This window comes from Megascapheus bottae, chromosome 21, assembly GCF_031878675.1.
Source record: "Megascapheus bottae isolate mThoBot1 chromosome 21, mThoBot2.hap1, whole genome shotgun sequence".
Lineage (NCBI taxonomy): Eukaryota > Metazoa > Chordata > Mammalia > Rodentia > Geomyidae > Megascapheus > Megascapheus bottae.
The window spans coordinates 403017-547195 of record NC_143529.1 but is presented as its reverse complement, the minus strand read 5'-3'; the positions used below and the strand labels follow the sequence as shown (position 1 = coordinate 547195).

The 144179-nt window shown below is 36.8% G+C and overlaps 3 protein-coding genes across 6 annotated transcripts in view; 1 reads left to right on the top strand and 2 right to left on the bottom strand.

Moving 5' to 3' along the window:
* Positions 1-5857: 5857 nt before the first annotated feature.
* Positions 5858-29450, top strand: Zswim2 (zinc finger SWIM-type containing 2). Of its 3 annotated transcripts, XM_090354348.1 has the most exons (9): positions 5858-6047; positions 9465-9541; positions 13469-13509; positions 17433-17637; positions 18507-18758; positions 22236-22320; positions 24480-24592; positions 27150-27303; positions 28629-29450. In XM_090354348.1, the coding sequence occupies exons 1-9, from the start codon at positions 5880-5882 to the stop codon at positions 29424-29426; spliced, it is 1893 nt and encodes a 630-aa protein (XP_090210474.1). In that variant the 5' UTR covers positions 5858-5879; the 3' UTR covers positions 29427-29450. The 3 variants fall into 3 exon arrangements, with proteins under 3 accessions (XP_090210474.1, XP_090210476.1, XP_090210475.1); XM_090354350.1 differs by lacking the exon at positions 27150-27303 and having other exon boundaries at positions 28629-28801; XM_090354349.1 differs by lacking the exon at positions 28629-29450 and having other exon boundaries at positions 27154-27253.
* Positions 29451-40573: 11123 nt separating this feature from the next.
* Positions 40574-97701, bottom strand: Fam171b (family with sequence similarity 171 member B). The gene is made up of 8 exons (XM_090354449.1): positions 97406-97701; positions 58123-58356; positions 55440-55532; positions 52365-52523; positions 50826-50996; positions 48371-48487; positions 42959-43082; positions 40574-42678 (listed from the first exon to the last, which is right to left on the bottom strand). Exons 1-8 carry the CDS (start codon positions 97632-97634, stop codon positions 41328-41330), a joined length of 2478 nt encoding a protein of 825 aa, XP_090210575.1. The 5' UTR covers positions 97635-97701; the 3' UTR covers positions 40574-41327.
* A 13833-nt stretch (positions 97702-111534) lies between these two features.
* Positions 111535-144179, bottom strand: part of Itgav (integrin subunit alpha V) — an 85526-nt gene continuing 52881 nt past the window's right edge. For both annotated transcript variants that reach the window (XM_090354447.1, XM_090354448.1), the window contains 18 exons: positions 142291-142482; positions 139037-139082; positions 136602-136709; positions 135066-135124; positions 133545-133699; positions 127924-128061; positions 126489-126556; positions 125496-125643; positions 124917-125009; positions 123177-123256; positions 122776-122856; positions 120598-120703; positions 119194-119352; positions 117781-117894; positions 114060-114173; positions 113844-113951; positions 112998-113120; positions 111535-112276 (listed from right to left, as the gene is read on the bottom strand). In XM_090354447.1, coding sequence (XP_090210573.1) covers positions 112181-112276; positions 112998-113120; positions 113844-113951; positions 114060-114173; positions 117781-117894; positions 119194-119352; positions 120598-120703; positions 122776-122856; positions 123177-123256; positions 124917-125009; positions 125496-125643; positions 126489-126556; positions 127924-128061; positions 133545-133699; positions 135066-135124; positions 136602-136709; positions 139037-139082; positions 142291-142482 — 1988 coding nt within the window. In that variant the 3' untranslated portion in view covers positions 111535-112180. The remainder of the gene's footprint in view (positions 112277-112997; positions 113121-113843; positions 113952-114059; positions 114174-117780; positions 117895-119193; positions 119353-120597; positions 120704-122775; positions 122857-123176; positions 123257-124916; positions 125010-125495; positions 125644-126488; positions 126557-127923; positions 128062-133544; positions 133700-135065; positions 135125-136601; positions 136710-139036; positions 139083-142290; positions 142483-144179) is intronic.

Below are 144179 nucleotides of genomic sequence, written 5' to 3'. Positions count from 1 at the left end.
TATGTGTGACTGTTGTTCTTAATGTACTGTTATTTCTCATCTCTTTTGTTGTCCCTTGGTTATCTCATATTGTTACAGTATCTTACCTTGTTATCTGATACAGGATAAGGAAAGGGAGAAAATATGAGGGGAGGAGGTGGGGAGAGGGAAATGGGGACAAAATCATGAGAAGGGGTAGCAATGTCCGTTAAGTAATGCACCTTCTATCAGGCGAATATAATGTAATCCGTGTATTAATTGCAATAAAAAAAGAAAAAAATTTCTGCTAAATTTGTAAAATTTATACCGTTCATTAAAAAATCCTCTTATATTCTTATTTTTGTATCATATTGGTTTGATAGCTAGTCGATTTTTTGTAACTTCCCCATCTCCTTACCCATTTTGGTAGCTCTATAATTAGTCAATATGGCATTTCTGTATTTCCCAGACTTCTTTGTCCTCTGAATTAGAGACACAAAACTATGTTCTGCAGTCTTAAAAGGCAGAAGTGAAGCTGAGATACCATGTAGTCTAGTTACCATCACAGCTATGAAGTCTTATGACTTTTCTTCAACAAAGTCAATAGAGATATGAAGCTAGTACTTAAATTCTTGAATAATCTCAAAGGTATTTCCACTGGAATAATATCTCATGGTAGGGGGGCAATAATTTTCCTGAATATCTCGTAGATCAAAGATTTGCTCTCATGACACCTGCAAGGTATAATAAATTCCATATAATAAGTTCATTTAGGGCCAGGAATTTGGCCTAGTGGTTGAGTGTTTGCCTAGCATGCACAAAGACCTGGGTTCGATTCCTTAATACCACATACATTGAACAAAGCCAGAAGTGGTGCTGAGGCTCAATTGGTAGAGCTCTAGCCTTGAGGAAAGTCCAAGGACAGAACTCAGGCCCTGAGCTAAAGCCCAGGATTGGCAAAACAATAATAATAAGTTCATTTATAATTAAAACTAGTTAGACTGATCCTACTCACCAAACTAATGCTGGCAGGTAGCAGGGAGTAAAACCACTCTGTGTAAATACTTTTAATTATTTCCTTTCTCATCAACCAGCACTTTTCTATCCATTGTTCATTTAGTCGTGTGTTGAAATAATTAACTTGCCAGTGGCCCATATTCATTTTCTACTGCTACATAACTAATGAGCACAAACATAAGGACTTACAATAACACAATATAACTAGCTCACAGGGCTTCAGCTCAGAAGTTCAGGGATGCTCAACTGAGTTATTTGTTATGTTGCACAAAGTTGAATTAAATTTATCACGCATGTAATGTTCTTATCTGGGAACCCTGAGGGGGGAATATATATATATATATAGTTGAAACACAAATACATTTTTGCACACATTTAGTTTCCTTGTTGATAAAGGTCTAACAACTCCATTCCCTTGATCACTGTTTGCCACAAGCTAATCTTTTGCTCCAGCAACTCCAGAATTCCTTGTCATATGGTCTTTTCTATTTCATGCCAGTAAGAAAATCATGCTTACAGTTCTAACTGCTCCTTCATTGGTTCCTAAGATTGGATATGACCAACTGAAGATATCTCCCTCTCATTTAACTAGCAGTCAACTTATTGGTAACTATAATTACATCTGCAGTATCTCTTCTCCCACATCTTTGTGTAGTCAAAAGGGTAAATTATATAAGAACATGAACCACCTCAGTCCTCTCCAGTTTTCTTCCTTGTCAGAGACTGAAACTTTATTACCTTATACTCTTAAAATGGAAGAAATGACATTGTATACTCAGTATGACATTAAATTGAAAGTCCCAAGCACATTCTAGTAAGTCAAAATTGTATTTGTAAGTTATACATGTTTATTTCCTTATTATTAATTACATCTTTATTGAAAAAATTGAACAAAATAATTTAAACTTCGATAATTTTCACCCTCCTTAATCACAGTCTTAGTAAAAGTTAGTTTAATTTGTAAGTTGTCAATTGTCAAAGAAAAGAGAGTTAAGTAGGCACATAAAGCTATTAATACTACTGCCACAAGGAAAAAAGATTGAACTACACCACACTGAAAGAAAAGCTTTATGCATTAGAGCAAGCCTTGTATTTGGTAATTGGCAATTAAATCAGGCTCTTAAACAGCTGCAAAGATTGGGATATAAAAGTTCTATCCATTTTCATCTCCTTTATGTGTGTGTTTGTGTGTGATATTACACAAATGGGCTGTATTATGATACTTCTATGCACATTCATAATGTACTATGATCAAGTTGATTCTCATTATACTCTTACTCTCTGTCTTTTGGGAGAGGAGTGTTGGTCCTAGAGCTTGAACTCAGGGGGGTCTGGACACTGACTCTGAGCTTTTGTGCCCTAATCTAGCTAGCACTCTACCACTTGAGCCCATGAGCCACACCTCCATTTGCAGCTTTTTGGGGGTAATAAATTGGAGATAGGAGTCTCATGGACTTTCCTCCCTAGACTGGATTCAAACCACCATCATCAGACCTCAGCCTTCTGAGGTTACAAGAGGTAGCCACATGTGCCCCACCCTTCTTTTCCAGTATTTTTAAATGTATTTCATCATTGTAGTTCCAAAGGGCCCTATGTCTATTGGTGATTCTTTTTAGAAGTGATGGCTCCCAGGCCTTTGAAAAATCATTACTAATGTGTAATAACTGGCAAAAGACTTAAAGACTACTTTACATTGCCGAGAGATAATGGATTTTCATTTGCAAGTTTTTAAGTCATTTTCTAAAACAAAGAAGATATGAATCTTCAGTTAGAAATAAGCCTGATGTTTACACAAGCTAAGAAGGCTAAGGCTACCTTTGTCACTATTAATAAAAATACTTAAATTAACATATTTGCACCCACTTTTCTAAAAAAAAAAAAGACATATAGGGCATGGGGAACTGAAGTTTAAGCATCTCTACACCTGCTAAGGTGTACAATTCATGTTGGCATCTTCCGCTGAAGTCTGGAGTTCAATTTATTCTGTAAATTAATAAATTCTCCACCATCTTTGCCAGATACTACTAGTATATTGCCTGCCCATTCACAAGAAGCAAGCATGAAAGTATTTATTACATGTCCTTTAATACTGAAGAATCAGGGTATTATATCTAACACAATTATGTTGTCCCCCACTGGTACTTGTGAATGCTGGGACTTCTTCTCACTATGTGTTAGACACTGTAAAAGGTTGCGATTTCCTCGTAGATTCCATCTCACTAACACTACTTGGACAGAACAGTCACACATGATATGAACACACACACACACACACACACACACACACACACACACACACACACTCCTGCTCCAGTCAATCATTTCATACCTTAGTCCATCACTTCACAGGTTCCCATGATGAGATTTGTAACCTGACTTCTTTCACTAATTAGTTACACTTCTCATCATTATATTAGTTCAGGTCTAGCTTTTGTATTTAAACTGCAGATATCATGTTTTATCCTTCCAATTTTAATATATATGCTGCTAGAGCAAGCACATGATATCTGATACCATATAATGTATTGACTCCTGCTTTGTGACCAATTGAATTACAAAGAAACTAAAAATGCATAAAACTCGAGTTTATCAACCCACAAAACTCAAACTTTGTTTCTAGTAATGGTGACCTCTTCCCTTCCTGGGCTAATTTGACTTAAAATGGACCCTGTGTGGGGGCAATCACTGTGAATTTAAGTGAGAATGTAATTCTCCAATTAGATATTTGCAAAATATTACCCCTGTCAACACAATTCTAAGAGAGGAAGAACCAGACATATGGATTGTCACCTGGCTATACAAATGTTTCTAAGGTTTAAAATGACAGATATGAAAACAAATGACTTACAGCTAGACTGAAGTTCTGTCAGGCAATCTGGATTCGCTTTAATCTTCATAAAGCCATGGGTGACATTTTTACCATCTCCCAAAGAATATTTATGAGTATAGTACGTTAAGAATTTAATTTTTTTAGCTGGGCACTGGTGGCTCATGCCTATAATCCTAGATCTGAGCCCAGTCAGGAAAGTCCTCACAAGACTCCTATCTCCAGTTAACCATTCAAAACACTGGAAGTGGTACTCTAGCTCAAAGTGCTAGAACACTAGCCTTGAGCAAAAGAGCTGAGTTCAAGTCCCATGAGTGACCAAAAAAGAAAGAAATAATAATTTTTAATGTTTATTACTTATACACTATTCTAAATAAAGCAGTAGCTTTAAATATGATTGCTTTTCCCATATTGGGTTAAAGAAGAATGGTGATAGAAACAATGCATGTTTACTCTGAAATCTAGCTCATCTTGCAGTAAAGAAAATATGAATTGTAATTTATTGGGCTTAAGTGTAAAATAAGTTAATGTGTAAAATAAATTATTTAAATGTATAATTTTTTATTCTTAATGAGCTTTTCCTAATGCATGGTGGTAGAGTTTGGCTTTGTTTTCTGCTGTTTTAGTGGTGTTTTACTGATGTAAATATTGGCAGTACGATAGAAGTTATATTAGTTGTTCTTGAAGTAGTCGAAAACCATTGATTTCATGGCATTCAACCAGATAGCTCACATGTACAGGTTTCCTAACCATCATCTTTTCTCATGTGGTAGCTATTACATTTTCTCATCTTCTGACAAGATATAGTCTAGTGGTTCCCTCCCATGATAAAATGGGGCAAATACTTGTTGTCCCTATTTTCGTTCATGGACCATCCATTCATGCTGTTTCCTTCTTTCAGTTTCTTAGACTCTAGCAAGATAACTTCTTTGTCAGAAACAATGGCAAAAATGGTCACCCCTGCTTTATGAAGGTCACCCCCTTAGAACATGAGAAAAAAAGCTCAGAGACAGTCAGCATTATTGGGTCAACATTGCATACCTTGGAGAATTTTCTTATTAAGAATGAAGGTTTATGTTAGTTTCCTGGTGTTAATATGGTTATGCTATCTGCTAATTGTTCAAAGAGAATACACCGTGGGAATCCATATTTGTATACATCATGCTTTACTCAGGTTCATTATGCATACACACATACAGAGCATATTTTTACTGAGGCTTAAAAGGGAGGGATGCAGACAAATGGAGAGAGGAAGAGAGGAATGTTGGGTAAATACAGTCATAATACATATGTGAAGATGGAAGTAGATAAGGAGAGGATGGGTGGGGTTAGGATAGAGGGAGAAGGATGGAAGAGGTGACACTGATCAATGCATTGTACATATAAATTTATAAATTGACATGTTGAGCTGAAACCTCTTTATCCAACTAAAGGTATTTTTTAAATAAATTGTAAAAGGAAAACAGATTTGTAAAAATCAGGCACCTAAAGTCAATGGATTCTACACCAACCCTAATACCCAAACCCTACCCAAAATTCACAGACACACACACACACACACACACACACACACACACACACACACACACACATACACACCTCAAGGACCTGGCCTTCTCAAGGCTAGATGTACCCTGCACATCTTTCCAAGCGACTCATTCAATCTGTGCACATTTTGAGCAACCAGAAAATGTTTGTGAACTATTTCTGAAAGTCAGCAATCACTTTTGGCCTTCAGATTAACTATGGAACCACTAGAGGATAATTTTAGTGGTTAAGGAGTCCTGCCTGTGACTGGGTTTACAACTTCCCCTTATACAGATTTCATCCATTTCAAGGGGCTCCTTCACTACTAGAAACATGCATCAGTAATGTTGCTTCCAAAAACAAGTAGAGTTGGGTGCTAACCCTAACTCCTTCATACCAGTGGGGCCAGCTCTAGTTCAGTAAAAGCAGTCCGGAGACCTGGAACCTAACCATCATCACCAAGGAAACCCACCTGCAAGCTGTTCTCATGGAGACCAGCAGCCTCTGAAAGCCTGGCCTGGCCTGGAGGCCTCCACTCACACGAAACAGGATGCTTCGCCCCAGAGGCCCAAAGGCCTCTGAAAGGCGAAGGCAGTTGAGCGATACCCTCAGCTGGCAACAAGACCAGGCTTTGAATAGCAGCATCTATCTCCTGCGAGAGATGGGACCTACCGGCTTCCTGCTGAGGGAGGAAGAGCCAGAAACCAGAGATTTCCGAGTAAAAACTTTACCCCCACCCCCATTCGCCTCTGACCCAGAACCTTCCCCCCAACACAGGCAGGGTCTCTCTGGTTTTTCCCAGAACCAACTGTGAGCTAGATAACCTCAGAGCCGCTGAAGATCCTTTCTACCTTATTCCAAAGGCACATCCTCACAACTTCTCCAGACTTCAAAAAAAAAAAAAAAGTGCAATTAGCAGAGGGAAATAGTATTTACTTGGGAAGTTTCTTTGTTGAGTGTTAGGACTTTGAATTTGATCCAAATCACACGATGATGGCTCCTGATATTAAAGCTTCAAAATGTCTGAGACTGTTCACCAATATTTGGCTTCAATATGTATATTCGTGGATCCCTAGTTAGTAGTCACTAGCCCTCAAAATCAAACAAAATCTTACGATCTACTGACATACTGTAAAGATTTGCTATATAAATGAGTCAATTTTTCATCCTCCTACATAGCAAGGCCTCATGAAATAATGGCTTCAGTGGAAAAGATTAAGAAAGGTCTGGAGGGATAAAACTCCCTTTTTGTTATACTGAAATACCAAAGAATATTTTATATTTACAAATCTCATTCTCACCAGTCAGTGGTAGATTTAGAACACCTAAAGTTAGAGCCATACATTTTTTAATATTTTTATTGTAATTAATAAAAGGGTTACATGATATTTGCCAGATAGAAGGTGCATTAATTCACATACATTGATACCCTTTCACATGTCTTGGTAGCCATTACCCTCCCCCCATTTCCCCCCCTCTCCTTCCCCCCCCTCTTGGTTTTCCTCCCTTCCCTATCAAATTTCAAATAACCAAATACAAATAAATTCAATATATCAGATAACAAAGTGAGATACTATAACAATATGAGATACCCAAGGGACAGCAAAGGAGATGAGAGATAACACAGTACATTAAGGACAACAATCATTCATTATATGGCTTTTGTTTCAATATCCTGGAGGTCCTTTCAATTAGCTTCATACTATATGGCCTTATGTATCAAGGTTTTGCTCTATTGCAGATCTCTGCTAGTAGAGCCCAAGGTTTCTACTGATTATGACAAATGAGGGAAACCATTGAGCCTAAGTTCCTTTGAGTCTGGCTTACTTCACTTAATATGATTTTTTCTAAGTCTTTCCATTTCCTAACAAATGGGTCGATGTCGTTTTTTTCTGACAGCAGCATAGAACTCCATTGTGTACAAATACCACAACTTGTTGATCCACTCATCAACTGAGGGACATCTAGGTTGGTTCCATATCTTTGCTATGGTGAATAATGCTGCAATGAACATTGTAGTGCTAGTGGATTTAGTATGCCCTAGATTCTGGATGGTTGGGTAAATGTCAAGTAGTGGAATTGCTGGGTCATAGGGGAGTTCTATGTTTAGCCTTTTGAGGCACTGCCATACTGCTTTCCATAGTGGTTGAACGAGTTTGCACTCCCACCAACAGTGTAGTAGTGATCCCTCCTGGCCACATCCCCTCCAGCATCTGTTATTATTCGTTTTCTTGATCCTGGCCATTCTAACTGGAGTGAGGTGGAATCTTAGAGTTGTTTTGATTTAGAGCCATACATTTTAAAGCACCAAATACTTTAGTCTGCTTGTTTAAGGCATCTTCGGTTTTGTTCCTTATGTAACGTATTGAATTGAATAATTGGTTCTGTTAAATGAAATTAGTTCTCTTAAATGAAATTAAATTTCAAGTTAGAAAATACTTACAAAAGGTTTTAGCTCCAATCCATGATAAATTTTGTCAGAAAGTAATCATTTAGGGAGGTATAGTTTTCTTTGTTGTGTTTGTTTTTGTTGTTGGTGGTTCTGGGGCTTGAACTCTGGGCCTGTGCACTGCCCCTGAGCCCTTCAGCTCAAGGATAGTGCTCTCTGCCACTTGAGCTACCACACCACTTCCAGTTTTCTGGTCATTAACTAGAGGAAAGAGTCTCATGGATGTTTGTGCCCAGGCTGGCTTTGAACCATGATCCTTGGCTCTAAGTTTCCTGAGTAGCTAGGATTATAGGCGAGAACCGCTGGCACCAGATGGAAGCATAAGTTTTTTTTTCATATATTATTATTGTAATTAATAGAAGGTTTACATGATATTTGCCAGATAGATGGTGCATTAATTCCCATACATTGATACCCTTTAACATGTCTTGGTTCCCATTTCCCTCCCCCCCACCCCCACCCCTCATCTTGTTTTCCCCCGTTCCCTATCCAATTTCAAATAACCAAATACAAATATATCCGATATATCAGGTGACAAAGTGAGATACTGTAACAATATGCGACAACCAAGGGACAGCAAAAGAGATGAGAGATAACATAGTACCTTAAGAACAATCATTCATTATATGGCTTTTGTTTCTATATCCTAGAGATCCTTTCATTTAGCGTCCTACTATATGGCCTTTTGTATCAAGGTTTTGCTCTATTGCAAATCTCTGCTATGAGAGCCCAAGGTTTCTACTGTTTATGACAAATGAGGGAAACCATTGAGCCTAAATTCCTTTGAGTCTGGTTTACTTCACTTAATAAGATCTTTTCTAAGTCTTTCCATTTCCTAAAAAATGGGGCAACCATCCCATTAAAAGATGGGCCAAAGACTTAAAGAGAGTCTTCTCTGAAGAAGAAACAAAAATGGCTTATAGACACATGAAATGCTCAACATCTCTGGTCATAAAAGAAATACAAATCAAAAAAATGCAAAGATTCCACCTCACTCCAGTTAGAATCGCCAGGATCAAGAAAACTAATAACAACAGATGCTGGAGGGGATGTGGCCAGGAGGGATCACTACTACACTGTTGGTGGGAGTGCAAACTAGTTCAACCACTATGGAAAGCAGCATGGCAGTTCCTCAAAAGACTAAACATAGAGCTCCCCTATGACCCAGCAATTCCACTACTTGGCATTTACCCAATCATCCAGAAACAAGGACATACTAAATCCAACAGCACAACAATGTTCATTGCAGCCCTATTTACCATAGCAAAGATATGGAACCAACCTAGATGTCCCTCAGTTGATGAGTGGATCAAGAAGATGAGGTATTTGTACACAATGGAATTCTATGCTGCTGTCAGAAAGAATGACATTGCCCCATTTTTTAGGAAGCGTAAGTTTAAAAAAAAAACTTAGGTTTACTTTTAGTTAAGCACAGGTGACTTAAAAAGTGTCTTTATTTATAGTGTAAGTTGATAAGCAAGACCAAGAATAAGGAGTGGAAAATTTGCCTGGAATTCAGTGTGTGCAATTAAAATTTCCCAATAGATTCTGCTCAATAATAAAATCAGTTTGGAGTCACCTAACCCCAATTGCACTTTGAATCTTTTTTAATCTAGATACCTGTCATGTTAGCTTTGCTATAACTCTAAACATTAATTGGTACTTTTATTAATTTTTCTTTCAAAGGTTTTTCTAGGAAATCCTCATGTTTGTAACTGTTCCACATTTCTGAAAGGACAAGAACTATGTAAACATATATGCTGGTGAGTGACTAATTTTTTTGGAAGTACTGATGGTTGAACTCTTGATTTCAGACTTTCTATGCAGAAACTCTACTAAGGAATTGTGCATCCAGCTCTTTTCAGCAATATTTTTGCAGGAGAGTATCATTTCCTGCCCTGGATAGATTGCTTGGATAACAATCTATTTTTTTTTGCTTTTTGTCTTAATTAACATGAAAGGCCTAAGCCACACTCAGCTGAGAAGTGACTTTTTAATCATGATCTTCACAGAGAAGCATCTTGATATGTCATAATTTGCCTTTTTGTGATTTGAACAAAGAATAAAGAAATTTAGTGTTGGGAAGATATAAAATTAAGATTGCCATAATTTATAAATATTTTCTTCAGTATTTTTATTTCATTCTTTTTTTTTAGAGGGAAACCTTTATTTTTTTATTGTAATTAGTAAAAGGGTTACATGATATTTGCCAGATAGAAGGTGCATTAATTCACATACATTGATACCCTTTCACATGTCTTGGTACCCATTTCCCCCACACACACCCCCCACCCGTCTTGGTTTCCCCCCCTTCCCTATCAAATTTCAAATATCCAAATACAAATAAATTCAATATATCAGATAACAAAGTGAGATACTATAACAATATGAGATAACAAAGGGACAGCAAAGGAGATGAGAGACAACATAGTACATTAAGGACAACAATCATTCATTATATGGCTTTTGTTTCAATATCCTGGACGTCCTTTCAATTAGCTCTTTATTTCATTCTTAAAACTGAGAGCTTTAAATTGAAAAGATTTAATGATGTCAGTGCTTTTAATAGGAGAAAACCTTTCTATGTTCTTAGTATGTGCTCAAATGTGAAATCTATTAATTTTTTTAAATCTTTGTTCATTCTAGGACATTACTATTTTTTCAAATTTTTCTCTTTCCAAAAACATATTTTTTCAAAATAAATTATTCTATTTTCCACTTATAAGCATAGAAATAGTCACCAAAATGTTTTTTTTCAATGAATGTTTGATTCAAGATAAACCCAGGATTCAAATAATTCAAATCTGAAATTTCCCTCATGTGTCACAACCTATTTACACTGTGATTAATCCCTAGATAGATCTCCACACATTTTAAATAACTCAACGCATATCTTTACTTCCCGAGGTTTTCATAACTATGTACTAATATGGGTTTTCTGCTCTAGTTAACATAAATATAAAATATGGCCAAAATTTGAAAAATCATATTATGGCCAAAACTCAAAAAAGTCATATTATATATTTATAGTGGAATTTTCCATTTTTATTTCATGCTAAGCAATGATCATTCTGATTTTAATGAACTGTGGATCCTTTAATATAGTATTTTAACCACAAACTAACTGGACATCAAATTCAAGTATTAAATATACTAAGGTATGTTTAAAATGCCTCTTAAGAGATTTAATACGTATTCCCACTTTTGAAGTCACTTCATTTTTTTAATGTTTTTTATTATCTTTAAGTAGTTGTACAATGGAGTTGTCATTCAATGAAGCAGTTTACAAATCCAGTGAACCTCTTTCAACATTCTCAGTCAACCCTTCCCATTTCGCCCCTTCTCTCATTTTTCTTAATTTTTAGGTCATGTGTTGATTTTTTGCCTGTTTATGTATTTTAAAAAGCAGTTTATATCTACAATGTATCTAATTATTAATATCCCTTCAACATCTTCACCCCCTCAATCCACCACTTCCTTATTTTTCTCAATTGTGTGGCATAACAATGAATTCTTGTGCATATTCACCCTACTTCCATGCCACTCCTTTCCCCTTGAACTTGAGATCATCCCCTTGGAAATACCCACATCCTGGTACTTATTTTGTTAAGATTTGAATTACGTCTTCCTTAAGAATTATACTATTTGAAACTATGCACAGATGATAATATAAAATAATATTTATCAAAATGAACTCAAGAAATGGAAACAAGAGGGTTTTTTTTTCTTTTGTTGCTGTTTTAAGTTTCTGTACCTTTTGTCTTATTTGTAAGTGTCTTATTTGTAAGGGAAGGGGACAAAAAAGTGGGACAAAGGGTGATCAAAGGCAGGCAATGATACTAGGAACTGTGTTGAAAATGAACTACTCAACTTATTGGAGATGGGAGGAAAAACCTGGGAGTGAGTGAGGGAAAGGATAACTGTTCAAAAAGAAATGTACTCATTAGTACACTGACTTAGTGATTGTAATTCCTCTATCTCACCTTTATGACAACTATATATGTATTTGAATAAACAGAACATTACAAATACAAAGCAAAAAGAGAAAGAATTACACTATTTGAGCTCTCCATAGTCTATTCTACTTCAGTTAAATCAATTGTAATCAATTGCACACCACCCAGTGTGTTTACTTGTAGATTTATAGGTCCATTCTAGCTACCACAAATAAAAGAAAGCATGTAATCCATGTTTCTCTGGGCCTGACTTACTTCACTTAATTTAATTTCCATGTCTTTCTGCTTCCTCATGACTGATATAATATCATTCTTTCTGATAGATGAGTAGAATTCCATTACGCATATATACCACATTTTCTTGATCCATTCATCGAGGGCACCTGGGCTGATTCTGTATCTTAGCTATGGTAAATAATGCTGCAGTTAACATGGTTGTGTTGGTAGCTTTACTATAACCGTGTTTGTATTTTATTAGATAAATGCCCAAGAGTGGAATTGCTGGGTCAGTGAGCAGTTCTATGTTCACTTTTTTGAGGAACCACCATATTGCTTTCCAGAGTAGTTATACAAGTTTACATTCCCATCAACAGTGTAATAGAGTTCCCTTTTGGCCACATTAGTTTTCTTGACATTGGACCTCCTGACTGAGGTGAAGTAGAGTCTCAGTATACCTTTGATTTGCATTTCCTTTATAAGTTATTTCATTTTAATGTATAATATTGAGAAGTAAATTAAAGTAGTAGATGTAGAAAAAATCTCCTTAGTCCAGAAAATCCCTTCAGTTGTAGAGAAGTTTAAAGGAAGGCCTGTGAATACCAGAACTCCCCCACTAGAGGAATGGCTAGAGGTATGGCTCGGTAGTATATGTCATAAGAAATGCATGGACTTTACACAACCAGTGGTCCACTTCTAACTGAGCAGCAAAACTAGTCATATAGACACCCCTGACTTCAAGGTAAAGTACATGTCTGAGCAGGAAGGGGAACTGGAAGTGTTGGTGGACAATAGTTCTGTCTGTCTCAGAGGTTGTCTGTGAAAAGGCTGATGGATAAAATTAGTGAGTCTTGAGAGCAGGTTTATACTTATGAGGTGCACAGATGCAGAAAGACCATAATGGAAGCTAGTGGCTCATATCCATAATCCTAACTGTTCTGGAGACTGAGATGTGAGGATCCAGATATGAAGGGATCCTGGACAGAAAAGCCTGTGAAACTTTTATCTCTAGTTAACCAAAGCAAACAAACAAACCCAAAAGTGGAGCAGAGTCTCAAGTAACAGAGCACCTGCCTTGCAGGCATGCATGTGTGTACACTCACAAACACACACACACACATCTCATAATAGAATGTCTAGTTATATTTATTCTTTATCTTCTGTTACAACTTCTATTTTCTGAGTAGGTCTGATGCTTAATTATAATTAGTTTGTCTATTTATAATATACCTAATTTTCAACACATAATTTTACATGATTGTAATTATAAATAAAAGAATATGTATATATTCTGGAAATTTTCCCGATTAATGTCTTTACTACAGATGTCTTTTGTTTCCATAGTGTACTTCTTTTATGTATTCTTACTCGTAATTTTGACAACAACAGAAATGTGTTCAATTTTAGGCTTATTAATAACACTTTCAGCAATGCAAATCCTATAGTTTTCTACAAAAATTTGAAATATTTTTGAGCTCTGTAAATGTGTTTTACTTTTTTTCTATTTTTTAATATTAGGATCTTGTTGAAAAAATTCAAGCTCCCAAGGAATCATGAATGTAAGTTTTTAGTATTTAATTTGAACTTAGCAAACATAAATTTTTAATTTTTAAACATATTCTGAATGTTTATTTTTCTAGTCATTCTTATAACTAGCCCCGTCCCAGTTTGTTATATGTCAAAAAGTTGGAGCCAGTTTCTTGTGGTTCAGACCTGTAATCCCGGCTACTCTGGAGGCCGAGGTCTGGGAATCACAATTCAAAACCAGCCCAGGAAAGGAAGTCCATGAGGCTCTTTTTCCAATTAAATACCAAAAAGCCAGAAAATGAGCCATGGCTCATTAGTGGTAGAGTACTAACTTTGTTCACAAAAGAGTAGGGACAGACAGCGCTTAGCCCTGAGTTCAAACCCCAGGAAAGGCAAAAGCAAGGAAAGAAAAAGTTGGGATGTTTTTCTTCTCTCTCTCCCTCTCTCTCTCTCTCTCTCTCTCTCTCTCTCTCTCTCTCTCTCTCTCTCTCTCTCTCTCTCTCTCTCTCTCTCTCTCTCTCTCTCTCTCTCACTTTCTCTCTCTCTCTTTCTTTCTTTTGTTCTTTCTTTTTCTGCCAGTCCTAGGGCTTGAACTCAGGGCTTGAGCACTGTCCTTGGGCATTCTCAAGGCTAACACTCTACCATTTGAGCCATATCTCCACTTCTGGCTTTTTCTGTGTATGTGATACAAAGAACCTAAGGCTTCATGCATGCTAGTCAAGCACTCTTACCACCAGGCCATGCTCCTGGCCCAGATGTTTTTCTTAATAAAACATATATCACATATTTTAAATCAAAGTCAAAGGCACTTGATAAAAAAAGGACAAATCAATAGTCTATTTATAGAAAAAAATCCCTCTAGGGGATAAACTTGTTCAAAATATCTTGTATGTATCTAAGGAATAATTGCAATGAATTCCCCCTTGTGCTAATGTATGCTAGTACAAGATAGTAAGTAATGAGTTTCTTCATGTTTTAGGCAAAGATTTACAAAGATTTCTGTATCTAAAACTGTTTTAAGTTGTGCACCAAATGCACTTTTTACATCCATAGAAGTATGACATATACTTTTATTTAAAAAATTTTAAAAATTTGGTTTGTAAGAATTAAACACCTACAAATTAGTTTTCTTGAATGAAATTTGATTTTTAAAAATCCCAAAGTAAGCTACAAAAGGTAGTTATCTGTTCTCCTGGATGAATTTCATTAAAAATTAACCATTTAGGGAGATATAGCTTATTATAATTTATTATAAAGTGCAGTCAGCACCATTAGAGATGAAAGTACTTCTTATCTCATAAGTACTTAATATATTTTTGACACACTTTTTACATAGTTTCAGAGTATTAAATTCCAGTCCTCAAAAAATAAAGAAGAAAATAGTTTTATTCTACGTAATTTACACCAACAAATAATAACAAAAATACTGATATTATGAGAGTTCCCTGCAGGTGGGTTGTTGACCTATGCTAGACACACATAAGAACTCCATTCTAAAACAGCAGCTTCATCAGGACCAAGCAAATCTTTTATATTTTCCTTTCTGTTACTTGAAGATGAAAGCTATTTCTTTTATTAATATAAGTAGGGAATGTTTTAACTATTTATAATTCTGTAAGTTATCATTTAGCTTACATTTAGTTAACATTCTGCTTAGGAGAATCCTATTTATACCATATACTTACAGACAATGTCGTTATCTACAATAAACTCAAAAGCAGACATCTTAATTACCTTGAAATGCATTATTTAAATGAAACCTAAAGAAAACATATATGAAAATTATGTCAAAGGAAGATAGATTATATAAAGCATTTAAGTGCAAATGGGATGTTATTCCTAATGGATGAATAATGTTTTGAACATCATTCAGATACTTTTCTGAAAGGAGCCTAGCATAATAACATACGATCATACGGTACTGATCCAGATTAAAAAAACCTTAAAGATTCTATTTTCTTTTTGGAAAACTTACAAAGGCAATTATACAAAACTGTTATTGTGAACATACCAGTTTGGGAATGTTGAACATTCTTTCTTAACAATCCTGAACTTATCTCTTAACTAATTTCTTGTAAGTACAATGATCAATAAATGCCATCTGTTCTTTTTTAAATTATTCATGAATAAAATTAAGCTCACATTGAAGGAATCATCTTCAAATTCTAATCACAAAAATATAGTTAACTTTTGTGTATGTCTGTGTGCTGCCCTGAGGCTTGAACTTAGGGCCCAGGCACTGTCCCCAAGCTTTTATTACCTCAAAGCTAACACTATACCACTTGAGCCACACTTCTAGCTTTTGGGGGTTTGTTCTTTTTTTAGGAGTTTGTGGGAGATAATAGTCTGCTGGACTTTCTTGTCAGGCTAGCTTCAAACCAGGGTTCTCAGATCTCAGCTTCTTGAGTAGCTAGGGTTACAGGCATGAGCCACCAGCACATAGTCTGTTAGAATACTGTTCTGCTTTTATCAGAGAATCTCTGTTCCTTAAAATTTCAATACTATTTAAACTGTAATTAAAAGTCATCAGTAATCTCCTAGTGAATAAGTATATAAAAATTAATTTAATTTTTTTCATGATTTGGCATTTATTGTATTTCTATTCGCTATTTGCTTTGTATATTAATCTTATTTATTTCATTTCATGTCTCCTTTTATCAGATTTTTTAAATAAACACCTTAAAATTTTTATTTCTGTTTTCCATATGAATTACCAAATTCATCTTTCAGACACTTTTGCTAGTTAAAAATAATTTTAAAATATTTTTAATGTTTTTAAATCTGGAGTGCTTTCAGTTTCAATTTTTTTGCATCCACATTTATCTCTAATGAACATAGATGACGTAGAAATGTTGTGACATATTATTTTCATAATTTTAGAATGAAAGACAAGTAAAATGGAAAGAACGCCACATACAAGTCATAGTAACCTATTTATCTCTAATAAATAAAAGGTAGTTTCCATTCTCCCATACCTGCAATATTACCATGTAGATGATCTGAAATGCCACCAAATACTTTAAATACAAAAATAAAGTGAACAAAGCCCATTTTATTTACTATAATTACTTAGTAAATATCTTAAACAGAGAAAGAACATCCTTTCACAAATCATTAATACAACAAAATAACCATATGAAAAAAATTACTCAAATCAAATACCACCCTCCAGCCTATACCAATGCAACAACCAGGAGAAAACCCTAGAATAAAGATGAGGGGTTTTTTTTGTTGGTGTTCGCTTGTTTTGCCAGTCCGGGGCTTGAGCTCAGGGCCTGAGCACTGCCCTTGGACTTTCTCAAGGCTAGAGCTCTACCACTTGAGCCTTAGCACCAATTCCAGCTTTTTTCTACGTATGTGGTACCAAGGAATCGATCCCAGGTCTTTATGCATGATACGCAAGCACTCTACCACTAGGCCAGATTCCCGGCCCCCAGCTTGTTTTTTTAATATCCTTGTATGTTGTCAAACATACTGGCTTACAGACAAACAGAAGGATGTATATTAACAGGACCAAACTCGGGGCCTTATACTTGCTAGTCAAGTTCTCTTCCCCTGTGCTCAATCTCCAACCCCAAACATAATCTTAACATCTATCCATAACTACATTGTTTGCACTGACTTTTTTCTGTAGATAAAAGATAACTTCCCTTCTTTTTTCTTTTTTCTTTTTTATAAATGACTCTAGAATGTAACTATAACCCTTCTATACATTACCCCGACAATAAAAAGTAAAAATAAAAATAAATAAAGAAATAAATGACTCTTTCCTGACCTTTTAACTCCAAAAGTAACACAAAGACATGAATCAGAATAACAATCCAACAGATACTTTTTCTGATATCTGAAGGAAAATTCTAATTTAATCCCATCTTATTACATGTCTCTATTTCTAATTCCTCCTCTGAATTTTAATATTTTGTGGAGGTTGATTGCTAATGTTGTTTTCTGCTAGTTGCTTTGCAGCTGGGTCTTCTGGAAGGAGAAATAAATGACCTGCTTCGAGGGATACATCAAGTACGTTCGCCCCTGCAGAGAAGTGCTGTGCAGGAAGTAGAGGAAGATGGGTCCCTGGCACAGAGGAACATTGGTGCAGAGGATATCTGCTCCATTTGTCAAGAGGTGCTCTTGGAGAAAAAGCTGCCTGTTACCTTCTGCAGGTAAGAGATTATGGAAACTTGCCAACAGTCAGTATTTCACACTTGAAATCCTAGCTACTTTGAAGGTTGAGATCTGAGCATTATGGTTCAAAGCCAGGTCGGCAAGACTCCTTGAGATTCTGATATATTGATTTTTTAAAAAAAGTTTTAGCTATAGTTGGCTTGTTTTAGCTATGGTTGGCTTGTACTAAAAGACTTCTGGGCTTGAAGGTAATGGTTACAAATAGTTTTCTGAAAATAAAGGCTATTTTACATTAAAATTTTAGCACTGCTTCTAGGGTTTTGTTTAAATTGTATCTTCAAAGCTGAATAGCTAAACATTTTATGTATGTAAGAATATTTATTGAGAGATTCATGTATAGGGTACTTTTAAGTTTAACCTTGAAATTTTAGGTAGCTACTTGCTACTGAAATTTTCCATTTTTTTCCTCTTGATTACTTATCACAATTTTCAACCAAGTTGCTGTTTTTTTATGTGGTTTGTTATTGTAAAATTAACTACTTTGTCAAACACCTTTCTTCCTATCAATTATTTCCTATATATTTTCAATACACATGATTTTTAGAAAAATAAGCAGATATTCTATGAGACAATACTTAGTTCTTCGGAATAGAGAAAAATTTATATCTGGAATGCTGGTGACATATTTTCATTAGCAACTGGATACATTTCTGTGTGTGTGTGTGTGTGTGTGTGTGTGTGTGTGTGTGGTGTGTGTGTGTGAGTGGTATATTTAAAATCAGTTGAGCCTATTTTTATATGGAAACAAAATGTTACTTTACATAAATCTAAGTGTATACAATACATTTTATATATGTATTTATAAACTTGTGTGCGGATGGTAAACTTGCATTTTTCTTTTTGATAGATTTGGCTGTGGCAATAGTGTTCACATAAAATGCATGAAGATCTTAGCTAATTACCAAGATGTGACGTCCAAAACTGCCATGTTAAAATGTCCTCTGTGCAGGAAAGAATTTGCCCCACTAAGTGTTATTTTGGAGGAATTCCAAAACTCTAGCAAACTTGTGGCTGCAGCTGAGAAAGAACCGTTGCACAAACACCTTGGAATTCCCTGCAATAACTGCAAGCAGTTTCCAATAGAGGGGACATGCTATAAGTAAGTGTCACCAGCAAAACTAAAGACTTTTTTTTTTACCTCTACAGTACTTTGACTATTAGGGTACAGTCTTTGTCCTGCTTTCTTCCTCTTTCATACCCAATATTTGCCTATGTGATGATAGTTTATTTAGTATTCCCAAACCAGTGACTTCATTTTGTCTTCCTTTTATGAGAGAGAATTGGCTTTACAATCAGTTTTTAGTTGAATATGAAGTATTGCCATCCCTAGGTCCAGCACAGGTCTTCCTGCTACTGGAATTTCTAAGGACACAGTGAGGAAATGTCTTTGGTCAGCCAGTAAGGTCACTGCCAAAATCTCATATATTAATGCAAAAGAATATTAACTAGAAATTTGTATCACTTGTCTCTGACTCCAACTTGTAATAGATGCATATTTTGTTTCATTTCAATCTTTTATCAGCAAGCTAATTACTAGACCAAAGTTTTGGCCCCCAAATTATCCCACAATTACCACAGTAAACAATAATTACTAGAGAAAGGAAATGGTATATCCTTAATGAAATACCCCTTATTATGAAATTTTTAAGTAAGCTATCATCTGAGTATTTTTCCTGTCCTGGTGGTTTATTCATTTTCTGATATACCACCTTCAACCCACTGTTGACTTTTTTTTTTTTAGAAAAAGCAAAGTTTAATCATTTTTCAATATAGTTGACTCTTTACAGATAAACACTTTGTAGAATATAAGAAGATGAATATCATCTCTGTTTAGGAAAGCTGATAAACATTATAATATGCCGTCAATGCAATATTTGCAGAGCATCAGAACTGGTACCTAAATACCAACCTCCTCCAAGAAAAATGTGGCCATGCTAATGCCATATTAGCCACTGACATAAGGGACTAACAAGAATGTCTTTCTGAACAATTAATAATTAAGATTAGAGTATAAATAATGAGTCATAAGACAATGATATAAAATATATATTTGAAATAGCATGCATATTCTATGAAATGAGCTCCAAGAAAAGGAAACAAGAAATCGTTTTCAGTTGCCATAGTTGCTATTTGTTTTATTTTCCTTTTGTCTTTGTTTGTATTTAGGAGGGTAAGGGAGGGCACAGAAAAGGTGGGATAAAAGTGATCAAATACAACAAAATATTTACTAGACACCATATGGAAAATGAATTTGATATCTGGGTGGGGAAGGGAAGGAAAAATGTGGGAGAGAGCACTGGAAGTGGAAACATGGTTCAAAACAAATTGTATTCATTACTCATTACCTGATTCATGTACGCTGTTGAAATTTTTGACAACACCTTCTCATTACTTTTCCTCCAGCAATTTGGCAATTAGCCAGGTGTATCTCATCCCCTTTCCTCATATTAAAAACTGCAGTTGCAAAATTTATAATTTAGAGTTTGCAAACACCACCTTTCCTCTAAATTCTGACAATCTTCAGACTGAGAAAAATATTTCTAACAGTTTTAAGAATAGAAAGCAAAGGCTTTTAAGATTCCCTCTTCTTTAGAAATTTATGATATGTCTATTTTATCTTTTAGGTTAGTTTTTATAAATGTATACATTATGTGTTAGGAGATACAGATGTTTAACTTTTTCTGGCCTAACATACATTGATTAATTACAACATTGCCCTGACTCTTTCATGCTATGACTCTTCCCTATGTCTATAAATAGCCACAATGAATAAATTAGCACTTGCTTCTTCCAAAATGTCTCAGATTTTTCCATATTTCTTCTAAACCTTTAATAATTTAAACTAGAAGATGATTTCATTTGACTTATGCTCAATGTTTTGGTTTTTGATGAATTTTACAGCAAAAAAATAAATTCATTGGTTTGTGGCAATATAAACTTCAACATGAGGCTATTGTAGGAAGTTAATTTTTTCTTAATTCATCAAACTTTTTATTGCTTCTGATTATATAGTTATCTTTTTCCATTCTTTGGAGAGGGAGAGGAAGTACAGTTCCATTTTCCAGAATACAGCACTGGATAATCGTTTATCTAATAGGCTGTAAATCCTATAAAAATTTAGAGAAAGCTAGATACAGTGGCTCACGCCTGTAATCCTAGCTACATAGGAGGCTGAGATCTAAGGATCAAGGTTCAAAGTGAGCCTGGGCACAAAAGAACCAGAGACTCTTATCTCTAACCTCTAGAAAATGGGAAGTGGGGCTTGGCTCAAGGGTAGGGCAGTAGCTCAGGGAACAGTGCCCAGGCCAAATTCAAGCCTCATGACCCACAAAAAAAAGAATTTAAATAAAGACATACACATAATTGAAAGTAAACTTAGTCTGAGAACTAAGGCAAAAAGGAAGAGCTATGTGGTAGGCAGAATAATTTACCCATAGCTTTATGTACAGAGTCTAAATGTGAGGCCACATAAAGGTTGCAGATGAAGTTATGGTATTCAAAGCAGGCAGCTAGAGTCTGGAAGGGACACTCTCACTTGACAAGACTCAAGAATCCATGGTTTTTCTACCAGCATTGAGATAAACAATATAATCCCGTCTATTTCTTGAAAACTGATTCTCTGAGAGTTAAGGAGTTATTCCAAGAGCAAACCTGAAGAGGACAATCAAAGAAACCACGTAATAGGAGGTACATTAATTAGAAAAATTTTCTCAAAAAGAAACATAGGTAGTGATGGGGGGTGCATTATAAGTGGTAGAACTAGCCTAAGTGAAGATACTGGAGCCATAGGATTCATGATATGAAAGAACATCTGTAAAGGTGAAATGAGATCATCAAAAACCTATTGTGCCATGCTTAGGAGCCTGGACTTTATTTTTAAGTCAAACCTAAGAGGAGAGACTTGAGCTATTTGTGATTTAGCATGTATGCCGAAGTTAGAGGAGAGTGGAAAGTCCTGGAATGGAAGACACAAAGATAAACTGTATCCATCCCTGGAGCCCTGTGTTCAATATGCAGAGTCTCTCTGCTTGATCACACCCCATGTCCATTTCTGCCTGGAGAAGGGAGCTCTGCTCAGAGGTCCACATTGAAAGTGGAACACACATTCCCTATGCCTTTGGCCTGGGGCCTTCCATTTTTTTCACATTCCCTTCTTCCAGGAAATCAAACCAGTGGCTCAAAGGTAAATCACACCTCTTACAAGCCTTCTGGCTCTTGTTGAGGCTCTTGTTGAGGCTAAAACTCACTGGCATCCTCAGATGGAAGAAAGGTAATATTCTCTTAACCTATCATCTTCTGCCTTCTATCTAACTCTTTTCTCTTCAAGCTTGTGGTATGCAATGTACCCTTGGTACACTTCTGTCTTAACAGAACAGTAAAAGACTGTATGTTACTTACACTGATGGCTGTGTGGTCCACTTACAGCTTTATGGAGAACTAATAAAAAGTGTCATTTTTGTCACAGGCAAATATCAAATATTTGGAATATTCTCAAAAATAGCAGTCAAAATTTTTCACTTAAAAATGGCAATAACTGGACTTTTTTCTTAAATGCCTTGATTTGTTGCATTTTCAGATGCAGTGAATGTGTAGAATATCACCTGTGCCAGGAGTGCTTTGACGACTGCTCTCATCTTTCTCACACATTCACATTTCGAGAGGTACGGTAACTATCTTGAACCTAATATAGTGTCTGCATCTGTCTTGTAGCAATTCTTAGTAAATCTCTGAATATGAAGAGTAGATGACATTCTTGAATTCTTGTTTTTGTTTATGCTGCTCTTGGTCTTGAACTCAAGGTTTGGGTCCCTAGGGTTTTTCAACTCCAGATCTATTATACTATCACTTGAGGCACAGCTTTGCTTCCAGCTGTCTGTATGAGATTATTTGGAAACAAGAGACTTTCCAAGCTGGCTGACTTTGAATGGAAATCTTCGCATCTCAGCCTCACAAGTAACTAGGATTACAGGTGTGAGCCACCAGCAGCACGCAACTAGCTTCTGGGTAAAATGTACAAATATGTTTGTCCAACTCTTTGACAGAGGTGGGCAGGTCTACCTGTTCTTACACTATGATTCATAAAATTCAACAAAACCTTGCATCTGATGATATTATAAGTATATACTAAAAATAAAACTGTAATCCTCAAACTTGAAAAATGGTTTCAAAAGATCTTAAACTTAAAAGTTCACTGCTAACTATCCTACCCTGCAGAGCCTCCTCTTAATTTTTTTACATTAACAATAATGAATCATGGGACTTTCTTAAGATCATTTCAACTACATACTTTAAAAATGTTGGTGATGTTGAGCACTGGGAGTGAGATCAGTCAAAAAAAAAATACCTATCAGGGGGGTAAGAGTAACACCTCAGTCCTGGGGGAACCAAAACTGATGCCTTTGTCCTGCCACCAATTGTCTTAGTGACAAGGACACAAAAAAACAGAATCCATAAAAACATCTAACAAAACATTTAGAGCTGGTAACAGACAAGACAAAAACATCTAACAGAGAAGCAGAGACCTTTAAGTAAACCCCAATTTTTTTCTTTAGAACCTTTAAAATTTTGCAAGACCAAGTCTAGGTTAACAGTAAGGAATTTGATCAGGATGGACAGATCATCCTGGTAAGAAAAGTTTTCTCCCTAACCTTCCAAATTGTGGGAAGGCTGGAGGTGCTCCCTGGGGGCAAGAGGGCATTCTGAGCCTGACCCATCTCGGCAGGGCGCAGCACCCAAACTGAAAGAGAAACTAAACAAACAAACAACAGAAACAACATACCCATGTGCACCCAGGCTGATAACCGGAAAGGAACTGTTAAACAGAGGGGCGGTTGCCGCAAGATCGTCCTAACAGCAGTTCCCCAACACAGCCTGGGTGGAGCTATCAGACAGAGGGATGGTCGCAGCAAGGCCATCCTAACAATAGTTCCCCAATACAGCCTGAGTGGGACTATCAAACGGAGGGATGGTCGGGCCATCTTGACAATACTTCCCCAAAAGGGCACAAGGGGCGTCTCCCACTGGCCCCGTCAACAATCCTATAGCACATCTGCCAGGATTCTTCATTGACCCAGATACAGAACCTATAGGCAACCCAGATTAACAGATTATCAGATAAAATATAATACACAGAGACAAACGAAGCCAGCCTATTTACCACGGTTTTCCACAACCCTTTGACTAGGCGTCTGAATGGACTTGGGGACCTTTCCCTGTTACAAGATAAAACATCCTCATTTTCCAGTGGTAGCTTTAGCTTACAAAGCACCAAGTGTGGTGGCAATCCAAGCTTCTCAGCAGGCAGAAGCAGGAGGAGCTCAAGTTTGGGGCCAGTCGAGGCAATTGAGATTGTCATAAAACTTTACAAAACAAAATTAAAAGGGATGAACTGTAGCTAATTGTTTAGGTTCCTATCACCTGTGTTCTACCTACAATTAAAAAAATAAAAGTTATGTTATTATAAAAGTTGTGCATCACTTTGTGAAAACCTCTGCTATGATTTGGTATGTTTAGGGCCAGGAGTGTGGCCTAGTGGTACAGTGCTTGCCTAGCATGCATGAAGCCCTGGGTTTGATTCCTCAGTACTACATACACAGAAAAAGCTGGAAATGGTATTGTGGCTCTAGCTTTGAGAAAGCTCCAAGACAGTGCCCAGGCCCTGAGTTCAAGCTCCAGGACTGGCAAAATAAAATAGGTATGTTTAAATTCATGACTATTCCCTCTATTATCCTTATTGATACAGTCTACCAATTTTAATTGTAGATTAAATACAATGTTCCATGATTTGGAAACTAACATCTACTTTTTCACTTATTTTTAGAAGAGAAACCAAGGATGGAAATTACTAGAAAAAATATCATATGATGATGTAAAATGTCTAAATGGTAAAAATAAGGTAGAAGAAACAATGCCACAATGTCAAGAAAAGAAGAGGTGAGGTTCTCGGTTAAATGTTCATTTCTTTGTAGTATTTGGGATCTTCCATCAGTGTTTCAGTTTGAAAAGGTAATATGTATGCTTGATATTTATTGAACAATTTCTGTACCTCAGATAACATCCTAGCACACAAGTGAAGAACAAGAGTAGGCCTGTCTGCCTGAATCCAACCCCAGCTCAACCATATGCTCTGTTTGTGCATTTTTGGCTAATTAATTCACTTCCTCCTGTCAAATTTCCTCATCTTATAATGTGGGTTGTATAAAACCAGCCTCGTAAGAGTTTTTTTATTTGGACTCTCCTAGCAGAGAATTACAATAGCTTAAAATCTAGATATATAAGGCCATATAGGATGAGGCTAAATGAAAGGACCTCCAGGATATGGAGATATGAGCCGTATAATGTGTGATTGTTGTTCTTAATGTAGTATGTTATTTCTTATCCCTTTGGTTGTCCCTTGGTTATTCTCATATTATTACCATATCTTACCTTGTAATCTGGTATTTTGTATATATGTTTATTCATTTATTTGAAATATGAAAGGGAAGGTGGAAAAGAAGATGAGGGAAGGGGCTGAGGAGGGAAATGGGGACAAAAATATGAAAAGGGGTATCAATATGTGTGAAGTAATGCTCCTTCTACCTGGTGAATATAACTGTAAATCTTCTATTAATTACAATAAAACAATTTCTAAAAAGAAAAAAAAGTTTTTTTCCCTGTAAAGTTTAACATATTCCATATTAACATCTATTGTTAAGCGCCAGCCCCATTAAGAATTACTAAATGTGGGAATGTAGTTCTTTCAGTAATCCAATAATCATCTAATAAGTACAAAATCAAAGCTGACATGAATGATGTACAGATAAAGAGGAAGTTGAGATGTGCCTTTGTAACACCTGGCCTCTGAGAGAAGGAGATCTTTGCCTCTCCACCTTCTCTCTGCCTCTGGATTGGAGTGCAGCGGTGGGATAAGGAAGGGTCAGAGTGAAGAGGAAGGCCATTCTTCTTCTTTTTTTTTTTTTGCCAGTCCTAGGCTTAAACTCAGGACCTGAGCACTGTCCTTGGATTTTTCTCAAGGCTAGAGCTCTACCACTTGAGCCTAGGCACCACTTCCAGCTTTTTCTAAGTATGTGGTACCAAGTAATTGAACCCGGGTCTTTGTGCATGCTAGGCAAGCACTCTACCAATAGGCCAAACTCCCAGCCCCAAGGCAGGCCATTCTTTAGAACACCAGCTGGGCTGTGTATGTAGTGCAGAGGCCTCCAGATTTTTATTAGATGAACAAGGACAGTGAATGTGCTGTATATTATTAAACTCTATGCTGCAGCTGGGTGCTGGTGGCTCACAACTATAATCCTAGCTACTCAGGAGGCTGAGATCTGAGGATTATGGTTTGAAGCCAGCCTGAGTAGAAAAGTTCATGAAACTCTTATCTCCTCAGAAAAAGCTGGAAGTGATGCTGTAGCTCAAGTGTTGGCTTTGAGCACAAAGAGGCATAGGGTCAGCGCCCAGGCCTTGAGTTCAAGACCCAGCCCAGGACTGTTAAAAAATAACCTAAAACATATATGAAAGGAATTTTAATAAAATGAGACAAAATATTTTAATAAAATGAAAACAAAATATTTTAACATGCTCCATTAGCCAAAAACTATGCTTATTCTCACCAAATGTATAAACGTACATGCCATACATCTGTACACCATGCACATCTAAACATGCTCACACATACATTAAGTTTCAACTCAAGTCCCAGCAGACATATAGCCCCTGCCCTCTGCATATGCCACACTCTTATGAGACAAGCCTGTTCCGAATTTCTCAGTCTCCATGTCTTCTAGCTGTGTATCACAGTTCAGCCTACTGAAATAAATTGGGTAACCAAGAAGTCAGGTTAGAAGACATAGGGGTTGGAAGGCTGGGAGACTGAACACTGGAGGGAGACATTCTAGGAAGACAAAAATGGAGTGAAAAAAGGAAACTTTTAGAATAAAAAGACAATAATAACAATATTGTAGAAAACAATAAGATACCAGTTTTAATATTGAATAATAAAATTGCTTATGTTTAGTTAAGATTAGACAACAGGTCCACAGATTCTGATTCATCAGGTTTGGTTGTTGCTGTTGTTTTTTTTCTAATTTTTTTAATTGTATTTTATTGTCAGGGTGATGTATAGAGGTGTTACAGTTATATTCATCAGGTGGTGGGTACATTACTTCTTGAACATTGATACCCTTCTCATGTTTTTCTCCTACTTTCCCTCCCCAGTAACATTCCCTAGACACTATGTTGGAACTGAATTATGCAACATGGGGAGAAGAAGGTTAGGAGGGGGAAAACTCAGAGAAAAATTAGAAAAGGGGTAACACTGTTCAAAAAGAAATGTACTCATTACCTGATTTATGTAACTGTAACCCCTCTGTATATTAACTTTACAATAAAAATTATTAAAAAGCAAAAAAATGTTGTATGATTTATATAGACCAGGTGCTAGGTATTTCTCCAAATATGTAATCCCATATCAACTGTCATATCTTTGCTTATTTCTGTTCAGCCAGGTTTACACACCTAAAGATGTTGTAAAGTCACTGCCTCTCCAGCTGATTACCAAAAAAAGTAAACTGCTTGCGCCGGGATACCAGTGCCGACTTTGTCTAAAATCCTATCATCTCGGTCAACAAACAAGACTACTGCCATGTACTCATAAGGTAAAAGCCATATTAGTTTCACTCAACTTGCCCTGTCAAGCCATGGTGTGGTGTCGATTTGTTTCTTCTTACATATCTGTGCTTATACCTGTACAGAGAGGTTCAGAAAGCTACTCCAGAGTGTATTCAAAAGCTTGCACATCATAATGTGTTCTGATCATCTAAGACTCATTTTTGTAACAGTCCTATGAAGCATAAATGGCTGACTTAGGCTTATTTTCTTTATTTTGGAAAAGAAAAATTCCATGGAACACTAACATTTATCTAGTTTATGTTTTACAGCTCCTTATATATGACAGAAATGCCTAAATTGATAGTTAACTGTTTCACAAGAATTTACTAGACTCAAAATTTTGTTGCCAGGTACCGTTGGCTCATATGCCTATAATCCTAGCTAATCAAAAGACAGATCTGAGGATCACAGTTCAAAGTGAGCCTGAGTAGAAAAGTCCATGAGGCCTGAATCTCCAACATACCACCAAAAGCTGAAGATGTAGCTGTGGCTCAAGTGGTGACCCTCTTGGCTTGAGCAAAAAAGCTAAGGGACCACTGCTTGGGCCCTGAGTTTAAGCCCTAATAAAAACATACATAACACGCACACATGCACACACACTCATACTATATTACTCAATAGCCAAGTTTTTCTTCAAATTATTTTAGTAAACATTTGTAGAGTCATCTTCAAAGGGGCTAAACTATTAGCCCCTTTTGTTACCAGAAGTGTGAATGATTGCAAATCAGACTAATTTTCCTTTCTAATTTGCTATGCATTTCATTTTTAATACTTTTTACTTCTCCTTTTTTCTTTGTTCTTTATAAGTCATGGGGCTTCAATTCAGGGCCTGGGCACTGTCCGTGTGCTCTTTTTACTCAAGGCTAGTGCTCTACTACACAGCTTGCTATGTCCCATTTTTAGGTGGTTAATCGGCCACAAGAGTCCATTGGACTGTCCTGCGTAAGCTGATTTCAAAACTGTGCTCCCCAGATCTCAGCCTCCTGAATAGTTAGGATTACAGGTGTGAGCCACCAGCACCCAGCAATAATTTTCATTTCTTAGAAGCATGAAAGTAATATGTTGAATAAATACTGACTTTTAAAAAATTATAGTTATATATATATATCCATAAGATGCTTTGCATTTATATGGTGAATTAGAGATCATCCCATGTAAACACTATTTTTCTTAAAACTTGGTTAGTTAAAATTACAGTTCAACTTTTTAAAATAGTTTTACCAGAGACTTACAAAGCTGGAAAAACTTGAATAATATCAAGTATAAAGATAACAATTATAACTCTGCATAACTTATAACCTTGTGTTTCAAGTTTCATAGGAAATGTATTGACAAGTGGCTACTCTACAAGTGCAATTCGTGCCCTATTGATGGACAGGTTATATATAATCCTTTAATCTGGAAAGGCAATGCAGCGAATGGCCAAGCACATCTGTTCTCTTCAAATTTAGATATCATTCATTTACCAAAGCAAGAACCACTAAAGCTTTGTATTCCTGGTACAAGACTAGTCTTAAAACAAAGTAGATATGGAATTTTACCTCAGTGTGAGTCCCAAAACTTGAACACACCTCAGAATCTACCAGAAATCTATCAGAATATAACAATCGATGATCTATGTTCTGTGAAATTAGATGACACCAAGTCAAGGAAATTAAATCATGAATATCAAGTTAGCCAACATCTCCCCAATTATCTTCAAGATTTAGCTACTGGGACATTTGGGAAAAAAGCATGTCAAACATTTCTTCCACCCCTTACTCAAAAAAATATCATATGTCTCAATGGAATAAAAATTCCTAGCAACAGCAAAAAATGTAGTACTGGTCAAAGCCAAAAGATAAGCAAGGGCTGTAAATGCATTAACCAGAAGCCAAAGAAGAGTTGTGGTATTAAAACAAGAGAAGTAAACAGGAGATCAAATATGCTACTTCCAGAGGATCTACAGCTTACTCTCAATGGCACTACGACTAAACTGAACTTGCCTAAAAGACATAATAATTACATGGAAAAATTTAGACAAAAATGTATTCCTCCACCACAACCACCTGTGACTCCCTCCTTACAAACAGAAAGTACCATAGCATCCTTAATAATGGAAGGAATTTAGTTGTAAAAAAAAAAAGTATTTTATTACCATCAGAAAATATATCATTAAATATAAAAATATTTTATTTATGGAATATAAATATATATATACAGTTTTGGCAAATATATATGAAATCCTGTGTTGTCATTTTTGCCTGCTTGTCTATGAAAAGCTTCTTTCCTTTAAGAAAATTAAGGCATGTCATAATGAGTATTCTCAGGATGTTATCAATTCTAGATCAAAGCTTTTATATTACTTTACAGTGAATAAAATGTTTATAAAGTTACATTTTTTTCCTCTGCTTTGAGTCATTGTTTTCAAGGGTTTTACTTGATAACAGTATGTTGGGCTTATTTCCAAGTTCTTGCATAAATTCTGTTTTTTCTATGTTAAGCATTATAAACCTACAAAAAATTAAAATTTCATTCCCTCAAAGTTTTTATATCTTAAATGAAAATGAAACAAATTCTACAAACAATGTCACATTTTTAATAGTTCTACCATTTTTATTTTCAAAAAAATGTATTTTACAGGCCATGAGTTTGGCCTAGTGGTACAGTGCTTGCCTAGCATACACAAAGATCCAGGTTCAATTTCTCGGTACCACATCCATAGAAAAAAAGCCAGAAGTGGTTCTGGGGCTCAAGTGGTCCAGCTCTGGCCTTGAGAAAGCCCAAGGACAGTGCCCAGGCCCAGAATTCAAGCCCCCATCCTAGCAAAAAAAAAATGTATTTTATAAATTGCACCAAACTTCATGGTACAATCACTATGAAAGAATGTTGTTGTCTTAATCTTTTGCTCTATTTTTAAATCCTTTGCCTCAAACTGTTCATCCTGCAAATCACATAATTAGGTTCTTATTTTCTTTATATATGTATTGTCTGTAAGTATCTTTACAAAGAGTCATCATTCAACAAATTAGTTTACCAAGACAGTGCACCTTGATCAGTGCTACCCTTTTTTTCTTTTTTTGCCAGTCTTGGGTTTGAACTCAGAGTCTGAGCATTATCCTTGGGCTTTCTCAAGTCTAGAGCTCTACTACTTGAGCCACAGCACCACTTCCAGCTTTGTTTATGTATCTAGTGGAACCCGGGTCTTCATGCATGCTAGGCAGGCACTCTACCACTAGGCCAAACTACCAGCCCAGTGTCACCTCTTCCACATTCTTATTCATCCCTCTTCTAACCTCCTACCCCTTGCCTCACTTTTCTTAATTTTTTAGGATAAGTATTGAATGTTTGGAAAATTTTGGAAAGCAGTTTATGAATATAATGCATCTTGTTCTATGTCAGTCTCCACATTTTCACCCCCTTCAACCCACCACTTTCCTTATTATTCTTAATTTTGTGCTACATATAATGCATTTTTACTGCAGTCTCTCCACACACACACCCCCCTCCCACTTCATTCATCTACTTCTCTCCCCTGGGCTGCCCCATTTCCTGATGCTTATTTTGTTGGGGTTTGACATATAGCAGTACTGAGCCCAAAGGCAACGTCTTGACACTCTCCTTTAGCTTTTATATTCAGGGCTACCTAGATCTCTAACTCTTGATCAACAAGCCCGCTTCCAACTTGGTGTTTAATTGAAGATAAGAATCTCATGGACTTTCCTAAAGCTCAGGCTGACTTCAAACAATGATCTCATGTCTCAGCCTCCTGAATAGCTAGCGTTACAAGTGTGAACTTTCTAATATTGTCATGCTGTGCTCTTGGATGTGCCAGTTCTGCATGGTGGTAGACTGCTACCAAGTTCATCATGCCATGGAACTCCTAACCCCCAGCTCGTGATAATCACTTGTGAGTTCAAACTAGTCAACTGATCCCCATGCTCAGGTGACCATCTTTGTGATGGCATGTCATGAGTTGCTTCACAAAAATATACATCACATGGTCTTTCTTTCAATATCTGAGGGCCACATACCATACCACCTCTTGAGCCTGCCAGAAGTTCCACGGGCCATTTTTACTCACCACCAATACCTACACTATCAGAGGGTCTGCTATGTTATAGGACAAAATCAACAGGCCTGCTAAAGCCTCAGCTCATACCTATGTGGGGTTGTACCAAAAGGTGAAAGCTATGGGTTTAATCCAGTATGTGAGCCACTGTGCTGTTGCCAGGTATTAAATAAAGGAATATACCACCTGAATAACACAAAGATACCAGGTATTGAGCTATTTTTCAGTGAGAAATACAAGATAGTATTTGTCTTTTAGATTAAATTACCTAACCTGTCTTCCTCTAAGGAACCCTAAAATTTCAATAATATAAAGTCCTCTGAATCCTTCCAGCAGAATCTACTATCCTTTGCAAGTGTATCTCACCTAGGAGCGTGGTACCAGTATTCTACTTCCCATCCTTGCTGTATTGAATCTATGCTCTGCAAGAAGTTCAAATGTCTTTATCCTGGAATTATCCAGGATAAATTCATATCATTGCTATTTTTATCTGCATGTGATTTCTTTTAAAAAGCTATATAGATGGAAAACCCTGTAATCATTATAGGCAAATTTTATGGATCTGTAGCTATACATACATTTTTTCATATAGGAGATATTCATAGTTTGTATCAGATTCTCAAATGGTTTATATACAAATAAAATAAATACTAAACTGGTAATTGGGGGGAAAAAGCTATATAGATGGAATATATTCTATGCAGTTAATATCATGAGATGAGCCTTTCTAGGAAAAATAATTCATCAAGGATGCTTGCTGACCTGAGGTTACTACTTGGTTCAATGTGCAATACATCACTGTCATATTCCAGGTTTCTTTAAGCTTTAAAAGGCATACTAGCAAATCAAACATTTTGGTCTTGTATTCTATACATTCTTAAGGGTAGCTCTAAATATCTACCATTCACCTAGGATGTAATATTACTTGCTATTTTGACTGAATGGGGGGCAACAATTTAAGAACCTTCCACTTGCCTCTGCCACACCTTCATGCACATACACATTACAATTACCTACATTCTAGGACAACTACTATACTTTCATAGGATACTATTCCCATCATAAGCCTTATGTGATATGCCCCTTGTCTAACAAAGGGATGTAATAATTCTTCAAATCTCTGCACATAATTTCCAATCCACTCTATGTGCAGCAGCTCTTGAGATATTTGACTCTCTCCCTTTTTTCCTAATGCACAATCCCAAGGTAATGTACCACCATAGAGTAATTCACCACACTGCTCAGGACTCTCGTGTGTTTTTAAAACACAACTCTGTATTCAAAAAAGCCAATCAATTCTGCAAATTGGGAGAGTTAACTACTAGTTGCCAAACAGAGGACTTGTGGATCTGTTAGTAAGTTTGCTATGGATTTAAATTTTCTTCATTAAATTTACCTCAGCATTAACTTTAAATCAGGCAGTGCATTGATTTGAACAGGTCCTCAGTCTTCTAGTCTTCCAAAGTTGTCTTTATTAACACTTAGTTAACTGGTTTTAGTAACACTTAGTTAACTATTTCCACCTTTGTGAGTCAGCCCCTTTGTCTGCTACTCAGATTGTCATGTCTTTCCTAATTGTATCTACCTACATTTTTTTTGTCAGTCCTGGGGCCTGAACTCAGGGCCTGAGCATTGTCCTTGGGCTTTTTCAAGGCCAAGAGCTCTGCCACTTGAGCCACAGCACCATTTCCAGCTTTTTCTATGTATGTGGTACCGAGGAATCCTAGGGCTTCATGCTCGGCAAGCGCTCTACAACTAGGCCAAACTCCCAGCCCCTCCACCTACATTTTAGTAGTTATGTAGCAGGTGGCCTTTGTTGATTCATCATCCCATTACCCCTATTGCTATGGGTAAGCTCAGCACTAAGAGCCTTTCCTGCTGTCAATCGCGAGTTACAGAAGAGAGCCTCCACTGCATATCTGCTGAGGCTGCAAACCAGCACTGCTAGTTCCTCTAAATTACTCAGGAGATTATAGTTTCTTCAATGTTAATAAATTCTTTAATAAGAACAAGTATAGTTTCTGGGGCCGGGAGTTTGGCCTAGTGGTTAAAGTGCTTGCCTAGCATGCATGAAGACCCGGGTTCGATTCCTCGGTACCACATACATAGAAAAAAGCCGGAAGTGGTGCTGAGGCTCAAGTGGTAGAGCTCTAGCCTTGAGAAAGTCCAAGGACAGTGCTCAGGCCCTGAGCTCAAGCCCAGGACTGGCAAAAAAAAAAAAAGAACAAGTATAGTTTCTATCTATAAGTCTCTTAGGTGCTAAGGAGATAAACATAAACAAGATGCAAATATTAGTTCCATATAAGAGATTTAGGTTAGGCATCATTGTCTCACATCTATAATCCCTGAGGAAGCTGAGATTTGAGGATTGTAGTTCAAATCCAGCCCAGGCAGACAAATCTAAGACTTGTTATCTCCAACTAACCTAACTAGTAGAAAGCTGGAAGTGAATGTATAGCTCAAATTGTAAAGCCCTAGCCTTGAATTTAAAAAGAAAAGAAAAAGCATAGCTACCCCCCCAAGTAGTTCGCTCTCTCTCCCTCTCCCTCTCCCCCTCTCCCTCTCCCCCCCCTCTCTCTCTCCTCTCTCTCTCTCTCTCTCTCTCTCTCTCTCTCTCTCTCTCTCTCTCTCTCTCTCTCTCTCTCTCTCTCTCACACACACACACACACACAAAGGATCCAGCAGTGCATTCATAATTAACATGCAGGATTGACTTTCTTTAGAAGTAAATTGAGAAAACCTTTTTGGATAAATAAGATTTTTAGAAATGCACTGATTGAGGCTGGAATTCTTTTACCAAGGCTAATCTTCATCCAATTAAATTTCAGCTTGGCTGCAATAGGCAGCAGGAAAAAACAGGACTCAGTATCAAGAAGTTGTTGGTTCTGTTGTCACTCATACTTTACAATATATTCTGTTTCATCATAGAAAAAGAAAATGATGGATTGATAGCAAGGATTTTCTTCTCTCTTTTTAGAGACCAGGGTTTCCGGAAACAAATGTGAGCTAAACATCATTGACATGAAATTCATTTTTAAATCATCTTATCCCTAGTTTATCCATGTATATGTGTGTGTACACTATCAGAGAAATGATGCTCCCTTTTCCCACTTCCTTTTAAATGTAACCATTTCCTAGAAAATAAAGTGAAACTTCTGAATTATAAATCTCATGTATTTGTCATTGACATGCTTCTTAATGGTCTATAATTCAAATTAATAGAATTTTTGTTAAGTAAACCATGAATCATAAGCAACTCATTTTCAGAAAACATATATAAACACTAAATATAAAAATGAGTAACAATTCTGGTATATTATATATATATATTTGTTTATTTGAAATGGGGAAAACAAGATGAGGGTAGGGTGGGGGAGGGAAATGGGAACAAAAACATGAAAAGGGATATCAATGTGTGAGAAGTAATGCACCTTGTATCTGGCAAATATAACTGTAACCCCTCTATACATTAAAATGAAATTTTAAAAAATGAGTAACAATTATAATATGAACTTTTGCTCATATTCAATGAACACAAGTATTTTGGAAGTTATCTAAATTAGCAAAAAGGGTTTCAAAATAATACCTAACAAATAATTGATAGTAGAGATGAGTTCAAAATAGATAATTTTTACTTTAACAAGTATTTGTTATATAAAACAAAAGTATAATTTCTGAACTGAAATATAGAAAATAAAAATTGTTCTGTGATATTTATTCCACATTGCCTAATACCTACAATTATGCTTTTCACTGTGGCATTTAGGAAAGGTTTTTAATGAAGTCATTCAAGTATAATAGTACCAGAAGCTCCTGGGAATGTAATTATCTGGCTTGTTTTGAACCAGGCTGTCTGTAGTTTGTCTAGTGTTCTAATAAGCTCTTCAGGGATTATAGGAAGTCCACACATGAAATACAAAACCCTGGTCAACTTGAGAAAAATAATACCAAAACTTTGAAAAAACTGTCAAGATTACTGACCATCAAATCTAGTATAGGCTCAAGATATACAGTTCAACTATGTCACGTTTTGTCAGCACAAGTTTTATGTGAACTTTCTCAACAGATTTCTGTGAAGGTGATTTATCTTTCATACCTAACAAAATGGAGAAAAACTACTACAAGACTTAAAAAACACTATAGGTAGTAAAATCTATAACCTTTAAATTACTTTACAAATAAAACATCTCATTTTTCTCTAAGAAATTTTGTGTTATATTTGTTATCCCCTCACTTAATATTGAGTCCAACCATTCTTCAGTATTTAACATTAACCTTTCTTGTCTAGACTACCTTTCTAAAGTTAAACTCTGAACATGTTTCTATTTTAAAATTCTAGATTCAGTAAACAAATATATAGTTCTAAAATGAATAGAATGTCAAAGAATATATAAAAATTGAGCTTTTAATTATTGTATATATATTTATTATGTATTACATACTTAAAATGATATATTATATATTATATATATTTAATGAATGCTATATATAGTAAATACAGATACATCTGTGTTGTTTTATAGTATAAGCAATAATTATATTAAAATATATTTATATTTTTCACTTAATTTATAATATATATCACATCTATAAAATGAAAATACTCAGTCTTTGTTTTGATGGAAAAAATACAAACTAAGACAAAAAGGCAGTCAGTTTCCTCAGGCGGAAATGTCTTTTTATTTGATTTAGGAAGAGAATATGGTAGAGGGGACTAATTTCTTCAGATTACCCTGTGCGTATGCATGGGAATGAAACATCAATGTTATAAATGTATTCAGATTCAAAAATGATTTTTAAAAGGAGGAGGAAATTTCACTAATGGACCTAGACTGTGAATACCCTGATTAAAAAAAAATCTACCTACATAAAGATGGTTAAAAGTGCTTTTATGGAGTCAAGTAAAGTTTTTATAAAGTTCATAGTGACATAGATGAACTATTTTCCAACATGTATTCCCAGGAAAAAATAATTCCTGATCATCTGGCACAATTATTAAGCACTAACAAACATACTTTGATAAACATCAAAATATCCTTATCTCTACCCAAATCCTTTGCCTATCATTCTTCCCATATTAATTTCTTTTCAGATGAGACATGACAATCAGCTCATGGCCGCCATCCATTTGGCAGCTATGTTTCTGACCAATTTAGGAAGGGCTTTGTTACCAAGAGTTCCTTGTGAGTTTGGGTCAGCTGTAACTCCTCCAGGAGCCACACGAGATCTCAGAACTCTCTTTGATAGACACTGTACCCTGGTTGGCACTTCCAGCGTTCCATGCTAAAGTCTTTATCACAGTGTCAGTGGACAGAGTCCACTAGCAAAAGTATTGTACTTCCAGGTGGACTGAGAAGCTAACTCCCATTCAAACCTCTAAAGCTATATCTAGTGACAGGAAATATCTCCAGAACACAGTAACCAGGATAATTCTAAAAAGTATTTGGAAGCAGAGAATTTTAGAGACCTAATGCTGCTTTTGAGTTATCATTTAGTCTTAGGTCAAAATTCCAAAGAATATGTTGGAAATGAACTTTACAATCAGGGGGTGAGAGAATGGGGAAAGGAATAATGGGAGAAAAAAATGTGGGAGGGGATAATACTGTTCAATAAGAAATGTACTCACTACCTTACATATGTAACTGTAGGAAAAAAAAAAGGTCCAGAGAAGTTATTTTTAAAAAGGAGAATGGGAGACTTCATGTCACTTTTTCACTTAGAATGTAAGTAATTTTCAAAATGCCTATAAGATTGCTGCAATATGTCATATTAGATAGAAAGCAATTTACACACATTCAGCTTTAATACTGAAAATATAAACTATGAAGATATGAAATACAAAGAATAAAACAAGTGCATTAAATAAACCGCATACATAGAAAAAAGCCAGAAGTGATGCTGTGGCTTAAGTGATAGAGTTCTAGCCTTTGAGAAAGTTCAAGGACAGTGTTCAGGGCCCTGAGTTCAAGGCCCAGACTGGATCTTTACTAGATTAAAGGTTAATTGGGGAAGCTTTTGCATTCTACTCCAAATTAAACAATACAACCAATACACATTTAGATTTATTTTATTATCTTTAATTAACTATTCTTAACATTTACAAATCTTCAGACTGAGAACAGTTTTTCAGCAGTGGGTATAGTATTAACAGCAATAAATATACAGAAACATTAGATTTCTCTTATGAGAAAGAGTATGGAAAGGAATCACTTGGAAATAAGAGGGCAAAATATCAATTCTAGATCTGAAGATAAAATTAAAAGATTCTTTTAAAATGTCATTCCATGGAGAAATGAGTAATCTGTATCTTATAAATGACTTTGAGCTTCACCTTTTAGGGAAATTTGAGGGGCATTATTCGATCTATAGATTCCTAACAGTCTACACTACATACGGATGCCAGATTTTCAAAGTGACTTGAAAGTGATTGCCAAAGCACAGACATGCTTTTCTTCCTCAATATTTGTGATTTTAGTGGAATATTAGACAGATTATAAAAGGGTATAATCCCTATACAACTGCATAAAGTCATAAAAATTGATTCTAAAAAGTCTATGATCATATGTATTCAAAATACATATAGATGTGCTTTCGTAAATTGACAAGTTAATTGACATTTTTGCCTTTAAGATATATCCAAAGTATATACAAGGGATCCACAAATCCATTTGTAACCAAAATTTTCTAGGTTTATATTTGCAAAAATTTGTGTTGGCTTTCAAGTTAAAAATTTAAGAAAGTTGTATAGTTGTTGATGTATTCTCACTTGAGGGGGTGGGGATTAAGAAAAGTAGATGGCTTCAGCTTTTAACCAGGAACCTGTGAACCACTCACAAATGAGAAGTTACATTTTTAATCACTAGAAAAGATAAATTGCCTAAAATTCCCAATTAAAAAAAAACAGTATGTGCAGTGTTTTTTTTTATTAAAAAGTTTTCTTCTAAAATCAAACAAAAGTTTTAGGAAAGCCCTTGGGACATGTATTCTCCTTTTTTTTCATACACAAATGAACAAGATAACTTGCATACCTGGGTTGTACACCTACATAGGAATATGTACACCTCATTACCAGGATGGATGGAACAGTTTTAAAAGTGGAAAGAATATGTACTTAAAATATTGAAAAGGAGGAGGAACGTTTTTGCTATACAGTTTCTAACCTCATTCCGACACAATGTATCAATAATGCTGAATTCAAAAACAGGATTAAAGCACAGAAACAAAAGAAATGCAACATGCAAAGTTCATTGTTCCAACATGAAACACCAGGCCTATTATTTTTAATAAAAACTGCACATCTGTTTTACTTGGCTAACAGATAATATACACTAAAGAAAGATGTTATTATATCCTCCTAATAACGCAATCTGTATCAAAGGCACTTCCACAGAGCACTAACTCTTTATTGTTTCCCAAATCATTTTTGTTCATGTTGCTTTAAACTGTTGTGTGTCAGACCAATAATTTTAATTATGAGCCTTACCACTACTACTAAAAAATAAAGTGTGTATTATCCAAACATTTATGTTTTCCATGGATTGAGTTATGTATAGCAAACATGTGCCCTAAGTCTTTATGTTCTTTGGGTTAACAAAGGAGATTTCAGAAGTAATTATGTTAAAATATTGGCTGAAGTCTACCATGTCAATTCTATCTACAATTTTACTAAAGCAAATGTGGCTGTTTTGGTACTAAGCTTTGTCCATACTTACGTGGCTGGAGTCGATATTGCTCCTATGTTGAGTAGTAAGAAAATGAGAAATAAAGCAATTTTATTTCAGCTTTTTGGAAAAGAGAAAGATGGGGCCAGGAGTTTGGCCTAGTGGTAGAGTGCTTACCTGGCATGCACAAAGATCCTTAGTACCACGTATATAGAAAAGGCTGGAATTGGTGCTGTGGCTCAAGTGGAAGAACTTGAGAAAGCCCAAGGATAGTGCTCAGGCCCTGAGCTCAGGCCCCTAGACTGGGGATAGAGAGGGGGGGAGGAGAGGGAGAGAGAAAGAGAATGAAAAAGAAAATGAGAGCGAAAAGAGAAAAAAACGAGAGAGAGAAAGAGAGAATAAGAGAGAGAGATGCTTTAGATATGTGTCCTCATGGAAAATTTAGAAGTAATGGGAAGAGTTGATTTTAATTAAAAGCTTTTAGGACATATGAATAGTAACTTCATTGAAGACACTTCTAAACAGCTAGTGAATGTGTTCCCATTGAATTCTTTGCTATGTTGAAAAGCATACTGATATACTTTAAAACAAACAAAGAAAGCCAGGCACCAGTATGGCTCATGCCTAGCACAAGAAGCTGAGAGTTGAAGATTGTGGTTTGAAGCCAGCTTATGCAGGAATGTCTGTAAGACTCTTTAAATAACCACCAAAAACCCACACATGGAGCTCAAGTGGTAGGGCACTAGTCTTGAGCAACGAAAGCTCAGTGGCAGCGCCCAGGCTCTGATTTCAAGTCCCAGGACCAGCCCAGAAAAATAGAAACATTAAATAAAGAGTCAAAAAGAAAAATTGCAATGCCTGCAAGTGAACACAAGAAGAATTTACTCTTCCCCTGAATCGAGTGTTTTTCTCAAGCATCTTACAAATGTGTCAACATCTCCCTATATAACTGATTTCCTGAAATATTTTTGAGCCTCAGGAAAAAAGCATTTCTTTTTCTATTTATATAAAAAAGTTCATCTCTTTTATCTCCATATATTTTGTTAAATTTTTGTATTAAGTTTATTAGCTTTTAGGTAACTGACTGACATAGTTTGGGGAATAGAAAGTAACACATTAAATTTGATTCTTGCCTTACCTGTATCAGTGAGCCTTAATATCACCATTTTGTTATTTCAGATTGTTAACTTTTCTTTCTTGACAACTTAGGCTGCTTCATTTTGAGAGTGGGGGAGAAAATGAAGAGTAAAAATCCTGCATCACAACAATCATTTCTCAAATTTACATTTTTAATTTTTCAAATTGTTTTTTATTTTGTGAAGTTTTTGGGGTTTTTTTTTTTGGCTAGTGCTGGATCTTGAACTCAGGGCCTGAGCTTTGTCCTTGGACTTTCTCAAGGCTAGAGCTCTACCACTTGAGCTGCAGCACCACTTCTGAATTTTTTCTATGTATGTGGTACCAAGGAATCAAACCTGGGTCTTCATGCATGATAGGCAAGCACTCTACCACTAGGCCAAACTTCCAGCCCTTTCTTTCTTTCTTTCTTTCTTTCTTTCTTTCTTTCTTTCTTTCTTTCTTTCTTTCTTTCCTTTCTTTAAAGAGCTAGTACATTGCTCTCTAATGACTAAAAAATCCTATTTTATATGGGTATACAATTTATGTTGGGGACGAGATGTGCTATTTATCTCACACACAAAAAAAATGTTGAAACTGGCACTGTAGCTCAAAGGATAGGGTAATAGCTTTGAGCTGAAGAGCTCAGGGACAACACCCAGGCCCAGAGTTCAAGTCCCATGACCACCACTAACAACAACAAAATGTTGTCTGGTTTTGAAGTTTAACATAGTATCAGCCCAAATATTTATCAAGTCCATATCAGTATGGCAGAAGGGGATGTAATCCTAGTGTTTCACCTGAATGGCACGTGAAGAAGAGCTTCCTATAACAGGGTAGTCATCAGGCAGATACTACATTTTTTAGAGTAACTTTAGGAATATACGTTTCATTATTTTATTTTCAAGACAGCCAGTACCAATTTGACCGACTGAGCAAACGTTTTGTTAAATAATTAACATCTTGAGGCTATTTCCCATTTTGAAAAGTTGATGCTTCAAATTCTTCACTCAAAACTAAACAAAAAGTATAAGCCAGAAAAAGCGTTCCTCAGTACCTTCCTCTGTGATCACTGATTTACCATTTTACTATTTACTCTCCTTGAGGCACAACCCCAGGAGCATGAGTTCACTCAGCCTCAACTTCTTCAGTCCCTACTAAAATATACAAGCAGCCACCTTCAGAGTCAATTTATGGGAAGCAGTGGGCGTTCCTCTCTCTTCTTCCAGATGTTAGTCTTGCTGTCTCTCTTGGTTAGTGGTGGTGGTCGGCCCCTTTTTTTGGTGGGAGATGTGGTGGCTTCAAACTCTTCAACGGTGTTTTTTCTGGCTGTAGACTCCTCCCCAGGATGCTCCAGGATAACTGCACTTCCTCCTCCATCTAAGATGTGCCTTAAGGCCGGGTCTTCTGGGGAGCAGACAGTGGTTCCACTCTCACTGCTGCTCAGGTCTAAATCTTCTAAGTAAAGGATTTTGGGCTGATGCATGCTCTTGATGAATGTTTTCTCCCTCTCAAGCTTTCTACTCAATTGATGCTCATTCATGTCCACCCCAGAGTCAAGACTTGTATCATTGCTCTGGGCTCGCTTTCCCTTTTTCAGGTCTATGAAGGAGTGTCTCACTTGGGCAACCGGCTTTCCATCAAGGGACACAAACCAGGCTCTAGGATGTGGGGAGGGCTTTCCTTTGGACAGCTCCAAGAGCGTCTGCTCTGAAATTCCTTGAAGTTCTGATGAAAATGGAGTCATTACAACAGCTTCATTTAATGTTCCAGGGACGGAGACAGATTCTAATAGGCTATTGGAGTATCGGCTCCAGTCTGAAGTCTGGGATGGCAAGCTCTGCTGACCTTCGAGTATGATATCCTCTTCCCTAGCGTCTTGGGGCTGTGCATGAGAGTGCATTGGCATCTTGGGCAATGTCTGTGTGAAGTTCTCTCTGTTTACTGGTTCCATCAATTGACCGTAGACTAACTGTCCCTTTCTTGGCAAAGTAGCTGACTTAGCAGTATGTAACTGCTCTGGTGAGGAGAAAAGGTCTGACGTTTGAAGGATGGTAATGGGCTGGCTGTAGATATGCATGAGTTGTTCAGGAATGTGAGAACGTCCATACATCTCCTCATTACCTGATAGATACCTCTTCTCCTCTTGAGCATCACCTAATGATGAAGAAAGATTGTTATTAATATGTTTAGGTTGTTTAGGCCCTCCAATTGGCTCCAAAGACTGTGCTGGGTTTCTTGAGTAGTTATTTTGATTGACTGATAGAAATGAAACATCTTCATTGTAGATTTTAAAAGTGTCCCGAGTTTTTACTGTGGCAACTCTTTCTTCTCCTTCTGCTTTTGATGGTTCCTTTTTTTGAGGGCTGTATGAGGCATTTTTGGCATTAAATATTTCTGACTTGTCATCAGCTTTTAATGCAATTTTGACTGAACTGATATGATTTATGTGTGTTGTTGATGTTGTCTGGTCTCTCTTGAGGACCTCAAGTTTAGTGATATTTCTTTCTCTTTTTGGTGAAGTACCACACTTATCCCTAGAAGAGAAATCACAATGTTATTTAAAGGTTATAATCTAGAAGACTCATATTTGTAAATCCCACAATTATCATTTATGAAATGCTGCTGTTAGGATATAGATTTTGATGTTCAAAATATATATATTAAAGACAATACAATTTACTTTTAGAGATAAACTGGGTAATGCACAGAATATATTGAAATGAAACTACAATTTGAAAGCGAATATAATGTAGTGATACCCTAATAGATTTGTGTGTGTGTGTATGTGTGTGTGATTTATACACTTGATCTTACCTGCAATAACAAAGTAGTACAGCAAGAAAACCAATGACGATGACTATCGTCCCTCCCAGTATGGCTGTAAGAAACTCTGTGTGGTAGTCAGTTATGTCCTTGAGAACTTCACTTACACCTGAACCTACATGATCCAACATTAAGAAAGAAAAAATACAGAAAACATTACTGTAGGAAAAATATTCAACAATGTTATGTCCTAGATAAGACAGAGTGAATACAGGTACACACTTCTATTGCTTTTTTCTCTCCCACAGCAGACACTCCTGAAAATGAAATACAGCTTCCTTGCCCTTTGTAATTTTATCAACTGACTTACTTTTACCAATGAAATATGGATGCCTTTAAATGAGGTCGTTTGTTGTAAGTTTGCTAACTATGCTAAGTTAAGCAAAACTGTGAATGCCATGGACACTAGATCCCAGAGAGCCACTATTCCTCCAATCTGAAATGTGAAAATATGTTGAACTAAACCAAGCTAAACCCAGCAGTGTTTCAGTCAACCCAAAACATTTATGCAAAGTAAAAGGCAAGCAGTGCCTGCTATGGCTAGCCACTGAGTTAGGAAGTGTTTACCACTGCATTAATGACTAGATTAGACCAGATATTATATTTAGATGCTGACATGCTATTATTTTTTTAAAAAAAAAAACCCTAGATTATTTGACACTAACCAGTCAGCAAACAGGAAAGATGTTACTTTTGGAAGTCAAGATTGTAACCTGTACTATGTGATATCATTAATTAGTGAAATAAGCTGGGACAACTCGTTCTGTGGTATTTTGTTATAGTAAACTCAGTAGTCTAAACCAATATCCACATCTCTCAATTTAAAAATAAGAAAACTCATACTAAAGTGAATAAGAACCTACTTCAAATTCATCTGGTTAATTATAAGAAAAGTGTTGTTTTCTTGCACAACGATGTTCATTGCAGCACTATCTACCATAGCAAAGATATGGAATCGACCCAGATGCCCCTCAGTAGATGAATGGATCATGAAGATGTGGTATTTATACACAATGGAATTCTATGCTGCCATCAGAAAGAAGGACACTGCCCCATTTAGTAAGAAATGGAAAAACTTAGAAAAAATCATATTAAGTGAAGTAAGCCAGACCCAAAGGAACATAGGCTCAAAGGCTTCCTCATTTGTAATAATTAGTACAAACCTAGGATGCTCCTAGCAGAGGATTACACTAACTCAAACCCTGGATACTTAAGGCCATAGATGATGAGGCCAAATTAATGGACCTCAACCTCATGGAAACATGAGCTTAATTATGAGTGACTGTTGTTCTTAATACAATGTTTTTTATTCTCTTCTCTTGTGTCACCCTTTGGTTAATCTCATATTGTTATAGTATCTGACTTTGTTACCCTGTATAATATATATATATATATATGTTTATTTGTTTATTTGAAATAAATGGGGAAAATAGATTAGGGAGGAGTGGGAGGGAATGAGGATAAAAACATGAGAAAGGGGAAAAATAATGCATCTTCTATCTGGTGAATAGAACTGTAACCCCTCTATACAATAAAATAAATTGATGATGGAATATATACTCTATATTCTATACTCTATAGACATGTTTTATTATATAGATTAATATGTATCTATGACATATAAACCCTCAACTTAATTTTTATTATGTTTTAAAATCTATGTGACAGTGATTGTATATAGAGATGCCCTTCTTGGATCCTTGTTTGTTAAGCATGACATTTGAAATACGATGTAAAAATCAGTGTTTATAAAATCTTTTTTTTTAAAAAAAAAGAAAAGTGTTGTTTTGTGATCTGCTTATACAATACATTTTTGAAACTCATTACTAAAAGGTATTGGCTCACACTAAGTGAAAATTTCATGATTCTATATTAGCACTCTGCTCTAAACAGGTAAGCTACAACAGAACTTTAATCTGTTTTAAAAAATGACTTTCGATTTTGTAATTTATGCAAACTAGTTCTTTGAGGTATATTTTTAGTGCAAGTGCACATCATTATAAAACCCTGGGTGGTTTTTATTAAAAATGAAATAAACATTTTTCTTTTTCATCAATATTTCATAACAGGGGGAGGATAGAATGGGATAAGGACTGACAGCTGGCAGAACTGTAGGATATTTGGCATCATTTAAAACAAGGTGACCACCATTTGGTTTCCAAATAAATAATCTCACAAGTACTAAGTACAATTCCAACAGAAAAAATACTTTTCTTGATTATATATAGCTTATAGCTTATAATCATCCTACTTAAATACTAAATGCTGGCTTCGTTGAAAAAAAACTGACCCTAACTCATATTACTTTATGGTTTAAAAGTCAAATGTTGTTAGTGAAAAATGAAAATAAAACTCATTTAAAAAGGTGTTTGAGCCAGGCACCAGTGGCTCACACCTGTAATCCTAGCAACTCAGGATGCTAAGGTCTGAAGATCGCAGTTCAAAGCCAGTCTGGGCAAGAAAGCCTATGAGATTCTGATCTGCAATTAACCACAAGAAAACTGGAAGTGAAGCTGTGGCTCAAAGTGATAGATACCAGCCTTGAGGTTAAAAGCTCAGGGCCAGAACCCAGGCCCTGAGTTCAAGCCCCACAACCACACCCATCCCTCAATAAACTTTTTTCCAGGGTAAAAAAACCTAAGTCTTAAAAAAATAATACTTATATAAGTAATGCACCTTCTATCTGGCATATATAATGTAACCCTTCTATTAATTACAATAAAAATAGATTTAAAAATAAATAAGTATAGATAGTGATATGTGTCTATATATTCTTATATGGATTTATATAAACATATATGCATATATTTTATATCTTATATAGTTATATATTATATATTATGTATATAAGAATTCAACATTTCATTTTTCCATTAAAAAATAATACTTATAATAATGTTATATAACACAACACTGTAACTGCAAATGTAAAATGTACACTTCTAAATTATATTTGAAATTAATGTCTCTTTGAATTTTTCAAAAATATTTTAGGTATTTGTACAAAGTAGTTTTCATTTGATAAAGCATCTTGATCAGTTCATCTTTTCGTGTGTTTGTTTGCATTTGGTTGTTTTTGAGCAAGGCTGCATTACCTAGTCCACAGTGGCATTAAGCTTGTGACCCAACTGCCTGAGTGAGTTTCTTGAGTACGGGGAACAGAGGTGTGTACCATCATGCTGGGTGAGACTGGTTTCACCCAGCATGAAATAGGGAGGAGCTGCCTCTCACCTGACAGCTAAAACACGTAAACAAAACAAAAATCACCTCTGATATGATGGAGGTTGGAGGAAAGATAGGCACATTCAACTTCCACTCCCAAATTGTCACAAAAACTAAAACTAGAAGTTTTGTTTCATTTTTATTTTGTATATACACAATGAGAACAATGGGACAGAAAGCTTCTAACAGGCAGAAAGCAGAACGCCAAAAAAAAAAAAAAAAAACCCACTTCAATTTATGCCAGCAAACAGCAGAAGACCAAGAAATATGTAGTAGGATAACAGTGCACCCAGTCCAGGTTACAGGAGATTTCTTTGTTCGTGAAGATTTAATGGGGAAAATACATCATGTTTAAATTCGTTTTAGAAATTTACAGAGTGAGATCTATGTTTGCATTAACTGAACAATTTAAAAGTATTAACTATGAAAACAAAATACTCACTTCTTCAGGAGTATGTCTACACATATGTCTCTGTACTGGACTGTTCGTGGTTTGTGGATATCCCTTCCCGCTCATCATCTTTTCAAAATACTTCCATTTTCATTTAGCATATCACCTATGTTATAGTCCAGACATGCTAGTATTCAAGAGTTTTCCTTCCCCAAACTACTCAAGACCTGAGTATGGGCCAACCAGAGTCTTCAACTATGGAATGTTCTAGCACTATATAAAAGGAGTATTGCCTCAAGGTAGAGTACTTGCCTAGCACAAATGAGAACCTGGGTTCAATTTCTTGGTACCACATACATAGAAAAAGCCAGAAGTGGTGTTGTGGCTCAAGTGGTAGAGCTCTAGCCTTAAGAAAGCCCAAGGTCAGTATTCAGGCCCTGAGTTCAAGCCCCAAGACTGGCAAAAAAAAAAGAAAAAGAAAGAAAAAGGAAAGACAGAAAGGAAGGAAGGAAGGAAGGAAGGAAGGAAGGAAGGAAGGAAGGAAGGAAGGAAGGAAGAAAAAAAATATTTAAAATGGATGGACTTGGCCATCATACAGCAGCCTCTTGGCAAAGACAATCAAGTCTCCTCTTATCAACCCAGGCCTCTGGAGCTGCAGAGATTTCTGCTTCTAGCTCCTAGGTCTCAGGCCTTCCTTCATGTATCCCTATGTCTCTTTCACCTTTATAGAAATTATCCAAAATGGGGTCAGGAGTTTGGCCTAGTGGTAGAGTGCTTCCCTAGCATGCATGAAGACCCAGGTTTGATTCCTTGGTACCACATACTTAGAAAAAGGCAGAAGTGGTGCTGAGGCTCAAGTGGTAGAGTTCTAGCCTTGAGAAAAATCCGAAGACAGTGCTCAGACCCTGAGTTCAATCCTCACACATGGCAAAAAAAAAGAAATTATCCAAAATGTTTCTGTGGCTTGTAACCAAAAACTATAAAAGATCTAGAGTTGATTCGTGAAAAAAGTAAGCTTTTTGTCGAAAAAACTTCATGATTCACACATTCATCAGGCTTTATGGCTACATTATACCTTGCAGTTCATGAACACATGAAAAAAAATAAGAAAGAAAAGAAAAATCTGAGTAAGTATATGCCATCTGTTTTTCTTTTAGAAGAACTCCAATGTATTATACCCACAGGACTGGAGCTCTTCCTCCAAACTCTCAGCATGCCCCTGAAGAATTACAAAGTCTTTATAGGGCTACCCAGGATATGTTGGTTGCCAATAGGTGAGTTTTAACTATGGGAAGAGTTTGCTTAGGCAGGAACAAGCAAACAAGAGTTTGCATGCGGGGGAGGCAGGAAGCTCATGGCAAGAGGCCTATTTACCAGAGGAGAACTCAAGGGGCAGGAGTATGTAACAGTTTGCAGCCATTACATTGATTTCAGTCTGTTTACAAAGGTGGTGATGAATCTCTACCTGGGGCAGTTTAGTGCTGTGAAGTCAACTGTCCAGAAGGGACATTCAGGAAGATATTCACACCCTGGCATGGACCCTTCAGGGAATCCTGTCTCAATTCATATTTCTGTGCCTAATGTCAGCCAAGCTCCTTGATATTTCCCCCCTTTGGATGCCTTTTCTAAGAAGAATGGCCATGAATCTTCTATGAGATTTATCGTATTGAGTCTGGAGCATCTGCAGTTTGATGGCCTTGGCATAATGTTAAAATAGGATAAAAACCAGTTGATAATTCTAGCATGATATCTGGATTATTTTTAATTGCTGAGTTTTATTTTCACAGTACCTCTTGATCCTGGAAGTGGAGCTGCTAGCCAGTATCCCAAATGTGGTGCATCATAAGTCCAAACTAAGTGATTGCTATACTCTTTGACCATTCCCCAGCCATGATTTACCCAAGCACCTAAAAAGGAAAGTAAGTTAAAAACAAATGTTATTATTTCACACCTTTACCACTAACAGGAGTTTGCTGATAGTTTACTGAGTAATACTTAAAGGTGAAATAAGGACTCTGGATCTAACCGGTGCCATCTTGGCCATGTGGTGGATGATAAGGAATAGGGCCTAAACTACTACCATCTTGTCTTCATGGTGGAGGAAGGAAATGTCCCTCACCCCTAGACAAAAAGCCTGTCTTAATTCTTAGAGGCAGGGTTTGGGAACTTGGCCAACAGGTTACTGGGCCTGTCAGTCCTGTGCCTTGAACTCATGAGACACTCCTGCTCCCTATGACTCTTTCCCTTACCCTTCACCCAATTTAGGTCCAGACCAACTCAGGTGCCATAATGCCATCCTTATGCCTCCTGTCTTTGAGCTATCCCCCAGTCACCATGGCATACTATTTCAGCTCTACACTGGAGATGATCTGATTTTTGGTATTTTTTTCCTGCTCTTTCTTTCCTCTCCTGCTCTCATGGCTCAGTTTTCTAACAGTGTTAAGTATATTCTAGGGACTGCAAGTCTTTGCAACAAAAGTCCACCTGCAGTCACTAGCTTTCCAATAAAGATTCCTGATTTGACCTCTCAAAATGTGGCCTCTCTGTTTCTTGAGACTGAGTCCCATACAATAGGATTTTCAAACATTGCAAAAAGCATGACAATATATTACCATAAAAAACTATGTATTAAATATTATATCTCAGTTGTAATTTTGTACATCGTATAATGTTTAATAGGATGATTTGAATAACTAATTAGCAAAAGATATGAAATCACTATGAATAAATTAAGATGTAGATATGCCTAGAAAAATAATGACTCTCCAATAATATTGAACTTTTGTTCATTTGAGAATGACATAAGGATACCAGGTCTAACTAGCACCATCTTGGCAACATGGTAGATGACAGAGAATTGGCTTTAACTGGCACCATCTTGTATTCTTATCTTAGGAGACACTTCTATAAAGAAAAAAAGACGATGTGAAAGGAGAAAACAAACACTGAAAAACCATCTAGGCTTGTTAGCAGCCTTTTCTCAAGGCAGCTAGAAGGCAGCTAGCTCTACATAGGGATGGTTCAGCTGTGGACTCACCAACACCCTCTCCCGACACACATACACTTCTTTTTTTTTTCCTTTTGTAACTTAGAGCCCCTGCTCCCCCTTTCTCCCCCTCCTTGTTTACATGAGAATACACACACACAAGGGAACCTAAATGGGAAAGTGCAAATTTACTTGCTCTTAGGAAGTAGAATACAGGAGGCAAAATTGGTCCCCCAAGTTGTTTAGGGAAAAGAATCACTCTTCTTATTCTTAATAAAACACTGTTATTTACTTTCATGAAAGCAATATGTACTTCTCAACCGAATTAATCAAGCTTTTAGATACGTTCATACTACTAAAAAAAAAACTCCTGAAAATAAATGAATTTTTTACTGGGGCTTGATCTCAAGACTTTGCATTCTCATTTGACTTTTTAACTCAAGGCTGATGCTGTACCACTTGAGCTCACATCTCCACTTCTGGCTTTTCACTGATTAATTAGAGAAAAAAGTCTCACAGTCTTTTCTGCCCCAATTGGTATCAAACCAGGATCCTTGGGTCTCAGCCTCCTGGGTAGCTAGGAGTGCAGGAATGAGCCATCAATATCTGGTATATCTATGACATACAAACCCTCAGCCTAATTTTAATTATGTTCTAAAACCTAAGTGCCAGTGATTGTATATAGAGATTCCCTTCTTGCATATTTGTTTGTTAAACACGTCATTTGAAATATGATGTAAAAATCAATGTTAATAAATTCTTTAATAAAAAACACACAAAAAAAGAGAAAATAAAAGAAAAAAAATCTTTGGACCAGGAGTTTGGCTTAGTGTTAAGAGTGCTTGCCTAGCATGCACGAAGACCCAGGTTCAATTCCTCGGTACCACATACATAAGAAAAGCTGGAAGTGGTGCTGTGGCTCAAGAGGTAGAGCCTTGAGGAAAGCCCAAGGACAGTGCTCAGGCCCTGAGCTCAGTCCCCAGGACTGGCCAAATATATATATATATATATATATCTTTCAAAACTGCTACCTCAAAACACGGGAAGAAGGCAAACATAGGAAGGTGACAGGAGTGACAAACTGGTGTTTCTGGACCACACATCACCACCATTTTTCACACTGTTGGGCTAATTTAAGCAAAGCTAATTTGGGTCACTAACGAAGAGCATTATATTGTAAAGTTACTGGAAATTTTAAGACAGAGCACTCACACATTCAAAAGGAAAATGTTCATGTTGCTTTTGTCTGTCTAACATACCCGTGTTCATGTCGAATGTCCAAGCAGGTATGCGGTCACCCCCCTGGAGGTCACCCCCACTTAGGAGAGGGAGTGAGACCTCAATGGAGCCATCCACCTGTAACTCTTTCCCTCCAGAATATATTTTCACACATACTGCAGCAAGAGGAGTCAATTCAACGCTTTCAAAACCTAAAGACAAGGACGGTTTGTCAAAATCATGTATACACAGAGACTGTGTCTGGTAATAAATTAGTATGTCTCTAGTTAACATCTAGTTCTTCAGTTTCAGCAGTATTATCCATTCCTATGTCAAATAGCTAATAGAGACATATCTAGGATTTTTTAAATATCACTTCAAAGTAGGTCATTAATACAAGCTAAACAAGGCAGCACTGACAAATCAGCGAGTGTGCAAGTTATCTACTTATCTCAGTCATCTCATTTAAGAACCTTGGAACCCCATTGAGTACTTTAAAAAAAATCAACAATCAAAAAAGGCACATCCATAATACCATAGCCAGAAGCTATACAGTGCGATATCATCAAAGCAGGTGCAACATCTGGCCTTTGTTTCTTTCAAGATTATTTCCAGCAGTGCTAGAACCAATAGATGCCCCTGCACTCCCATTGAAAATACAATGTTTAATGGGTAGGTATGGCAATTACACACACACAAAAAAACTACCTGAGAGGACATTTCCGTTCATTGACAATAATGCATGTCAATGACTGTAGTCTTTCAATTTCCATAAAAGGGAATCACTTATAAGCATCTCAATTTACACATCAAAAATGGTATGTAGTCTCCCAAAACTTAAGTGAAAGCTAAATCTCTAGTAAGTTACCATATATCAAAACACATTATATCTGAGGAACGATTTACATGCTGATGTTTCCTATAATTATTATTGCCTGTCAGAAGACCCTCAGGGAGGAAGGAGAGCAATGATTCCCAGAGATCAGGAATTATTCCCAGGTCTGTACTCTACAATATATTGAGTCCTGTTTCTCTCTTCTAGACTTAATCAACTTGTGGGGACAGAATGAATTGAAAGAATGAGTTGATAATATCTATAAACTTTTTCTATAAAATAGCCAGAGAAATCCATGAAAATCACTGAGTCAGTCAGTGTACACCAACACCACTATGAAACAACCCTATACAGAGTACACAGTGATGCATTTTTCATTTAAAGAAAAAGAAAATCAGCGGTATTGCCAGGCACAGTGGCTCTCGCCTATAATCCTAGCTACTCAGGAGGCTGAGATCTGAGGATCACTGTTCAAAGCCAGCTCTAGGCACAAAAGAACATGAGACTCATCTCCAATTAACCTCTAGAAAATGGGAAATAGGTCTTGGCTCAAGGGTAGGATGCTAGCCTTGAGCTGAAAAATTCAAGGACAGTGCCCAGGCTGAGTTCAAGCCCTATTGACCACAAGAAAAAAGAAAGAAAGAAAAAAGAAAATCAGCAGTATCTATAAATAATTCAGATTAAATCTGCCTTTGTTCTGTGAAAAAAATAGTTATTGCACTATATAAAAACAACAATGAAGTACCTGGCTTGTTGAGAGTAATTCCAGTCGTATACATAAAATTGTCCACTTTCAAAAACTGTTGTAGAACTGTGAGATAGCCTGTAACATTGCTAATGTGATGGTTGTCAGGAAGTTTAATTAAGGCTTTTGAAAACTGAACACTCGGTTGAGATTTAGCATCTGGAAAAAGAAAATCTCACTAGTAAATAGATGAACAAAGTCATATTAAATATTACATCATTGGTCAGGACATCTTACAATTACTTTTTGCAAGTGGGTACAATTTTACAAGTAGTTGCAATTTTTTCTAAATATTGTCTAATGTACTTCTAATTTTTCTAAATCTTGCATAATTACTATTTTAAATTCAGAAATGACTAAATAAAAAAACTTCCCTCACTGACTAAACAAAGCCTCTTTGCAGAAAAGTCTGCTTGAGTCTGTTGCCCAGAATCTCTTCATCTTTCCTTGCATTTCACTTTAAAGACCACACACTGGCCGTTTTTAGCCCATGTGGCTCACTTGGGATTTCATTTCTGTAACAGCAGTGGAGTTGACAGCACTGGCCAAAATAGGCTGAATTCCATCCAAGCATCTCACTATTCTCTTAGCCAAAGTGATTTGTTAATAATGGGCCTTGTCCCAGTTAATAAGATGTTCTGTGAGTTTTCTTTGGACTTAGCAGGCGCTTTCTTGTTTACTTCAATGGATTTTATCTAAGCAAGTATATAGCCAAGAGTTTCAATAACCATCTGTGGCCAAAAATGAGAGCTTGTTAAAAAAATGGAGGAAGTATTCAAAAGGTGGAACCAGCAATCCTAACTACTCTGCAGGCTGAGATAAGGACGATCATAGTTCAAGGCTAGCCCAGGCAAAACAGTTCGCAATACCCTATCGCAGTCAATAAAATGTTGGGAACATGAAGACATGATTCAATGGTAAAGTGTCAGCTAAGTAAGCAAGTAGGCTCTGAGTTCAAACTCTGATACTGGCAAAAGAAAGAAAATCCAAACAGCAGCCAGGCACTGATGAATACTGTAATACTCTGGAGGCTGAAATCTGAGGATCATAATTCGAACCCAGTCCAGGCAGAAAAGTCTACCAGAAAACTGAAAGTGGAGCTGTGACTCAAAGTGTGAGAGCACTATCCTTGAGGAAAAGAGCTCAGGCCCTGAGTTCAAGCTCCATGAACAACAACAAAACAACAAAATAGGAATGTCAGGTAAATGATCCTAAATACCAGCATGTTTAAAAAGAAAAGAAATCAGAAAGATGCTGGTGACTCACTCTTATAATCCTAGCTAAAGTGACGGAGATCTGAGGATCATAGTTCAAAGCTAGCCTGGGCAGAAAAGTTCCTGTGAGACTCATATTTCCAATTAACCATTTAAAAACTAGAAGTGGAACTGTTAGAGTACTAGTGCCCAGGCCCTGACAAGGAGGGAGGAAGACAGGAAGGAAGGAAGGAAGGAAGGAAGGAAGGAAGGAAGGAAGGAAGGAAGGAAGGAAGGAAGGAAGGAGAAGGGAAGGGGAAGGGAAGGGAAGGAGAAGAGAAGGAGAAGGGAAGAGAAGGGGAGAGGAGGGGAGGGGAGGGAAGGGAAGGGAAGGGGGAAGGGGAAGGGGAAGGGAAGAAGGAAGGGATGAAGGAGGGAGGAACGGAGGGAGGGAGGGAGGGAGGGAGAAAGGGAGGGAAGGAAGAAAGGATTCCTACAAGTGAAAATACATGCTCTTTGCAAAAACATCTAATTGAGTTTCTGAAGATTTTGTACATTCCTACAGTCATAATTTTTCCTCTTCCTTTACTAAAAATATTAACACATATTGCACATATTTTCATTGTATAACATGATCACCTTCCTTATCAAATACTTTGTGGAAGTTAAAAAGTGAAAAAGTAGATGTATCTATCACAAACTTCCATCCTTTCAGACTTGCTTTTACCAACAGGTGGCCTCATGGGGCAATAAGGCAAGAAATGAAGTTATTGAGGAACTCAGGGACCTCATGATGTTTTCTTGGACACCTGCCAACAGGTGACCAGTACTGTCAAGATGAATAAGCACACCTCACTGCTTGGTATGGTGACAAAGGTTTGGCATGGACATACTCACATGAATCCATGTCATGCCAGCAGAAATTATGATTTCTAACTGGGTTTGAAGAGGCCAATCAAGTGTTAAGACTATGTCAGAGCAAGACTGAATTAAATAAAGAAAACACTAATGTAGGCCTATGGAGAAGTGGATTTCATAAAAGTCTTAGCAGCAGGAATGTGCCCCTGTGTGAACATATGGTTCCTATTTACTGTGCATCCTTCTGCACACAGCTCCATATCCTCCATTCACCAGCCTAATAAGTACTCCAAAATTCTGCAAAATGCCCAGATATTTCGAATATCTACATCCTTACACAACAGATTATTCCAAGATTAATCAAGTGGTAGTCCAACTTTTTCCCAAATGGTTGGAAAAACATTTTCGACAGTAAATACTGTTAATAGTTTAGAAATAAAATCACTTCAAAGGGAAGAGCACATCTTTATAAGCAGTTGTTTGTCATTTGTAAAGCTGTTATTGGTTAGGTAGTAAACAAGTGATATTTTGTTAGAGGTTCTTCTAAGCACCATTAAAAGGGTTGGGGAAGTAAAGGAATGTTTGATCATTCCTTTGTCACCTTGGTGGTTGGTAAAAATTAAATCAGTCCTTGAAATAAGGTTTCCCAACTATAGCACTCCATAGTTCTTAGTGACATGAGTTCTGTCCTTTCTTTCACCAGCTATGAATGTCCCTTGTGAGAAATGTGATTAGACAGAAGGACAGACAGAAGCCATTCATGTAACTTCAGTTATCCTAAAGTCAAATACTTCCATGGCAGGGTGTAAGTGACCTAGTAAAAGAGAAAAATATTTCTATTGTACACACTCATACACACACACACAAACACAGTCTTATAGTTGGATAAGGGTGAGTTTAGATTATCTTACAGTCAATACTAATCATCACTGATCAATTCGGATTTTCCCAAAGTATTAATAGATTGATTCACTTCTACAATAACCCCTATATTTCCTAATTTAAAAAGAAAGAATGCACTTACCAGCTAATTTTCCTGTAATCAGAACAGTGTCTTCAAATAGCCATATATTTGCTTGGCTTTGCGGAAACAGGGAAAGTGTAACTGATGAATAAACTGTGAAATATAACACAATTAAAATACTTAATGTGGGGGACAAAACTGGAGCAAATACAGTTCTGCTTCAGGAAGTTCTAAGTAATTGGGTGGAGGAACAAACCACTCAATGAGAAGAGCAATGTAAAACTAAGGAAGAATAAATATAAAACATGATAAAAAATAATACATTATGGTTTTACTGGTCATCTCCATTTTAAATAGTAATTGACACCACTGTAACTAATGATGGTTTATAACTTGGCCTAGATATAAATAATCCAGTTAACTGTCTTACTAACTTGCTTTCTCTGTATAGTAATTTTTTAATCAGTTCTTAGGAGTATTTTGTTTTGTGCTGCTACTGAAGCTTGAACTCAGGTCCTGGGCACTGTCCCTTAGTGTTACTGTTTAAAGATGGTGTTCTACCTCAGGAGTCACAGCTTAACTTCCTGCTTTTTGGTGGTTAATTGGAGATAAGAGTTTCACAGACTGTCCTCACTGGACTGACTTTGAACAGAGATCCTCAGCTCTCAGTCTTCTAAGTAGCCACCAGTGTCTGGAAGGACTACCCCCACCCTTTTCTTCATTGACTTCAAAGCTCCTCAGGGAAGCCTACACCAGCTCTTCATTTTTAACTTCCCACAGAGAGTACAAGGCTCTTCCGCAGTGTACAATTTGCCAAATGGACTTGCAGTTGGTAGAAGTGGAACTGAAGCTGTAATCCAGTCACTGTTGAGTAGTAACACAGGATAGGCTAAGCCTGCCAAGAAGAGTGGGTGGGATAATCTGAGAGATGAGGAAGAGCAGAATTCCTGAAATGAGACTAAATTATTTCAAGACCAGGGCTAGAAGAAAAGATCAATATAACCAAGAACAAATGAAACTGGACCAAACCCTGTCAAAAGCAATTTACCAAAAGCATATGTTTCCATATGGTATTCCTCATCTGTACATATGGCAGTATTAGCAAATGAGTAGCTGTACTGGTACTTGTATTTACCAATGAATAACAACCCACTGTTTTGTTTGCCTTTTTTCCCTTGCTTTCTTCTTTTTTGTTGAATGAATGGTTTTGCTTAATTTGTCTTCTTAAAAAGTAAAGCATTTAAGCCAGGCATGGTGGCTCATGTCTGTAATCCTAGCTACTCAGGAGGCTGAGATCTCCCAGTTCAAAGCTAGCCTGGGCACTAAAGTCCCCGAGTCACTTATCTGCTATTAACTACTAGAAAACCAGAAGTGGCACTGTGGCTCAAAGGGGTAAGGTGGTAGCCTTGAGTTGAAGAGCTCAGGGAAAATGCCGAGGTCCAGAGTTCAAACCCTACAAGCAATCCACCCCAAAAATGTAAAGCATTCAAACCATTAATATGTCAAATACATCCCTATTCTGACTTTATTCACTTTCCATTTTATTTCTTTTTAAAACTTAAATGATAGTGCAAGAATTCAGATGTTCTGCTATGATACCAAATACTTGTTTTCCCAAGTAAGAATGACCATAAGGAGAAAGGAAACTAGTTACCTAAAGTGTCAACCTCCAGTCAGTACTATGGTATTTTGTACAGCATATCCTTCCCAAAGTCCTATGAGTCCATCTATGGACTACTTATGCTGCCTTCACTGCATCCTTAGTACACGCTTGTCCTTCCACTCCCTCTCTTGCTTCAGATGTTGTTACTGTACATAGAATACTATATGACTCCCTGGTCAAGCTCTCCAAATCTAATTTTGCCCTCTTGGTGACCAGTAAGACAGCATACACACTGCTAAGAGATCTAGGTTCTAAAGGAGGCAATTGCCTCCTTTACAAAGAGGTCCTTTCACATCTATCCAACTCTAATTTCTCAGTAATCCTTTGGCCTAGCAGTGTCCAGCTCTCAGTGCTAACTGCAGACAAGCTCATGTTCAAGATCCCTTCAAGCCTCTGTGGAAGGAAAGTGCCTTCATTAATCCTGTGGTCTCACTAAGTTTATAAATTAGACTCCTAACCTCCATGACAGCATTTTATGGGGCCTCCTGGATAGCAATTAGGCCAAGAGAGCTGGGCCTTCATGGGTTTGTGCTCAAAAATAAACAAATTTGTTAAACATGGCACCTTGACTCCTACCCATCAGTTAGGAAGCTAAAGCAGGAGGATTACAATTTTGAGAGCATGCTCAGCTCTTTTACAAGACTCTGTATCATTTTTCAGAAAATAAAAAAGGAAGGGCAAGAGAGGGGTGGAAGATTGAAAACAAAATCAATTCCAAGGAGCTCATTTGCTAATTAGACCTGTAAGGATACAGTAGTAGTACCAGCTACGAAGCACAAAGCAGGCCTCATCAGACACCAAAATTCTACTAGAAACATGCTCTTGGACACTTCCAGAACCGTGAGAAATGAATTAATATTGTGTATAAACCACCCGGTTTCAGATGATTTTTCTTTATAATAGCCAAATGGATTAACTATACTCTTCAAATTGGATCTCCCTTCTAGCCTCATCATAAGGACTTCCTTTACAAATTAATTAATATTCTCAATCTCAATGCTATCTTACAGAACTGGATGTCTCCTAAACAAAGGGGATTGTTTACTTTTTGTGAACAGAAAACACTATTTATTTGCTTACTTGGCATTCTTCCAGTCTTCCAAGGCAGAGGTGTCAATACGTAGCCATCTTTATAAGCAATAATAGTTAAGCTGAGGCCTAATTTATAGGGTACTTTTATCAACACTGCACCATTGTTTTTCGTTACTGTGGAGTTGGTCTTCGTGTAGTTTACAAATACTTCGACAACAGCTTGACTCAGGTACTGACGGCTGATAATGTCATTCACCTGGACTTTTAGCATAAACACAGACACTGGAAGAGAAAAAGTTAGGGATTCGTGTATAATACTTGAAAGCACATCACTATCCGTGAAGTGTCAGTGAACACAAGTGAAGAATAAGGCACTGTTTTTAAATCCAGAAAAGATATATTTCTGGGGATGCCAGTTTGGCCTAGTGGTTGAATGCTTGCCTAGAATGCACAAAGATAGGGGTTCAATTCATCAGTACCACATACATTGGAAAAGCCAGAAGTAGTGCTGTGGCTCAAGTAGTAGAACTCTAGCCTTGAGAAAGCTCAAGGACTGTGCTCAAGTCCTTCGTTTGAAAATTTTAAAAGAAAATAGATATCTATGGATGAACAAAGAAAAAGCTAAGAATGTTCTAATTTATTATCCTTCTTAAAAGTACATACACTTGAATATTTATTATTAAAAAGGCACTTTATTATTACTCTATTTTTTCCTACCAACTTAAGAGAAGAAAGGAGATTACTGAAAAACAAATGAGTCTTTTTTCCTCAAGAAAATACATTTCCACTCTGTCTTTTAATTCTAATGCTATCAAGTTGTGCAAATTTAATACTAATTTTAAACACAGTCTACAACCTTAGAATCATCACCTAAATAAACATGTGAATGCACAGCTAGCAGTTTTATTTCCTTCTATTATCTGGAAAGCAGTTTCAAGTATATAAAACAATCAAACATGTTTTTCTCTATAATATCAGAAAGCCTTATTCATTAAGTATATGAGAAAAAATACACTGAAGGAAAGGAAAATCAAGGCTGGTTTTTACTTAACTCTTGTTCTTACTCCTCAAAAACACACTTGACAATGGTCACACTAGATTTACCAATAATTACATCTGGTGAAAAAGAACTTATACTGTCAAGAACTTTCACAAGCAAGCACAATAACATCTTCGCAAAGATGTCTTCTCCCCTGTAAGAGAGATATGGAGTAAGTCAAGATCCATTTCTACCATTTCTTCTACCTGTGACCTTCATTCAGTGCAGTACTCTCCTCTAACTAACTGGAAATGTTGGAAGAATGGCAACTATTTTAAAATGAAAGCATAAAAATAATAAGGAAGAAGGTTACCATGATAATCAGAAATAAAAACAACTACTCCACAATCAGTGATCCCTTTACAAACATCCCAGGACATTAATAAGAAATGGTTCACAGAAACAGAAGTATGGCTCAGATAGAAGAGTGCAGTATTGACTGAAAAAGCCAAGTGAGAGATCAAGGTTCTAAATTCAAGGCCCAGTAGTAACATATGCACACAAATATTGGAAGTTAAAAAAAGTCTCATAAAGATTGACCGAGATTTGCATTAAAAATCTTATTTTACTTAACATAATTTTATCAAAGAAAGCATGTTAGATTAGGAAAAAAATCTTCGTATTGAGTAGGTTACAATATTGCTAACACAACCATTCTAAATTCCATTCTAAATTTGTTAAACAGAATCTTACATTGTTTCTGCATCATAATGAAGACATTTTAAGTACATATAAAACCAATTAATAAACTTCCAGTGCCAGCAAAGGTAAAATTCAGCACACACACACACACACACACACACACACACACACACACAAAAGTCTTGAGCCTTTCAAAAGAACAAAAATGAGGTTTAATATTATGAAACTAAAATTCACTAGATATCTTACTGTGAACATGATTGAGTTTATTCTTGTGTGACATCAATTAAAAAGAAAAGTGTTTCCTGCCCCCCCCCGCACACACATGCAAGCCACATGAGACCAACCATAGCTTTAAACTCAAGAAAAAAGCCTAGAAGGTTATAATATACCTGACATGATGTGCCCCTATGCTCAATATACAGCCATTGAAAAGGGCTAGTACCTACTGTTCAAAATACTACTCCCAGCAACACCACCCCATATCCCCTAAACAATAGAATGTATATATAAAGCATATGGTAGTGAATGCACTACAGATAGAATCAATCATAATTTGAAAGAAATGCACAGAGAAAATGGTTGCTGAAGCTAAACTACAGAACAAAGACTAAGAGCACCTAGTCATTATGACATCAGCCCAACACTGACCATTGTGACACCAACCCTGCCCAGCTCTCTCTCCTCCCACTGTGATATCAGTGTTGCCTGAGTCCTCTCTGCCTACTCTGACAAGCCCTGGACACTCTCTTCCTACTGTGACCTCAGCCCTGTCCCTGTCCCTCTCAACCAGGTGTGATCTCTCTATGAAGCACTGCCCTAATCTTTCTCCTCTCACTGTGACACCAACACTACTCTAGTGTTTCTCCTCCCACATCAGCACTCTCCTAATTCATCTCCCCCTATTGTGACAGAGCACTGCACTAGACCCTCTCTTCCCACTGTGATATCAACACAACCCTCTTCTCCACAGTGAACTGAGCACGCTGCCCTAGGCCCCTTCACCCTCAGGGCTGGATCTGTGAGGTCTGTTATAACTCTTCCTGTGAAGTGGCTTTCCTATATCCCGCTTCAGTTCTCTTGCTACACTCAAGAAAGTACATTAAATGACATAGAGAATTACAGTGTATACGGGGTCATTTTTTGCAATAGGCTAAGCTGCATTCCTTTTTTTTTGTTTTGTTGGATGTAGGGCATGAACCCAGGTCCTTGAGCTCTTTCCCTCAGTGCACCTTTCAGTTTCTGGTGGTTAGATGGAGATAAGACTTAGGGACTTTCTTGCCAGGACTGGCTCTGGACTACATACAATCCTCAGCCTTTTAAATAGGACTACAGGCAGGAACCACTGGCGCCACTCATTCAACCACTCTGGAAAGCAGTATAGGGGTTCCTCAAAAGACTAAACACAGAGCTCCCCTATGACCCAGCAATCCTACTCCTGGGCATTTACCCAAATGCCCAGAAACAAAGCCATACTAAACCTACTAGCACAATGATGCTCATTGCAGCACTATTTACCATAGCTAAGATACAGAACCAACTCAGATGCCCCTCAGTAGATGTGGTATTTACACAATGGAATTCTATGCTGCCATCAGAAAGAGTGACATTGCTTCATTTGTAAGGAAATGGAAAGACTTGGACATAATCAGATTAAGTGAAGTAAGCCAGACCCAAAGGAACATAGGCTCCATGGCATCCCTCATTTGTAATAATTAGTGCACATCTAGGATTCTCCTAGCAGAAGAATACAATACCTCAAAAGCTATGTACATATAGTCATAAAAAAATGGGATTAATGAACTCTGGGTGATGGAAACAAGAGTTTTACCTTTGTGACTGTTGTTCTTTAAGTACTATATGAAGTTATTTCTTTCTCTTTTTTTCCACTTATGGTTAACCTCATGTGGTTACTGTATTTGAATTTGTTGCCTGATGTACTGCCTATACACTTATTTGTTTATTTGAAATAGGGAAGGGAAGGAGGAAAACAAGATGACTAGGCTGGGGAGGGAGAAGGAAAACAAAAACATGAGAATGGGTATATCAAGGTTCAAGAAGTAATGTACCCACAACCTGAGGAATGCAACTGTAACCCCTCTACACATTATCCCAACAATAAAATACAATTTTAAAAAAAGAGAAATTAAAGGAAGTTTTATGACTCTAATAAGCTGTTTACTTGCAGGATTTTGCCTTGTTCAATCCCCAGTACAACAAAACAAAGGATATAAAAGTATTAAATACAAAAATGTGATATTCCATATGAGAGGGATATTGTATATAATTCAAAGGAGTTTAAATTTAAATTTGCTAATGGATTTATACAATCCAATGCCCTTAAAATGTCTGCTTCACATCGCCCCATTTGTTCGGAAATGGAAAGACTTAGAAAAAATCATATTAAGTGAAGTAAGCCAGACTCAAAGGATCATAGGCCCAAGAGTCTCCCTCATTTGTCAAAATCAATAGAAACCTTGGGCTTTCCTAGCAGAGATTTACAATAGAACAAAATCTAGAGACATAAGGCCAAATAGTATGACACTAAATGTAAAGACCTCCAGGATAAGGAAACAAAAGCCATATAATGAGTGATTGATGTCCTTAATGTACTATGTTATCTCTTAACTCTTTTGCTATCCCTTGGTTATATCATATTGTTACAATATTTCACCTTATTATCTGATATATGTTACATGTGCTTAATTGGTTATTTGAAATTGGATAGGGAAGGGGGAAAATCAAAAAGAGCAGGGGGAGGGGGGAGGGAAATGGTGACCATGTCATGAGAAAAGGTATCAATGTTTGTGAAGTAATACACCCTCTATCTGGTGAATATAATGTAACCCTTCTATAAATTACAATAAAAAATAAATTTAAAAAATGTCTGTTTCAGTTGCTTGGTTTCACTCATTTGGGGTAGCTAAATGTGCCTATAAACCTATATGGAAACACACTGGGTGGTAAGTGAGCAATGACAAATGAATTAACTGAACTGAAGTACAGTAGACTCTATGGAGAGTTCAAATGCTATAATTCTTTAGAAATACTAAGCCAAAGCCCAACATAATTAGTACCAGGAAACAGCTACTTACAAGATAGAGAATGGGGCCAAGGGGAGAGAGGCTGATGAATGAGGATGGAAAGGGGGGAAAATACAGTCAAGAATTAATTGCATATACCACAAAATCAAGAAGAAATAAGGGGAGGGATGGGTCAAAGGAGAGTTGAAGGGATGACACAATTAAGATTCATTCTATACATAAACTGCTTTGTTAAATAGCAAAAAATGAATACAGATACTAAAAATTAAGAAAAATGAAAGAAGAAGTAGATTGGGAGGGTCAAGTGAGAATGTTGAAAGACCTGGCATTAATCGTGATATACTGTATTCATAAACTTCATTGACTGGCAACTGCTTTATAAAACTACTTAAAGATAATAAAGTATGTTTTAAGTGTTAAGAGATGTGTCTTATTTCAGTTAATAAGTGTGTATAAATATAATCTCAAATAATTTAATCCTTGGAAAGGCAAAAGAAAACACCAGGAACAGGATACTCAAAAGGGGTGGAGTAGGCGACAAGGGGAAAAGATAGACAGATCAAGAGAAGGGGAGAATGCAGTTAAAATTTCATGGTACATCCTACAACATTAACAAGAGTTGAGAGGAGGGGTGGGTGGTGGAGGGATGGGTGAGAATGCTGAAAGGGCTAACATTGATCAAGATATATTGTTAAATGGCATCTCCTGAGTACAACTACTTAAAATAATAATCAAAAGGGGGGAAAGAGGGCTAATAGGGATACTTTTTATTAAAAAAAATTCATCGGCTTCAAACATCAGTTTCAGAAATTCTCATAGTCTTTAGAGTTACAGATCAATCCCAATATGTGGTTAAGTTCTTAAGTAAAATTCACAACATAACAGCAGGTTTCATCCTTGACAAGAATAGCTGCTAAAGGAAGACACACTGCTACCTTCTGACAACCTAAAGTTCAATTCAGAAAACTGTTTCTTTAAACGTCTCCCAATCTAGAATAGATGGCTTTATGTTTTGCACATTTAACAACCATGTTACACATTAGATGAGCAAATGTCTGCAAGACTGTCACAATCTTCAAACTCACAGTCTTCCTCTCTGCTTAGGACCCCTTTAGTCACTTGGGGCTTAGTATGCAATGACAGACCACCCAGCAGGACTCTCTCTATTCAACCTGGAAAAAACTAATCTGCTTTGATTTGGCAATTATTTCTTTCCCAGTCCTACCTGATGAAAAAAATGACATAAAACACAAATTTACATACATATTTTCTGTGACATACCAAGGCTACAATATATTTTCCAATTTCATACTAATAAGCCTAGAAAGTAAAGAAATGGAAGCTAAAATTGGACAGTGAGTTCCTCCAAATTCACATGGTTCTTGAGTGTGTAGAGAATTTCATCATAGTTACTACTGCATTTTCTTTTGCTTAAAGCCAAAAGGCTCAGTTTTTACCTGAGCCTATATTCTCTACTCACAAACCTGATGTGTCTCTTACTTTGGCACAAACCACAGCCAAAGCAACATTAAAAAAAATTTCTTTGCCATATATTGAGTGATTGTTGTCCTTAATGTACTATGTTATCTCTCAGCTCTTTTGCTGTCTCTTGGTTATCTCATATTGTTACAGTATTTCACCTTGTTTTCTGATATATTGTATATATGCGTATTTGGTTATTTGAAATTGGATAAGGAAGTGGGGAAAACAAGAGGAGGGTCGGGGGTGGAGGGAGGGAAATGGGGACCAAGACATGAGAAAGGGTATCAATGTATGTGAAGTAATGCACCTTCTATCTGGTGAATATAATGTAACCCTTCTATTAATTACAATAAAAATAAAGAAGAAAACAAATTTTACCCAGCCTTTTTAAAAGCTGGACAAAGTAAGTAAACAGAAATGAATGATTCTTTTTCTTCAAATAAGAAAGTTATAAACAAGCCAAGCATCAGTGGTTTGTTCCTGTAATCCTAGCAACTCAGTCTGAAGACGATGGTTCAAAGCCAGCCCAGGCAGAAAAAAGTTCATGGGACTCTTATTTCCAAATAAACACCAAAAAGCTGGAAATGGAGGAATGGTTTAAGTGGGAAAGTACCCACCTTAAAAGAAAAATCATATGCATCAGCACAAAATAATGATAATTTTTTAAGTTATAAAGTGTTTCTTGCTTCATGTGGTAAACAGGATATTCTGACTCTAATGGTCTGTTCAGGCTTAGAGGACAGGCAATGAGCACTTAGTAGCCAGAGTAAATACCTACAAACTACTTTTTTAGTTCTGTCCTCCAACAAAAATACTTTGGCATTTACTGTAGGCAGATCCTATGGTTAAATACATGAATTTTCAGCCAGTGGTGCAGTTGTCTCTATCCTCTATCTTCTCTTTTCCATTGAATTTTTCAACATATTATTTTATCTGTCACTTAATTATAATCATTACATCTTGCCTACATAATCTTCTTCTCAGTATGTCACCATTAGTTTAAAAATGGCTCAATATCAAATGATTTCAAGTGCACTCTTGGAAAATCTGTAATTTAAATGTTCAAAGAAACATGTAAAAATAAAATACCTATCAATGAGCTAGGTCCTGAGCTTGTTGGTTACAATTTTTTCATGAGTCAAGGAAGAATTATTAAGTAGTGGGAATCACTAAAATTCAAAGGACTAAAGACATAATCTTCAAAATATGTTTGAGAACCAACACTATATGATGGATTCATTACTGAATACTGGTAGGTTACTCAAAGTCTCAAAGAGGTTTTTCTAAAATACTGTTATCTACATTGGGTTAACACCTACATCTTAATATGATACAAGCTGATAAAATTACAGTTCACCTCTTTACAAAAGTTTGATATAATCTTATTACATTGTTAGCTTTTTGTAACAACCGATGTAAGTTACAATTGCACATATGGAGAAACTATCTCATTTTCAGAAAAATTGGCTGACTTTTCCTCCAGCATGTTATAAGCACCTACAATAATTTCATTTAATATACTACAACTACTTTATTCAACAAGAATAGAACACTAAAATGGAAGCTTTTATAAACAGAATGTAGGTGAAGGTTTTAAAATTAATATTTGAAGTAAGGAACTAGTGGTCAATATCCAAAATCTTAGTTGCTCAGAAAATTGAGATCTGAGAGTCTCAGTTAAAGCCAGCCTGGGCAAGGAAGTCTGTGAGACTGTTATGTCCAAAAAGCTAAAAGTACAGTTGTAGCTCAAGTAGTAGAGTGCCAGGCCTGAGGAAAAAAAATCTAAGATTTACCAACATAGACACACACACACACACATACATACACACACACACACACACACACGATCAAGTAACTGGTTAGATTCCTCAATCAATCAAATAATTGATGTTCCTGAAAAAACAACAATAATTCAATTGAATGTATGCATTATGATAGAGTACCCAAATACAGTACAGTAAAATAGTTTATTCAGAATTATTGAAATGTTCACATACATAACTCATCCGATGAACACTGAACACTATTTAGAGTCATATGTGTATTGGATACACAGTGGGATGCAAATATTCATAGTACACAGACTGCTTTAAGGAAGATTATTTTAAAAGGAAACAAGTGCCAGAAAAGGACTACAGAATTACTGATAATAAAGGAGCAATGCTATAATACAATAATATGCAACACTATACTATTACACAATACTATTATACTATAATAAAAACAATATTATATTGTTACAATATTATAATTCTATAATAATACATTAATAAAGCAATATTAAAGATGGACAAAAGAGCCAAAAATGGATTCAATATGTATTTTGAAATCAGTTCATACTGATTTTTTTTTTTGAAGAGGGAGAAAGTCTAGAATTTGAGATCGGAAATTCTAAGGTCCCACCCATGTCATTCTCTTCTGATTTCCTTGATCAGGCTTTCCAGGAGTTTTACAAGAAGGACCCAAAAGATTCCAGAGTTCTGATTACAACCCAAATTAGACTTTACTGGAGGCATTTGGACGCTTCATTTGTTCTCTCACATCATTTCCATACAAAACAGTCACAGAAAAATCTTAGTTTCAAGATTGATATGTAAATACCTTCAGCTATAAGCAGAAAACATCTGTTTCTCAACTTAAATGTCTAGGTATTTACTAATTTTAGAAGCGCTGTCACAGTGATGATCATTTAATTCCTCTTTTGCCACATTCAAAATCCTCTCTGAAAGGGGAGTTCCACCTTCCTTTTCAGGCTCATTTCCAATGAATCCAACTCTTCAATAAGATTGTAGAAACTACAGTCTGCAGTCTAACTCTGAACCAATGCTTGGTTCTGTAAATGAAAGCTTTTGTGGAATACACCCAAGTTCACTATGTTTACGTGCCTCCTGTGTCCATTTCTGCTGCAATGGCAAAGCTGACAGTTGCATTGGAGGCCAGATGGTGTGCAAGGAAAACTGCAGAACGCTGCTCCACATTGTCACTTAATAGGTCACTGGTCACTAACAAACCCAATCCACTTCCTTGTTATAATACACTGGGTTGTTTCTTTTATTTTTTTCTGCATTTTTCTTTTCAAAATGTTTATTTTTTGCCAGTCCTGGGGCTTGAACTCTGGGCCTGGGCACAGTGTCCTTGGATACTTTCTGCTCTGCCACTTAAGCCACTACTTCTGGATTTGAGGATTTGAGCCCAGGACTTCGTGAATGCTAGGCAAGCACTCTACCACTAGGCTATGCTCCCGGCCCCTCTTTTTTTTTTTTAACATTTTTATTATCTTGAAGTAATTGTACAAGGGAGGCGTCATTTAACAAAGCAGTATATGAATACAATTCATCTTTAACCATCTTCTGTTAGCCCCTTCAACCATCGCATTCTTGTTCAAACCATTCCTCATACTTTTCTTAATTTTGAGGCATATGCATTGAATTTTTTTTGCCAGTCCTGGGCTTGAGTTCAGGGCCTGAGCCCTATCCTTGGACTTTCTCAAGGCTAGAACTCTATCACTTGAGCCTCAGCACCACTTTCAGCTTTTTACTATGCATGAGGTACCAAGGAATCGAACCCAGGTCTTCGTGCATGCTAGGCAAGCACTCTACCAGTAGGCTAAACTCCTGGCCCCATATGCATTGAATTTTTGACTGCATTCTCTCCTTCCTCCCTTCATTGTCTACGCCTCTCCTCTTGCCCTTCTGCCTTTCAATTACCCATTTTGTGGTACTTATTTTGTTAGGCTTTAACTCAGTCTTTCTTAAAAATTGTACTATTTGAGTTCTCCCTAGTATCTACTATAATTCAGTTAACTCATTCATTTGGAAATGCTTACACACCACCCAGCATGTTCACTTATAGATGTATAAGGCTCATTCGCTCTACAGCTAGTAAGATAAACCATGCAACCATTTCTTTCTTCCATTTCAAATGCCCTTTCACCCTCTGTCTGGCAAAATCCTAATCCATCCTTCCATTTGAGTAAAATAGTCCTATGCCCTCATCCCCCCTCAACTATACTGACTGCATCTCCTTTTCTACACTGACTGGCCTGACATCCCATGCTGTTTTCTGGTATTTTGCTTTTCTGTGTGTTTCTTGTTACTTCACAGGAGTGGCTTCTTGATAACCAATAATGTGGCAAACATAGCCTTGTGTTTTATCAGGGCTCTGCAGGAGTCAGCCTACAGATACTCCTTAAATGCAAAATGTACAAGGAAGAAAAGAAAAGAGTAGGATAAAGAATGAATAAAAAGGCAAAAGGTTAAATTTAAAAAAAAAAAGGAAAAGATCACAGGTGGCTAACCCCCTGGGGGAAAGAATATATGTAGGAACTCTACAAGGACCACCCAAAATTACAGTTGCTTTTGAACCTTAGTAGTATGTACAAAATGTTTAGCTTAGTCCCAGAGTTGCCACTGGAAAACTGTTACAATAACAAAGGTAAAAAATAAATTTTAGGGCCAGGAGTTTGACCTATTGGTAGAGTGCTTGCCTAACATGCACAGAAACCCGGGTTTGATTCCTTTGTACCATATAAATAGAAAAGCCGGGGTGGCTCAAGTGGTAGAGTGCTAGCCCTGAAGAAAAGCCCAAGGATAGTGCTCAGGCCCTGGGTTTAGTCCCCAGGACTGGAAAGATAAATAAATAAATATTAAAATTCCTTTTCCCTTTAGAAATGCATACAACTTTTCATTCATTATCAGAAGAATATTGAATGTGAAATTCTGACCAGAGACTACACATTAGCAGAACAGCAAAAATTAAACATTGTATTCTTACTATCACAAATCCACACTGAAAAATTAGATTTATAAGTCTTGCTCGCAGGGCAAGAATGTTATTTGCCTATTTAATTGGAAGGAGAGCTGAGAGTTTAAAGGAGCTAGAGGACAGCAAAGGAGCTCCAGAGAAGAAAGGAGCATATAATTATGCATTCTGTGAGGCCCAGTGGAAAGGACTCACACAGCCTGATCTTTAAATAGGGGACACACAAGCCTCCCTCTTTTAAAAGAACAAATGGTGCAGAATTCTTAAAAAGGAAAAAAAAAACCATTAATATAATAGAATAGCTAGCTTCTTTCCACTGGTTAAGCCTCTGAATTGGATCCAAAAATGCTGTTGGCTGTGGAGTTTAAAAGGGAAAAAAATGTTAAAAGCAAACAAACATAAACTAATATTGCAGTAAACCGATGTTCATTGCAGTGAAAACGTTAAATCTAAGATTTACTTAGAATAATGCCACAAGCTCCAACATTGAAAAATGTTCCAAACCAACAATATACACAGCTTTTTCTATAAGAACTGAAAATTTGAATAAGTCAGATTCATCACAACTAATGGAATGAATAACATAAAAAGAGCCTTTATGATTTAAGAACAATTGCAATGGGGGCCAGGAGAGAACAAGTGAAAGCACTGAGACATTTTTACATGGGCTCAGATCGTTCTTGCCTCTTCAGAAGGCTCTTTTCCTCAGAGGAAATAAGTCAAATGCATTATTCAAGCTCACCTCACAGGCATTTATTTTCTTGACTTCTTTTTTCCTTTCTTCCCAATCTTTCATCTTCCCGATACTTACAAAATCAACCAACCATGAATGCACTCAAGGTATTTATTAAGTACAGCTTATGTGAAAGCACCAATTGTAGAGCAACAATATCACCTTTAGCCTCAGGGGAAAAGGTCATTTGGGCAATCCAAGTTCTTGAAAGTGCATTGCCTACTACTGTGCCCATGAAAGTACTGGGCATTCACTAGAACAAGATATACTTGAAAAACTTTTTTTTTAATTGAAAGATTTTATTAACACTGATTTTTTACATCATATTTCTTTTTTTAATATATTTTTACTGTAATTAATAGAAGGGTTACATTGTATTCACCAGATAGAAGGTGCATTACTTCACATACATTGATACCCTTTGTCTTTACATCATATTTCTAATGTCATGTGTAACAAGCAAGTATTCAAGAAGGGACTCTCTATATGTGATCAGTGGCAGATAAATTCAAGAACATAATTAAAATGGAGTTGAGTCTATGTCATAGATACATGTCAATCTATATATCAATGAAAACTTCTTTAGAGAAGCTAAACTACACCTGAGTTTTGTTTATTTGTTTGTTTGGTGTGTGTGTATATACATGGGTGTCAATATGGGCTTTGAACTCAGAGCCTGAGGCCTGCCAATAACCTTTATTTTTTTTTCAAGGCTGGAGTTCTAACACTTGAGCCACAGCTCCACCTCTGGCTTTTGGTGGTTAATTGGAGATGAGTCTTATGATCTCTCCTGCCTGGGCTTCCTTTGAACCACAATCCATAGATCTCAGCCACCTAAACAGCTAGTATTACAAATGTGAGGCATTGGCTGCTGCCTGCAGTTGAGTTTTGAAGGAGTAATAGACAGTAAAAAAAGAGTGTATCCCTGAAATTCAGGATGTGAATCTCACTAATACTTAGCTATCGTACTAGTACTGCACTTGACATTTTGACTCTGGGAGGGATTGCTGGGGAAATTGGCTTTCCTCTTCCTTTAAACTGACAGCATACTCAAGTAAGAATTAAGACCAAATTTGTGCTTGGTACCACAGAACACATTAAGGGAGAATTTTTTTCTGAAGTGAACCAGTAAAGCAAAAAATTAAAGGGATGGGAATGTGGTCTAGTGGTAGAGTGCTCACCTAACATGCACAAAGCCCTGGGTTCAATTCCTCCATACCACATACACAGAAAAAGCCAGCTGTGGTTTAAGTGGCAGAGCACTAGCTTTAAGCAAACAGTGTCCAAGGACAGTGCCCAAAGCCTGAGTTCAAGCTCCAGGACCAGCAAAAAAGAAAAAATAAAAAAAGATGAGGAACTGGGAGTTGGGCCCAGTGGTAGTATGGTTGCCGAGCATGCACAAAGACCCGGGTTTGATTCCTTGCTACCACAAACATAGAAAAAGCTGGAAGTAGTGTTTGTGGCTCAAGTGGTAAAGTTCTAGCTTTGAGAAAGCCCAAGGACAGTGTTCAGGCTGAGTTCAAGCTCCAGGCCTGGCAAAAGAAAAAGGAAGGAAGGAAGGAAGGGAGGGAGGGAGGGAGGGAGGGAGGGAGGGAGGGAGGGAGGAAGGAAGGAAAGATGATAATCTAACAATATATCTAGCAAGTGTGTGCTGACATCCTCCTCTACCCTTGAGAATGTTCTGGGTGCTGGTGTGCCCCACTACAACTTGGGGCTCATTCCTATTTCGTCCTCACTCATCCTTACCTTCTACAGCCTCCTTGTGCTTCCTTCAACATGTCAGGTATTCCCACATCTGGGTCTTCTTTTTTTTCCAGTCCTGGGCCATGAACTCAGTGCCTGAGCACTGTCTTTGGGCTATCTCAAAGATAGAGCTCTAGCACTTGAACCACAGCACCACTTCTGGCATTTTTCTATGTATGTGGTACCAAGAACTCAAACCTGGGTCATCGTGCATGCTAGGCAAGCACTCTACCACTAGGCCAAACTCCCAGCCCCATATTTGGGTCTTTATACAGACTTTTTCTTCTTCCTAAAATTCTCTCCTCCTAGATTTTCAAACAGTTTGTGTCTTCATCTTCCTATAGTCTGTCAGGATGAAACTTGAACATAAGTGAGTCCTATTTTCCCACTCTTTTGTTTCAGAGGCCCTAAGTACACCTGAAATTTAGTGATCTATCAAAACATACAACTCAGTGGTAGGTTAGACCTATAATTAAGGTTTGTTACAGCAAAAGATAAAAAAATGAAACCACAGGGGAAAAAAAAAATATATATGCATGGCAAAGTCCATAGCGGTCAGCACAGGATTCTAAGTTGTTCCTCATTGAGGATTACCGGCCATCTGTTTCTCTCTAGCTCAGGACACCTGCAAAATGTGTCTGTGGAGGAAGATCTGTTAAGCCTTAAAGTCTAAGACCTAAGACCTGGGTCATGTGCACACATTTCTTTTATATAGTGTGACTCATGGTAGTAAAAATATGGAATCCTAGTATAAATACTCGCCACAGACCACAAACCCAAACGTGCTAATTAATTCTGAGACATCTTGAAAAGATAGAACAATATGTCCTGTTGCTCCAGACAGATCAAATGTCCACATCAATCTGTAATATAGGAATAAGGCAAGGGCTACATTCCTAACCAGAGGCCCTATTATAGTACATGCATTCACTGTCATGTTCAGGAATATGAAATAGTGTTCCAAGTGGGCCCATCCTGGTAATTTTGTAACTTCATATTTAAAAAAATACATTCTCTTCATTCCAAACAGAAAATCTGTCATCTTTATTTCCTTGGAGAATCTAATTGATCAATAGCTCTCTCCTTATCCCTACCCTAGCAAATAAGTAAATAACCAAAGGCATGTTCTTACAAACATAGAAAATGACTACATACAATTTCAGATATTCCCATAAGGTTCCAAATATAACTAAAGACATGATCTCATATCATGGTCCACCATTTTTTAGACAACAGTACTTTTTTAATTAGCAATGCTAATATCAAAAATATGTTTTGATCCAGGTAGCAGTGGCTCATACCAGTAATCCAAGTTACTCAAAAGGCTGAGACCTGATGATTGTAGTTCAAAGCCAGCCTGGGTAATAAAGGCCATAAGCCTCTTATCTCCTATTAACCAGTAAAATAAAAGATGTAGAGTTGTGGCTCAATTGTACAGCACTAGTCTTGAACTAACATGCTCACGAACAGTGCCCAGATCCTAAGTTCAAGTAAAAAATAAGTTTCAACCTCATGGGTAAGGCTGGGTTGTTGTCCCAGAGTGGCTGACCTGCCTACTTGAACAGCTAAACAGAGAAGACTTAGTCTCACTAATCAAGTCACTGCGGTGAGCTGGGCATGTCTCATAGAACTACTGTGAGATGGAGATATGACAGGACTTGGCTGACATATTGACATATATGCCTCATAGTATTCTCAGAGGATTACATAAAATGATGTAATCAATGTATTTAAAAGAGCACTTAGCCTCAAAGTGACTATTACTGGAGCTCAGTATGATTATTCTATGTTTGTAAATATTTCCTTAATTTCAAACAAAAATCTTCTGGCCTTTTTTGTTCCAAGAAGAGATTCACTACGTAGCCCAAGCTGGCCTCAAATTTGCATTCTTCCTGGCTCAACCTCTCCAGTGTTGGGATTATAGGCATATCTCACCACATCCAGCAGCCTTCTGATATTTTTAAGGGATTTTCTTACTTCACTAAGGCTTCTCTCTGAAAAGTTAGCACATAATTTAATATGTACAATTTAGCACATCTGGAAAATTTCCATTCATTTTAAGTAAGATGATAAGAATGTTGTTTATTTCAATGAAACTAAGCAACCCCCAAAAATTCTTTTGCATAAAAGTAAAAGTATATGATACCATGGAACTAGAATATTGATAACTACTTACAAAATTGCCTTACAAAAGCAAATTTTGAAAAAGTTCCACATTTGCAAATTACCAAATCAACTGATTAGTTTGTATTACTTGTATTAGTCAAATATTAATCATGCATTTAAATGTATATTGAATTGATCTGAAAAGAAATAAAAAACAAAGCTTATTAAAGAGATTATGTGTATTCAGTAAGCATTACGGAGGAAAATTAGTAGCACTGGAATGGATACCACTAGTCTTGCTTAACAAGCCATGATTCTTAGTAACTCGTACAGGAAGACATTTCAAGTCTTATCAATACTTCTTGTATTTTTATTCCTAAGGAAACAATAACAACAGTATGAGGAATCATATGCTCAACATCTTATTGCTGGTAACTGTATTGATCAATTAAAAACCTTATTTTTGCTCAAGTAGAAAAACTATGGTATCAAATGCCATGGTATCAGTCATCAGAAAGATTTAGATCATCCGATGTTCTAGCACCTATCCACAAATTTGATTACAACTTGCCCTGAAGAAGCTACATGAACATTTATATTTATTATGCAGCCAACACTAAAATCAAATTCTCCTATATTCCTGAATATATGAAATTCCCACACTCCTAAGACAGAGATTGATCTATAACCCTGGTAGTAGGTAGCTACAAGAATGAGCTTTATATATGAGATTTATATGATCATGGAAGCAAAAACAGTATGAAACATGCTTGGCCAATCACTGACAACTCAAGAAACATACCTCTAAAGCAACTAATCAGTGACCCACATTTGTGAACATCAGTCAATGGAACAGATTCAGTCTAATGACCTAACTGTGTGCCAGTCTGACTAAACTAAGAACAGAGATTCTACTGTCATACAACCACTACCCCAAAAGTCCTCCAATCCCAGGATTTAATGTTTCCCCAAAATGCTTCATAGAATCCATTTCTATGGAAATAAAGCCTATGGCTGATCAGTATTTCTAACCACTTAATAAATGCAGTTTGTTGTGTTTAGTTTTGGGGAGTATTAAATGGCTCTCTCATGAGCCAGCACACATCACATTGCCTGGTGCCTTTGCAGACAATGCACTCAGCATCTCCTACATGAAGAAATTATTTTCTAACATTCTTCTAAGGATGATATTACATCCTTGACACCAGTACTATGTATGACATGAACTTTTTTGCCTTACAGACCATATCCATCTTGAATGCTTCTAAAGCAACAGTATTTAATAAATAATTTAAAAGAATGCAATGTATATTTAAAGAAAAATTATGGTGTATAAAATACAAGTAACAAATATTGACAAGCAAAAAGGATGGTTGGGTTGTCATGTGTCAGGGGCTCAAGGCTATAATTCTATCTACTCAAGAGTTTGGGATTTGAGAACTGTGGTTTAAAGCCATCCATACTGTGATTTAAAGGAAGGTCCATAAGATTCTGAACTCTAAGTTATCTCCAAAAAGCCAGAAGTGGAGCTGTGGCTCAAATAGTAGAGCACTGGCCTTGAGCAAAAAAGTTTAGAGACAGTGTCCAGGCCCTGAGTTCAAGCCTCAAGACTGGTACCCAAAAAAATAAAATATGTATATATGCACTTCTTACATTTCTTAAAACTCACTGGGCACTAGGAAAATAATATATGTCACAAATAAAAGTTTTGAAGAAACATTTCAAGGTGTTATATCATTTCTTCTTGCTCCTGACTTTTAATTTACCCCAAAATAAATTCTAAACTAAAGAGTTAAATATGAACAGGGACTCTTTTAGAAGTAAGTATGAACAGGATGTTTTTTAGAACTACGTAAAAAATTAAAACATATGGCTTATGATTATATAAGATGAGGTAAGGAATTAATATAGACAAATGAGTATGATGCTTAGTAATTATACTGAAGTAGAATGTATAAAAACAAAACATTGTGAGAGGCACTGATTGACTCAAGTGGTAGAGTGCCTGCCAGATAAGCATAAGGGACTGAGCTCAAATCCCAGATTAAAAAAAAAAAATCTTTGCCAAAAAGACTCTTAAAAATGTTAAAAGATTGATTAGACACTTGAAATCATTATACAAAGCATACAAACTACCAACAATTAATATTTAAAAGAACAATAAAAACAAAGACCACAAAAAGTAAAAAGCAGGCATAAAAAGAGTCTAAAAGGACAACCCATTTAAAAGAAAAATAGAAGAGAAAAAAATGTGGGAAAAAATATGAGCCATTCCTTGGTTATTCTCATATTGTTACAGTATCTTACCTTGTTATCTGGTTATACTGTATATATGTTTATTTGAAATAGGAGAGGGAAGAGGGGAAAACAAGATGAGGGGAGGGGGTGGGGGAGGGAAATGGGGACAAAAACATGAGAAGGGGTAGCAATGTTTGTGAAGTAATACACCTTCTATCTAGCGAATATAATGTAATCCTTCAATCAAGTACAATAAAAATGATAATCTAAAAAAGTAAATAAATACAAAAAATATGAGGCATTAATCTAAGATCAAGATTTACATTTTTTGTACAACTACTTCAGACAAACTAAAAAATTGGAAATACCAAAAACAGACCAATCATAGAACCTTATGCCTGTAATCATCAACTACTCTGGCTCTAGGCCAGATAGCAAAATAAAGTTAGGCATGATGGTTCCTGCCATCTAAGTAGGAAGCACAGACTAGAGGATCACAGTCCTAGAGCCACCCTGCTCATTGCTGGTACTCTACCAGTGGGACCATGACTCCAGTTCACTTTTCCCTAGTTAGTTGAAAATAGAGTCATGCAGACTTTTATGTTTGGGCTGCCTTCAGATTTTGAACCTCAGATATCAGCCTCCCGAGTAACTAATATTTCAGGCTACATCACTGGTGTCCCATAAGGATTTTTGCTGTTATTGTTTGTTTTTACTGGTCCTGGGGCTTGAACTCAGGACCTAGGCACTATCCCTGAGATTATTTATTTTTTATATACAAGGCTAGCAGCACCCTACCACTTGAGCCACAGCACCACTTCGAGTTTTTTCTGAGTAATTAATTGGAGATAAGGCTCTCACAGACTTTTCTCCCTCAGCTGTCTGTGAACTGCAACTCTCAGCATCCTAAATAGCTAGGATGACAGGTGTGACCCATAGGTGCCCAGCCCCTAAGGCTTTTCTGTTTTTACTTTTATTATCAAGGTGATACACAGAAGTGTGAGTTTCATATATAAGGTAATGAGTACAGTTCAAACAAAATAAAACAGAAGGGAGAGAATGCATGACTGCAGGTTACGAGTACATGTTCAGCCATAAAGAACAAAACCAATTATGTCATTTGTAAAAAAATGTATGGAACTGGAAATCATCTTATTAATCAAAACGATGCTAGTTCAGAAAAACAAGTCTCACATGTTTTCTCTCATATGCAGAACCTAAATCTTGAAAACAAAGAGGGACATTCACATAAAAGGAAACCATGTGTGGAGAAAACAGTGGGAGTGAGAGGAAGAAAAGACTGAGGGGTTGGTGTGAATATGTGCAAAGTAAATTGTAACCACAATATGAAAATGTATTCATGAAACCCATCTTTTTAAAATGGTAACCAAAAAGAAAAAAAAATATATGAGGACTGAGAGAGCATATCTGGGTAGGTTTCATGGGGGAAAAAAAGTCCCCAAAAAAACAAAATTAAAATAAAGAGGGGGGAGAAGGAAGATGGCGCCGAGACAATAGGGACGCTGCCTAGCTCTCTCTCACAAAAAGAGAGAACCAGGGAGTCCCAAGAGCCAACTACCTTAAGAAATCCACAACAACAAACTCAAAAAGCAATGGAGAAGGATTCAAACCGGAAAAGAAATCCAGATAAAGCTCACATCCAACTTTCTCAAAGAATACGGAACGCAAGGACCCCCTCCCCCACCTCTCTCCGTCGGCTCCAAGCAGCGAAAAGCAGCGGCCGGTGGAGGGCACCAGGCCGGGAGCCCAACTGCTGCAGAAACCAGCACACAACCCAGCCAGCGAACGGCCAGTATAACCCTCATCCCCAAACCAGACAGAGATTCATCAAAGAAAGAGAACTATAGACCTATTTCTTTGATGAACATCGATGCAAAACTTCTCAACAAAATACTGGCCAACCGTCTACAACAACTCATCAAAAAAATTATACACTATGATCAAACTGGATTCATCACAGGGAGGCAAAGCTGGTTCAACATACGCAAATCAATTAACAAATTCAACACATCAACAGGACCAAGGACAAAAATCACATGATTATCTCAATAGACGCGGAAAAGGCATTTGACAAGATCCAACACCCCTTTATGTTAAAAGCTCTGGAGAAAATAGGAATCCATGGAACATTCCTCAATGTAATAAAGGCTGTGTATGAGAAACCCACAGCTAGTATTACACTTAATGGTGAAAATCTAAAGCCATTCCCTCTAAAATCAGGAACGAGACAGGGATGCCCACTCTCTCCACTCCTCTTTAACATAGTACTAGAATTCCTAGCCAGTGCAATAAGGCAAGAAGCAAGCATAAAGGGGATCCAAGTAGGGAAAGAGGAAATAAAACTATCCCTCTTTGCAGATGACATGATTCTGTATTTAAAGAATCCTACAGACTCTACTCCCAAGCTCCTTGAGCTGATTCAAAACTTTGGAAGAGTAGCAGGCTATAAAATCAACCCTCAAAAATCAACTGCCTTCCTTTAAGCCAACAGTGAGAGGAACGAGGCAATAATCAGGAAAGGAACTCCTTTCACAATAGCCTCAAAGAAAATAAAGTACCTAGCAATTAGCTTAACTAAGAATGTAAAGGACCTTTTTAATGAAAACTTTAAAACCCTAAAAAAGGAAATTAAAGCAGAACTAAGGAAATGGAAAAACCTCCCATGCTCCTGGATTGGAAGAATCAACATTGTGAAAATGACAATCTTGCCAAGGGCTATCTACAAATTCAATGCAATACCCATCAATATCCCAATGTCATTCTTTAAAGAAATAGAAGAGGCAATTCAAAATTTCATATGGAATAATAAAAGACCCCGTATAGCAAAAACACTTCTTAGCAGAAAGAACAGCGCTGGAGGAATTTCAATTCCAAACTTTAGACTCTATTACAGAGCTATAATTCTTAAAACAGCTTGGTACTGGCACAAAAACAGGCCTGAAGACCAATGGAACAGAACTGAGGACCCAGATATTAAACCACAGACCTATGGCCACCTAATCTTTGACAAGGGAGCCAAAAAAATAGAATGGAAGAAAGACAGCCTCTTCAACAAGTGGTGCTGGCAGAACTGGTAGCACCTGCACAAAACTAAAGTTGGATCCTTCTTTGTCACCCTGCACTAGAATTAACTTCAAATGGATCAAAGACCTGGAGGTAAAAGCTGACACACTGAAAACTTTACAGGAAGGAATAGGAGATAAACTAGGCCTCCTTGGCACAGGTCGAAACTTTCTTAATAAGGACCAAGAATCACAACAAATCAGAGAAAGGCTGGATAAGTGGGACTGCATTAAACTGCAGAGCTTTTGTATGGCAAAGGACATAGCTAGTAAACTAACTACAGAGTGGGAGAAGATCTTCACCAACCAAACAACGGACAAAGGCCTCATATCTAAACTATATCAACAACTCAAAAAATTGAATCACTCCAAAACCAATCTCCAAAGTAACAACCATCCCATTAAAAAATGGGCCAAAGACTTAAAGAGTCTTATCTGAAGAAGAAACAAAAATGGCCTATAGACACATGAAGAAATGCTCAACATCTCTGGTCATAAAAGAAATGCAAATCAAAACAACTCTAAGATTCCACCTCACTCCAGTTAGAATGGCCAGGATCAGGAAAACGAATAATAACAGATGCTGGAGGGGATGTGGCCAGGAGGGATCACTACTACACTGTTGGTGGGAGTGCAAACTCGTTCAACCACTATGGAAAGCAGTGTGGCAGTGCCTCAAAAGGCTAAACATAGAGCTCCCCTATGACCCAGCAATTCCACTACTTGGCATTTACCCAACCATCCAGAAACAAGGGCATAATAAATGCACTAGCACAACAATGTTCATTGCAGCACTATTCACCATAGCAAAGATATGGAACCAACCTAGATGTCCCTCAGTTGATGAGTGGATCAACAAGTTGTGGTATTTGTACACAATGGAATTCTATGCTGCTGTCAGAAAGAATGACATCGCCCCATTTGTTAGGAAATGGAAAGACTTAGAAAAAATCATATTAAGTGAAGTAAGCCAGACTCAAAAGAACTTAGGCTCAATGGTTTCCCTCATTCGTCATAATCAGTAGAAACCTTGGGCTCTACTAGCAGAGACTGCAATAGAGCAAAATCTTGATACATAAGGCCATATAGTATGAAGCTAATTGAAAGGACCTCTAGGATATTGAAACAATAGACATATAATGAATGATTGTTGTCCTTAATGTACTATGTTATCTCTCATCTCCTTTGCTGTCCCTTGGTTATCTCATATTGCTATAGTATCTCACTTTGTTATCTGATATATTGAATTTATTTGTATTTGGTTATTTGAAATTTGATAGGGAAGGGAGGAAAATCAAGACGGTGGGGGTGTTAGGGGGGGAGGGTAATGGGTACCAAGACATGTGAAAGGGTATCAATGTATGTGAATTAATGCACCTTCTATCTGGCAAATATCATGTAACCCTTTTACTAATTACAATAAAAAATTTAAAAAAATAAAATAAAATAAAGAGGGGCAGGGAGAGGGGAAGAGCACAAGTATAATAGAAAGTTTGAATATAATAGGATAGGGAAGGGGGAAAACAAGAAGAGGGGTGGGGGTAGGGGAGGGAAATGGGGACCAAGACATGAGAAAGAGTATCAATGTTTGTGAAGTAATGCACCTCCTATATGGTTAATATAATGTAACCCTTCTATTAATTACAATTAAAAAATTTGGAAAAAAAGAACAAAAAAAGAAAGGGTGAACATAAAGTGTTTGACACATGTATGACTATATCACAACAAAAGTCTTTATTTAAAACAATATATACTAATTTTAAAAAGATAGATAAAAACTTAGTTTTTATTTCCTACCAGAAGTTCTACAAGCAAGTCTTTATGTGGTTCTGTACTTTGGTGCTCACAAACCAGACCAATTAAGCAGTAAACTGTTTGGAATAATTGAAGTTTTGTCTTTCCCACGCTCCTCTTTTACCAAATGCTCACAGAGTGTTTTACATCTTCCCTTATTCATGTGTATGATCTCTCCATCTGAATATTAAGTATCTTCAGAGCAAACAATCTGGTCAAACTCCCTTAAAAGTCCCAGATTCTGTACATAGTAAACGCTTGCCTGAATTTGCTGAGTCTTGTACTATGCACCCACTTCTCAGGCTATTTGAATAATCTTCTATTTTATTAGTTCAATATATCATATTTGATTTTTATTTATTGAACATTACAAACTTGAAGAAATTACACTTCTAAAGTAAGTTTTTCTTATTACCAAAACTGAGAGAAAAATATGAAACTGAGTTACAGAGTTCAAATCTTTTATTGAGACCATCAAATTAGACAAAGCTACCTCATTAGTTTTCACCATTCTAGTCATGAAACAAATGCTGATCCATCAACTAAATAATTCAGAACAGTGTTACTGTACCAGATACCATGGTGGCTCACGCCTATTAATTCTAGCTCCTCAGGAGATTGAGATCCAGAGAACCATAGTTTAAGGCCAGCCCAGGCATAAGTTTCTAAGACTAAAACCAAATAGCAAAAAAATCAGGCAACTACAACTCTAGTTTTAGAGTGCCATGCAAGCAAGAAAACCAAGAGAATACAAAGATCATGAGTTCAAACCACCAAAACACAAAACCACTACTAGGAATCTAACCTATATCCAGGATAGACACAACTTTTTGCTGACTGCAGCTTCTCAAAGTGTAATAGGTTCAACACAGCTAACTTATCTCATTTCAATTCTATTCAAAAATAGACTAAAATTGTCACTTAAGTGACACTGTCATTTATTTCTATCCCCTCTACATGCACACTTTCTAAACCTTCATCTACTTATTACACTGATACAGATTCAACTTGTATCACAGCCATCATAGTTCATGACTTGCTTCTTAGTTATGGATATAAAGTCAACCAGCAAGTCATTTCTGAATACTTTTCTCTTAATGTATAATTTCTTATTTTAGTGAAAACTCCCTAAATTGTTGTTTTACTTATGAATAGTGTTAACCTTTGAAATTTTGTGATGATTTAGGTGCTCCTGCCGTGCCAATCTGAGAATTCTGTCAGACTGAAATTTCACAGAACAAGTTTCTAGACCTAATCAATACATTAATCAATCAGCTGCCTCCATTAGGATTTTAATGCCCTTCCCTGTTGTGGAGCAGTGACAAATACAATACTAGAGAGAAACATGATTTATTACTCCTTCAAGGTTAAGTCTTCAAAAGATGATCTCATCTGTTTTGCAGCAGAATTCCTCCACCAATCCCCACCCCAGCCCCACCTCTTGCCAGTCCAGGGGCTTGAACTTGAGGCCTGAGCTCTGTCCTTGAGCCTCTCTTTGCTGAAGGCCAGCACTCTACAACTTGAGCCACAGTGCCACTTCCAGCTTTTTTCTGTGTATGTGGTACCGAGAAATCAAACCCAGGGTTTCATGCATGCTAAGCAAGCACTCTCCACTAAGCCACTTACCAGACCCAGAATTCCTCTTTCAACAGAATGTTCCAGGCCACAGCTTCTTAGTAGATACATGACACTGCCCAAAACAAGGCCAAGACTAGCAAACAGAAGGGAGATTGGTCAAACATTTCTCTTTTTTTCAGAAAGAAATTCATTACCTTTTCAATAAAAAGCTTTCCAGAAGGCCAGAGCCAACAAGTATTGGTTTATTTGTATGCTATGAACATTCCAGTTCAAGTTAAAGCTTTCTGCACAGAAAAAAAAAGTAATAATGGGGCCGGGAGTTTGGCCTAGTGGTTAAAGTGCTTGCCTAGCATGCATGAAGACCCGGGTTCGATTCCTTGGTACCACATACATAGAAAAAAAGCCGGAAGTGGTGCTGAGGCTCAAGTGGTAGAGCTCTAGCCTTGAGAAAGTCCAAGGACAGTGCTCAGGCCCTGAGCTCCAGCCCAGGACTGGCAAAAAAAAAAAAGTAATAAAACTATACTTGGATTCTGCCTTTCCAGAGCCAATTTATCTTTTCAGTGAAACAAAAGGAATCCACATAAGTAATAATGGGGAGAAAACCCTGAAGCTCACAAATGAATGCCTTACCAATTTTTGGCTTCCCAGTATATTTTCTTTGTTAGCTTATATTAGGTTATGTTTCCAAGACAATACTCTAGGTTGTTTTGAAAGAATAACAGAAATTTTGCTCTACAATGCTATAATACTTCTTATTACAGAAACATGCATGTATTTCTAGAATCAATTTTCAGGAAGCACAATAACATTGTAAAACCAAATCATTCTCATTTGTGAATCAGTTCTAGATCAAGTATGTTTCCTTTTCACTCTACTTATTCTACCCTTACTCTCTAATATGATATCACTGAATAAAAGTCAATAAAGCAATGATTTGAAGTCAGAAAGGGAAGGGAGGTAAACAAGATGAGGGGCAGGGGTGAGTGGAGGGAAATGGGGACCAAGACATGAGAAAAGCTATCAATGTATGTGAGGTAATGTACTTCTATCTGATAAATATAATGTAACCCTTCTATTAATTACAATAAAAATATATGAAAAAACATGACAGGGGGTGTCAGTGTGTGAGAAGTGAAGTACCCTTTGTCTGGTAAATGTAACTGTGATCCCTCTATACATTACAATATATATATATATATTTAAAAAGTCAAAAAAGCATACTTCTGAAATACTTTATATTATGGAAAACCATCCTTCATGGAAGTAGTAATATTTTAATAAGTATCTCCTGAGGTCTAGGTTCATTGTCTCTAGTGCAACAATTCTGTGAAGTATGCATTATCTCCAACTCAATAGAGTTGACAGCATTTGTTCAAGAGTATACCTACAAAGGGTCAGAACAGACTTAACTCTGGATGTCTTAACAGGGGGACATGCATGTTCTGGCAATCAAACAACATGACCCTAGCTCAAGCCCTCTGCTAGTTTCATGAGCCACAGAAGCCCAGAGGAACACAAGATCTGACTCTGCCTAGGGTTTTGTTTCAAACCCCCTGCCTCCCTTCAGAAGTTCAGTCCAGGGCCTCTTTCCAGGGCAGGCTTGCTGCCCTTTAAAGACTCAAGTTCACCTTCCTGCCCAACCTTACAACCTATTTAGCTGGCCATCTAGAGTTATAAACTTGCCAAAAAATATTTTGATAGCTTTTCTCATTTGTTCACACATTTTAAGGCAAAAAGAACTAATTAGTTAAATGTACGCATTTGCAATGTAGATTTCAAAATGTGTTTTTAGAATTCACAGGTCTTTGGGCAGTACTTAGAGGAGAAATTAAAAAATAAAATTCCTGTTTGGCAGACAGAATCCTAAGGCCATCTAAATGAGACTGTGAAGTCAGAGAAAGTGAAAGGTGAGAAGGAGACAGGAATGAGAAAGTATGGGGTTGTCATCACGGACCAAAAGTAACAAAGTGCTAATAAGCAACAACAAACACAGATATAAATGGGAAGAAACAAAAATATAGAGCAGAAAGGGAAAATCACCCAAAGTCCAGAACTCTAAGTAGAAGAAGTAGACTTGGGTACATTTATATTATGATGGATTAACAGTGTTCATTCTCAAAGTATCTTTCAGGATGATTCAGTTTGACCTCTTTTGATTCATTATAACACCATCATTATGAGACAAAAATCTATTAATATAAAATAAAATTTATAGTCCATATTGTGCTTCTAGTACTATGAGATACATGAAGATGTAAGAGAAAACGAAAATACATCATTTCCCAGCCAGCTAGGGGAAGAAAAGTCCATGAGACTCTATCTCAGTGGAAGAAACTAGGAAGCCTAAAGTAGACAGACTGAGGGTCAAGGAAAGAAGCAAGACCTATCTCAAAAATAACCAGTAAGAAATGGCTCTGGAGGTTTGGCTCAGCAATAATATTCTTGCCTAGCAAGCACAAGGTATGGAATTCAAAAACCCTAACACCACCAAAAATGAAAAGGAGAAGAAATTATATTTTATGGAAAAGAAAGTCATGTTCCTGGCAACTGCATACAATCTAATGATGACTGGAATTAGAGGGAAGAAAATATGGAGAGCTCTAAAAGATGTGTAGTCCTCCAAACAGACTGCATGAAACATAGGAAAGTGACTGTTAAACTAGCAGGAACAGAAACAAAAAGCACTGACTGGATGCTTACAAGAGTGGAAGTGGATAGATAGAAAGAGTAGAAACCGAAGTTAAGAATAAGACAGTCCTGCCAGATGCCAGTGGCTCACAGCTATGAATCCTTGCTACTCTGCAGGCTGAGATTGGAGGATGGTCATTAGAAACCAACCCAGGCAGAAAAAAATCCAAGAGACTCTTATCTCTGGTTAACTACCCAAAACTCTCAGAAGTGGACCAGTGGTTCAATTGGTACAGCACCAGCTTTGGACAATGAAGCTCAGGGACAGTCTATGCTCGGAGTTCAAGCCCCAGGACTGGTGAAAAATATATAAGTTAACGAATAAAAAAAGACACTGTATCACAAAATAGATACATAAAGTATTTCATCCATATAGTTTTCTTTCTCAGTGATTATATGTATAATCTCCCCCTTAGTCTTGCCTAAAAAGACAAATACACATGTTCCCTGGGAAAACTGGACTGGAGCCTGAGGGAAAACACCCACAATCCACCCAGATGTTTCCATGTTAAGCCAACTGTTTCATGTCTCAGGTTCCCCCAGTCTGGGAGCTTTGAAAAAGAAACACACACACACACACACACACACACACACACACACACACACGCACGCATGCACGCACGCACGCACACAGAGATATTTAAATATAGAAACTCTGTATATTGATGGTACTTTAAGTGGTTAAAAAGCAAACTCTGATTGTATCCATCCATATAAACAGCTTAAAGTAAACATGATAACACTTGCCATGTCACTGGAAATTTCCAGTTAAGTAAATCTCTAGAATAATGTGAAAAAAAAAGAGAAACCATGAATACATGAAATTTCAGACATTTATTTCTTCTTATGAACTTTATCAGTTAACAAAAACCCAGGTAAGTTTAATGAAGGGGAAAGCACACACCAAATTGTGTTCCTTGGGAATGAGCAGGGCGTGGTCACAGGCAGCACAGAAAGGAAAGTGAGGGAAGTTTCAGGAGACACTAACACACAGAATCTGTGCTCTGTATAAAAGATGGTCTGACACATTAAACAAACAGTAGAATTTGTTGCTTTAAGCCAAAGCTTCTGACTGTACGTTATCGTAAAGGCAACAAGTTGCAACTGCTGGCTCACAACAGACATGAAGCCACTTCTAAAAATGAGAATTATGATTGGTTTCTGAATTCAACCCCTTATAAAAGATAAGAAAATAATAAATAAAATAATGTCGTAAAAGGAAAGAATGAAACTTGTTATGGATGTTAAAGAAAGATGAAAGCGAATGGGATTATACTTACACCAGAAAAAAAATAGTTCTAAATCAGAATGTAAGGTAGATGGACACTAGATTGATAAATGATAGATAATATAGATGACAGATTTTTATTGCAATCTTGCACTGAGGACGGAGCTTATTAGTGCAGTGATTGCCTACTGTGTGTAGAACCCCTTTTATTCTTAGTGTTGCCAAAAAGAAAAAAGAACGAAAGAAAAGAAATTACTTATTCTTCCTTCTCATAGAATGTTGGTGAGTTGTTCTGTATGGCTTTTTTTCTTGCAATATTGAGGATTGAATTCAAGGGCTCATTCATGTTACCAAATGCTCTCTCACTGAGCTATGTATCTAGTCTCTACACAGTTTTGAAACTCATTTTAAATGTTATTTTTCCCAGGAAACTGAGGTTAATTATTATTCTCCCAATTTATATTTCCACTGTATGCCATTACATCCTCTTTGTCACTTTACTAACATTCTTACTGAATACTCTGTGCAATTAGTGACAATGTACATATGTTCAGTATCCTACCAACTATACAGTACATTAGACAGAATGTTTTTGAATTTAGTTTAAAAAGAAAACAACTTAAGGCTGGGGATGTAGCTCAGAGGAAGAATGCTTTTCTGCCATGAGTAAGGCTTTGGGCTTAACCCCGGCATTACAAAAATAATTTTTTTTTTTTGGTATTGAGTTTTCTTTTTTTTTTTAACTCTTTTTTTATTTATTTATTTATTTATTATTGTAATTAGTAAAAGGGTTACATGATATTTGCCAGATAGAAGGTGCATTAATTCACATACATTGATACCCTTTCACATGTCTTGGTACCCGTATCCCTCCCCCCCCCACACCCCCTACCCATCTTGGTTTTCCCCCATTCCCTATCAAATTTCAAATATCCAAATACAAATAAATTCAATATATCAGATAACAAAGTGAGATACTATACCAATATGAGATAACCAAAGGACAGCAAAGGAGATGAGAGACAACATAGTACATTAAGGACAACAATCATTCATTATATGGCTTTTGTTTCACTATCCTGGAGGTCCTTTCAATTAGCTTCACATTATATGTCCTTATGTATCAAGATTTTGCTCTATTGCAAATCTCTGCTAGTAGAGCCCAAGGTTTCTACTGATTATGACGAATGAGGGAAACCATTGAGCCTAAGTTTCTTTGAGTCTGGCTTACTTCACTTAATATGATTTTTTCTAAGTCTTTCCATTTCCTAACAAATGGGGCGATGTCATTCTTTCTGACAGCAGCAGCACTATTCACCATAGCAAAGATATGGAACCAACCTAGATGTCCCTCAGTTGATGAGTGGATCAACAAGTTGTGGTATTTGTATACAAAAATAAATTTACTTTAAAAAATTTAAAGTAACTGAGTAAAGTTGTTCACCATAAAAATCTTGTGTGTTTTAAATTACTCTGTGTGTGAAGCAGCACATGATATAAAAAAAAACTTGACTAAATACCAGCTTCTCTTCCTGTAAAGGTGTCCCTCTTTATCTAAAACCTGTAGGTTACAGTTTTCCTATAAAATTTTCATGCATACACTTTTGTGAGAATCCAATTAAATGTTGGAGAAGATATCTGGTAATTGTGTATCTAGAACAGGCATTTATTTCTCCTTGAAATAAATATATGCATATATGGATATATCCCCAACAAAGTATTATTGTACCTGGCCTAACCTGGCTTCCAGTATAGAGAAAAATGCAAAGATATTGATATGGAAAAGCATCTAGCCACAGATTACAGATCTCAGGCAAATAGAAGGTGCTATGACAAAGGAATCTAGCTCAGATTGGAATGCAAAGAAGCAAAAATGAAAGAAATGGCATTTAAACTTGTATCTGAAATTTGAATGCAATTATTGAGATAATTGGGGAATATACATCCCAGGAAGGATGGATTTGAGAAGAGTTACAAGCAGCGAAACAACCAGTAGAAAAGGCCCCATTTGTACAAAACTTGTCAGAGGGCATCTATCATGGTGAAGTAAGAAGCTGGGGCTTCATCTGTAGTAGAAAATTTGCAAAGCTCATGTCAAGGCTTTTGGCTTAGTTTCCATTAATGGGAAGCCTGAATCGATTCACATTTTAAAATAATGACTGTAAGAAGGGATGAGTATGGAGGGGCAATTCCCATGGCTCCTGTGAGAAGGATGCAGGTTAAATCATTGAAAATTGGCAGAAAGAGCCCAGGCAATGTGCCAACTCCAACTACAGTGAAAGACTCACCTGAGCTGGAACAGAGGCAAGGAGACAGGTACCAAGTCCCTCATGAGCACTACATAGGAGGAAGACTCCTAGGTTGATTAGAGTATTGGAGGGAGGTAGAGCAGGTGGCAAAGAACACAACCCACAACTTCCTTCACTGCTCAATGAAGCACTTTACTGGATTTCAGTACCCTACAGGAAGAAAACACTTATTCTATGTGGTGTGAAGTCAAGGGTCCAGTTGTAGAAATGGTCAAATGGAGATGTCTAGGGAATCTGACATGTAGAAGGTATTTAAAGCAATTGGAATAGATGAGGTCACTTCATGAGAGGAAAACTGAGAAGAAAGTCAGAGGATGTTCAATAAAATTGAAAAAATTCCTTCTTTTATGTTTTAAAATATAAAGGCATTTTAATGACCCCACCTACATTATAATGACAAACATCTATGTTCATAATACTAATTTTCAATTTAGTATAGATATTAATAAATTTTTCAAGAGATTGAACAGTGTACTGTGCTACTGATGAGGGAATACTGATAGGGAAGGAATGGGAGTAATTAAGTCAACATATTTTCATCTGCCTTTGTTGAACCTATATTTAGATTATGGAATGCACCTAATTACAGAATTATATTATATGAACTATATAGTACATTATAATACTATATATACTAAATTGTATATATACTATATAGTCTGCATACTATATGCTATGTAGGTACTATATATGCTATATAATATATACAAACTACATTTACTATATATACAATATAATGCTATATATACATACTATACAGAGTACAGTATATAATATTATATATATATCTAGTTTGATGAATATATCTACCTATTAATCTTTAAACAAGTCTTAACACAAAGGGAATACAAAGGCCACATTAGGCTTTGGATTTGTCATGAGCACCTATATCATTTTTACCTTCATCTCTGTGACATATTCTGTTCCCCAATAGTATTGCTGTCTTACTCTTAGCACATTTCTCTTTGAAATCTTGCAAAGCACTGAAATACAAATTTCCCCATTTGAATTTTCAAATGGAAAGAAATTTCTGCAAGATAGACACAATACTCAAAACAAAGAAGTCCTCCCTTCTGTTCTTCATTCTTCATAGCACCTAACTCCTCCAACATACCCAGTTATTACTGAAACCAGAAGGGGTGTGAATTGAAAAAGCAAGAGAACTATGGGCTTTGCATAATTTAATGATAACATTAATCCCAAAGCCAGGAACAGTGTTGGTGATGAAAATAACAAGTTAAATTACAGACTTAAATCACTGTAAGGTAAAATTACTATTTTTGACTCATAAGTTGTTAAAAAGCCAAAGTTTAATAGTCATTTTAGTGAGTGGTAAAACGCCTGGATTTTCTGAATGCCATCTTTGGGAACTACTAATGACCAGATTAAGCCTCACCTGCTAAAACTCCCTAAGGTTTGTAATCAGCTGTCACAGAATAAGATGACTGGCAAAGTCATCTGAGTCTATACTAAAATTATTAGCTGAATCTCAGTGACCCTGCCCATCAGTGGAATTGTCAAATATCAAAGTCAAAATGGAGAGATTCTAGGCTGTCAAAGGGACCAATTTATTATATGATGAAACATGGATAGGAAATGATTCACTCATGTGATTTATCAAAAGATATTAGAGAGTATAAATCACTGTACAAACAGAATGGAAAATCTAAAACCTGAAAGAAATTAACAGGGCCCCACATCCTAATCAATCACAGTATCTCAGCTTCAGGCTGGTGATATGCTAGCACATTTACTGATTTTTACCTATCACCTCTGTACCTCCACACGAAATCACATGGTTTAAGGAAACACAAAAGTATTGCATCTTAAATGTCATTTGAGTGTGTTCTCTTCTTATTGGGTCTTCTTAGAAAGGTTTGCTTAACCATATCATGTTTTCTTGACATTTAGAAATTTGAGAGTCCTTTGGAAAACTTCATAGACACTGAACACTAGATAGGAGCAGATTCCATCGAGGTCAGAGCTCCCCTAATCACTCCACAACCCCCAACACGCTTTCATTGGTTTGCTAGTACTTATACCTTATAAGTCACATGGGACAGTGAATATCTTATACATCAGGAGAGAAAAAGATTTACTGCTTGTGAGTACTTCCTTTTTGCAAGCTCTGTTGACTTACCCCATGCCTTTCATACAAGTCACAACATGCTTTGCTACCTCTCCCTTCTCTAGAGCCTTCAACAGCGTCTCTCCTACATCTTTACTTCCTATGCTTTATTGAGTCACAGCACTATATTACCCTATAGAAACAATGATAAAATATACACTCTTGATTCTTTCCAAAGCTTATCAAACATAATAATTAACATTACAGATTATGAAAATGTTTACTCTGTAATACCGGCTAAGAAAAAAATTATCAAAATAGCCATAATAGTTCTCAGACTTCCTAACTACCCGGTGATACCACAATTTCTTTAATGGACATGCTGCATCCTACATCATGTAATTTTCAAATGCCACCAAAGCAAAGCACTTAATGGTAGATTATTGCTACCTCATTCTAGTTCCAAGAGATGGTAATTCTGACAAGGGTTATTAGAAAGCATAGAATTTACTTTAATCTGAACATTTTCCAACATTATTCTGTATTTCATAATTTAGACATTGCTTTATCTTAACCATTAGAGCGTAAATATAAACATTGCTACAAAAATATTTTCTCACATATAATTACAATGAGAGTTACATCTTGGTCGATATAAATAAACACTGGAAGGAAGAAGGGAGGGAGGGAGGGAGGAAGAAAGAAAGAAAGAGGAAGGAAGGAAAGAAGGAAGGAAGGAAGGAAGGAAGGAAGGAAGAAATGGGTTAAGAGAGGGAGAGAGGGAAGGAGGGAGGGTGGAAGGGAGGGAGAGAAAGAAAGAAAGAAAGAAAGAAAGAAAGAAAGAAAGAAAGAAAGAAAGAAGTAGGAAGAGAGAGAAAGAGGGAAGGAGAGAGAGGAGGGAGGCAGGAAGGGAAGAAGGAAGTATTTACTTTAGGAAAAAGAAAGTTTCTTTTATGTGTGGGTGTGTTGGGGGGTAAGTCCTAGTGTTTTGAATTCAGGGCCTGGGCACTGTCCCTGAGCTTATTTGCTCAAGGCTAGCCCTCTACATCTTGACCTATGGCTTCACTTCTGGCTGTGTGTGTGTGTGTGTGTGTGTGTGTGTGTGTGTGTGTATGTGTGTGTGTATAACTAGAGACTCTCACAGACTTTCCTGCCCAGGCTAACTTTGAACCTTGGTCCTCAAATCTCAGTCTCCTGAGTAACTAGGATCACAAACATGAACAATGGTGCCACATTTGGTATTTGTTTTTATTTTTTATTATAAAGGTACTGAAAATATCAGACAAATGAAAATTAAGAAACATTACATTAAGACAATTAATTAAATGACTACACTGAAGCTAACCTAGTCAGACAGAACTTTGAAAAGGAATCAAGTTCAATATTTATATTTGGTGGGTGGGAGAAAGAGTTTGACTTCAGAAAAATATTTAATGAAATCTCCATTCAGTCAAATTGAGAACACTGTAAAACCACCACTAAAACAAACTGACTCAAATTCAACACAATGGCATGTGTTTTTCAGCCTGCAATCAACACCAAGAAATATCCCCCTTTGGTTATTAAAATCCTGGAAAGAAATTATAATTACCCATCTGGGATTATGTCCTTTAAAGCATGAGTAAATGGAAATAGAACAGTCCTTCTAATCCTTCTTTCCCTATTGATTTTTAAATTCCTTAAACACAAAAATAACATAGGCTTTTGTGGCTGTAAGATTTAAATAGGGACTAAGCTAAAGTTATAACAACATATTAGACAGTCAAAATTTGATATGACTTGAGTTTAAGTTCTTAATAGAAATAAAGAGAAAAGGAGGAAGAAGAGTGAAGAGAATAAATGGGAAAAGGAAAGGATAGGAGGGGAAGAGAGAAAAGGGTAGGGAAAGAAAGTGAAGAGGGGTGAGAAGAAGAAGGAAGGGGAGGATGAAAGAGGGTATTAGATGGGAGATAAGGAGAAAGGGAGAGAAAGCAAAGGAGGAGTAAAGAGGGAAGGACACTAGCTATGGTAGCTACTTTTTTATATATATCAAAATATCATGCTATATATCTTAAATATAGTATAGTAGTTTTACAAAAATAATTTTAAATTGACTAAGAAAAAGAGTAATGCCTGTAATCCCAACTATTAGCGAAGCTGAGATTTGAAGATTGAGGTTCAAAGCCAGAATGGGAAGGAAATCTGAGAGACTCTTGTCTCCAATAAAAAAAAGCAAGAAGTGGGGGCCAGGAGTTTGGCCTAGTGGTAGAGTGCTTGCCTAGCATGTACAAAGACCTGGGTTTGATTCCTTGGTACCACAGGCATAGAATATAAAATAATAATAATATTATTAATAGTAGGAGGAAGAGGACAATGGGGGGACTCTCATTATTTTTAATTTAACATAGTAAATCGCTGTTACACAGAACTGTGGGACAAGGGGTTAACTTCAAAAACAAACCATTTGGCTTAATAATTCCAATCATAGGCATGCATGCAAGAGTCCATATAGAAACAGGCATAAGCACATAGCAGCCTCATTCACTGAATACAACTAAAACAGCTACAATAACAGGAAAAAGAAACTATACTCAGCTAAGTGCTACTTTGGAATGTTACTTAAGAGTAAAAAATACAGTAAATTATCAAATGTGCTAGAATATAAATAAATAAATGGAAATTATTCTAAGCTAAAGAAGCTGGACACGAACAAGCAAATGATATATGATCTCATTTGTTTCAAGTTCTAGAAAATGTGAAATAAATCTATAACAAAAACAATGAGAAGAGAGGATGGCACTAGGCAAGAGGCAGGTATTCCCTGGAAAGAAGACAAGAAGGAGCTTGATAGGGGTATGCAAATACTTTATATCTTGATAGAAGTGATGGTTACATGGGTATATCTATATGTCAAAATTATATATACATGATCTATATAGGTAGCTTTACCCCCTTCCCCCCAAAAAAGAAAGGAAATGTCATGTGGCTGAAACTGTTGGGGCGGCGTTGTAGGTGATACAATACTGGCAGAATCTAGATCACTGTAAAAGCTGGGTGATCAAAATTGTCATAGTATTCTATTTTCTATTCATTGATATTACAAAATAAGGATATATATATAAGATATATTTGAAATATACAATCAAAAATGTTTATGGCATAAATATATACTTCTCAAAACTGCATGCAAAAGGCATCCCCTGGGCCTATGCTTCACATGGAGAATTTTAGATGCAGATCATTATTTTCTGTAGTTCCCCCAACTCCAGCCTCACTCCAGCATGCCTCCCATCTAGTGGGTAATTTGAGAGCAGAAGATACAGTTGTCAAATATAATTCTCAACTACCACCAGCCCCCAAATGAATTCTTCCCCAGTCTCTCAGATATTTATTTCTAGCAAAACTGCTACAGATGGAGAAATCAGAGATGCTGCATATGCTGTAAAAATACAACTAAATTGACAGATCCCATACTTAGCCTTTTTTCTCTGAAGATTCTGTTTTTGTTAATGGGTCTGTTTTTCCAATCTTGTTTTTTTAATATCATATTCAAGATTTTTTAATTCAATTTTTAGAATAATAAATCCTGGGAGCACTAATCAAGCTGGTTGGTATGTTTCTCTACTGCTGACACACAAGCTCAGTCACATACCAGTCATATCAATGAGTGTATCTTATTTTCTTCAAATTTGCCGAAAGAGCTGGAAAAAAGTTCCAGTTTTCACTTGCCATGTCCAATGAACAAGAACAATGACTGAGAAATAAAGATCATACATAGGCTCAAGCATGGCTATTTAACGGTATTAATACATGAATATCCTAGGTCATAAGAGTATTATAAATCGCTTATGTAAAGCATCTTCTACACAGAACCTAACAATTCAAGTATCAGCGTCCATTTGGTTTTCCAGTGACAGCTTAGGGTAAACATTGATATGAGCTAAAATTAAAGATCCAAAATTACTGCATATTTAAAATCTTTTCACATAATATTTTTATACATCCTCTGATAGACCTCAAGTTAAGAATTTCATATTGGGTGAAAAGAAAAACAAGCAGAAATCAAGCACTCCTTGATATTGTCCATCCATTCATTCATTTGCTCATCCAACTAACAGCTAAGTCAGTGCTAAAGTTCTTCACTGAACATCACAGTGTCCCTGCTCTTGTGGAGCTTATCTTCTAACACAAAGGGACAGGTCTCCATGAAAAGATGAGAACAGTGAGGGGCACAGACAGTCAGGCCAGGAAAAGGGGTGAACTGGTACAGATAACTATGTAATATGTCACAAGTGTGGCAACCCAATAAAAATAACATTCCACAACTTCAGGCAGAAAAAAGTTACAAGTACATAGGTCTGGCATGTGTATTTGTTCCAAAATTAAAGAAATATGAAGCTGGTGTGGCTATAGGAGAGGGAGGGTAGAGTTAAGAGGTAGTGAAGAGAGAGAGTACCAAGGACCGTGACCTCTCTCAGCCATTTTCAGGATCTGAGGAGTTACTGAGACAAAGGGAAAGCCACTGGAGGACTATCAGCAGAAATGATCCTACATGGTATTTTTGAAAAGATTACTAGCTAGCCAAGCACCACCTGTAATCCTAGCTACTCAAGAGGCTGAGGTCTGAGGATCACAACTTGAAGCCAGAGGTAGAAAAGTTCCTTCGAGACTCTTTTCTCCAGTTTAACACTCACAAACCAGTTGTGGCACTGTGGCTCAAGTGGTAGGGCACTAGCCTTGAACATAAATGGGCTCAGGGACAGTGTCCAGGCCCTGAGTTCAGGTCCCACAATTGACAAAAAAAAAAAAAGATGTGTAAGGAGGACAGGCAGTTTGGGGAAGAAAGTTTCAAACAAGACCTACTTCAGGATATGATCAGATCATAATGTTTCAAAAGAATATTGTCATGGCATTTGTTTCATTCTTTGACATGTTAATCCAATAAGTCAAATTGTAGTCAGCTGAAGTATTCTGTTGTTTTAAGCACTGGATTTGGGATTAAGAGTATTATGTTTTTATTATTATCTTTCAATAGTTGTCCAAATGGGGTTTCCATACAACATAACAACTCATGAATAGAATGCATCTTGAGCAATATCACTCTTTTCATCTTCCTCCTCTATCTCTCCTGATGAAGTTTTTGAAGAAGCAACAGTCATGTTACTTTTCAGGATTTGGAGTCGTTCTTTCATCTAGGTTAATGTAATAAGACAAAGACTGCCAATTGGCTGGACAGCCACCTTTTAAAAATATGCCTTACAGATACCAGAAAGCAAATATTTTCATTCAAATTGTGGATACAAAGGTCTCATTATACTGTAGTTCTTCATCATCATCAAAACATAGGCATGCCATTATAGTCAAAACCCATCCCCCTAAAACTGAAAAGGAATACATCTCAAACCATAAAATCAGTCAGCACTCTCCCAGAAGCCTGTTTCCTAGGTAATTGATGAACTCCCTCTTGTAATGAAGACACAAAATCACTCTTATCTCCAAGATCCTTAGGTTTACCGGTTCTACCAGCAACCTCACTCACATCATGTTGTCATCTTTTCCAGGTAGGGCAACCTATACACAATGCCTGCCTTTCAGAACTTTTCAGCATTCTTCACTGCTATTAATCGGTTTAAGAGGGTGTCGGAAACACATGCTTTCCCCCACACACTTTGGTGATTCCATTGCAAGCTCAAAGCACTCAGATAAATTAAATCATCTGGCCGTGTACTGAATTACAGCTGGCATGCCTGCTCTTGGAGGATGAGCAAACAATACAGAATAATATGTTCCCTCCACTTCACATCCCCATTTTCAGCACCAGTGTAAAGTGCTAGACAATATTTTAAAACAGAAATGTTATTTTTACTCCCCCCCAAAAAACAATTTTTTTGTTGTTGTTTTCTAACACCTAAGCCCACATTTCAGAACACTGATGTTTTGTTTTGCAGACAGCTTCAATGGCCCAGAAAGAAACAGGGATGGGGGCTGGGCATGGCTATTTAGATGGATAACCCAGCTCGTAGCTTACCAGTGGAGCTTTAATTAGGGGAGGAGTAGAGCAGGAACTAGGGGACTGCTAACACCATATTTCTTCATCCCCGCAGAATGTGAGAAGTTCTGCTAACAAGCCAGGAGATACCCTCTCTAGGGGTCGGCTTACTGCTGTATCAATCTCCCTCCTGCCTCTCCCTCCTGTTCCCCGGTTTCTTCTCCTCCTTTGCATCATTTACAAACTCTACTTGCATTTTGTTCTCTTTTCATCTTCTTGTGTTGGGTATTTTTGTTTGTAATAAGGAGAGAGAAATAATACGACACACCAAGCTTTCTTTCTCCAAGTCTAAATTGAAATACAGCAGGCAGAAAGATGTGGTGGAAGGGTGTGGGGGTGTCAATGGCGAGGTTGCTGGGTATCCAGGGGGATTTGAGAGCTGCGCGCTCGCGGCTGTGTGTGTGTGTGTGTGTGTGTGTGTGTGTGTGTGTGTGTGTGTGTGTGTGTGTGTAGCTATTCCCAGGAGAGGAAAATCCAGCAAGAAGAGGGGGTGGGAGGAGAACAGGATTAATACAGGCAGGCAGTCACGAACCCCGACCCCGGCCCCGACCCCTCCGGACAGCGCGGGTTTTCGTCACCCCGGAAACCAGGGACGGCCGGTGGTGTCCCCGCAGAATTGGGGGGGGGGGGCGCATCGGGAAGGAAGGGAGGGAGGGAGGGAAGGGAAGGAAGGGAGGATGGAGGGAGGAATAAAGGTGGACTGAGAGGCGATCTGGCCAGAGAGCTTGCTGGTGATGGAAAGGCAGCCCCAGGCCGCGGGGACCTACCTGGAACGGTCACCGTCGAGGATGCTACCGGCCCCTCCGGCCTCTCCTCCTCAGCCTCCTCCCTCTGCCTCTGCTGTTGTTGCTGCTGCTGCTGCTGCTGGATGAGGCTGAGATCGGAGCGACCGAGCTCGGCTCGGGCGGCCGCGGGGACCAGCCGCGCCTTTAGGAGCACGGCCGCCGCCAGGCCGAGGAGCAGGGTGCAAGGAACGCGCCGGCAGAGCCTCGCCATGGCCGAGAGCCAGAGGGCCGCGGCGGCATATTGCGGGGCTCCGGACGGCGGTGGGCGCCAGGGCTGCAAGCTCCCGGCCGCGCCCGCTCGCTGGCTCCCCCAGCGCCGACTGCTGGCGCGCACACCCTCGGCGGGAGCTGGATGGAGGAGGGAAAGCGGGAGGGGGAGAGGGAGGGGAGGAGCGCTGGAGAGGAGGAGGGGGAGGCTCGGGAGGCAGGGGCGGAGGCGTGGAGAAAGAGGACCGGCCCCAAGTTTGCGTGCATCCCGGTGCACGAGACCCTCCCCGAGGGGCGCGCGGGGTCCCCTCAGCCACGCGCCAGGGCCAGGATGCTGAGGCAAGGGTTCTAGGCTCGGTCTCCAAAGAAGAAGAGGGCCTTCGTGGGGGCGCAGGGGTAGGGTGAGTGGACCCTCGGACCCTCCAGCGCAGGAGGACTGAGGGGAAATTTGCAGAAAGTGGAATAAAATTCCTCCCGCCTGACCCCATTAACCTCCCTCCCAATACTAGGGGAAGCTCCTACCGACCCAAAGGCTCTGGGTCCCCCAGCCCGGTACACTGCAAACTCCATTCCCCCCACCCCCCAGCTCACCCCACCATGATCGCTTAGCTAGAAATAAATTTTGGTTCTCCGGAGGCCAAATAAACTTTCCTTTCCCGCCCGAGGGGGAATTTCTTTCTTCTCCATAAAACATTAATTACATTTTTCATAAGTGTGTCCTCTATTGTAGGTAATTGGCCCTAGAGAAGCATTACAGTCTTCAGGAGTGCACAGAATTGGAAGAAATGGGGATGGGAAGCCCTGTGAAACACTAGGGAGAGTGAGATGGAAAGACAAGGAGTTTCAAGGAGAGATGGAAGCAAGGTGCTCAGGACAGTGTGAACCTTGATCAAGGAAATCGGAGTTAAAACTTCTTAATTTGATAGCATCAGAAACATGGCCAGTTTAATCTGAAAAGAACGATAAAGTAAAAAAAATGGAGGATTGATTCTAGATTTATAAAATGTTAGTACTTGCTACAACATGTTGGTAATACTACTCAGTAACACACAAGCTATATTTTATGGCCACAGAGGAGGTAGACATACAGTATATCAGAGAAAATCTTATACATGCCTGAGAGCTAAATGTTGAATGCCTTGTTTGATTGTGAAATTATCTGAGACAAGTGACTTCTTTTCTTGCTCATGCTTTCCACTTCTTCAAACTAAAATGCCTGCATGTGGGTTGAGAGCTGATAATATTTCTTTAGTTTTGTAAGCCCACCTAGAAAGAGAATTTTTACCCAGGATGGTCTCACCCCTGCCATACCTAATTCAGATCACTCAGATAATGAGATTTGATCAGCTTGCACTGTTGAGATGCAGAAAGGCAGATTTAGTGTACAAATGTAAGTGAATGCATTGGGTGATATGCAAGTGTATACAAATATAGTAACTGAAATGTGGTTCATTCAAGGAAAACTTCAACTAGTGTAATTCCTTAGAAAGTCAAAGCTCAAACAAAACAAAGAGGGTACTTAAAGTGAGAGGGGATGGGGTCAAGGGGAATGGGATAGATAAACGAAAAGAAGCAGGGGGGGGAGAAAGCAGCCAAGAATTCCATGGGTAGCCTACCAAATTAAGAAGAGTGAGGGAGCAGATGGGTAGGAGAGGGATGGGTGAGAACGTTGAAAGTGGTAACACTGATCAAGATGTATAGTATTCATGAGCTGCTTTAAATGGAGATTCCTTTGTACAAGTAAAGACAATTTTTAAAACACTGAAACAAAAATAAGTACATAGTGTCTCCGAACCATAGGAAAGATAACTAAAGGGTATGTCAGGAATTGGCTAGAGCCCACACATTGCAGGCTCAAGGGGGACAAAGTGGAGATACATTTAGAAGACCTTTCCCTTGAGAATAAGGTGCTCAGGTGGCACTCTGCTCACCGAGGACTGACTACAAAAGTGCTTGCCCAAGTTCAACTGGCCATACACTCAGGAACTCTGCCGCTATGCTCCAAGGAGACCAAGCAGATATGCAAGAGCATCTAGAATGCAGGAGTAACTGAGCCATGGAGGCTTCCTCCTGGATTTCAAAGGAAAGCCTGGAAGTCAGCCATCAGGACCCCTTTAGGCAGTCACTGAGAGGGTAAGGCAGGAGACTGTGAAGGTGAAGAAGACTAAGCTTTGATGTAGATCCCAGGATATTGGAGTGGTCAGGAACAGCTGGCAAGAACAGCTCTTGACAGGGAAGAGAGCCAATCCGAGAGGCAATGTGGGCTACAATGGGTAAAGCCATGGGATGGAGTTGGTCAAACCCACTGGAGTGCACATCAACATAGCATGCTATGGAGGCCAGACATGGCTCTTCCAGATTAGATGTTTTCTCTCTAGGGGTTTTGATCCTACCATGGTCTGATTCTTCCTTTCTGTTCCCCTACTCCTACATCTTGGAATGGAAATGTTTGTGCCATTTTGTGAGGGAACTAGGTAACTGGCTTTAAAAATTTTTTCCCAGGCACATAGCTCAGAGGTTGCCTTAGGTCTCAGAAGAAACTTTGGACTTTCAAAAATGCTAGATCTGTTTAGCCTAATGGAGGTTATTAGAGACAGGGTAAGTTTTTCCAGTATGAGATACACATAAACCCCCAGCCCAGAAGTAAAATATTAGGGTTGTATATGAAATGTCCCTCACAAAGCTTATGTATGGAAGGCTTTATTTCTGATACAAGCACTGTACAGAGATGGGGACATGAGAGCCACACCTGCATCCATTCATCCATTGATTGGTTCAAATTTGAATCCACTACTGGAAAATGGTGAAACTATTAAAGATGAGGCTTAGTTAAGAGACGTGTCTCACTGGTGGCATGCCCTGAAAAGGTATAGCTTGTCCATGGCCTCATTCTGCAATCTTCTCTGCTTCTTGAGCACTGCTTCTGTTAGAGCACAAAGCAGTGGTCCAGCTGACCTTACTCTGAGCTTCTGAGACAGTGAGCTTTTCTTCACTTAAATTACTTCTATCACTTGTCAAAGCAATGAAATATCTAACTAGCTTAACTGATGACAATAAGAGGTAGGAGATTTACTCAGTTATTAAAATAAACTTCTATTTCTTCATTAAAGTATAAATTCAAAATAATTGTACTTTTGCCAGTTAGATAATTCTGATGAATTGTTTCTTTTTGGTCATACGGGGGTTTGAACACAAACCTGTGCACTTGCTAGTGAGTGCTCTGTATCTTGAATTATGCATCTAGCTATTTCTGCTCTGGTTATTATCAAGATAGGAGATAGCTTTTTGCCTGGTTAAGAATTGGCCTTGCTTTTCATATTTGTGTTTCTTATCATAGCTGGGATTACAGACATGGTCCATCCACCCAGGTATTGGGTGTGACGGGGGGAAAGGGCTTCCATCAACTTTTTCCCAGTCTAGTCTTGAGCTTCCTTTCTCCTAATTTCCACATCCTGGGAATTGGGCTTACAGATATGAGCCAGTGGACCCTGGCAATGCTACTGAATTTGTAAGGTTTTTATTTCTCTGATAAGCTCATCACCACTTTATATTATACAAAGATGTAAAAGAAAATGTATCAGTGGAGGGGGCTTGAATTCAGAGCCTCTCACTCCCACTCATCTTCCTTGTTACTCTATTTTATCACTTAAGTCACACCTCCAGTCCATCATCAGAATTGTTAGTAGGGAATTTATGATGCAGCCTATGATAAAGAATCATGATCCAGGGCTGGGAGCATGGGCTAGTGGTAGAGTTTTTGCCTAGCATGCATGAAGACCTGGGTTCAATTCCTCAATACCACATACACAGAAAAAGCTGAAAGTGATGCTGTGGCTTAAGTGGTAGGACTCTAGCATTGAGAAAGCCCAAGGACAATACCTAAGCCCTGAGCTCAAGCCCCAGGACTGGCAAACAAGCAAATAAACAAAAAAGAATCATGATCAAGAATAATTTTTTAGACCTGGAGGCAAGGCTCAAGTGATAGAATGCTTGTGTAGCAAGAACAAGGCCCTGAATCCAATCCTGGGTTCAAGAAAAAAGGGAGAATAATTTCTATGACTCTGGTGAAGAAAAAATTTTTACAGATTATCTTGATAAGATATGTAAATTAATACATTTGTGAATAACTTATAAAGACTAATTAAAATTCTCATTACAAGATTGCCTTAAAAGTGCTTCCCAAAGAATCTATTTAAACTCTGTGGAAAATAGAGTGACAGAAATTTGGGATTAGTTACTTTAAAACAAATTAATATTTTTACAAAACATGAGGGTCAGTTACCAGACTGAAAATCTACACTCCAACTACAAAATTCAGAAAAATAAGGGAAAAGGTAGATTAGGGGAGAGGAGCCATGAGAATGTTGAAATATCAACAAAGCTAGAGAAATGCAGTTCAGAGCTGTAATACAGGAAATAGAAAAAACTATAGTCAAATTTAATGTACTTTTCTGCTTCTGACACTTTTATACTTCTTTTTTCAAAGTTTCTGCTTCTTTGCCTCTATTTCTAATCTAACTTCACAATTTTTGTATACCTGCTACATATATTTAGAATACATTGTTTTGATTATACATTTAGAATACATTTAGAACATTTCTTCAATATATATATTTAAAATGTATGTTTAGAGTGTATATATACATATATACATATATTTATGTACTAAATATATGTCCTACTTTCTATTTCCATTGTTGCCTCTCTCTTTGGAAGTAATGTGTACATATGCTAATATGTCAATAAGTGCAAATATGTGTAATTCTTTTACACACATCTAAACATCCCCAAATAGCCGCACATTTATGAGGTTACTGTTACAAAGTCCATCATATAGAACATAAGAAAAAGAAGTGTCCCACACAGTAGTTCAAGCCTATAATCAGCTCAAGAGGCTAAGATTCAAAGCCAGCCAGGGCAGGAAAAACTGCGAGACTTACCTCCAATTAATCACCCAAAAAGCTAGAAGTAAAGCTGTAGCTCAAGTGGTAGAGTGCTAGACTTTAGCTGAAAAAACTCAGGAACAGTGCCCAGGCTAGGAGTTCAAGCCTGCTTGGGGGGTCGGGAGAGGAAGACAAACAGTTATTGAGGGGTTAGGTTATTTGTATAAAGATATTAAGAAAGCATCTGCTTTGGTACATATCCATTTTCCTAGCTACTCACACTGGATTCATTTTTAAATCACTATGATGGGGATCATCTGTTGTTATATAAATTATTTACAATAATAAATATATCACCAAAGTCAAACAAAGCAGACATTTATTGTAGCACAGCTACTTAGAAGTATTGCAGCCTCTTATAAGGCATACAGTAGTTACTTCTTGCTAAAGTGCCTATAGGTGATACATTTTGTCTTATTGCAGGCTGCATGTAAATGGCTCCCTAACAGCTTGCCTGATTAATGATTTATCACCACCATAAGGTTGGAAAAGTTTTCAAATTAACCTAGGAAAAGAGAAATGCATTGATATAAGTTTTCTTCTTAGAAAAATGAAGTGCTGGATAATTTGATATTTGACCAGAACTTTTTTTTGAAAACACGTGCCTTTACGTGTTTTCTCAGAAAACCATACCTACCTTTAAACTGTGGAGTTACTCCTGTGAGATGGCAGAACTTTGAACAGTGTTCTAAATGATTTAACATGCATTACCTCATTTGATCTGAGTGTGTCTAGTAAGTCAGTCAGACTTCCTTATTGAGGTCTGTTGTTTTGTAATTCTCATGTTCAGAATGAGAAATTGGTATTGTTCCCATCGCTCAGTGGTTTGAGGCACTCGTAGTGGCAGCGCAGGACCACCTGTTTTCATTTGCTGGCTCAAATGTCAGGTTTAATGTAGGCAATGTTAAGAACGTGTCAAGGGGTTACCTTTGTAGTCTGGGCATAGTACCATGGATAGTAGCACAAAGAACTTTCTGGGTGCCAGGAACATTTTAGTTCTCTATCCATTTTGTTTTGGTAAAAATTTATGACCATGTTTTTTTGCTACTTCAGCCTAATTTGCAAAAGTTTTTAAAGCTTAATTTTATTATCTCTGCATTAAAGAAAAACAGGTCTTGTTGTGGATGAAACAACTTGTTTTGTTCTTTTACCTAAAAATTTGTATTTTCACATTTTCATATAGCTTCTTTTAGGCTTGAAATGTTCCTGAATTGTTCCATTTCCCAAAAGTAATCAAACATATACCATTTTAAATTTATAACCTAATTCATTATTTTTCAAAATATATTTTGCTTCTGAGTTTACATAAGCTCAGGCACCCAAGAAATAGTACTTAAAATGTTACCCTCTTCTGTACCCTGTCAACCAGACCTCTCTCAATCTCAATGCCTATGAACTTTTAGTGATCAAAAACACTTTTTAAAACAAAAGAAACCACACACATACACACACACACACACACACACACACACACATGCATTTTACTTTTTGTCAATGGCCTGCACTATCCTTTATTAGCATTATTCAGATGCCCCCTTCTTCCCATGCAACATATCTTCAGGCTTATATTTATGTTTGGGGCCTTGGCATCCTTTTCTACCAGTTTTTGTTGTTGTTGTTGGTGGTGGTGTTGATGGAGGTGGTAGTGATAGTGGGGCTTGAACTCAAGGCTTGGGCCCTGTCTGTAAACTTTTTCACTCAAGGCTAGCCTCTACCCCCTTTGAGCCACAGCACTGCTTCTGGCTGGTGATTAACTGGAGATCAGAGTCTCACAGTTTCCTGCCCATGCTGGCTTTGTACTGTGATCCTCAGATCTCAGCCTCCTGAGATGATAGGATTGCAGGCATGGGTCACTGGCACTTGGCTCTACCAGTTTTGTAACAGCAGCAATAGCTGTACTTCCCTCAGTGGGTAATGAGGGAGTCCACAGCCCAGCACCCAGCTAACCACTCTACTTTCTGGTTACTTGGAAGAGCACCTAGCACAGGCGACCAGAGGAAGAGACCCTTGTTCAGCAGTATTTCACAATGAGGGTTTGGAGGAGTTGTCTTCTGGCATTAGCAGACACTAGAAATGAGGTCCAGTCTTTCCCTCCTTAGCAAAATTTTCCCCTTAGCTGCTTATGGACATCACACTTTGCACTGTGATCAACTAGAAGACACTGCCAAGACATTATCAAGCAGTGGTGAGAGTTGAGTGTGGTTAGTAATCAAACTTATGTCACTTTTCTCTTTAGCTAAGTTAACCTTTTTGCTACAAGAAAGCTTGTGTTTTGGGATTGCTGTTTACATTTGTTTTTAAGGAATGCAAAAATACACGTACACTTTCTGAGTGCTTCCAGGTTGTAGATTTTCTTATTGACGTAAGTTATATCCTTCACCATTCCTTTCTTTTTAGACAAATTTTAGCTATAATATTATCAGCATTTTAGTTTTTTAAAATACTTTTTATTTGAGCGTCTTCCCTCAACCATGACAACTGTCAAAAAATTAAATTGGATCCAAAACTATTATGTAATTAAGCACAAAATTGCCATGCTTGTCTTAATGACTCGTCTCATTAATACTTTCATTTCTCCATTTTCCTCTCATTTTTAAATAACCAAATCCAACCAAACAACAAAAGCAATGTAAAATCCAATACTATGTGTTCAACAAATAGCTACTTTTTTTGTCTCTGCCAGGCAGGTTCTATGATGGCAAAATGTCTCATTAAACACAGACTTTCTTCCTTTCTTTTTTCTCCTTTCCTTCTTTTTTTCTTATCTTTTTTACTTTTCCTCTCCCCCCACTTTCAGTATTAGAGATTGAACCCAGAGATTTCCAAACACTAATCAGGTACTCTGCCACCGAGTTACATCCTAGCCTCCCGAGTACTGGGATTACAGATATGCACCATCACACTTAGTTCTAAAAAGTCTTAATTTGTCCACAATTATGTCAACAGTATTTTTTTCCTTAAGCAGCAGCAAAATTTCCATTAAAAAAAAATAGCTGCAGGATAGAAGCAGGGAACAAACACCAAGAATAATAATGTTTCAGGAAATAAATACAATCAAACATCAGATTTATACTAAAAGTTACTTTCCATGGTAACAGTTTCTGGAGACTGTTATTCTTTTGACAATGTAAATTCAGTTATACATTTTTTATTTCAAAAATCAATGGTGGTTCATGCCTATAATTAAAGAGCACTAAGTTGGGCACATCACAAATTCCAAGCCAGCCTTGGCTACATAATGAACTCGAGGGCAGTTTGGACTATATAGATTGTCTTTAAAAGGTCAAACCATGAAACAAACAAATGCAACTGTAACCCCTCTATAAATTACACCGATAAAAATATAATAAAATATAATTAAAAACTAATCTTGAAAAAAGGACAATCTCCTAGATGAAATTACTTAATTCACCAATCTACTATTATAGCCTCTTTAAATAATTTATCTATGATTTCATTCTTAAAAACATGCATTATATATTTAACCGCCTTATATTAATAACATTTTGTGACTATTAGAACATAAAACTTAAATATTTATGGAGTTCCATGTGATATTTGGGCTTATGTCAAAGTTATATCTTGTATTTAAATCACATTAAACAATTGTCTGTCCTCAAACATTTATATAGAACTCATTCTTTTCTAAAAAAATTTTTTTTTAAATTTTATTAGAAAGGTGATGTACAGAGGGGTACATAAGTCCTGGAATGAGTACATTTACTTTTGAACAGTGTCACCCTTCCTTCATTCTCTCCTATTTTTCTTCTGCTGACTCCTTCTCCCCCACAATTATATAGTTCAATTCCAGCATAGTATACAGTGAGTTTCGCTGTTTAATTGATTTGTCTTTTATCCCACCATTTCTGTGCTTCTGATTCCTCTCTCCAAATCAGGTAAGATAAAGGACTCAGAAAGCAATTCTTTCATTGTTTTTCTTTTTAGTACTTGAGTTTAAATTCAGGCATTCTACCATCTGAGCCATGCCCAAGCCATTTTTGCTTGCGTTATTTTTGAAACAGGGTCTTGCATTTGTGCTCAAGACTTCCTAGACCTTAATTCATTTGTAGTTATGCTCCCCATATAAATGAGTTAACAGACACATTGCACCATACCAGCTTCATAGGCTCCAACGGTTCTTCTAAGCTCTGCCAGGACTAGTCTCCAACATCCATACTCCTGAGCTTGTCCTCTTTAGCTAGTATTAAGGCAATGTTGGCACTCAACCAATATAGAACTTTCACACAAAGCAGTTCCTTTATCTGAAATACTTGGGACCAAAATATTTTCACATCTCAGAATTTTTCAGATTTTGAAATATCAGACCTTCCTGGATAAGCATCCTGACATTGAGCAATGACCTTATCCTCAGCACATTTTGGTTCTGAACTTCCTGATAAAGGATGTTCAATCTTTATTACAACTGCTAATGCACAGACAAGTGCAAGTGGGGTGGGTGGGGGAGAGGAAGAGAAGCAAATGTGTTTGTTTTGTTTTTGTGTCCATCCTGGGGCTTGAACTCAGGTCCTGGGCACCGTCCCTGAGCTTCTTTTGCTCAAGGCTACTGCTCTACCACTTGACCCACAGCACCACTTCCAGCTTTTTCTGTGTGATGTGATACTGAGGAATCAAACCCAGGGCTTCATGCATGCTAGGCAAGCACAATACCACTAAGCCATCCCCAGCCCAAATGTGTATTTTTAAAGCAATCCATAAGGTAGATTCAGCCTAATGACATTTAGGAAGACTATTTAGAAATGAAAAGATTCTCGTTCAGGCACAGTGATGCATGCATATAATCCCAGAACTAAGGAGGAAGCTGGAGGATGATGAAGTCAACCACATCATACAGCAATACTGAGTTTCAAACAATTTAAAGAAAAATAATTAAATAAAAAACAAATTAAAGGAGTCTTATATTTCAGCCAAACACATATTAACCTTTTCAAGGATACATATTATTCTTTATTAGCATAAATTATGGTATTGAGATTTCAATATGATCTTTTGAAACATGAATATGAAGTGTTTCAATCATATGTACACTTCTTCACTGTATCCATTTTCCCAAGGATTTTTTTTTTTTTTTGCCAGTCGTGGGCTTGAGCTCAGGGCCAGAGCACTGTCCTTGGACTTTCTCAAGGTTAGAACCTTTTTTCCATGTATGTGGTACTGAGGAATCAAACCCAGGTCCAGGGCCAGAGCACTGTCCTTGGCCTTTCTCAAGGTTAGAACTCTACCACTTGAGCCTCAGCACCATCTTTGGCTTTTTTCCATGTATGTGGTACCGAGGAATCAAACCCGGGTCTTCGTGCATGCTAGGCAAGCACTCTATCACTACGCCAAACTCCTGGCCCCCAAGGATGTATTTTAACATGAGGTCCTCTTCACTTTTTCGTTTCCTTTCTTGGCGTTACTAATGCTTTTAAGAGTTGAATTATTAGAGAGTGTGTCAGCACACTGAGGTCACCCTAGTAGTGCATGCCTGCTGGCTCATGTGACTGAAAAATGAAATCAAATGTCCTTAAAGGAAAGGAGAAGTCCACACGCAAACATGGCACCATAGCTCAAGTTTATTGAACAGTTACATGTTGGAAAGTAGGCAGAACACTGTACCAGCTTTCACTAACTCAAACCAAGTTAGCAAATGACAAATCTGAGAATACTTTATGTCTCACCCAATGTGGGTAATCACAAGAGAAGCTATACAAAGACAATCATTTTCTATGTTACTTAGGCAGTAAATGAATTTGATATACACAGCTCCCAAGTTATCTTAAGACATTTCAAAGTTTTCAGAGCCTGTAAAAGAAATAGTTCACGTCCATCCTGAAATAAAATACAGAACAGACCATTCTGAGGTGAGTGATTTCACTGCCATAACCACAACAAAATCACTCTTTCCTGGTAACAAGAGCATGAATAAATCTCTATTTATATTAGGTTTACTAAGTTAATGATGATTTTGATATTACCTAGGTTTGGTTACATTGTTATATTGCACTTGAGAACAATAACAACAGAAATCAAAAGATTCAGTACCTCTTTCAAGAAATTAATTCCACATAAGAAGTTCCAATAAATTCAAGTGTACACTGTACACTACACAGCTAAAGGATCATTGTTCAAAAGAGCCAACCACCAGGTGAAAAGAGACACTTTCCAACCACTGAGTATAAAGTTATTTTTCATTTACTTTTTGGATCCCATACTTAATTTTCAAATTCTCTCTTCATTCTGATCAAAATTATGACAAAGATAAGCTAAGGGTTCAAACAAGGTGAAACTGGAGGCAATGGCCACACACCAGAGTTCAAGGGTCAATCTCTTCTCCACCAGGCGCACAGTACATTCTGAATACAGAAACTCATACATTCTGTGATACTTGATCCTTCACACATCATTAAGTCATAATTCACTACCAGAACTCTTTCAGAGTACCAAGAAAAGTCTTATTCATTAATTCTTGAACTTTTTCCTTATATATTGTATTCAAGAGGATTAACTATGATTCATTAGTTTCAAGTACAGATAGAATTGGCATGATAATATTTTGATTTAACTTTTTTTACTTTTTATCTTTAGAATTGAATCAGAATTTAAGAAATTAATTTGCCAGAATTTATATCTGTCAAAATTTCAACTCTGAAATAAATATCTATGTAAGAAGCCAATAACAGTATCGATGCTTTTCACTTCTGTTAAATGCATTTGATATTCTATTCAAATTGTTTAAAACTGAATTGGATTATGAGAATAGGAGAAATACTAATTCTTAACAAATTACAAATGCAACAGTATTTTAGAATGTTTGCATGGATATCATTGGACTATTTTCTGTTATACTGTTAAATACATGCTAGTCTGGGGTAAAAAAAAATTTCAATGCTTTCCTTAGAAAACAAACTTTCGAATTATAGTCCATATTTTTATAGGTACACATTTTCATTTTCTGAAAGAAAATCTATCTTTTTGCTTAAAAGAAAAACATCAATTTAAAACATCATGTTGAGTTTCAATTCCAGCATCATATCCATCTCTATCCTTGAGACAGACTTAGACTGAGCCAACACTAATTCTTCTTTAAAAGTAACTATACACCCATTTATCTTTCAGGAATGATGGCCATTACCTTGGGGAACAGATAAGATAAAGTTGTTACAAGCTGGGTGCTGGTGACTCATGCCTGTAATCCTAGCTACTACAGGAGGCTTAGATCTGAGGATTGCAGTTCAAAGTCAGCCCGGAGAATGAAAGTCCATAGACTCATCTCCAATTAACCACCAGGAAACTGGAAGTGGTGCTGAAGCTCAAAGGGTAGGGTGGTCGGACAGGGCCCAAGCCCAGAGTTCAAGCCCCACGACCACCACCAAAAACAACAATTAAAAAAAAGAAAGAAAAAGAAAAACAACAAGTAGTTGTTACATATCAAATTAGTCACTAGTAGTAGGAAACCCTTAACCCAAGGACAAACATTAATTTTTTTCCTTAAAAGAATTTAAACTACTGGTAATAAAAATACTTATTGCATATAGTTAAACCCTTCCAAGTCACTAATAACGGATACTCTAAGACCCCATAAATTATAAAATTCACTGATGCTGAATATAGGATCTTGTTGTTTCTAACTTTCATAACTCACCTAAAATGTATTGCAATTTCATGCCTATCTTCTCCTGATCAGCTCAGTCCCTTTATGCAAGAAATGACACCACAGATATGGTGAGATAAATTCCAATTACAGAAAAAGTCAATTATTTAAGAGAAATATTTATCAATGCCTAATGAGGACAGCAATTAGCAAGCCATTAAAACTCTTGACTCCCTAGAGCACAGTATGACATAATTGCATACAAATAGGTGTACTTGATGATCATCCTAGACCTTGAAGAACTGTAAATAGATCACTTATCCTTCCCCAGAAGATTTGCCACTATCTAAGCATTTAAAACTACAACTCAGCTGGCTCGTGGCTCACACCTGTAATCCTGTAATCCTAGCTACTCAGGAGGCTGAGATCTGAGGATCAAGGGTCAAAGCCAGCCTGGGGACAAAAGGACCTGAGACTCTTATCTCCAATTAACCTCTACAAAACAGGAAGTGGGGCTTGGCTGAAGTGTAGGGCACTAGCCTTGAGCTGAAGAGCTCAGGGATAATACCAGGCCCAGGTGTAGGGCAGTAGCCTTGAGCTGAAGAGCTCAGGGACAGCGAGCAGGCCTTGTTCAGGCCCCATGATCCACAAAACAAAACAAAACTATAACTCACTACCTACGCCACTTTTTATTAAAAATCCCAGAAACATAATTTATGTTAACAAACCCAAGAAAGCTTAAAAAGTTGTCAGTAACAAGAACTGCTTACATAAATACTTCGTAGCACTGAGAACTGGTCTTGCACTTTACCTTGCCTAAACTGAGGTACTCTTCATGAGTAGCACCAGGATATTGCTAAAAGCAAACCAGTGAGCTACCTTATGAGTTCTGACTACAGGTATATCTCATGGGTTTAATGTCCTGAACATTATAGAAATGATTTTGACCCACTCCCTGTTTTTGAAGTATAAGAAAAAACACGTATACAGTCCGATAATAAATTAAGAACAACTAAAATCTGTCCAATCTAAGAATGAACTATTAATAAGCAAACATATCTGAGAACTACAAAGCTCATCCTTCAATTAATACACTTTCTGTTTTGTACTGTAAACAGCCAGATGAAAACAAGAGAATAGGTGTGCTTTGACAATTATTTCCAATTCCATATGGCTTTAAACATTGTATTAGCTGAAATTAACCCATTATACAAACGGGGAATTTTTGATCATAGATTAGTTTTTAGTATAGATTTACTTTAAAGAAATTGATGAACAACTTAAGCTATACAAGTTAGAGAATAATAAAAATAGATTGTAGATTTAACATAAATAAAAGTTTAATAGCATGTACCTGTTATTGTTTATTGTACCATTTTTATTATCGGAAACATTTTTTTTCCCTCAGTGCTGGCAATTGAACCCAGGACCCTGGACATAGTAGGCATGTATTCTACTACTGAGCTTTAAGCCCTAGAAACAAACTTTGATGGTATCATGCATTACAAAGAAAATCCCACCATATAAACGGTAATAAAATCCAGGTTCATGTAGTTACAAAGTCTTAAGTAGCTTGAAAAGTCATCTGTAGTGTAAGAAAGTTAAGTACCTGTACAAAACTGTAGAAGTTAAGGTCTAAATGTGGATTCTATAAAACTACATTTGCTGTAAAATAGTAACAATGAACAGCAAAACCCATAAATCGGAAGTGGTAAATGTACTGTTTTATGTAAAGTAGTAACTCAAGCACTATGTACATGAATGAGATCCATCTGTTGATATTTCATTATTTAAATATCTCAAAACATAAGTCGTGCATGTGGATTAAATGTGTGTCTGAACTTATTTATAAAAAGAACATTGACAAATATTGCTTTTGATTCTGTAGTTAAACTGAGGCCAGTGGGTTCCATCAGCAATGTCGTCTTGAGATTTCTCTTCTCATAAAGGAAATTCAACTATATAGTCAAGTTGGTCACTCCCATGAGTCATCATGTAGCATAATTTAAAAATCAGTTAAGTTTCTGAGTTTCCTTCACCATTTTCATGAGGTTGAAGCTGTTCTCTTTCTTGTTCTTCTTGGGGTGGCCGGACACGTTTAAAAAAGCCCATCTGTCAGTGGAAGAAAAATCAATATTACTCTTACATGAGCATAAACTACCAGAAATATTTTCTGAGTACACAATCATCATACCACTAAAATTCAAATGACAGGACCAGGAGTGTGGCCTAGTGGTAGAGTGCTTGCCTAGCATGCATGAAGACCTCATTAAGATTCCTTGGTACCACATACACAAAAAAGGCTGGAATGGTGCTGTGGCTCAAGTGGTAGAATGCTAACCTTGAACTCAAGGACAGTACCCAGACCTTTATTTCATGCCCCAGGATTGGCAAAAATAAATAAATAAATAAATAAAATTCAAATGGACCTATGTATGAGATTTCTCTTCCCTTGAACAATAGCTAATTTTCATCATATATCGCTTTAACTATTCTGATTTTTTTTTTTTTTTGGTAGGTTGTAAGGCTGGCACTCAGGGCCTCATCATTGTCTCTGAGGTCATTTGCTCAAGGTTAGCATTCTACCATTTTGAGCCACAGCTCCACTTCTGGTTTTCTGATGGTTAATTGGAAATGAGAGTCACACAGGGACTTGTCTGCCTGGGGTGGCTTCGAATCCTGGTCCTTAGATCTCAGCCTCCTGAGTAGATGGAATTATAGGCATGATGTATTAGTGCCCAGCTCAGTTTTGTTATCATTCTTGTTTCCTCTTTCTTCCCCCTTTCTTCTGTGTGCCCATTCCCTTCCTCCTCTCTCCAAGCACATTACTTACCCTGTACATTACAAATACCAAAATAGCCAGTAACAACAATCCTGCTAGAACTGCTAAAATGATCACCCACACAGGCACAGGCATGGGTGCTGGCTGAATGCCCCAGGTAACATTAGTGGTGACCTGTTAGAAGAGAAGATTTTTACCTTCAAGTATACTCAGCAAGTACTTGAATATCAGCTAAATATTATTTTAATGGTATTCACGTTTTATTTTTTATTTGAATAACTAAGCAATTTTGGGATCACTAGCATAGACATATCTATATAAAACTTCTAACGGCAGGTTAATTTCTAATTATATCCCATACGGTTTTTAAATAATCTAATTCAGTTTATGTTAGCTGATTCCATTTCAAGTCCTTAAACATTTTCAAAAATGCCTTTACTTCTTGAAGTTAATTCCCACTTAACTTGTGGGGAGAAAATATCCTAAGCATTCTACGTATAATGTAGTACATTATTTTAAAACAACAGACTCTTCTCCATAGAATGAAGTGCTAAAATAAAATATCCAGATTTAATACCCTAGGATAGGAGATTAAAGCAATACTGTTAAAGAGGATGTAATCCTCTCAACTGATTCCTTATTGCTTTTTCTTTTACTATTTTTGTGAACATACACTGACAGCACAAAAAGTCTCATCGTGACAATTCTGTCCATGTCTGCGGTGTGCTCTGAACAAGTTTACCTCCTCTACTCTACTCTCTGAAATCTCCTCTGTCTCCTCACCATGTTAAATCATCAGAACAGTTAAGCTGCCATTTTTAAAAACAAAATAAAACATCTAAAGGAACATTTGTACTGAGTGCATTATTCCCCTATTTCTTCCAATCAATCACTTACTAATGTTGAGTTAGAGATGTCCTCAATCAGAAGATTCTTATAAGGAAACTCTATGACACTGAATGAAGCAGATGACTTCAGAGAGTATGAATGATTTTGGTTTTCTTTCTGTATGGAAAGAACAATGAGATGGGATCCCAGATGGCAGGCCATTTACATTGCTTTGAAAAACCAATGGATAAATGTGCTGAATGAATGATAGCTTTATCCACTTACATTCATAAAGGTCTCAGTCCACAGGAGAGACTTCACATACAGGATTGCACTCTTTCCCCGGTCTAGTCGCCCAACCTGGCAGATGATCTGTAAGCACTGCGCAATTCCACAACCCTGCAAAACCAACTATTTACTTACGAGAAAACATCACTGTAGCAACTCTAACATTGTGACATCATGCATTTTATTTCACTTGTTTATGTAAAAGACATAGACCATCTGCCTTGCACAAATAATGCTTAAAACGGGCTAATTGTTAAACCTGAGGAACTGGTTTTCAAATGATTTATTATACTTGGCCTCTAGATTGCCTGAGGCTTTCCCTGTAAGATGGACTTGTAATCTCTAGACTTCAGTGTGGGAAGGATTACAATTCTTTGGAAGACTAAAAAGTTCACATTTTTGAAATTTTACAGAAGAATTTTTAAGGCCAAAACAAAGTGGGTTCATTTTTCTTCACTTGCAGGGACAAATCTGATGCTTTACTCAAAAATCAACCTAATCATATGATTTATTTTGAGAGAATAAAATCTGTGATAGTGAAACTTCCATTTCCATGGCTAGAATTCAGCATTCTTTAGCAAACCCTGAATATGTCCAAAAAGATGATATATATCCAGCGCACCTTTGTGGATGAACACAGAAAACACACTAACTGAAAGAAGCCAGATGCAATAAGCTTTATTCAGTATGATGCTATGAACACGAATAAGCAATGCAATGACTAGAATAAGAAAATTTGTAGAACTGTATAGAAAATCCTAGCTGAAAGCATGGTAGCAGTCACCCTTTAGAGACTGGTGGTTAAGGGAAATAAGCTATAACGGTTTAATGGGCATAACATTTCTTTTGGAAGTGATAATAATGTTTTGGAATTATAGTGGTATTGGTTGTACAGTACTGTGAATATACTAAAAACCCACTATCTTATATACTTCAAAAGGTTAAAATGATGAACTCTATGTAATCTTTTAGCTCCATTTTTTAAAGAACAAAATTCTAAAAGATAGGAAGCTCCATTTTTTTAAAGAACAGAATTCTAAAAGATAGGAAGCTCAGGATCAAAGTGGACAAGGCAGGAGCAGAGCAGCAGACAAGTTTTACTTCACACAGGTGCTGTCCCTGTCAAAATTCAACATGCAAGAATCCCAACTAAGTTCAGTAAGAGACATTTGGGTCAAAGCCATTCCAAAAGATGGGGCAATTTTCAAAGCCTGTGGCAGAAAATCACTGTGGCTATTTGTACAATAAACAAGGCATCAACTGGGAGAAGTAGAATGACTGTGGAGACTTGATGTAAGTTTAAAGGCAAGAAGAGCCTACATTGTGTGTGTGTGGAGCTGGTATTTGTTTGAATTAGGATTTAAGTTAAATGCCAACGCCCTAAAATGGTCCTTGACCTGTATGTCAAAGAATCACAATGTCTTCTATGCAGCAGCAAATAAACTGTAGCGTTCAGCAAGGCAAAAATTCACAGACCAAGTAGGGATTTAACAAAAGGCAAGTGAGAGAAGGAACTCACCTGTATTGACTTGTGACATTAGAGGTGACGAGAAGGACACTTTTGAAAGTAGGTCTTAATGAAGTTTGCTGAAATGTAGGAAGAAGACTAAAAGTGTGTGTGGGGAGGACAAAGAGAGACAAAAGATAAAGATTTGGAGATAAAATGAAGTTGAGAGTTGTTATATGTGGATCATTATTGAAAGAGAAAAATTGTGAAAATTCAAGTGTATTTTCACAATTACGCCTGAGATATCCTACTAGCCACTGAAAAAATTCGACTAGGCAGTTGGACATCAGAGTTTAGAGTTTAGTACAAAGGGTCAGACCAGAAATCCAAACCATTTCATGGCACCAGGCCTAGATTTACAGTCATGAGACCCAGTAATAGCATAGAATACAGCATGTCCAAGAGAACTCTCTAAGATGATGGTAATCATGAAAATGACATGTCTACACAGGCTGATATGGCTTCACCTGCTTCCTCTGTCTGCTGAACATACCCAAGGGGGCTGGCAGGGACAATATTGTACAATAGCAAGATCTCCTGGATGAGCCTGAGTTGCAGGATAGAAGAAACCTGAAGTTGGTCCCAGGAATACTCCAGAGGTAAAGACTTGGAAATGGAGACTAAGAAGTGGCCAGCCATAAAAGGCACGGAAATAAAGATGTGGTATCTCAGACATAATGAACTGACACAAAAGTCACCAAGTGGTTACACTGGATAAGGTCTAAGAAGCACCACAAAATTCCATAATATAGAAGAACTCATGATATTAACTTTCAAAAAGATGTTAAATTTTCAAAAAGCAAAATGACAAGCTCCATTCACTCTGTGAAATATGACTCAACAAAAGTTAATCACAATACCAATTATGCTTCTAGATATTTTGAGCCTTCTGCAATACTTCTTGAAAATACCAAATGTAAGTGAGATTAAAAAAAAAAGAGGTTGTTTAAAAGGATAGGCAGGATATGATAAGGACACCTGCTCAGCTATGCTTATCTCTGCACTATTCACAATAGCCAGGCGATGGAAACAATCCAGATGCCCTACTGCAGACTAATGGATACAAAAAAATATGGTATATATATATATATATATGTGTACAATGGAATTCTACATAGCAGACAAGATAAAATCATGGCATTTGCAGGGAAGTGGATGAATCTAGAATGAATCATGTTGAGTGAGACAAGTCAAGACCAAAGGAACAAAAGGCACATGGTATCCTTAATATGTGGCTATTAGATCCAAACAGTGCCAGAGTGAGGATTCAATATTTGCATACCCAATGCTACAGACATGGTACTGGAAATATAAACACAACTGCATAGATATAAAAACTTATGACTCTATAGACATAATGTTTTATTACACAGATTAATATGTATCTATGATACACAAACCCTTAGCCTAATTTTGATTATGTTCTAAAAACTAAGTGCCAATGATTATATAGAGAGATTCCCTTCTTGAATACTTGTTAAACACATCATTTGAAATATGATGTAAAAATCAATGTTAATAAATTCTTTTAAAAAAAGGATAAGCAAGAATATAAACTGGAACTTCAAATATTTTATTTTTAATGACAGATCACTTAAATAGGTGCATTAATTGGACTAGGAAAAATGAGAAGTAAGAAGTCTGAGTGGTATAGAAATACATGATGTCCCTCATTTGTCATAATCAGTAGAAACCTTGGGCTCTCCTAGCAGAGATTTGCAATAGAGCAAAACCTTGATACAGTATAACACTAAATGAAAGGACCTCTAGGATATAGAAACAAAAGCCATATAATGAATGATTGTTGTCCTTAATGTACTATGTTATCTCTCATCTCTTCTGCTAACCCTTGGTTATCTCATATTGTTACAGTATCCCACTTTGTTATCTGATATATCGGACATATTTGTATTAGGTTATCTGAAATTGGATAGGGAAGGGGGGAAAACAAGATGAGGGGTGGGGGTAGGGGGGGAGGGAAATGGGGACCAAGACACGTGAAACGGTATCAATGTATGTGAATTAATGCACCTTCTATCTGGCAAATATCATGTAACCCTTCTATTAATTACAATAAAAAATATATGAAAAAAAAGAAATACATGATGTCCTTTCAGTATTCCTGTTGTTATTTTTGAAATGTCCTTTGTCACCAATAGTAATCACATATTTTTAAATGTCTATACATCACACACTTGAAATAGCACTTACCAAAGTGTGAATGTCTCCTTCACTAGGGGTGAGATCCCGCTTAGTGATAACATGGTTCCGGTCACCTTGCCTAGCAATGCTGTCATTCTTTTCAGGTGTTTGCAAAGAAGAGATCTGGATGACATTGGAAAGTAGTGGCAAACAATAATGGAAAACATTTTACATTGACAGGTTGATATAAACTCTTACATATGATTGGTAAATGGTATATGATTATTTGATGCAAAAAATTCACCACTTAATAACTGGTGAATGGCAAGAATAGACAGTGAAGATTAGAGTCTTGAATATACTAATTCTCCTTATCATTACATTCTCCCATTGTACTTCTAGAAGAAAAACCAATGTCATCACATAAAATACCCTAAAATCCCACAATACAACCATAAAGTATCAATTATGAGTATATTTTTAATTTTGTTTTGTTACTTAGACCTTACTGTTCAATAGCTTCTTTTGAGAATGCATACGCTAGAATGTAGATGTCTTTACTCAAAACTTTATGTAATTTGACAAGACAGCATTTCTTATTCTGAAGACAGAAATCCCAACAGCATAACAGCTTTAATACATGCTGAGACATGTGTTAGACCTAAGATGCAATGTAATCAAGAACAAAGTGAGTTTTAAAATATCTCCTCAAAAAGTCCAAGGACAGTGCTCAGGCCCTGAGCTCAAGCCCCGGACTGGCAAAAAAAAAAATCTCCTCAAACTCTACACATTCATACAGTGAGTCCAAAGGAGGATATTCTTAGGAGAGGATCACAAAGGCTCAATAGTTATAAGCATATATGCTCATATAAAATGATGCTTATTTTAATGAACTCTGAGAAATAGAAACAGGAGGGATTTTTGTTATTGTTTTGTTCTTTTACTGTGCCATTTGCAGTTCTTTTTTAAAAGTTTTTTTTTCTTCTCTTCTGTTTCTTCCCTTTGTCCCTGTTTTGTATGTAAATTTATCTGATTTGTGGAGAAGAGGAAGTACAGAATCAGTGTGACAAAGGGTGAATTAATTCTGCAGTGATAGTCACTAGACACTGTTGGAAATGAACTATACAACTTGGGGTGAAGGAGGCAAGTTGGGAGGCAAAAAAAAAGGGAAAAAATGAGGGACAAGTGACACTACTCAAAAGAAACGTATTCATTACCTGACTTATATAACTGCAACCCCTCTATACATCACCTTTACAATAACAATTTCTAAAAATATACCTCCTTAGATTTATCAACACTCCATAAATAGGACTTCACAGAATTTATTTTTACCCATGATATATAAATCTAATTTTGAGCTTACTGGTTATAAACTAAAATATTAGCATGTGAATTTTTTAGAGGATTTCATTGCTAAGTTTAAAAAGAAAGCAATAAGAAGTCATCATCATATTGAAGAGCAGCCATTAATTGCACTACCTTGATTCTTAGAGGGTTGATCTCTGTATCTGAAGTACAGTTCATTGGCCCATCAATGTCGTAATGAAGGATATACAATAAAGTGTTATTGTTGTATTTGTATGGCCACTGGAGATTCAGCATGGCCTTGCTGAATGAACTTGGACCATTGTTTCGCAGCTAATGAAGAAGAGAACATGTAAATAGGTTGGGCAAAAATTACTCTGTAATCAATTTCAGAAATCATATAAAAATAGGATTTGAATAACAGAATTTTGATACTTAACATTATATAATATATCATGATTATAACAATCCTTGTACAAAAAAAAATCACTCTAAGAAGGAATGATTTACTACCTTATGAATGTAACTATAGCCTTTCTATACATCACCCTGACGATAAAATTTTTAAAAAAATCAAACTCAACATCTGTCTCTTAAGTATCAGGATATATATATATTTAGAGAGAGAGAGAGAGTTAAATTTGGGCATTGCTGACCAGTTGCCTGTAATCCTTAGGAGGCTAATATCTAGTATGACAGTTCAAAGCCAATTTGGTCAAGGAAGTCCTTGAGACCTGTTTCCAATTCACCACCAGAAAACTGGAAGTGACATTGTGGCTCAAAGTGGTAGAGCGTTAGGCTTCAGCAAAAGAGCTCAAGGGCAGTGCCCATGTACTCAGTTCAAATTCCATGACTAACATAAAAAGAAAAAAAATTGTTGGGCATTGTGGCTCAGTTCTATAATCTTAGTTTTGTGTGGGAGGTAGAGCTCAGAAGAGCATGGTTCAAGGCCAGTCCAGGCATAAGTTTGAGAGTCTTCATCTTATTTAATGAGGGGTACCTATTCCTTTTGCAATATGAAAAGCCCAATGGTTGGAGACAGTGGCACAAGCCTGTAATCCCCAGAGATGAGGAAACACAAGTAAGGATACTAAAGCTCAGGCTGACCTGGTAATAAAACAAGACATACCTCAAAAATAACCAATGCAAAAAGGTGCTAGAGGTGTGCCACAAACTTGAGGCCCTCAGTTCAAACACCAGTGCTTCAAAAAAAAGTGACTCTTCAAATAATTTGTAAGTCACTAGAAAAAAAATATTCTTCCTATAGAAATAAAACTTGATCATTATAAACATGTTTTAAAATTTTTAGTCAGAGACACAAAATGCCACTGAAGACACACCCAACGATCTGTTTAGTCATGTAGAACTAATTGGTCGTAACAAATTACAGCAACTCTTTTCTCTAAACACTTTAAAACTATTTGCCCAATAAAAATGAATCTACAAATACAAAACGATTCAAACAAATCTGTTATACGCTTCAGCTATTCAAAGTTTACACAAAATTATAGACTGTTTTCTACATTAGCTACTGCCTTGATGGTTCTCTCACTAGGATTCCATAAAATAGGTACAGACCTCATAGATATGCTGAACAACAGGCCCAACATCTTCTTCAGTCTCAGGGTTCTCCTTGTACTCCCAATTTGGAATTGGAAGAAAGATATGATCAGGACTTGAGACCCTAAACAATGATCAAAGAAAAAACTACTATGAATATCAAAATGATATAGCCAGCTCATTTTCAAAAATATCCTATATTAAAATGGATAAAATCATATCTACAAAAAAAAATCCTTGGGAACCTGTCTTAGTGGCTAATGCCTATAAATCCCAGCTACTCAGGAGACTGAGGTCTGAGGTTCAAGGTTCAAAGGTAACCTGGGTTAACCAGCATGCGCCCCCCCCCCAAAAAAAAAGAAAAAGAAAGAAACAGAGCAGCTCAAGTTCTAGAGCATCAGACTTGAGTGGAAAAAGCTAAGAGATAATACTCAGGATCCTGAGTTCAAGCCCTAACTCCAGTGCACATGCATGTACACACAAACACATACACACACACACACACACCCTCAACAATTAAAAATAATAAACTTTAGGCCTGGTACAATAATGGCTAATACATACAATACCATCTACTTAGGAGATGGAGATAGAAGGATTGTGGTTCAAGGCAAGACTGATTACAGAATAAGCTCCTATAATGATTAACAAGTTGAGTAGGGTACATTACTGTATTTCAGCATCTCAGGAGGCACTTGAGACTGTTATGGTCCAAGGCTGGCCTGACATCCTACCTAAAAACAAACTAAAACCAAAAAAGTCCTAGGGAGCTATCTCAGTTGTTAAAGTGCTTCCCTATCAAGTATGAGTTTCTGAGTTCATTCGTCAGTACGGCTTAAATATATTTATACGTAAACATGGATTTTTTTTTAAATTCTGCTCTATTAGGAGAGAGGGTATCAATAGGAATGTGGAAGGTGAGCCGGGATGGTGAATGAAGATGCATATGATCAAAATAATTTATATGCATGTATAAAAATAGAAAAATGACAAAAACTGAAGTTGTTTTTAGAAGGTAGAGTGAGAATCATCACCCTTTTATGATCATTACATACAAATAAAAAGCCATAAACTAGTGAAATCACATATACATAAAACAGCTAAGCTTCAATATACAGGTTAGAGGTGAATTGGTAAATTAATTTGTGTAGGTCAAATAAACTTATTTTGAGATTACTGTTCCCATATTTTGTTCCCATAGGGAGGGCTATTGTACACAACGGAATTCTATGCTGCTGTCAGAAAGAATGACATTGCCCTATTTGTTAGGAAATGGAAAGACTTAGAAAAAATCATATTAAGTGAAAAATCATATTAAGTGAAGTAAGCCAGATTCAGAGGAACTTAGGCTCAATGGTTTCCCTCATTTGTCATAATCAGTAGAAACCTTGGGCTCTCCTAGCAGAGATTTGCAATAGAGCAAAACCTTGATACAAAAGGCCATATAGTAGGACGCTAAATGAAAGGATCTCTAGGATATAGAAACATAAGCCATATAATGAATGATTGTTCTTTTTTTTTTTTTTTTTTTTTTTTGCCAGTCCTGGGCTTGAGCTCAGGGTCTGAGTACTGTCCTTGGACTTTCTCAAGGCTAGAGCTCTACCACTTGAGCCTCAGCACCACTTCCGGCTTTTTTCTATGTATGTGGTACCACGGAATCGAACCCGGGTCTTCATGCATGCTAGGCAAGCACTTTAACCACTAGGCCAAACTCCTGGCCCCATGATTGTTGTTCTTAAGGTACTATGTTATCTCTCATCTCTTTTGCTGTCCCTTGGTTATCTCATATTGTTACAGTATCTCACTTTGTTACCTGATATATCGGATATATTTGTATTTGGTTATTTGAAACTGGATAGGAAACGGGGGGGGGGGGGGGGAAACAAGATGATGTGTGGGGGTGGGGGGAGGGAAATGGGACCAAGATATGTGAAAGGGTATCAATGTATGGGAATTAATGCACCATCTATTTGGCAAATATCATGTAACCTTTCTATTACAACAAAAAATATATGAAAAAAAAACAAAATAAATATTTGGAGCTTGGAACACACCTATGACCTTACTTCTACAGAAGTTACTAGCTGGTGAACCACCACTTAACATGGAGTATCTATTGCTCAGAAGCCAGAGGCTAGAGTTACTTTTCAGAAGCAATAGTGATGAGGAGATTCTCAATTTAGGAATTATACTAACCCTCTAATCTCAACAGCAGCTAAAACAGCAAGGTCAACTTTGTAGGACACAAGAGGGCTGACTTTGTCAAAAAGATTTGAGCTGAAAAGAAAACACAAACACATTTTTAAGATTGAACTGAGCACAATTATCATCAAAAATCTTCCAAAGGCAAAACCTCATAGAAGTAAAAATGAACAACACAGCAAAGCAATGAAAAACTTGAAAGTCATAACAATGATTTTTTTCTTAGCATTTAATTCCAAGAAGTTGATAGAGTTTTACTTTTAAGTTTGCTTTACAAATTCAAACTGATATTATAATAATTCATATAACTTAAAAATTTCTACTATCACATATGGGCATGTTAACGTGTGGTACTCCAGAATATTAAAAATATTGGAGCAAATCTGTTGAGATACCTTTGTATTTGTAAATCAAACATCACAGACGTGTCTATCTCGGATTGCTGATGCACACTGAATCGAAGACCAGCAAAAAGCTGCAACAAGAGGTGAAGAACAGAATGTCAACCAATGTCTCACCTGAAATTAGGGGTTTCAAATCCAATGACAAAGTAAAAAAGCATTCTAAAATACTGTTTTTGTGAACTTCCAATGAAAGTGAGCTAAAATATTTAAATCTAATTTTCCCTTTATTCACTTTGATTCAAGACACTTGGACCAGTTCATAGTGATATCTGTTTATAGATATCACTTCCTATGATATAACTATCATTTAAAAATGGAAAAGTTGGGGCCAGGAGTTTGGTCTAGTGGTAGAGTGCTTGTCTAGCAGGCATGAAGACCCGAGTTAATTTCCTTGGTACCACATACATAGATAAGGCCGGAAGTGGCTCTGTGGCTCAAGTGGTAGAGCATAGCTTTGAGAGAGCCAAGGACAATGCTCCTGGGTGCAAAAGAAAAAAAAAATCAAAAAGTAAATATTTGTTGATCTAAGGCAAGTAAAGCAATTGTACACAATAATTTCATAACAGCAAGCTACAGATATCAGAAAGGGAACAAATAGATTGTGTTATTAGGCCAAGAAGGGGTAAAAAAAGTGGATGGTTTATGAGAGAAAGAGAATCTGGTTGAAGAAGGCCTGAAAATTTCTCTTCTCATCTCTCCTAAGTCTCCCTCTAGCCCCAGTACCAGAATTTGGGCCCATGCAGCTAGAAAGTGCAGAGATTTTATAGAGAAATCTGAGTCACCAGGTACAAGACAGAGGTAGTCTTGGGAATCACACAAATTACATATAAAAATATCATCTCTTGAGAACTGATCCTTTCGTCCACATAAACAATTTTCCAAAGCTTGGAACTGGTCCCTAAGAGTAACCACAAATCCTTACACTGAAGGAGCCATGTACTGAAAAGCTGGAGACAAGTCTTATTCACAGAAATATGTGAAAAAATGGAACTCAGGGCATATGTTCAAGCTCTCTCTCTTCCCTACAGTAGCACACACCTACAAATACCAACCTTTAGTGAAAAATCAAATATGTTAAAAGACATTGGAATATTTGGGCTCACAGTAACATATGACTAATACCAATATGTCATTAATAACTTGTATAAAAGCAACATACAAATATTGTCATGTTTTCTTTGATTCTAGGACCATACAAGGTATAATTTCGGTTCCTTTTTAGAAAATGTGGGAAGAGACCTATGCAGTGCTCTTTTCCATCTCCGATAAGATGTTCCTGAAGGGAAGCTTGATCCAGTCAAGTTTCTCTTTGATCTTCTATGTGGGATGATTACACAGGGATTTGAGTTAATGAGCTAGCTTGGTTTCTTCTAAGAATAACAGTTCTGGGATCTAGAAGACTGGCCTCTGAAAATCAACTCAAGTGTTACATCAACATAGGAAAATCAGAATTTCAATTCTTAATTTAAACAATCATCTCAGCTACTTACCAAATGGATTACAATGTGGTGCAGCTTATTACATAATGGTAAAAAAAACACATCGTCATCTCAGTATGTCAGTTAAAAGGACACAGAACAATGCTCATCATTAAACTCTAAATCAAAATCAGTTTAAGGATAGAATGTTAATATGTGCAGGCTTTTTAAAATTTTATTACTACAAACGCACTCAGAAAAATACGGCACTGTATTTGTAGGGGGAAAAATCATTCAATTTAAAATGTCTTACTTGAGTTCCAGCCTTCATTGGGTTTCCAAGGTCACACACCACCTGGCGGGTTTGATTTTCTGTTTTAAATGCGCATGAAAGTCTTGCTAAGGCCTTCAGTAGACAAAGAAAAAGGATATAAGAAGAAATTAAGCCAGAAGAACAGAAACCCTAAGATTACAAAGTTCCTTTACAATATCATAGAGTTACATATTTAAATTTCCACTTTTAAGGAGCAAATAAATTTACCTGAGCAAACATGGAGAAAGAGAGAAGCCAGATTTGTGTAAAATGTCACAGTGTTTTTAAAAGATTCCCCTAGGGGGTTTAGATATGTAACTACAATGTTTCTGACAAATAATTTGATGGACAAGCTTAGACACGTTTATCTATCTGATCTCCTCTATAAGGACTTCTAAAAATGTCATGCCAATACATTATGCAAAGTATTGGGCTTAACACAAATTATATAAGCTAGGCACTCTACTACCTAGCAATTTAGCTTTAGGTAGAATGGCTAGGTTTTTGCTTTGCCAAAAAGGGGACTAGCTCATTCATATTAATAAAGGCATGATTTTTTAAAGAGGTGCGTGGTCTTACTTCATTGTTTCGGACAACCCCTATGAAGTCAGCCTGTGGTGGGATGGACACAATGAGCTCGGCTTCGTAGGCCCCTTCTCCTTGATTCTGTGCCTTAACAATCAACGTCAGAGGGTTGTCATCTCCAATGTAGACCTTCTTTTGATCACTGCGAGTTAATAAAAATCTAGACTGTAAAAAAGGACTACACAGGGAGAGCATGACTCTTCAAAGCAGCAAGATAAATACATAGTACTGACGGGTACAGCAGTGTCTCAAACTATTTTAAGGCTTTATCACGCCAACACAGAAAATAGCACATACTGTGTGCTATTCTTTTCAGTAAAAGAGAATACTAATGCCATTCACATATTTCTACTTTTCATACTTAGTACTGAAGTAATTTTATATCTCTGTGTGAACTTTTTAAGTTTCATGATTTCTCCCTAAACATTGAATTCCTTCTTTGTGATGATTCTCACAATAATCTTCCTAATGTGTATGGCATGTACAATGGTAAAGATAACCCTTGAGTTAAGAGGATGTCTGTAGTGAAGAGTGTCTTCAGATGATGACATATTATTTTGTCACTCTACTTGTAGATGAATAATTGTACTAGTTGTAAGACTAGACAACAAGTGAAAATGTAGATTTTTTAAAGATCAAGATTAATAGTTTTAGCTTGGCACAGTGGCTCATGCCTGTAAATCCTAACTACTTAGGAGGCTGAAATATGAGGATTATGGTTCACAGCCAGCCCAGGCACTAAAATTCATGAGACTCTTATCTCCAATTAATCACTAGAAAATAGAAGTGGCTCTGTGGCTCAAGGGGTAGAGTGATGGACCAGAGTCCAATCCCCATGACCACCAGAAAAAAAAAGATTAATAGTTTTACTATTATATAAAATTATTAGTTATCTGCTGGCATAGCTAATTCTTAGTAAAATATTAGATAAATGCTCTTTCATTTAAACCTCTTAGGGTAATATTTACTGCTTGGAGCAAAACTTACCTATCTACAGACACTTCAAGTTTAGGTTTGCAGATATTGTCTTCACCGCAATCAAGTAGAATATGAGCCTAGAAAAAAATTAAATTTATTTACATGAATAAATATTAATATAGTTTGCATAAGCAGCACAAATCAATATGTAGAAATATACATGTATGTAGATACAGAAACACACACACTCATTCTTTCAATACATGTATAGATCGATAGAGATAGAGATATACCTGGAAGGCAAAAGAGATCATGGCCACTGATAAACAGATAATCAAGAATGAAAGGGAGAAACATAATTCAGATGATATAATATAGTTACTTGAAATCATTTTGCTTTATAATAGATTAGCTGTTAACATTTTGGAGTGAAGTCTGGTGTAGAAGAGATAGCAAGATCAAGAAATGAGGGTTGCTGCTAGCAAAGTTGTATGATCTTGGGAGGCTGAAGCAGAAGAATTATGAGTATAAGGTCTGCCTGGACTATGAAGTGAGACTGTTTCAGAAAAAAAAGAAAAGAAAAGACCCAAAGAAACAGTGGAAGTATGTAGAGCTTAGGTACAAGGTAAAAGAAGAATATAAAAATTAAGGTAAGTAGATAAATAAATATATAAATAAAATATTTGAATACAGGTCTTTATATAATTTATCCTTGTGGTTGCTTTTAATGTACGATTTGAAATTATTTCTTTACTTTAAAATTTTTTTTCTTTTTTCTTTCCCTTATAGTTTATTCTTTGTTGTTGCTGTATCTGACTTTGATATTTAGGATAGTTTATACATTCATTTGATTATTTGAATCAGGAAAAGGAAGTGCAAAAACAAGATGATGAGATGAAGGACAAAGGATGAACCAATGTAACAGTGATATTCACAAGACAGTATGTTGGAAATGAAATCTACAACTTGGGAGGGATGGAGGAGGGGAACTGGGATAAAAACATGGGAAGGGGTAACAATGTTCAGGAAGTAATGTGAATGTAACTATAACCCCTTCCTATATCACCATGATAAAAAAAGTTAATTTCTAAAATTATAAATATCTGCATGAAATTTTGTGCTGCTTTATGAAAAGAATTATAAATGAACTACATACATACATGAATTCAAATATACACTTAAAAAAACTATTAAAATGTACCCAAAGCTATTTAGGCATCAAAGATTTTAACAAAATGCTAAAAAAAATTAAATAAATTGGCAGTCTGAAATAACTCATTTCCTGGAGTTATTTAGTATTTTCCAAACATGAAATGTGACCAGGTCTTTCTCTTTATATGACTACTTAGTTCCAATTAATGATCCCTGACCTAGAAATTTAGAGTATTTACCCTTAGTTTTCTTTAGCAATCTGATAGAAGCAAAGCCTTCTGCTCTTTAAAAAATCTGAGCTGTAAGATCTCAAGGAAAGATGGAAGAGCAGAATAAGCAGAAAACAGAGTACCTGTCGGCTAACATTAGAGGGAGTAAACTGGTTGAGAATAGGCTGCAAGCCGGTTGCATCCATGGCTGTTCCATAATCCAACCGGTACTCCATGAAGATCGTAATGGGAGTTAGCTTGTCTCTAAATTCAGATTCATCCTAGAAATAGAAACACTGAAAATTTTAAATGAGTCAACTTAAACTCTCTAGATAAATTCAAAAGTGCACTGTCACAAAACCAGCTTTTCCATCCCTTGAACTTCCAATTCTACCACACTTTTAGGTAACTAGAGTAAGAATAGTGTACCAGAAAAGCTCAGAGTTGTCCAGTAGAAACTTATAAGCAGTTGTTTTTGTTTCATGCTGCAATATTTGCTTCACACAAAACTATAAGGCACATTCACTGTTAAGTAAGTTCCCTTCAAGAGTCACGTGGGTATGGATGAATCTGGAGACTATTTGGCCTTGACTGAACTACATCACTGGAAAGAAATGGGAAATGGAATATTGCATTATAGGTTGTCTTGGATTATCTTCAGTCTTTTTCGTATTATTTACTACTGATATCTGTATCTGACTTAACATTTTCATGACTACTACAAAAGGTCTTTGTGATGTATGCCATACCTGACCAGCTTTGTAGTTTCCATCAACTCAAAGCTACAAATGGGCTAAAGATTTGAATCATAAAAGATTTCTCCCTCCAGGCACAGTGGTATAGTCCTATAATCCCACTACATGGAAAGCACTGAGATTGAGATACCAAGCAAAAACATAAGACTCTCTCCAGAAGAAAAATCATAGCCGAAAGAAAGAAGGAAGGAGGGAAGGAAGGAAGGAAGAAAGGAAGGAAGGAAGGAAGGAAGGAAGGAAGGAAGGAAGGAAGGAAGGAAGGAAACAATGAATTAGGGGTATGGGTCAAGTGCAACCATGTGCCTGAGAGGCAGGGAGTCCTGAGTCCCAATCCCAGCAGCCTTGTTAAAGATCATATCTGAATCCCAATGAAGAGATGGTCCACTTTTCCAGAGCCAGCCTACTTCATGATCTCAGATGCTCTCTTTGGTTCTGTCAGGTGACCTCTTCATGCTGAACCATATCCTTCAGAGTTCTAAGCCTGGACAAGGTTGGTTTGGTTCCTAGACAATGACTAGTTATATTTGGTTCAGACTACATTGGTTAAGACTACCTTCTGATTCTCTTTAAAGTAGACTTTTTATTTCATGTCAGTAAAATAAAAGGAGCCCCCAAACACATACCCAGTATAATGATTAGAATACTGCCAATACCAATAAATACCAGTAAGGATAAAATTACTTATCTGCCTGATGCCAGGATGTAGATGGGGCTATGCTATCAGCTTTTACATTGTGTATGTCATCATACAACACTGTCTTCTGGTTTTTTCCCCCCTATTTCCAACAGGATCCTATATAGTGATCTGAGATTTGCTTTCTGTTTGATATCTTGTTAAGACTTTTCGGTGCTCTTGCATACAAACAAGGTTAACTTTGGTTATTCAGTGACATGCCTGCTGTCTACATATCATAGTTCATTTCTTTTTCTGACAAAAATTATTTGACTTAGACCTAAGGAACAAAAGGAGTATGGCATCCTTAATATATGGCTATTAAATCCAAAGAGTACAAGAGTGAGGACTCAATATTTGCATACCAATGCTGTGGACATGGTAATGGAAATATAAACATAACTATATAGACATAAAAACCTATGACTCTATAGACAATGTTTTATTTCATAAATTAATACGTTTCTATGACATACAAACCCTTAGCCTAATTTGGATTAAGTTCTAAAAACTAAGTCCCAGTGATTGTATATACAGATTCCCTTCTTAAACACTTGTTTGTTAAACTTGTCATTTGAAATATAATGTAAAAATCAATGTTAATAAATTCTTTAATAAAAAAAGTTATTTGACTTGTGTGGGAGTTTTTCTTTCCTATTACAAAATGCCCACTCATTCTTACACCTAATGACAGGATTCGTCAGCATTATATTACCATGTTATTTGCCCATCTTTAGAACCCACTCTACCATCACCTATGAATAAGAGTTACTATTCACTCATCTTTACCAATTACTAGACATTGGCAGACTTTCCTTAAATCTAAAATTATATTTCATCATAATCATGATGAGTTATTTGCTTGCTTGTTTTATGTCTTAAAGACTTGGCAGAAGTTACTGCAGTTTGTACTAAGGGCATGGTACTTGCTAGGTACTCTACCACTTGATCACACCTCCCAGCCTATTTGTTTTTTTGCCTTCCACTTTTTGTGACAGGGTCTCATGGATTTTTTCCCTCTCCAAGGCCAGCCACAGAACTTGATCCTCCTTTCTGTGTTTCCTTCATAGTTTGGATAATAGACATATACCATCAAGTATGATTAATTAGTTAAAATAGGACCTTGGTCACTTTTAGTCCTGAGTGACTTCATCTGAGTAGCTGGGAGTAAGGATTGAATCACTACAAACTACATTAGAATGAAGAATTTTAACTGAAGTATAATATTTGAAATGGTTATAGGATTGTGCCTGTTTTCAACTTCTTTTATGGCAGTCATTCTATGTCTGTCTAGGAATTTTCTTGTTATCTAAGCTTTCCTGCCTCCTGGCACATGGTTAATCTTAGTATCTTATCTTTTTAATCCCTACTGGATCTGTGGTCATTTTCTTTCTCAATTTAAAAGTTTTGTGGGAGTTCTTGTGTTTTGTTCATTTTCCTTTCTCGGCCAAGTAAATTAACTAGCATTCATGGTATATATTTACTGTTCTACTCTGCTTCTGTGACAGCCACATACCATATTACGTAGTATTTTCATGATACTTCAGTTCTAAATAAATTTGCACTATGACCTTTTTGGATCTATACGTCATTTAAAAGCACATCCTATGATTTCTTAGCAAATCAATTTCCCAGCCTATCTTTCCTTCTTTGGTTGGTTACAGGGCTGGAACTCTAGGCCTGGACACTGTCCCTGAGCTCCTCAGCTCAAGGCTGGCACTCTACCACTGGAGCCACAGTGTCATTTCCAGTTTTCAGGTGGTTAATTATATAACCATGAATAAATGTTATTTGTAGTGGAAAAGAGGATTGGTTCATGACACATTTCTTATTTTGTTCTGTTTATAAGGACTGAAAATAATTGCTGATATGACAATGTGGTAAGGGTTAGATGGGAATGGAAATAGGAGGAGTGGCAAGGTAATTCAACTATTAAACTCCTTTCATGTTATATGCTCAAAACCACAGAGTTTTATTACCACAAACTCCTAGCTTAATGGCTCAGGGACAGTGCCCAGTCTGAGTTCAAGCCCCATAACCCACACACACAAAAAAAAAAATTTAAGATTTGGTTTTGATTGGATGGAGACTTCAACTTCATTATCATCCACAAACATTTTCTTTTGCTTGATGGACCATATTTTACACATTGAAATGAACATCAGATATGATCATGTGTTGATTGGTCTTGCATCACTGGTATAAAATATCTGACGTAGTGTGAGAAGTAATGCACCTACTACCTTGTGAATGTAACTATAACCTCTCTTTACATTACCTAATATATATAATATATATTATTGTTATACATATATATCTGAGGTAAATATCATAAAAGGAGGCAAGACTCATTTTAGTTCATGGTTTCAGAAGTTTCTTTCTGGTGCTTTGAGGCTAATAATAAGCAGAACATTGTGGTAGGAAGTATTTGATGAGAAGAAGGGCAAAAAAGCTTCTTACCTCAAGGTAGTAAGGTTTATTTATTTATTTACTTATTGTCAGTTGTGGAGCTTGAACTCTGGGCCTGGATGCTCTCCCTGAGTTCTAGGTTACCACTTTACTACTTGAGCCACAGCACCACTTCTGGTTTTCTGGTGGTTAACTGGAGATAAGAATCTCACAGACTTTTGTGCCCAGGCTGGCATTGAACCATGATCCTCAGATCTCAGCCTCCTCAGTAGCCAGGATTATAGATGTGAGCCACCAGTGCCCAGTCTAGCCTATCTTTAAGTTACCCAAGTAATAAAGGCTTGGTTCCAAGTGTGGGAGCTAGTAGAAGGTTTCATCATTTGGGACATGCGATTGTGGAAGCTTGGCCCTTTCCTCTTTATTTTCCTGATGCTTGCTTCTATGCCTTATTGCAGGCCCCAAAGCAACGGGGCCAACGGAAAATGGATAAAAATTCTAAAACTGTGATGTTTTTCTCTTTGAATGTTGATTATCTGATGCATTTGTTACCATTATAGGGACATGACTTATAGGAAACAATTACATTGTGATTATATTCTGTCTCCTCTCTCTTTCCCTGCCTTCCTTTCTTTTCATTTGGCTTTTTTCTAATGTTGCCGAAACTGACATGGAACTTGCAGTACGCCCATCTCTACCATCTGAATGGTGAGATTTCAGGAGAGCGCCACATTTCTGGCCAGATAACCTGCTTTCCCATTTTGAAATACCTTCTTTATGGTCTATGCATGGCCAATTCTTATATTCTCCAATTGTTTAGTGCTAAGTTCTTTTCTATAGAGGTCTGTTAAATTAAACTGGTCAATTATGTTGTGTCTTCTGAATCTTTACTGATGCTTTTTTCAGACATAATTTTCAGCCTTTCTTTTTAAATATTTTATACAAATTCCAATTCTATAAATGATAAGTCCAATATCTTACATCCTTCCAGACTAAACTTTGGTTTCTTCTAGTGGTTACCATGTCTGTTTGATGCTTTTTTTTTCTTTTTTAAGGCATTCATGTTAACACCAACACACAGGAATCAAGAGGTTCACCCAGGAATGTTTTCCTCTACGATGCTAGGCATTTGCTCTTGATGGAGTCAAGGTACAACTCAGTCTTAAGAACATTCTAGTATCATCCCAAGTTCTAGGCTTCATGTAGAAGTCTTGAGGAGACTCACAGGGCCCCAGGCTCACAGGCTCAGGCAAGTCGGATCCCTGGGCTGGTTTCTACAATTACCATTCCCCATCACCCCAGGCACCACCCCATTCCAGCAACCTAGGCTCACATTTATTTACAACTCAACTCAACCTTAGCCACTAGGGTGTACGTGTGTGTGCGTGTGTGTGCGTGTGTGTGTGCGTGTGTGTGCGTGTGTGTGTGCGTGTGTGTTTTAGTTGAGCACTTATTGCTTATTTTTTTGAATCCTGGAGATTTTGTTCACTATCATGAGAGTTCAGAAATAGTTTAGAAATATGTGTGTCATAATCCCTTCAGTAATATTACTGATTATTCAGAATTATTCCAGAATTCAGTGGAAAGGCCATTCAAAACATCCAGTCTGCCCAGGAGTCAAATTCATTACTTCCACTGCCAAATTTGACAATGAGAACCACATACTACACCAAGTGCAATTTTCTATGCTTTTCTTTACTGTTGGATATAAATTCATAAAAACAAGATGATTGGGAGGGTAAGGGAAGCAAAAACATAAGAAGTAATATACCCACTACCTGACAAATGTAGCTGTAACCCCTCTATACATTATTGCAACAATAAAATACAATAGAAAGCATGACTAAACATTAAAAAAAGAAAGTAAAAAGCATTTAGATGGAATTAGTAACTGAAACATAGAAAAGATAGAGACAGAAAGTGCCCTTACCCGCAGATATGCTATGAGTTCCTCACACTGTGCAAGGCCCCCCCGTGGGATAGTCATGTTCTTGGAGTGACCTGGGGACCTGTTATGGAGAAATAGTGCTCGTCGAATTGCTCCCTTTTGCTTGAGTTTATCCAAAAGAAGCTCCACCTGGAAGTCTATACAAATCAAATGATTTATAATCAACATATTCTTTATGATCATTGTTTTTGTAGAGAGAGGTGGCAATGCATTGCTGTGACACTGTAATAAACACAGCTAATAATTCATCCAGTTATCTCCTAAGTCATGTCATACATAATTCCAAACAATGATGGTGATAAAAGCAAATACCAGAGAAAAACTGTCATTTAATTTACATTGCAAGAAGTCCAGGGAATGGAAGATATAAGAATTAAAACTTTCATCACTAGAGGTCTTTCAGTAGTAGAGCATCTCTGTAGTAGCGCTCAGCATGCATGAGGCCCTGGGTGCTACAGCGTGCACCAATAAAATAACAAGTGCAGATTTTTATCGTTAATCTATGCAAATTTTATTAAGAAGTATTCATTAGTATAAACCATGCTATTATATTACACACTAAGGTAAGTGAACAATATGTATCATGTTTAAGTTCTGCTTCAAAGAAGCTACCATATCAAATTGCCAACTAGAGCTTAATAGATCAAAAATTCCATAGAAAACTAAATGAACAGTCAAGTAACTAAAAACAATTATTAGGATTCTATTCTTTAATAAGTTTCTTAGAATGCAAAATTTGAAAACAATAAGTCCTTTTGCAAAGTTCTTTACATCTTTATTTTAAAGTTAGGTGGTTATTCTGTCTCATCTTCTGCTCTCCTCAGTCTCACTCCCTCCATGTGGTTTCCCAAACACAGTGACATACTTCAGACACACGCTTCCTGAAACTGCCACTTCTGTGTAGACTTCTCCTCCCTCCTTGTGTCTCATGACTCCCTCATTTCTTTCAGGAGTCTACAGAAAATGTTTTTTTGTCTTTTGTTTCTTTGGTATTTTTATATAGACACTCCCACCAATCCCACCACCATGCTTTCAGTCTGCTCTGCTTTGTCATGACTCACTGGCACCTGTCATACCTAACATACCGACCAATCACCATTCACGGGACAAAATCAATCATTTGCAGAAGAGGAGTCGAACTTGCTGTGTACACTAAGCTTAGGGACCAGGCCTCTCTCGTCAACTTTTCTAGAATACCTCTATTCCAAAGGCTGCTAGCGACTTCATCTCAGCAGATCATCCATGTGTGAACCAAGGTGCTCACGTCTCCCAGTGCTCATTACCACAGCACATTCACCATTCCGCTCTCTACTCTGTTCTCAGTGTTCAGAAATAAATGTACTCTATCTGAGTCCGAGTAATTATACTGCCATCCTAAATATCTTATACTGCCATCCTAAATATCTTTAAACATACCCAAGTTACATATGCACAATGATAACAATTTGAATTGACTGGTCATTGTTGTACAATTTTATTCATGATTTTTCATAAGACACTTACTAAGTCTCCTGGGAAGTGATCCTTTTCCATCGGCCTTTAAACAGAACCTGACATTAAAACTGCAGGAAAAGAGAAAAGTAATGTTAGAATCCAGATATAGTTTTGAATTACATTCTAGTACAGTTGCCCTGCACATCTACGGGGAGGGAGCTGGTTATAGGAAGCTCCCTACATTTTTGCCAAAGCCAGAGCATGTCACGTGATGTCACATTTACATAGAACTTACACAGAATCACCTTGTGACCTTCTATTCATCTCTAGTTGACAATGTAAATGCTATGCAAGTAGCAGTTCAACCCCACCATTTAGGCAATAATGACAGGAAACCCATCTCTGCATGTTCAGTACCTGGTATGTTTTACTTTCATGTCAAGCCACCAGGTCTAAATTTGTAATACAGAACCTACAGATGCAAAGCCCAAGGCGATTGGAACATAGTTTATATGAGGAAAGCATTGATCCTTCTTCATGTCTTAATACTATCCCTAAATCAAGAAACTACACAAAATAGTACATCCCATCCTTTAATAAGTTAGACATATTTGATCTCATGGTGCCTTATTGAGAAAAAATGACAATTTCCTTACAAATTTATAGACCAGTTGATAAATCTAAGTGAGAGAAATGGCAGTTGAGACTCAAAATAGTGTCTTCTTTAGTAAAATTGTTTTCCAAGTTGTTGTTATTGTTGTTGTTTTCAGTACTAGGCTAGACATTTGTGCTTACTGCAGGAGTTTGAGCATGCTACTGCTTCAGCCATGCTCCCAGCCCTTTTTGCTGTTTTTTGGTCTCCAGATATGGTTTTGTTAACTTTGCCTGGATCTCCTCAGTCTCTATGATTATAGATGTGCATCGTCATATTTGGTAAACAATTTCTTAACAGGTCATGGTTATTGCTTATTGGGTATTCTCAGATATAAGCTGTGATAAAAAACAATACACTTTGAAAAACTATATAGTTTTGCTAGGCACTATTGGCCTGTAATCCTAACTACTTAGGAAGCTGAAGAATGTGGTTTAAGCTGAAGCTGAAAAGTACATGAAACTCTTATCTTTATAATTTTCCAACAAAAAGCTATTAGCAGAGGTTTGACTCAAGTGGTTGAGTACCAGTTTTGAGCAAAAACACCAAGCAAGAGTTAGAGGCCTTGAGTTCAAGTCTCAGGTCCAGCATACACATGTACACACACAACTTATAGTTCCAAAGACTTGTTTAGAGCCTTGAGTTCTAAGATTTATTAGTTTTTCTTGTATGCAATAACCAAATATAATGACCCTAACTAAACATAATTCTTTAAAAGCTACTTCTATAAATAATATTTCTATATGTCACCTTCTTTCGAGCACTATTTCTATATTCCAATCTACAGCAAGAAAATGGAACACATACCTAGAAACTGCTTGCCACCTTAATTTTTACTTATTCTTATAAATATATAATCATTACTATAATATTATAATCATAATTATTTAAATTATTCCTATTTTTATTCTTTACAATGATTGTAACTATTATTATACAAAAAGAAATCTTACCAGGAAACCTTAAGAGTTGTCCCAGGTAGCGAGCAGGTTTTGTTGTCTTGATTTAAAATGCTAGGGTACACTTCAAGGCCAGCATTTACAGTGATAACTGGTCTGGCCCTATATTAAAAACAAAGGTAAAAGAAAAATTTTATTTAAAATATTAAACTGATCTAAGCATTTACCACAGATCTAGTCTAATACATACTAAAGCACTGTGTGTGATGGCAAAACTTACAGAAACAATCCAATGTCAGATGGCCAATCTGTCCTAATTTTAACACTGAATGGCAGTCAGTTTCAGGCAAAGTGGGACAACAGACCAACCTATCTGAATTCAATCCATTAAAGCTGAATTTCTAATAGTTGTGTGATATCCAACTAATGCAGACAGAACCATAGAGGATGTGAGTGCTACAAGTTCTCACCTGGTGATCTGTAACATATGTGCAAGGTAAATAGGCAAGGGAACTAAAGAGAGACTTAACAAAACAACAGGTTAAAATGGCAGAAAAGCAGATGAGAAAATGTTCATCATCCATGATCATAAAGGAAATGCAAATAAAAATAACCCTAAGATACCACCTTACCCCAACATGAATGGCCAAGATTTTGAACTCAGACAATGACAGGTGCTGATGGGGTTGTGGAGAAAAAGGAACCCTACTGCACTGCTGGTGGGACTGTAAGCTAGTTCAGCCACTCTGGAAAGCAGTGTGGAGGTTTCTTAAAGAATTGAAAATTGACCTTCCCTATGATCCTGCCACACCACTCCTGGGCATCTATCCTGAACATCATAACCCAAGATAAGATAAGGACACCTGCTCAGCTATGTTCATCTCTGCACTATTCACAATAGCCAGGCAATGGAAATAATCCAACAATCCAGATGCCCTACTGCAGATGAATGAATACAGAAAATGTGGTATATATGTACAATGGAATTCTACATAGCCGACAGACAAGATAAAATAATGCCATTTGCAGCGAAGAGGATGAATCTAGAGTGAATCATGATGAGTGAGACAAGTCAAGCCCAAAGGAACAAAAGACGCATGGTATCCTTAATATGTGACTATTAGATCCAAACAGTACAAAAGCGAGGACTCAATATTTGTGTACCCACTGCTATGGACATGGTACTGGAAATATAAACCCAACTACATAGACATAAAAATTTATGACTTTATAGACATGTTTTATAACATAGAATAATATGTATCTATGACATACAAACCCTCAGCCTAATTTTAATTATGTTCTAAAATTTAAGTGCCAGTGTTTGTATATAGATTCCCTTCTTGAATTACTTGTTTGTTAAATACATCATTTGAAATATGATGTAAAAATCAATGTTAATAAATTATTTAACAAAAAGATATGTGCAAGATACAATTGGAGCAGGAAAGGAAAAAGATCTGATAACATAGAAAGAATGCCTACAGGTGAGATATACATGCGCACGAGAGAACAAGAGAGAGAGAGCGCGCGAGAGAGCGAGAGAGAGAGCGAGAGAGAGAGAAAAGAGAGCGATACATACTACTTTTCATAGACCATACTAATATACGAATAACAGATAAGAAAAAATATATGCATGTATTGCTTCATTTATAGCAACTGGTAAAAATCGATGCAAATAGTCAAGAATCCAATGAACTTCAAAGCTGCAACATTTCTGGTCATCAGCATTTCTGATATGTCAATATATTTTTCTAACATGTAGATGCACAAGTATGAGTCTTGCATAAAAATACTAGACTTGGGTCAATAAAGTTATCTCAGAATGATAAAGCCTTGAAATCCATGAGTACCCACAGTTTTCATTAAATTAAGCCATCACAAACTTGGATACACAGCACCAATATCAACACCTACTACGGATAAATTCAGCCCACAATGTAAGCATCTTAATGTACTTGAGATACAAGCTGCTATCAAAGGGCGTGAGGAATTGATTAAATACAGACAAGAATATATACAAAGCTAGAAAACAGATATGCAAACTTACACATATTTTTCTAATAAAAATGTGTGTTGTATTCAGAGTGCTTATGATCCCAGGGTACTGAGACATAAGCAACAAGTAAATGTCTTCCCTCTTTCAGAAAAATACACACCATACAATTTATACAATATTTTTGTAGGACTAGGAATCAAGCCCAAGGCCTCCTATATGGTAAGCAAGTACTCTACCACTGAACTACACACCAGCCACTACACAGACAGCTTTTAAACACATAGGAGAATGTTTTCCTGAATTGAAAAAAATGAAGTACAGCTTTCTACTAATGCCTCCTTACTTACATATTACTTGCCTAATGCAAATCTTTCATAGAAGGAACAAACACATTATATGATCATTTTAAGAAACTGAAATTCAAACACTCTTAAAAATATTTCAAATATTTTATAGTGAATATTTCTATGTTAGAGAATATGGAACCTACCTGTACAAAACTGCTCGGTCTACACCAAAAGCTCCTACAATTAAATCTTGAGAGAAAATGAAAAAAAAATGTTACTAGCAATAATGCTTTTTTTAATGATTTAAAACAATTTTCTTTATTTTAAATACTGGTATGCAAACGTCGACATTAATGTTTATATTTTCTAATATTTAATCATACTTTCCTGTTGTAGGTTAAAGCACTTAAAACTTTGAATAGGTGTTAAAATAACGTAATGATTACTATTATTATTATCATCATCACCATTATTTTAAAACACCTAACAGACTGCATTTTCATCATAATATATAGAATATTGTGACCAGTCTTTTAAAAACTGTTGTTTTTGTTTTTCATTTCTACCCATTCCCAGTCATGTTTTTTTTCCAGGTGTTGGATAATATTGCCCAATCCTTTTTAATCTTACACAACCTGCTAATTTTGACTCAACTGTGTCTTGAAGCATGTTTAATATTGCTTTTTTTTGTGGCTCTTAGTAACAAAACAACCTTCAATATGACCTGTAATAGGAAACTTATGCTGACCTCTCAGAAAATTGGCCAAATCTGGGTCATTACACTTATATTCAAAATACCTAAGGTTTCTACTGATATTTAAAGATAGGATACCTTTACTGGATATTTTATTCACAGCTGAGATTATTGTTAAATTACTAAATGTTAAGTTACATAACTCCTTGCTTACAGGCAGTTCTGGAAAGTAAGATAAATTCTAGAAATCGTTCTACATAATATTTTTAAATAAGAGCCTACAGAGAAAGAAAGTGTGTTGGATTTTCTCTAAGAGAATTTGTTAACTCTGGTTTCATAAAGCATACAAGAGACTGTTAATAATTATAAGTTTGATCACCAGAAGAATGATCAAAGTCCATTAACATAAAGAAGACATCTCAGTTTTCTAGGGAGGTTGAGCATAAAGATCTAAGATCCATGTTAAAAAACAAGCAAAACAAAAAATGAGTAAAGATGACTTCAGAAGTTTTATATTGCTAAGGAGTCAAATTTTGAAGTTCAGAAAGCACGATGCTCTTCTTGAATATAAATAAATGAACAAGTAAATCGAAAATGGAATCATAAAAAATTACTGGAACTTTAGGGTAATAAGTACAGCTTGCAAAATGTTAGACACTGGCTAAACTCTCTAAAGTCCGCAGTTCAAAAGAGAATAATTAGAATTTGATAGCCATTTTCTGGGCTTCTTAGCAGAAGAAACATTTGGAAAAATGCTTCAATTTAAGTTTTACTTTATTTTCCCCTCCTCATGCTCAATATCTTGTGTACATTAAACAGTTGCAACACTAGTGGATCATGCCACCAAAAAGACTAAGAAAGGAAACACACAATAAAATCAGACTAGACCTCAAAATACTGGAGTCTTAAAAACAGATTTGAAAAAAGGAGTGATTATTTAGTGCTCATCTGGAGAGTTTTCCAGTGCTACAGAAGTAATAAGGAAAGAATTAAGCCGTATTTCTAAAGATGAAAACATATTTTTAAAAGTTCCATAAGACAACAATAGCTACATCTTACAATTTTAGGTTGCACCAGCAAAAAGGAACCAAAGAAAAGTACAGAAAGAAAAACTTTTTAAATTTTATGCATTTTATAAAATACTTAAAGCAATTAAGAAGAATTAAACATATTCCAAACATAAAAGGGTGAAAGATAACATGTTTAAGCTACAAGATTCTAAAACTAAAAACAAAAAAGCTCATCAGTATAATCATGAGTCAGATCGAAAGTGAACAAGAATTTTTTCAATGAATAATAGGAATTGTAACAAAAAGAAAGTGTCCATTCCCTATGTTCCAAAGGTTAGTTTTGTAGATGCCTGTGCAATTTATAGTGTTACTATGCAATTTCTTTTTTTTTCTTGTTTTATTTCAAAAACAAAGTGAAACTCCAAAAAAGCACACAGGCACATGTACACATGTGCATACATACACGTGTATGCTACATATGATGGTAGAAAACAAAAACAAAACACATCTGTCTTTACTTAGAGCTGGTACAACAACTCATGATTTGAAAACAAAATGAAATCAGAGCTCCATCTCACAGGTACAGCTGAATTTGAAGAAGTCCTTTTTAAGTTAAAAAAAAAAGTGAGAAAACAGAAGGATGGGTGGATTGAATCACATGAAAAATTTAAACTTTTCCATGGTTAAGATGCAAATGGGACAAACTGGGAAACCTGAAGAACAATTAAGAAGTTTAGTACCTTTAGTATTTAAGGTAGTAAGCTAGTTTTTTTTTTTAAATGTGTGAGTAAGTAAGAACAATCATATCTCAATGAAAAAGAGACTATTTGTTTTGTTTTGTTTAAAAAGAAAATAAATTGCAAGAAGATATAAATTAAACATGCTCACTAGTAATGTGAAACTGTCAACTGAAATAACGTAATATTATCCATTTATTATATAGTCAAAATTATTTCAAAGAGAAATTATTACAGAAAAACAATCAATTGTTTACTATTTTAAAAGGCTGACAAACCATTTGGTAGTTTGCCAATACTTATTAACAACCTTAAAAAAATGTGTTTGACACTGCAATTTTAGGATTTTACCCTGAGGTGCACAATAGAACTATGTGTGGAGATAAAGGCATGGAAATAAAAAGGGAGGTAAAATAAGATATTGTGCCACGATTTGTTAGGAGGGAAACAGTGGTAGTGCATCAACCACAAACAAGAAAGCCAAGAGAGTTCAAAGCCAGCATACGTGCGAAGAAAAAAAATCTCTAAAATGGCTAACATTAAACAACAACATGGAGATTGGGAGGGGGTGGGAGAGAGAAATGGGGACAAAAACATGAGGAGTTTCAATGTGTGACAAGTAATGCACCTACTACCTGGTAAATGTAACTGTAAATTTAAAAAAAACATGGAACAACTATGTAGCTTTTGTTCATAGTATCTACAAGATTAGATTCTTTTTTTCTGATATTCTATTAGACTTCAAAGTAAATAAACTCAGAGTATTTGTTTCACATTGTACTTCTAAAAATATGAAATATGCTTTCTGTTTTTATCCCTTTTACCAAGAACCATGTTTTGAATACAAGTACCTGATCAACACTTGATATATTAGATTTAAAAGATTCATAACATTACCTGACATATATAACTAAAACCCCTCTGTATATCACTTTAACAATAAACTTTAAAGTAACTAAAATTGATAACTACAGAATGGAATAGTCTAAAAGCTACCCAAATTGGTAGGAAAGTACCTGGATATCCATTTTTGTCTATGTCTGTTGCTCCCTTCATCGAGTAGCCAAAGCTTGGTGGCATGCTCTGAGCAGCCCACTGTCCCTCAAGGATCTGAGACGGTACTGTATTCAAGCCTGTTGATCTTCCATTGAAAATATAAACAATTCCTTTTTTATCTTCACCCCCATATGGAGCTGCAATTGCAATATCTGTGGAGGGAAAGGAGAGGAGAGTGTGGCAAGAAAGGGAAAGAGAAATGAAAGGAGAAGGAGAAGAGAAGAAAACACATACATTAAGAAAGTATAATTTTAATTATAATATTTAATATATAATTAGAAATTCTCAACAAAAGATTGCTCTACTGAAGGATGATTTAATGTAAAAAAGCATTTTTTGTGCTACTCCTGAGCCTTCAGGCTTGAACTCAGGCCAAGAGCATTATCCCTCATGTTTCTTTTTGCTCAAGGTTAAAGCTTTACTACTTCAATCACAGCATTAATTCCAGCTATTTTGGTAAATTACTGGAAATATTCCTGACTGAGCCAGCATCGAACTGCATTCTTCAGATCTCAGCTTCTGGAGTAGCTATGATTACAGGTACAATCCCCTGGTGTCCAGCTGTAATTATTCTAAACTCTTTTTTTTTTTTTTTAAATTTTGGTTGGCCATAAGGATTGAAGCCTTTGTCCCTCAGCTTTTGTGCTAAGTCAAGCACTCTACCACTTTGAGCCATGGTGCCACTTTTGGTACTCTAGTGGCTAATTGGAGATAAGAGTCTCTCAGACTTTCTTCCCAGGCTAGCTTTGAATCATGATCCTCATATTTCAGCCTCCTTCATAATTAAGATTATAAGCATAAGCCACTGGTCCCCAGCCTTAAACTATTCTTTGGGGGATATTTTTTTTGCCAGTCCTGGGCCTTGAGCACTGTCCTTGAGCACTTTTGCTCAAGGTTGGCGCTCTACCAATTTAGTCACAGCACCATTTCTGGATTTTCTGTGTATGTGGTACTAAGGGATCAAACCCAGGGCTTCAGCATGCTAAACAAGCATTCTACCACTAGGCCACACTCCCGGCCCTCTTAAATGTTCTTAGACATGTTAGGCTGGTGCTCGATCACTTGAGCTGCAGCTTCACTTCTGATTTTTTGGGGGGTGTGGGAGGGTGCTTAACTGGAGTCTCATGGACTTTCCTGCCTGGGTATAGCTTTGAATGTCAATCCTCAGATCTCCACTTCCTGAGTAGCTAGGATTATAGGTCTGAGCCATGGATACCTGGCTCATGGAATAGATAACTATTGTTTTGATAACTTTCTTTATGATATCTAAGGTTTTTTATTGGAGGTAGTTGGAAAGGAAGGATACAGAAATACAGAACCAATGCCACTTAATGTCATCAGGTAAATCTAGTCATCTACATTTCAAGTATCTACTTTATATCCTATAAAGAGTCCAACAGTCAGTCCTATTGTAAAATCTAGCACTGCTTCTTAACTATTAAAATTATTTTTAATGGGATTAAACCTTTCACATGTGCCCATGAACACATTCAGAAATTCTTAGCCACAAGAAATGTATGGCTTAAAAATATTACTGGCAAATTTACCTTTATATATGCTTGGGCGCAATAATATCTAAATGGACAGTAGAGGGCAGTGTCTCAGCAGGATGCAGAGAGAAGTATCACCATTCACAGGGAAGGATAGTTTCTTTCAGAAATGAATCATTTGACACTTTTCAGACTACTTGAATAGTAACTCATTGGGGTCCATTTTTAAATTAGTCTCATTTTTAATAAAGACTTTAAAAAGCAACCATCTTTCCACAAAAGGATGTTTAATTGAAGTGAGCTTCTACGGATAGGATTTTAGGGCATTTTTCAGGAGGAGACAGAAAATCATATCCCCC

Excerpts from the sequence above, each read along its gene's own strand:
- Fam171b (XM_090354449.1), bottom strand. The coding sequence starts at position 97,634 with ATGGCGAGGCTCTGCCGGCGCGTTCCTTGCACCCTGCTCCTCGGCCTG. Across the intron at positions 50,997-52,364 it reads AATTACTCTCAACAAGCCAG|GTTTTGAAAGCGTTGAATTG; the intron begins GTACTTCATTGT and ends CCTTGTCTTTAG. Across the intron at positions 43,083-48,370 it reads TCCACTTCCAGGATCAAGAG|GTTCAGGTGTAAGTGAAGTT; the intron begins GTACTGTGAAAA and ends TGGATCATGTAG.
- Zswim2 (XM_090354348.1), top strand. The coding sequence starts at position 5,880 with ATGCTTCGCCCCAGAGGCCCAAAGGCCTCTGAAAGGCGAAGGCAGTTG. Across the intron at positions 17,638-18,506 it reads CTGCCTGTTACCTTCTGCAG|ATTTGGCTGTGGCAATAGTG; the intron begins GTAAGAGATTAT and ends TCTTTTTGATAG. Across the intron at positions 24,593-27,149 it reads CAATGTCAAGAAAAGAAGAG|CCAGGTTTACACACCTAAAG; the intron begins GTGAGGTTCTCG and ends ATTTCTGTTCAG.